Raw genomic sequence first — 116,954 nt, forward strand, 5'->3', positions numbered from 1 at the left:
TCTTTTTCTTCAAGCTCAAGATACAGGGAAAACATTTTCACGCAGAAACACACACACACACACACACACACACACACACACACACACACACACACACACACTCTCTCTTTTACACAAAGTGAGTGCTGACCGCTGGAGGCTGAGAATAGATGTTCTAAGTTGGATGCAGTTGATGTAACTATTATTTCTCCTCTCTTTCTGCTCTACTCTCCCCTGGTTCATGTTACACCTATCTCGTTTTTCTTCTCCATCCTCCTCTGCTGCTGCTCTCTATTCATCTCCTCTATCTCTCTCTTCTTCCTCCCCTTTCCTCTCCTCTGACTGGGCTCAACTCACTCCAGTATTTTTAGTGTTTGTGAGTAGGCGTCGCCAGGTCCTTATGAATTTTCATGGGTTTGTTTAGTGTGTAGGCTGACACGCTGCTCTCTCCTTCTCTCTCGCTCGCTCTCTCTCTCTCTCTCTCTCTCCCCCTCTTCTTCTATCTATCTAGCTCTCTCACACATACAATCCTAGCAGTTTAAGAACACAAGCGTACATGCAAACACACACACACACACACACACACACACACACACACACACACACACACACACACGTGTTAAGTGTGTAGGCTGGCTGCTGGTTAATGAGGATGTTTGAAGTCTCTGGAAGAGCCAACAGCCTACAGCGGGCCTGTCAAAGTCAGCGCTATCACCCTCATCATCCCCCATCATCCTCTGCTCGGTCTCTCCTTCTTTCTGACTGATGCCTCTTGTTTTCCTGACTCTTCTCCAGCCGCGGGGTTTGCTCAGATGCCGATGTTCTTTCAGGAAACGAATCATTTTCATTTATCTGCTTAATCTCACACTACATACAGTGTGATATATATCTATACACACATGTATGTACGAGTGTTACTTCAGGGGTACAAGGAGCATTCTTCTCCTGTTTGTTCCAGTAATTACATTACCAGCTTGACACATGGGGCTCATTAATTAAATAAGAGGCTTGTGTCTGAGTGTGTGTTGTTACTCTGTCCATTCGATACGAGCATGTGGATCACGTCAGAAAGAATTAGGTTGCTGTGGTCCTCCCACTCCGTCTCAGAGGAAGCGGCAAGCAGATGAGGACACACTCTTGTGAGCACAGACATATAGGTCTGTGTGGACATAGTCGTGGAGAGTGATGTTTTCACCATGCAAGTCATTTCAATAAAGTCTGGACGGCTCTCTCTCCTCATTCCTCCTTGTCTACGAGCTGCAGCTGGTCTATGGCTTGTGACAGATCTGAGAGCCTCGGTGTGTGCTGATTTGCACCATGCAAAAGTGAGTGTGTACGTCTGAGTGTGTGTTTTTGTGTCTATGTGCTCCTCTCTGCTCCCCTCTCCTGTCCCACTTCAGCCCAGATTAGAACGTCCGTCTCCTGAGGGAGACAAAAATATAAAAATAAAGCTTTTTACCAGAACACTGATCAAAACACACACACACATATTGCACACACACACACGAGCACGCACACACACTCATGCTAAGCATGCATTATGAAAGCATTTGGGGAGTGGGGCAGAGAGAGCTTTTGCAGCAGGATCCTAAAAAGCTAGTCAGCAGACTGCAGAGATAGATAGATATATAGATATAGATATATATAGATAGGTTGTTTGACCTCCTCCAGCACAAGCAGCTTTTTTTCTTTAGCTTGTACTTTAATGAGAACACCTTCAGTTTCACCATTTACCTTCTGAAGTCTTCAGCCAGCTGTGTGAGAAAATGACATAGACGTCACTGGATATAAGAAGTGGATATAGTGATGGCCATTAGAGAGAATTCAAGTTTAAGACACTTCAGCATTGGCTTCACTTTTAAGACGCGGAAGTTGCCGCCTGTGCTGTATTTGAGATGAATGCAAACAGACACATGCTGATATTTAGTAGGTATAATGTCCACAATCGTCACCATTAGTTTCGTCTGTTAGCATTGTGAACATTTACTAATTGGCACTGTACTCAAAGTGCAGCTGAGGCTAATTGGTGATGACATTTGGCCAAACCCACACAGAGATTTTTCATGAAGATGATGAAATTAAAGAATTGCCAGAGTTATTGCAATTCATCCTGAGGGAAGCATAACTAGTATCAAATTTTCAATCGAATTATTGTTGAGACATTTCACTCAAAATTGCAAACCAATGCTGATGCAAGAGGAAAAGTAATTTGGATTCATCCTCTGAGGATCAAGAATGAAAGTTTCATGGTAATCCATCGAATAGTTCTTGAGATATTTCAGTGCGGACCAAAGCAGTAGTCCGACCAACAGACCATGCTGCTAGCAGACAAGAAGTTCATTCATTAACAATTCATTAACTCAACTTATTAACTGCAGACATGATGGCTTATTAGAAAGTGAGAAACCTCTGACTTACAGATTTTCTAATTAGCCATTAAGGTTACAGTAATGTTATCATTAATTAAGGCAACCAAAAAGTTGAAAGTTAATTTCCCTGGACTTTAGAAATAGTCGTCTGACCAAATAATCTTGAGTCACGGTCTGGTGTGTACAGTAAGTGACTTACTTCTTCTTCTTTTTTTTAAACAAGTTAATCATCTTTAATGACAGCTTCGACAGGGTACTCATTCCTTTAAAGAAGAGCTGCAGAGCACCCTCGACAACTCATCAGAGGGTGAGAAACCCAGTGTACCCGCTTTCTAACGAGCCGTCAGGTCTACAGTTACACATGTTAGTAAGTCATTGGAGGGGTAGGTCAACATTTTGGTCAATACACTTTTTTTGCAGAGAGTTTATGGTAAATATGAAGCTTCCGCTAGCTTAGCATTAAGACTAGAAACGGGGGGAAACAGCTAGCCTCGGCCAGGGAAATAACATATCGGAATTCTTAATTTAGGTGGCGTTCCCCTTTGAGCTTCATATTCATATTCATATTCTTATTACTGATTGATGAAGCATTAATAATTGGTTTCTTCACAATGAATAGTTTAGTTACGTGTCAGATTGATAGATAGATGATGGATAAATTGATAGATGGATGGAAAGATAGATGAAAAGATTAATCAACAAGACCCAAACAAGTAGAAAAATGTAACCTTTACTTATTTACAGATTGTACAGAGGTACTGAGTGACAAGGTAGTATTTACAACACAACTAGTAGCTTAGAAACCCCTGAACTTATACACAAGTGAGATACACGGCAGGGAGACCCGGAGGACTGCACACCAACGCACTCCTTCCACCCAGTACTGTGTATAAGATGTGTTGATCTGGACCAAACTGAGAAACGTTCATCACATGTTCATAGACGACGGCTGGCGTTGTGCAGGAGCCAGCTTGGCGCCTTGGTGACATCGCAGGCCGGGAGTCGGGGGTGTTTAAGCATCCGGGGCTCCAGTCGGATGTGGTGCACTAACCAGGGTGGAGGGAGACGTTGGTGCACGTAGCCTCAGTAGGTCAACTCAGGGAGAACTCAGGTGTTGCAGCAAAATAGGTACCACCAGAAACACAAGCACGTCATGCAATTTAAAAAAAAGAATCAAAAAATCAAACAAAAGGTTGGTGTAAAAATCGGTGTGATGGTGGACGCACAAAACTCATTCTACATGTTCTCTTAACCAACGACAGTACAGACGCAACATGTGTTTGTGTGTGTGTGTAGCTGTGTTTGTGTTATATGAGTAAGAGCCGGGTCAAATGTGACGTGTGGGACGTACCGAAGAGAGTACAGAAAAGGATACACACACACACACACACACACACACACACACACACACACACACACACACACACACACACACACACACACACACACACACACACACACACACACACCACAAACAACTTCTTGTTACACATATCCACTGACTTATATAAATGCCTGCACGGTGTAAAACACACATACACACTCTCGCACACACACACGCTCACACTCGGAGGTGAAACAGCACAGACTCGTAGTGGAAGAGAACTATGTGGGTGGGAGGGGGCTCGTATTAACCACACAGGCTGGACTATCATTATTCATTGAGTGTGATTCAGATGAGAGACCCAGCTACGTGTCGCTAGTTAACTGGTGAGCTGACCAGGATGGTTAACTAGTCTGTTAACCAGGCAGTGAGGACTGTACAGTGAGGTCCCAACCAACAACACACCAGAGGAGAAAAAATAAATCACACAAGAATCTAAAAACATGCCAGTCTTTTTTGTTTTTGTTCTTTTAAAAAAGCAGAATAAAAAGCCACGTTGTTATTGAAATGAATTCAACACTTAATACCGTTCAAATCAAACAAATGATATCCGTTTCTAACATTTAAAACAAAGATTTCTCTGTACAGAAGTATAATATTGCAACCTGATATTGTGCATATAACTCACACACCAAACCTGGTAAGATTACCAAAAGAGGGGCAGCGTTCACCGTTCAAAAAGGTGCGTTTTTTTGTTCAAACTGTCTTGCATTCTTTGCGGCCAATATATATAGAGCTGTGTGTGTGTGTGCGTGCGAGAGAGAGAGAGAGAATAGAGAATAGAGACAGACGCTCAGCGAATGGGATATCAAGTCTTTTTTCCATCAAATCCTTGTGCTCAATGCCCTTACTCAGTAGATTATGGATTTCTAGAACACTCATACACACATTGCCAACTCGTCGAGTGTGTGTGCATGTGTGTGTGTGTGTGTTGCTTCTGTAACGAGTCACTTTGCAAACTCTCTGCTTTGCCATGTGACTCTCTCTCTGCTGAAACACAGCGCTGTGTTCTCGCCAACAGAGAGCCACACAAGTACCAGCTACTCTGACGCTCGTCCAGCAGTATTCATTTGGCGAGTAAATCTGCAACAGTGATGCGCTCAGCCTCTAAATTCACTACGGAAACATTAAAATGGGCCTCGAGGTCTTTTGTTCAACTTAAAAACTTATTTCCAAAAAAAAAGCACTGTATCCTACGAGAGGCGGCGTTGAATTTGAGGAATTCTTACGACTACTCATATAAAGTGATTTCCAATAATATGTTGAGCTTTGAAAACACCACGACTGAACGTTATTCTTCTGATACTCAATCTACTCTACAATAGAAGGAAGCAGGGAAGGAGCAAAAAGACAAAGGAGTAATTAAGAGAATAAAACAAAGCTGATGAAGGAAGAAGGGAAGGCTGGATGAAGGACGGATGAGCACTGTAGAAGTTAAGAAAATAAGAGAAAGATTAAGAGTTGTTGCTGTGTATACTGTATGATGCTGTACCCATTATCTAACACGCTTCTGACCTCACAATGGAAAATCAACGGTGCCCTAAAACCCAACGTTATAGCGAAATAAGAGAAAAGAAAACATCTATCCAGCGAATGATTGAGAATATTCATATTTTTCAGTACAAAAGTGTTTTTGGTCAAACGTCTGTGTTAGGTGGCAGGGTATAAAATCTACAAAGTGCACAGAGAGAAGCTATCTCGTAGCTTCGACACACACACCCACCCTAAACTACTATCCTAGACTACTGCGTATGTGCATGTGTGTGTATGTGCATTTTTATATGTATATATATCGATATCAATATCTATATATATGTGTGTGAGTGTGTGTGTGTGCATATATGACCCTGTACAGGAGTTTAACTGTAACACAGGGCAGTAGGAAGCATGCAGTATGACCTGAAGGCTAGCTAAGAGAGGAAGCAAGGATGCTGTACTGTATGTCTCTAGATCTAGAAACACTAGAACACACACTCTCGTCCTGATAGGCTTTTTTACTGGCGGCCATGTTTGGTCCACTTTTTGGAATGTTCAATCAACTGACATCAACAACAACAAACAGTCGGTAGTATTTACTCCCCCCCCTGTAGAAACAGACACAGTGTGTGCATGTGTGTTCGAGTGTTTTTACATCGCTTCTCAGACCTGCGTCCCGACCAGCTGCCCGCCTCCCAGTCTAGTCTATTACTAAGATAGTAATTTCCGTTCCAGTCAAGAGTTACTCTAGTGTCGTTTACTACTCTTTAAGCCATGCTGGCAGTGCAGTTTGGGTCTCAGACAACATACGGGTTGACTGTAGAAATCATGGGCGGGTGTGTTTCGCTAAAATATATGTGTGTGTGTGTGCGTGTGTAATCTCAGAAAGAAAGGGGCTTTCTGTGAGACCCCTTCATCTCCAAGAGGCTGGTGAGAGGGCGGGACAAGTCGGCTCGTCTTCCACACACACTGTTGTATCTCCCGTCAGATCCCACTGTTGGCGTTAGACTCCGTGTACAGTGTCCCTCTTATTCCACCACGGATTCGATCTGTCTCGTCAGACGGATTGTCAGTTTGTGCCTCGTTGCCCACAGCTTGAGGCTAGTACACACACTGACACACACACACACACTCTTCATCTAGCACTGTGCCTCCAGGTGTCCCTGTGGCACCAACCCTGTCCTGTAGAGGGTGTGATAAAGAACGATTTATTTACTCAGCATCCCCATGAACCTTTAACTCCAGAGCAGACCTCCCCGTCTTTCACCTGTGTGTGTGTGTGTGTGTGTGTCCGTGTGTGTGCGTCTCCGTGTATGTGCTTAGAATCAGAATCACCTCTGTCTTGCATGCGTGTGTGTTAGTGTGTTTCAGTGAGAGTGCGCGTGTTTGCGTGCGACTCTCAGACGTCAGACTCGATGCTGGGCATGCGGCGGTAGAGCCGGGGCCTGTTACCGCCTGCGCTCGAGGCTCGCGGCGCTGTCACATAGCTCATTGGCTGAGAGGCGGCGGGCGGGACCATGTAGGCCACCACAGGGGGCTCCTGCTGGGGGTAGAACACCTGTTGGTCGACAAGGCCGCCATGCTGGTTGTTGTGATGGCTGCCATGGTTACCGAGGGTAAGCGACATCGGCATTCGCTGCTTATAGAGCTCGTGGGCGGAACTTCTCTGTGGCAGCCGTGTGACAGCCTGGGGGGAGGGATCTCGTTGTGTCGTGCCAGGAGCTGACTGGAGGAAAGGGTTGTGAGAGGGGCGATCGGGGAAGAGACTCTTCGAGCGCCGGGGGAGGGGCATAGGGGCGGCGTCCAGACTGTGGTGGTGTGAGGGTGACGGAGATGGGGGGCTGCGGCTGCTGAACGGACGATCAGAGCGCATTGTGAGAACATTAGCATAGGCTCCCTCGTCCAGGGTCAGCTCCCTCTCCCTATCTCTGTCAGGCAGGCTAAAGCCCCGCAGGTGGGTGTGCAGCTGCGACAGCCGCTCGGGAACGCCGTCCGGAAGCACGTTCTCATAGGAGTGCTGACGACTCAGCTGAAGGTGCTGGGCCGACAAGGAGGTGGGGAGAGGCGACGGGGAGGAAGGGGAGGGCTCGAAGTGGCTGACCAGCCCGTCCCCTTCGCCCACCAGGCCCAGCTCGCTCTGGGGAAGGTAGTGTGTAAACATGTCCCCGCTGTGTGGGTGAGTGTGTGTGTGGGAGTAGTGCGAGTGCAGGTGATCCTCGCTGATGTCGTACAGGTTTCCCAGGTGGGCGCAGGCGTCACAGCGGGCCTGTGGCGAGCGGACAGTGTAAAGGCCGGAGTAACCGCTCAGCTTGGTCAAGCAGGAGCGACAGTGGCCGGGCCTGACGCTTTGTGTCCCCTGTCCTGCACCCGGAGCATCTAATGAACCTCCAGCCTTGTCCTTTGAGCTGCAGGGAGAGAGGATAACATCGATTATACACACAAGAAAAAAAACTATAAAAGCCCTTGAAACATGGTGACGGTGTTCATTTTCTGCTGAGCATGATACCTGCTGTGTGTGTAGGTGCTGTATTTCTTGTCCTTCAGGGAGTGCAGGTCGGCCTCTGCGCTGTGACTGTGGTGCAGCAGGCTGGCACTCAGCTGCAAAATGGGTGCGTCCACCTGGTGGGAGAGTGTGTGAGTGTGTGAGTATGTGCTGTCAGGTGGAAACAGGTCAGGGGGGTAACTGTGGTCGTCACCTCCCCCCTGGCTGTCTCGCTGGTAGGGCGGAGCGGACTGGAGACTGGCCTGGTCTGAGTCAATGGAGTAGATCTTGGATCCTCCGCCCCCACCTCCCCCTCCTCCTCCTCCTCCTCCTCCTCCTCCCCCTCCCCTCTTCCTCAGCTGATTGATAGGCTTGAATCCTCCCCTCGCCGCCGCAATGGAATCAGAATCTTTGTGTGATGGCGGCCGGCTGGAGCACTCTGAGATGTCAGAATGTGGCGTCTCTTCAGGCAGATAGCGCTGGCTCTTCATCGTTGCAGGTCCAGGTCCAGATGAGGGGACGGGGCTTGGGCCTGGAGATACGACAGGAGGCTGAGTCTTCAACGTCTCAACACTTTTCTTCCACAGGGCTCGAGGTTTCGAGCCCTGTGGCACAGCGGCGAGGGCCGACCCAGTGAGGCGGGTCTTGCCGTTGTCGTTAGTGATTGACAGCTGGGGCTTGTTGGGGCTGGTCTGAAGAGGGGGTTTCTGTTGAACCGGGAATGGCGCAGCATTGTTAAGGAGGTTTTTGTGTCGCCCGGACAATGACAAGAAACTGTGCGGACCAGCAGCGTTGCCATAGAGACCAGGACCCTTCGGGGGCAGACTGTGGAGTGAGTTACCTAGGAGACAAGGAGAAATGCACCTCAGACAGCAGATACAATACACGGATGTTGGGATGGATGCTCAGCCCGATCCATTATCTACCGCCCTGGCACGCTGTGTGTGCCACCTAATGCACTTCTAATCATGAGGCGAGCTTATACACGACAGTCAATACGAAGACAGTCCGGAGTCTACAGGCTATGTTTGCCTGCTCTGTGCCAAGTAAAATACACAATATAAATACAGTGTACAATATACACTGTGAGGTGTACTGTGTGTGAGTTATAGTACCTTTCCCCGACATCACATCTAAGATGTTGGGCTGCAAGAGGACAGTGTTGCGTTTGGGAGAAGACAAAGCCATGGACTTGGCAGACTTGAGCAGATGCAGCATGTTGGCTTGAGGACTGAAGTCCAGCTCAGGATTCTTTTTCTTCATGTCTATATGAACGCCATGGATACAGCTCCAGATACCCTGAGAGGAGAGGAAACAAAAAGGACGAAACAAGACAAGAGGAGAAGAGAGGCAGAGGGGAGAGAGATAAGCAAGATAATAGAAGAGTTCCCAACCCAATGACTTCACAAGAAAAAAGTTTAAACATGCACAAGACTAATTTCCATGCACAGTAAATCAAGGGAGACCTCTGTTTCCTTTTCTCCAAACCGAATACTGCATACCTTAACCTCATTTTGTTTTGTAATGTGGCAAGAAGAGATAATCGCCACTTCTTTAGATAAACGGCTTTCAGAGGCGCCTAGAAAATTCAATTTAGGTGATGATGTCACTGGAGGGGGGCCTTTGAGTGCAAGGAGATATTCTTCCTGAAGCCACTTAACCTCCTGCATCGCTGCTCGAATGGCATGCGCACACAGAGAGAAAGCCAGACACACACACACACACACACACACACGCACACACACACACACACACAGACAGACATCGCACTCTTTTTGTAAAACATTTAATGTGTGAAATGCTGCTCGTCTGGAATAAAAGCCCTTCCTCACACAGAGACATAACATATGAACAATGAAAGAATGGTCTGTCTGGATGTGCCCATTTCTGTTTGGTGTGTCTGTGTTTGTGTGTGTGTGGATCTGTCTATCTGTCTGCCCATGTGGTCAAGTCTGTCCATCCCCTCGCTCCTCCTGTATATGAGTTACCATTTTCAACTTTGTTAGACCAGACTGGTGTACCTGTGTGTGGGTGAGAGAGAGATACAGAGCTTTGTGTAGTGTGTGTCTATATGAGTTTGTTCACATCATCCTCTTAGCGGTTTCATTCCTCCATCCTGCCGTCCATGCCGTTAGTTCATCTCTACCTCAGCTGGACCATATCATCTTTTATCACACACATGCAGTACATACACAGACTCCTTCTATATGTTAACAGTAACTATTCTGTGTCTCAGACGCGCGATTGTTCACATATTTGTTTTTTCCTTTAACTGAAACAATCATGTTTCAGGCTTCAAGTCCATTTTGTGCATTCCTCTTTGCATTTTCACTGCATCTGAAGGACCATGCAGATTGGACTGCTTTGTCTGAGTTGCAACAGACAACAGAAAAATCGTTTTTGTAATTGAATGTGTGATGTTTGAACTGCTGTTGTTAAACACCACAAAACAACATCTTAAATACAACCTCAGAAGCAGAAGGAGCAAAATAATGGACCATGTTCCTGCAGTGGAGAAGCTACATTTCCTTATCCTCACCCTGCTGATTGTGAAGAGCAGACCAGGCCTCCCAGTGCAGACACCAGTGAAGCAGTATCTCAGCCTCCAGTAGAAAAGGTGTTCAGAGATGAAGGTGAGGATGGAGAGGCCCATGGCTGTGGCCAGCATGTAGAAGACACCCGCCATGTTGTCGACGTCCAGCTGGCTGGACATCACCTCGTTCTTCTCGCTGTGGCAGATGCCAGTCAGCCACTGGGCCTCCAGCTCCTCCATCTCACCTGTTGAAGAGTTCAAGTTCAAGACAATCAAAGACGCTTTTCTTACCCTGCATATCTGTGGTCAAATTGTCTCAATGTTGTCCGTTAATGAAAGAGTTTAAATGAGTTTGCTGGAAACGTCTGGAATCAATGCATATGTCATTGCTATACATCATTTATAAGACAGGACGCAGCCTTGGGGGGGAACCAGTTGATGTTATAGACAGACCAGATAGAAATACATTTACTCTCACTCTCTGAGTCCTGTTAGTGAGGAGGTCCAATATCCATCCCACATTGTTTGTGTCCAATCCAAAGCACTCTAAGTTTCTGCACCAGCAGATGGGGGTGTATAGTGTTGAAGGCAGACAAACAACAATCTAGCATGGTTTTTACTACCCTTTAAGTGCTTGTATATGGTGTCACGTAGAGTTATAGCAACCCCCTGTTGGTTTGATGTGCAAATTGTAGGGGATGAAGGAGATGTTCAGTCCTGCCCAGTAGCTCTGTGGACATGTAGGTAAAGTGAAAATGTAAGATGGCTGCAGGTAGGGGCGAGGAATGAAGGAGAAGGAATAAAACGAGGTCGAGAGAGAGGGAGGTAATGGGCGGTAGAGGGAATAAGAGAGGTGTGGTGGGAAAAAGGCCATATCATGATGAGGAAAGATGGAGGGGAGAAGGAGCGAGAAGTGAGTTGGTAAATGGATCGTAATGAAAAGGATACAGGAGGTGGAGGGAAAACAGGGTTGTGGGAGGAGGGAGAAGAATTGATCGTGATGGAGTGATAAGGAAAGATGGGAGGAATTATTATCAGGCCGAGTGTGTTTGTGTGTCGCATGCGCACACGGGTGTTTGCCCCGAATAAAAAGGCCGGGTGTGAAGCGAAGCACTTTAGTGGTTTCAGCAGTTTGATTTCTGTCTGGCTCATTCTCTTTCCTCCATTCACACCATCTCACAGCTTATTATACAGAACAATCTGGAGGAGTAAACATAACAGGACATGGTGGACACACACGCACACACACACAGTATAATGATGATGAAATGGTGTGTTAAGACTCGCCCCTGATAGGAGGAGAGAGGGAGCGTGTTAGGGGAGGGGGAGAGAGGAGGGAGGAGGGAAAGCTGAGTAATGGCACAACTGTAATAACAATAAAAGCCTTGATCATCTGAGAAACTTAAATGTGTGACTGTGACCGTGTGACTGAGATGCTGCAGAATGTTGATGCCTCACCATCTCCTATGATGCCCAGGATGGACAAATCAACCAGGCGCTTCCAGTAGGATCCTTTCTGCAAGGCGATACCATAGCCTGTGGTGGCAAAGATGTAACCGCTGCCGATGGTGACCAGCTTACAGCCGTCGTCTCTGCCCGCCATGTAGTTCAGCACCGCAGCGTCGTAAATGAAAGCGTCCAGCTTTCTGCAAGAGAACCAAACATTCAGGATTCATTATCTGGGGGGGGTTTCCAGCCTGTACATGATACATCTCAGGGGTTATGACTTCATTAACATAAACGGTAGCACATTAAAATAACATATTTCTGCAACGCAAATTTAGATTTATTTCACTTTCACTGATGTACTGAATATTTTGCAGACAGTATTCAGGCCTCTCAAAGTTATTCAGTTTATTAAAGCAAGGGGACATTACTTTTGAAAGAACTGCTTCCATCTCATACCCTGTGACATTGGTATGCTTTAAAAGGACGAGTTTGACATTTTGGAATGTCACTTTTTTGCAGAGCGATACGGGAGTACTCCTTTAAACATGAAGCCAAGAAATAGTCCTGCACAAGGACTGTCTCACATGAAGAAATAGATTTGGGAAATATGCTTATTTGCATTCTTGTTCGATGAGAGGATTGATGCCATTCTCATGTCTGTCTGTTAAATGTGGAACTAAAGGCAGGAGACAGTTCGCTGAGCATTCAAACCACATTGAGCCCTTTTTACACTTTGTTTTTTCAACGGATTAAACTAATTAGATAAAACATTTTAAAGGTGCTAAATTCCAAAATCGGAGCATATCTATGATTGAGGGATTGCCTCCTCACGGCTCTCAACAATCTTTATGTGACGACGCCGTGGGAAGGTACGGCGTTATCAGCGACGGCGATTAACTCACATGCACTGAGACGCACAAGCGGCACAGAAAAGATTACAACACACACAGAGGGAGAGTCACTTCATTCTCTGCTCAGGACACATGACTCCATTATATCTTTACATCGAAAATGTATGTGTTTGCTGCTATATTAATGCTCTTAATTTCGAATTTAGCACGTTAATTAAACAGTATTAATTCCATGTAAAATGAACTAACAACTACAATGTATTTGGGGTTTATCTTCATGATAAAAGAAAATAATGTTAAATTTGATCCACCAGGTGCCTCAATCTTCAAGACCACACCACTCTGCTGAGTAAGTCTCCGGAGCCGAATGTACATAGTGTGTTGTGTGCCAGTAACAGCTTTACTCAGATCCATAAACAGACCAGTTGGATTACTCACAACACTGAAGCTGAAATGCTCACGCTGGTCAGTTTATGACTGTGACTGAGAGTACTGTCCGGTGAGCACGCTGGAGCAGTGAATCTTCACGCACATGAGGATGTCTTTGTTCGTACTGAGCTACAAGCTTTTAGTCGCAGGTTTTGTCATTATTCTGACATGAGAAGCTGAATTCAAACTAAGGGGCCACAGTTTGTATCTGACACATCATTCCCCCGATGTGGGCTCGATACATCTGAGCTCAGCAAAAACAGAAGCGTGATGTATGAAAGGGGCCAATATCACCACCCTATATAGCAGCAGAACCCTTTTTATAACTTCTTTATCAGCAAAAAAAAACATGTTATATAACCCTATGAATACACCCTGGTGAAAACGACACACTGTCATTAAAGAATAGAATATTTTAAACGTGTTGAATGACTTTGAGAGGAACTCCACAGTGTTAACATTTTCTCTGATTTCAACAACAAATCTTGCTGAATTGAATTGAAGACACATTATATATACAGTTGTATAAACAAAGCCTAATGTATGGAGTATGAGAACCAATCCTGCTATATTTGATATTCAGCATCAATGGAGTTATTGCAGAGAGGCTACAAGTAAAATCATATTTGGAAAAAAATACCCAGAACAAACAAAGCACACAAAACTCATGAACAAATAAAAGCATTGCAGCCATCCTTCCATTAGTGTGTTTCGGAGGGAGAATAAAGGCGGCAAACTACAGAACAAATTACACTCTCCCTGTTTTGGCAGCTCCATCTCCAAAGCAGCAACAAGACTCAATAATGAGCACTTGCAGGCAGCGTCTGCTTTTTTACCGTCAGTGGCACAAACACTGAGCACATTCTGCAGCATTTTAGCATAAGCTAGTGCTGAGCCCCACAGGGCAGAGTTTCCCGGTGTGATGCAATGTCTTTTTCGGTTTGTTCCCACATGTTCTTATGCATATCAGCTGTCTGCAGAGAAAATTTGCCTCCCAGGTATAAAAAGAAATCTCAACATGACACGAGTTGACATGACAAGTTTACAGTACCCGGTCTTGAGGGTGACAAGCGCATCCACGACACCAGTCTGATGGTATTTGGTCATGTACTGATGCATGTCTGGATAGTTCTTCCGGATGTTGCGCTCGGTGCTGCCGTTAGGAACCGTCCCAAAGCGAAATGGAGGGGAATAGGAGTATGGACTCTGGAACTGCAGTGGAAGAAATGAGAGCAAAATTATTTTTTTAGATGGAATTGACAGGAGGAGACAGGAGCACAAAAGAAGAAAAAACAAAGAAGCTAAAAGACAAAGAGCAGAACGGAGAGACAGTAAGAAGTTTGAGAAAGCGGAGGGGAAGAAAGGGAGGGAGGGAGAGAAAGTGTTAAGGTGAAGGAGAGTCAGATAGGAAGAGAGAGAAGGAAGGAGAGTGACAAGAAGAGACAGAGGAGAAAGGAGGGACAGTGGAGTGGACTCATCAGTCATCATCATTGTGTGTCCAGTCTAGCGTAAGCCTGGCTGGGGTTCTGCTGACACTGCCAGCCTCTGCAAACTACACACACATCCAAACACACACACAAGTCTTTGATCTATACAGCCCGTGTGTGTGTGTGTGTGTGTGTGTGTGTGCGCGCCACTGGGTCTGTTGCGCTGGCAGTGTTAGCTTAGTGACAGCTACGGCCAGAGGGTTTGGGATGTTGAAGGCCAAGGGCGCTCCCTGGAGAACCCTGTCTGGCCGCAGGGCTGGCATCCATTACGAGAGCAGCCCTGTTGGTGAATGTGTTTAGTTTCCATATGTGTGTAAACGCACCTTCTTGTCAGACAGTCCAGTGACTTGGTCCACAAACTCTTCCTGGATCATGAAGGCAGCCAGGTTGGCAGTGTAGGAGGCCAGGAAGATGACAGCGAAGAAGGCCCACACTGATACAATGAACTTACTCGTGGTGCCTTTTGGGTTCTGCACCGGAACAGAGTTGTTGAACACCAGACCCCACAGCAGCCATATGGCCTTACCGATGGTGAATGATGGACCATGTGGGTCTAAAGGGAGACAGGCAGAGGAGGAGAGGGAGGAATACAAATGAGAAAGTGTAAAAAAGACTGGCGCTGTGTGTGCTGAAGAACCAAGAATGCAGGTAAAGGAGTATGAAACCTTTCAGTTATTCATTCAGCTGAATGTATGAGGCTGATGTTTGGATTAAAAAACAGCGTCATGTCATGTCAGCGTAACAATGTACATTTCAATATAAATTATAATGTTTTCCCTTGAAATTCCTGCCTTACGGTTGCCTACCGGCAGTGGGGGAAACAATGTGAAAAGTATCATTGCAGAGGTTCTAACTCTTTAATAAATGCCACCATCTTTTAACAACAAAATACCTTCTAAAAGAAAGAGTTTCATGATCTAGTTTGAGGGCATCATCTTTACTTCAGAGGGGCGACAGGCATTTTCTTGGCTTTTACGAGCGTGATTAATGGGTGCAGACCGAAAAATATTTTGGCCAACTAGATTGACCTTTACTTCGAGCACGTTTAGCCACCAACGACTATGATGCAGTGAGTAAACCCTCTGTACGGGTGAATCTAAAAGGATGTTTTTCAGACTAATATCTTACAGAGAAAAGGAACAAAAGCTTCCAGTGAGATTTAGACCTGCTGCTGTGATCATGCACGCAGTAATGTGCACCTGAAACAAACCACAAACAAGACATTCATGCGTCATTAAGATGGAGTTGAACTTAAAAATCAACATGACAGTTGATTTCAAAGTGGGCCCTGATGGGTGATATGCACCACTGTGACACAGCAAAGAGATTTAAAAGAATAAATCAATTTTAAAAACCACTATTCGATCCCATGCCACTCTCTAATCTGTACGGTAAATATTGAGCAACAGCCAGCAGCCGGTTGGCGTAGCTTAGCAGTCGGGAAAGGTTGGCAAACTCACAGTGACAACAGGACTCCAGGAAGTTTCTGCTCCCAGCTGTCTGGCACATTTCCCAACATGTTGTTTTTACTCTTCAGCTTTTGTACAGATTAAACAAATCAGATATAACTTGTTAATTAGCGAGCTTTAGAGATGCTGGTCGATGGATTTTGTTATCTTTGGACAGAGCCACGCTAGTTTGTTCCACCGGTTTTCAGTCTTTGTGCTAAGCTGCGAAGCTCCAGCTTCATATGTATTGTACAGCCACGAGAGTGGCATCAATCTTCTCATCTAGCTCTTATCAAAAAAAGCCAGTAAATGTATTTCCCGACAATATTGAACTTTTCTTTTTAAAGACACAGTGGTCTCCTGGAGGTGAAACAAATCATTTATGAATGACTTTATGAATGAATTCATTAAAAACTGTTTTACATTTGTTGTTCAGTGTAAGATGAAACATTTGCAAACTAAACACGTGTTCAGTGTGCTAAAAAATAAAATTAAAATCAGATAAAAAATTCAAAAAAAGTACTTGCAACACCTGCATCTGCCTTTAGTTCATTTAGACATAGAATTTATCTTAAGTCTAATTTTGCGCATCACAACATTAATCTTCAATTCACAGCCAGCAGGGCAGCTCCAGGTGCAGAGTTTTGATGACGTGACTATAGCTTCAGGAGAGAATAGTTACTGCTCTGTTACATTGACTGGGGGCGACTGTGGCCAAGTGGCCGTCCTTCAATCAGAAGGTCGGCGGTCCGATCCCCGGCTCCGGTAGGCACACGTCGATGTGTCCTCGAGCAAGACACTTAACCCCAAAACATTGCTCCCGTAGCTGTGCCTACGGTGTAATAGCATCTGAATTGTAAGTCGCTTTGGATAAAAACGTCTGCTAAATGACTGTCATGTCTCAAGTCAGGGTAATAATAGCTCACTTCCTTTGCTCCAGGGGAAGCTTGCTTCTTGCGCCTGGGAGCAACGACTGGTGTAATATTCCTGATTGCGTACGTGTAAGCCTACCTTTGCCTTGGGCCAAGTTGCGGTTGAAGCCCAGCGGACTGACAAACTCAAATAGGAAGACGGCGATGGCTGTGAACAGGAGCAGCATCACAAACATCATCACCCAAACTGATGCACTGAAGGGCTCTGAGAGGGGGGAGAGAGGAAGGGAGGGGACAGAGTTAAAGAGAAATTGAGTTCATGAGATAGAGTGGAGGGAGCAGGAGATGCATAAAAAAGCGAGGGACGGAGAGAAAGGGGAGACAGACCCAGAGAAATAAAGGAGGAGACGTAAAAAAAAAAGAGCACAGGCAGGACAGGGGCAGGCAAAGCGAGGAAAAGATGATATGGCAGACACAGAGAGGGGAGAAAAGGGAGGCAGACGGAGTGAGAGAGGGGGGAGGGAGAGGGAGAGTTAGTCACAGAGTTTGACGGAGCACATTTCCATATTTCTCATTATTCCCTTGGATGAGAGCTGAGAGAGGGAGAGGCCAGGGGCGGGTGGAGATGGCAGAGGAAAAGGGGGAGAGAGAAAAGGAGAGAGAAAGACAGAGGGGGAGAGAGGAGAATCAAACCCACGAGTGGTCTGATGTGCCCTGTTGTGGGCATGTGTCTGTGATCTATTTGTATGTGATCTGTGAGAGTGTGAGTCTGCATGTGTTTGGTGTGTAGCAGGGCCGGAGTTCAGAGAGCGGGATGAGTGCCAGAGATGCTGAACCCGGACAAATTGTATGTAAGTGCGTGTGTGCGTGTGCGTGTCACTGTATGTCTAAGTATGTGACTGCCAGGGTTAGCCAACCCAGAGAGATTGTGCACTGAGGTGCCTCTAATATGAGTGCGAGGGATACTGAAGCGTCACTGATACCCTGGCCCAGGCTCAACACACACTAACACACACACACACACATGCATACAATGTGCTTTCATATAAATACACACACAAAGCATTCAGCCCTTAACATACATACGGCCAAAGCACATTTATTCTCCACACACCCTTGATTCAATACGCAAACATCCTAATATATTCGTGCAGTATTAGACACACTCCCCCCCATTTTCACACACACACACACACACACACACACACACACACACACACATACTGACACATGGCTTGATACACAGGGATCAACACACGCATGGTCCAATACATCCCCTCGCTCCCTGTCTCGCTCCAATGACAATGCAAGACATTAGGCGAGCACAGAGGAGCGCTTCAGTTTCTAGTCATCTGAACCACTGGAGGAGGAGGAGGAGGCAGAGGAGGAAGAGGAGAGAAGCTGAGAGAGGAGGAGGAGAGGATATTATCAAGGAAGCTTTGTCTGAGCTGACTTTTTGAAAAAACAGCCGGCACACTCCGCTTCCTCCGCTCCGCTAGAAATATCAATGTGCTTAGGGTGTTGCGGCCTAGATAAAGTCAGAGTACAAGTGGAATTTGTCCAGCATATACTGTCTGATTAAAATATTCCATTTTATGTATGGGATTTTGCCAACATGTGAACATCTCCCTTTCTTTTCTGCTCCCCGTAGTAGTCGGCTCACTGTGGGAGAGTCAGAGAAAAAGACAAAAGAAAAAACCTATGGTTAAGTAAGAACAAATGAAAGATAGATTTACCGAGGAAGGCAGACGGCGAGACGGTCCCATTGCTACGTGACACCATGACGCTGATGCCAGTCTCCACAAAGGGCACAGAGAAGTCAATGGCCAGTGACCGCTCCTCGTTGATCGTCAATGAACCGACTGCCATCGCCGCCTTTTTATACACCACCTGGTGGACAGAGAATAGAATAGTTACAGCGAGTGCGTGACTCACCACCGACACTGACATATAAATATAGTCGGCTCTGTGAAAATTTGGACAACATCAAACAATTTGTCTTTGATATGTTTCCTCCTTTTTTTATTTTGGATGTGAAATATCACAGTGACTGAGGGTGAGCTCAGAATGTCAGCTATAGTTGGTGGGCATTTTCAGCCATATCAGATGAAAAGTAAAAATACAGCTTTTTCATTGTTCCACCATTTCTGGTTGTCTGAATGTATTCTGACAGACGGAGACTCTGCACATGAAGATGTTTTTAGTGTGCAGTAAAATGTTATGTTTTGTTTTTTTGATTTAATTGTCGAAAGGCTGCGAGCGGTTTGCTCGCATAAACATTTACACAATCTATGGATCACATTGTCAGCTTCCATTATCAGACGTGTTATGTTTCACTTTCAACCTTTAGGGATTTTAATGTGACAGCACTTCGATTTAATTACCTCCGCCAACGAGGTTATGTTTTCGGTTCGGTTTGTTTGTCTGTTTGACAGCAGAGTAATGGAAAAACTACGATTTTTATGAAATTTGGTGGAAGGGTGAAGCCAAGGCCAAGAAAGAACCCATTTGCTCTCCGCGCACCCTCCTAGCTTAATCTGGGGTTTGAGTAAATAATTTCCAGAAAAGATAAACGATATTGATCAAGTGTAATCTGTGCTCTTAAATAGTTGATTGTATAGAATTTAAAGCCCCAATGAGAAATAATATTGACTTTATAAATGACAGGTAAGAGTGTGACTTAGTGATGACAAATTAGCTTTTTGTAACCATTATTACATCATATATCTTTTTGTCTCATGTCACAATATATATTAAAATATTAGTCGATCGAAGCTTCCAATCCTGTGTGTTAAGGTGGTTTGATATTTTTGTTTTACAATTGTATCACAGATTGTCACAGTCTACCTGAGCAGAGAATGCGGTTGCTCTCCCTCTGTGTGTGTTGTAGTGCATGTGAGCCGCCCTGTTGTGCCCAATGGGCTAGATAATCGCTGCCGCTATGCACTGCGCTCATACGGTGGGACCGCTGATAACGTAGTCCCGACCCTCTGTGTCATCACGGAAGCGTAGCACCCACCCTATGGTTCCCCGCCAGCACTGTTGCCGTTGTTTGCACTGTTAGCACCATTAGCTGCTATCTCCACGTTGAGAGCCGTTGAAGACAATACATAATGCATGTATCGATCTTCTCATCGTCCAAGAAGGCAAGTAAGCATATCGATATTTCCCAAAAATGACATCGAGTCAGACCGATATGGTACGGTACGAAGAGAGAGAGATGTAGGACGTACGTACCTCTCCAACCATGCCGTTCCACATATTGTTGATCTTCTTGCCGTGTTTTCCGTTTGAGACCAGGTAGAGGTCATAAGTGAACTTGACGTTCCTGGCTATCTTCTTCAGAATGTCAATGCAGAAACCTTTGCAGCACTGCTTAAGGTAGGAACCTCCTGATGTGCTGTTACTGCAACACACGGACACACACACAATCAACATTTAGGTCATATTGTTTTACATTGGACGACATTTTAGAGTTGTTCAGGCGATTGTGTGGATTGTGAGTGTAACTGTACTCCTGCTGCCTGCTCGCTCCACATCTGGTGGTTCCATCAAACTGTAAAACTAGAATTATGACAGTGCAGAGTAACCATGAATACAGCTGAAGGGCAGAGCGAGCTTATATGGAGTTTGTGAGTGTGTGTGTGTGTTTCCCTCAGTGCTTGAGAACACAGGGGTACTAAGCAGATGCTGCTGGGCTTAAAATAGAGCTGGGCTCTGCAGAAAAACCAATCTACATGATTAAAATATCAACTGTCCTTCCCAGCGTCTCTGTCTTCGTTCCTCTACGCTGTCCTTTTCTTCCCTCCTCTTAAGTGTTTCACTGATTACATCCGTAGCGGGGTACTTCTCTGAAACTCACAGCCTACCTACTGTACATACACTGAACAGCCAAACAGACAGGCTGCAGACAATGGAGACTGATGTTACAGTCATCTTTTGTGACAGAGGACCTCGGAGCGGTGAACTAAACTGAATTGTAGGATCAAATGACACTCATAATCTATTAAACTCCACCAGCATTTTTTAAAAGTATTTCCATGAAAACTTTTTTCCGCTCCCGTGTCAAGCATCTCTGATGTACTGTAGCATGTGTGAACTGGAAGCGTAACTCTGTGACCTTTTCACTTGCCGTGTCAGCTGAGTCAAGAGAAAGTTCATGAAGAACTGAGGAATTCACACGCAGAGAACGACTGTCAAAGAACTGAATCATCAAAGGATTAAAAACGTCTTTTAGCAGCAGTCGACTGTATCTGAGGCACAGCATAGTGTGTGAATGTGTGTGTGTGTGAGAGAGATGGCATCGTATTTATACAAACATCTTTGTGTGTGAGTCTTTCTATGTACAGAGTGTGCCCCAGGCGTTCTAATGCACACATAATGTATACATTAGCTCTCCCAGCTGAGTCCTCTCTGTGTTCTTCTGTCACTGTGTAAACACACAGACTCCCCGAGATACCCATACAGTACATCTGTTTGATTCATGCCACACTTTTGTAGTAACAAACACACAAATAAAATGGAAGTAGGGACTGAGTAAAGTGTGGCACTTATGGATGGTTGGATGAATGTACGCATGGATGGACGCACGGATGGCTGGACACGGAAAAAAAGCAAATGTAACCTAAACGAAGGCCCCCGAAGAGACGAGTCATCTTGGCCCGTGACCGCTGAGACTTCTACGGCGATCGCTTCGGAGGAAGGTTGAGAAATCGGGTCACAAGTTAAACTTTCCATGGCCGGTGATTCAGTCGTCTAATTGTCCGTGCCTACAGAGTCGTGACTACACGGGTCAGAAACTCAATAGTTGAGTCTGTCGTCTCGGGTCTATCTGACACAAAGGCTTTAATATGGTGGATTCTGTTTGTTTAAAAGAAAAGTAAATAAATATTGCAAGAGAGTAATTAGAGTTGAGTTTTTTTTTTTTGCACTTTCCCTGTGGTCCTTATGTCATCCTGTGTTATCCTATCCTAATTGCTATCCTGAACAATGCAACTATTTTCTATTGTCTGGTAGAAATGTTGACATTCATTGAAGTCATGACAATAATGCTGTTGGACATGAGTAGAATACGGGAGAAAAGATGGATTTTAGTTGAGTATTTGGACTGCGTTGTGGCCAAGTTATCAACCAGAAGATGCAGATGCAGATACTGAGCAAGTGGCAAATAAACATGCAGCAATTATGACATGCTTATGTGCTCTGAACTGGCTGTATACAGATACGCTCAGATGTGAGCTAAATTGTAGAAATTAGCAGAAAGAAACAATGCTCTTGTCATGCAGAGGCTCTTATTGAGGCGTCCACATAGTGCAGATAATTGGAGCAAAACCCAACATGTCGAAGAATTCAAGGGAAGCTTCTTTGAGAAAGTTGAGCTTTTCCAGACTATTTGAGAAACATCTCTGCGTCGCTTACACTTTCAAGAAGGCCTGCAAAACATTTCAGCCACTATAAACCGGCTTTCAAGTGATTTTCAAAAAGGAGAGTGCAATTATATTCATATTATAAGAGGGCTGTAAGCGCTAAAAGCGTAAGACATACATGTAGAATATCTAACACAGTTACACGGTAGATGTGCAAAAAAAATGACAAGCCAAAAGTGAAATTGACAAAAGAACATCTGGAGGGAGGGGAGGGGTATATATGTGGGGAGGCAACAAAGGAGAACCTGGGGAGGTTGCAGACAGGGCAGGCTGCAGCGGATGGTTTGTAGCTGCTGCACAGAATACTTTACGAGCCTGGCTTGGTGGGAGTTGCAGTAGTCCAGATGGGAGACGGCAAAAGGTTGGGCTGCGTCCCACATGAAACATCTTTTCATTTTCTGTCTCAAGGTACTGCTCAAGCTGGGATTTATGTATTTATTTACCATTTTTTGGAACATGAACACTGCACATTCGCAGACATAACTGTATAAGTGTGTTTACCAAAAGGCTGCTTTTCATCCCTAGAATGGAAGCCAAAGTTGGGCATGAAGATTTGAATCTCATGAGCAACTAAACAACTCATTTTTTAACCTCAATCACGACTGAACACTCAAACAATACATTTAAGGCATTTAAATGTTTTACTTTGAGAACCATCTCTATTTCCACTAGCTGATTTTGAGTTGTATAATTTAGGCCGACAACTAACGATTATTTTCATCATCATCTAATCCGCAGAATGTTTTCTCAATTAATTGATTATTGATCGTTTGGTCGATAGAATGTCCAAAAATAATTCAAAGTGCCTGTTACAATTTCTTCACGCCAAATGGGAGGACTTTTAGTTTTCTCCATCCAACTGTCTAAAACCTAAAGATAGTTTTGATCGAACTAGCAAATCCTCACAACTGAGAAGCCAAAAGAGGGAATCTCTGGAATTAATTCTTGAATTTGTTTTTATTATACGATTATTAATTATTAAACATGAATTCATAATTTTCCTGTCCATTGACAAATCAGTTAATTCACAATTGTTTCAGCTCTAGTGCAATTTCAGAAACTTGTTTTTTCAAGTAATTGTCAAGTGAACAAATTCAGAGAGTAAATTCATAAAAGACAGAAAATCATGACTTTATTTGCTTCCATCTGGCCACATCTTAAATAATGTAGGAGTCAAAAATTTGATAAAAATGAAGAGTACAAATATAAACAAAATTGAAATATCACGCAACCTTGCAGAACATCAATGAGATGAGAATTTCAATGTGTCTCTATTTACCACAAAGGGAAACAGCAGCATTACTAATTATTAATTATTAATTGTATCATCAAAAACAGCACAAAAAAATCACACTGAATTAATGGAACAATTAAAACAAAGAGCACAATGGGCAACACATGCAATTACAGTGATAGCAGAAACAAAAATCAAGTACACCGACACCGATTGGCATTAGCGAGCTGACAGCAACAGAGAGCAATTAATTATTAACGCTGACAGAACTGATTATCCATGAACCAAATGGGAAGTACTGTGCCGGTATGTGTCTCTGACAGAAGTTGGAAAAGAGTTTTACTCCTGTACAACGCTGACGAAGAACACAAAATAGTGAGTAACGTCCGGGAAAATCACTGATGTACATCTTTGCTGCCTCCGCTGACATGTAGAGTCGTTATATATGAATCTGAAATTAGCTGCAGTTCATTTGATTTGTATACAATGCAACACCTCTATCTCTTCTCCTGACAAAACACACCTGGGGCTACACAAGACCGATTTGTCTCGGTAAAGAACACATAGTGACAACCTAGTTTTAACATGGACCATTGAGATTGTGAGTTTAGTATTAACTTGTGTTCCAGCACCACCATGTGATTATATTAGATTGTCAGCCACATACATTTGGATTTCAGTCTTGAGGACAAACAGATGATGAGTCATTATTATATAAAGTAGAAATGAGTGGGCCCAGTATGAAGCCTTGTAGAACAAAAGTGGACAAGTAAAGGTCAGCTGATTGACGAGGATGTTCTGAGACAAATTGAGACCGGTTTGAGAGCTAATATTCTATTCATTTTTTTCGACAGAAAAGTAGAAACGACTAGTGGGAAGATTACAGGGGAACTAATTGAGCGTCGAATGCTTTCCTGAGATCAACAAACAACTTTGCTGATTCCACCTTATTTATTCAAATACGAAGAACAAATAAGTACCCGTCCATGGAACGCCATTTGATCATTTATTCCATGTCCTTGATATCAGACATCAGTTTCCTCCACTAGTTAAACTCGTGAAATCAAAAATGCTCATTAGTTACACTAGTTGGCGGTGGGGAAGAAGCGTGTAATGAGGCTCCAGTTCAAAATAAAAAATCCTGCCAATCAGGACGAAGAGGATTTTGTCATTATCTCGCCTTCTCCATTTGCATGTTGCGCACTAGTTACCGTGTTGGCCTCAGGAACTGTAACTAGGTAACTAATGGCTGCATGTTGCAGCTTACAGAATATAAAGGCTGACTAGTAGTCTATTTTGACCTTACTAGTTCACTAGTTCGGTCAAAATAGACCCCCAACAAGTCAACTAGTCAGCATTTTGGCCTTGACTAGTCAACGAGTAAGAGAAAGTGTGTGTAACTAGTTGACTTGTCAGGTCAAAATGACACCTAGTCAGTCAGTAAACATTTTGAGCCTCACCAGTTAATTAGTAAGTCATTCGTGCAACTCGTGAGCATTTTGTCTTTCAATAGTTCAACGAATAAACACTTAAGGCCTCACTAGTAAACTAGTAGAGTGAAAAGACACTACAACTAGTTAAGCAGTGAGCATTTTGGTTTCGTTCAACTAGTGGAGGAAACTGACATCTGATATCAAGGACTTCCATACCTGTCTGACCTCCTGAACCTCCTCCAGTTGAGGGATTTGAGCGTTTTCGTAGCAACATTGAGCCTGTGTGAGCAGTGGGTTGGTGCTGTGTATTTGTTCACATGGCGCGTTTGTCTACTTACTCTCTGAGATGCTTGCGGCAGGGCACAGAGTTTCTCACGCAGGTGCCGGTGAGGATGTCCACATTGTCGACAATGACGAAAGGTTTCTCCTCCAGGGTGACGATGGAGAGATGGTTTTCATCTGCATCCTCATCCCCGTGGGAGTTATACCTCGGCCACACCGGGAACATCAGTGACAACGTCCCGTTCTCCCAACGGCCCATCTGTGTGTGTGTGTGTGCAAAACACACAAAAACAAAATCAGGGATACCTTCATTAAAGTGTTTTGACTTTTTAATTTCTGTGCTCTTTTGCAAAACCACTCTGTTCATTTGTTACCTTCTCCCACTTCCTTTCACGATTCAGGACGATGACAACCAATTTGGGGTTGGCCTGGTAACCATCTGGGGTAAAGGATAAGTCGCGCCCTTCATTCCAAACATGCATCATGTGTCTGAAACAAATGGGAGAGTAGGAAGCTGTTATTTGCTTTGGGTTTGCATCTGTTTGAGTGTTGGTGAGTTTGTGTGCACAAGAGCAGATACATTTGAAATAACAAGTAAAGCGGTCTATAATCACGGCAAGCGTATCCTCTTCAAATCAATGCCGTCTTCACCCACTGTGTGTGCATGCGTGCCTGAGTATTTATGTGTGTGTGTGAGCATCTCTTTGTGTGTAGGAGTGGGAAGAGTCAGAGGCCACATATCTCTCCAATCAGCATTCTGCATTGATTTCTCCACAGATAATACGCCTGAAAGACAAGTCACCGGTGCAACAAGGCTGCCCTCACTCTCTTACTCACAACAGTTATCTTGCATACGCAAACAGATCCTTTGCTGAAACATTTACACATTCGCTAAAGTGAAGCAGTAGAGGGGAATAAATGAACCAGTATCACTCACAGTGATATGGGATTAAGAATACACTTGCTCCAGTAAAACCATTTTAAGAAGGCGAGGATGTTCTGAGTGGTACGACTGGGATGCGAGCATGAATACCCACTGGGGGGAATGAGGCCTGTCTCGGGAAGTTTACTAAAAAGGCCAAATAACACGAGGGACAGCAGCGGCCCAAAACAGACCACACTCTTTTCCGGATGCCTTGTGTTCTGTCTCATTACAAATGGCTTGATTCATTTTGACACAGTGTCAAACACGGTTTCCACGAGTAATCCCATATGACCGGAATATCAACGGACTAAAATAGAATATTTTTGAATTTGGCGCATGAGTCCACTTTTATATATATATATGTAGCACTTTCTATGACGCCCATGTCAATGCATTATAAACATACTATAATGTGTTCTTATAGCACTGTATTATTATAGTTATAAGGCAAGGCAAGTTTATTTGTATAGCACATTTCAACAACAAGGTAATTCAAAGTGCTTCACATGAAACCATTAAAAGCATGAAGGCAAACGTAAAGGAGATTTAAAACATACATTGAAACAATAAAAATAGTCATTAAAAAAAAAAAAAAAAGTAGTGTTTTATCAATACAGTTTTATCACATTGCGGGACTCTAACCCGGCCTCTCTGAGGTCTTATTTAGCGTGGGACTCCAACGCCGCCTCGGGACTCCAACCCGGCCTCTCTGAGGCAAGGCAAGGCAAGTTTATTTGTATAGCACATCTCAACAACAAGGTAATTCAAAGTGCTTCACATAAAACCATTAAAAGCATCAAAACATGAGGCAAAAGAAAAGGAGATTTAAAAGCAATTAAGAACAGTGTAAGAAATAAAATGCAGTAGTAAAATGCAGAAATGCAGGAAAATGATTAATATATTAATTGAATGTGGTTCAATTAAAGGCAGCAGCAAACAGAAAAGTCTTCAATCTTGATTTAAATGAGCTGAGGGTCTCAGCAGACCTGCAGCTTTCTGGGACTTTGTTCCAGATATGTGGAGCAGAAAAACTGAACGCTGCTTCTCCATGTTTAGTTCTGACTCTGGGAACAGAAAGTAGACCGGTCCCAGACGACCTGAGGGGTCGGGATGGTTCGTAAGGTAGCAGCAGATCAGAGATGTATTTTGGCCCTAAACCATTCAGTGCTTTGTAAACCAACAGCAGGATTTTAAAGTCAATTCTTTGTTGGACAGGAAGCCAGTGCAAAGACCTCAGAACTGGAGTGATATGATCCACCCTCCTGGTCTTAGTGAGGACTCGAGCTGCAGCGTTCTGAATCAGCTGCAGCTTTCTGACGGACTTTTTACAGAGACCTGTAAACACACCGTTACAGTAGTCCAGTCTGCTGAAGATAAATGCATGGACAAGTTTTTCCAAATCCTGTTGAGACATAAGTCCTCTAATCCTTGATATATTCTTCAGGTGATAGTAGGCTGATTTTGTAATTGTCTTGATATGGCTGTTCAGGTTGAGGTCTGAATCCATAACTACACCCAGATTTATGGCTTGGTTTGTGGGTTTTAACATCAGTGATTGAAGTTGAGCGGTGATTTTCAATTGTTCGTCATTGGTACCAAAAACAATTACTTCTGTTTTATCTTTGTTTAATTGAAGAAAATTCTGGCACATCCAGTTGTTGATTTGTTCAATGCAGTTACCCAGCCCTTGTATGGGATTATAGTCCCCTGGTGACATAGTTATGTAGATTTGTGTGTCGTCTGCATAATTTGAGGCAGTGGCCCCGAGGCTCTGGAATGCTCTGCCTGCAACTCTACGCCTCGCAGATACTGTGGATACTTTTAAAAGCCAGCTAAAAACCCACCTGTTTAGGCTGGCGTTTGTGTAAAAGTAAACCCATGTCCTAGACCTGCTCTTAACATTTGTTTTACATTTTTATTTTATTTTTATTTTATTCTTTAACATTTTTTTTATTTTTTTTTTTTTATTCACTCTGTGTATGTAATTTATTGACCGTAGGGTCACATTGTGTTTTTTATGCTTTTAAATGTCTGCTATGTTCAGCACTTTGTGATAGTACTGTCTGTGAAAAGCGCTATATAAATAAAATTCATTCATTCATTCATTCAATTATGATAACACACTTTGTTGTTTTCCATAATCTGAGCTAGTGGAAGCATGTAGATGTTGAACAGAAGAGGCCCCAGTATTGAACCTTGGGGAACACCACATGTCATTTTAGTCAGCTCTGATGTGTAGTCAGCTACAGACACAAAGTATTCTCGGTCCTTCAAGTAGGATTCAAACCAGTTAAGTGCTGTGCCAGAGAGTCCCACCCAGATTTTTAGTCTTTCTAGGAGTATGGCATGGTCGACCGTGTCGAATGCAGCACTGAGATCCAGTAACACTAAGACTGAACTTCTGCCATTGTCTATGTTTAAGTGGATGTCGTTGAAAACCTTAACAAGAGCAGTTTCAGTGCTGTGGTGCTGTCGAAAGCCTGACTGGAAAACATCAAAGCAGTTATTTACGGCCAAGAAGTTGGTCAGCTGTTGGAAAACAGCTTTTTCAATTATTTTACTTAAAAATGGGAGGTTTGATATTGGCCTATAATTTTTCATCGTTGCGGAGTCTAAACTAACCTTCTTTAGGAGTGGTTTAATAACTGCAGTTTTTAGGGCTTGTGGGAAGACACCTGAGAGAAAGGATGTGTTTACAATTTGTAAGAGATTAGTGGTCATGCAGTTTGAAATATTTTTGAAAAAGTGTGTTGGTAGAATATCCAAGCAGCAGGAGGATGACTTCAGATGTAGTATAATGTCTTCTAGGCTTCTACGGTCGATTGAATGAAATTGTGTCATGATATTTGAATGGATGTTATTCAGAGATCGGGACAACACATATCCTGTGGTTGGTGTGGAGGCACTGACTGCTTGTCTAATTTTCTGAATTTTGTCAGTAAAAAAGGTGGCAAATTGATTGCATGCCCAGGTGGATTGGAGCTCAGCAGCTACCGACACTGGAGGGTTTGTTAGCTCAAGATCAGAGTGTATTACTATAATTGCCATAGTTTTTTTCCTGCACTGTCATAATGCATAATGTGATCATACGTTACTCCAAGTAGTCATTGGGTGCTTTAAGTGAGTCTTGAAGCACGAGCAAATATGATTCATTACAAACATGGTTCCAAATCACTTTAAGTGGTCAGTGTTTGCTTTTAGTGAAGTGAAGAATGATCCATAAATCTAAAATGTCAGTGAGTAACCAGCTATTATAAAGTATTATGAAATTTGATCCAACAAGCCAATACAAACAGGAGTTAAAGAAGGAGACTAAGATTGTGTGAGCAGGTCAGAGCATGAAGAGAATCTTTCGAGTGCTGTTTGACATGCGCCCTGCAGGTGAAAACTACAATACTTGCACTCCGAAACACACAAATATTGTTGTTTGGAGAGTGGATTAGAGAGAGGTACATTAATCATCTGTTGTCAAAGACTTGGAAACAGGCCTGTGCTCTTTTGAAGCAGGCTCCACTCACACGGAGTGAAGAGGAAATAAAAGGTCCGTGTCTCCCTCGCACACAGGCACCGCAAAAATCCCAAACAGCTGTGCCGGAGGGTAGACCCTCTCTCAGCAAACACAAATGATAAAACATAAACCTACAAAGTTACACATAAGAGACCTTTCTGTGCTGCATGAACCTGCCTTTGTAATTATAGGTTGAAATGCTATCAGTGACATGTCAGGTTTTTGTGTTTGAAAAGTCTTCGTGGTTCAGCAGGTGATGCCCTTGTCACAGTGCATTGCCACAGCTGAATACATACTGTACAGCGGAAAAAACTGTTGCAGTCTATTCTGGGAAACTGCTGTCTCCTCCTATTTCAGGTTTGTTACCATTTTTAGGGAGAATATTTTGATTTAAACGGATGAGGCTGGTGTGTTTTTGAAGCATGTGAAACAGGCAGATTATTCTTCATACTTTCATATTTATGTGTATTCCTGTCATTTTGTGATCCTGTGTAATGTCAATAAAACAAGATGTCTAGCTACATTAAAAAGGGGTTCAGCTGCTTTTAAATTACCGTTTGCAAAATGATTTGCATTGCCCAGAAATGCAATGTCCATTTTAATAGCAGCATCAGCCACATGACCGAAAAAAAAGACCTGCGTTTGCAAATAGCATCTTTCAAACGTGGGTCCACTTACTGTATGTGCAGAACATGTTCCTCTTTTCGAAGTGCTTGGGTAGCCATTGTGTAAGCACTTTCTAATGAATAAAGAACGAGGGGAGGCTCTTCCCAACTTCTGTATTGTGGCAGGGAGCATCTTTTCAGAAAACAGTGACAGCTTAGGGGTTTGCATGGTACAGTGGTTCCATCAAATAGAATAACCTTTCGAAATGTACCACCGGGACAAAACCTGAATAAAACCCTGTGCCACTGTGAAGACCACATAAACTGAACTGGAGTCTGGGATATTAATGCCCGTCAGGCAAGAATGGCGGGGAATCCAACGGGGCTGATAATGACTTTTAATTGCCAGATTATTTTGTCCTATTCCTCTCCACCTCACGTTGTTTATACACACTGCGGCAAGATTGTATCTAGACTAATGTATGCAGACTTCTGATCACAGCCTCGCCACTTGCAAGTCGGGGGTAGGGGAATCCAACCTGTCAGTTTATTATCACAAAAATTGGCTGCAATTGTTTCGACAAATATGCAAATTGCATTCAATAAGTTCAAATGAGGTACCTCTGACAGAATGAGGAAAAGATTATTCCGAAAAAAAGGTTTGTGCTCCTATTGAGGTCTGAGTTATATTGGATCAACCTGTCAACAACGCCGCTATTGTATATGCTTTGATATATACTGTAATGTAGGAATGGGATAATAAAGCCATGCTGGTGAAAATCACACTGTGGCTCTCATTCTAATGAGGCAACTCATAAGTCATCATAGATGTGCAGAGCCTAGCAACCTGACCTCCATGTATTCAGTCAGTTTTGTATCAGTGTCTGAATTAATAATCATATTTTAGCCACTGAATACCTCATATTCAAGATGTAGTCACAATATCACACCAGAAAACCCCCGAAAGGAAGCAAAGCTGCTGCCAGATTCTGCATCTGTGCCTTTACGATTGTGGGTGTTCAGTATGAATGTGTGTCTGTGCACATTTGTTCCGCTTTCTGGTTTGAAAGATTTGACTCGTCACAGAGACTTCAGAGAGGAGTACACGCACACACACACACACACACACACACACACACACACACACACACACACACACACACACACACACACACACACACACACACACACACACACACACACACACACACACACACACACACACACACACACAGTAGGGTCTAGTTAAAACAAGGCAGCACCAACACAGAGGTCTGCCTGAAGTTCAGTTCATTGTCGCTCGGTTCAGGCAGCAGAGTGAGCTCAAACACAGAGCAGCCATGTACACAACGGCTAATAGTGTTAAATGTCATTAAACACCACAGTGTTTAACACTTCTGTCATCTCTACTTCTTCTCTCTTTTCTAGCCCTCTCATTAGTGCATTAAACAGACTTACGTAACACGGCTCAGCACCCAGCTACAAAGACGAGCAGAGTTATGCAAGTCCCTAGACCTTGATCTCCTCACACTCTCACACTTTCACACACATGCACAGACCTGCGCAGGGCGCTAGGTGGGAGCTTCCCGGGGCTCCTGTCTGACGGTGTGCTGTAGCAGCTGCTCTGGGCTTCTGGCAGCTCCCCCTTCTCCCGCAGCATGGCGGTGGCGGCGGAGGAAATGATGCCCACCCCATCACGCACCCGCATGTCCAGCGGGTATTCCCAGTCGTCATAGGACACAGAGATCATACCCAGGGGAAACACCTGAGAGGGAAGGAGAGGAGATCTGAGAGGTGGCACATGTGGTGTGAAGGATTCAATTTGAATTCAATTTGACTTTTTTTCTTTTGCCCCAGTTTTAAACATCCATGTCTCTCAAAGGTGTCAAGCAGATGATTTAATGGTTCCATGTGCCTTCCTGAAATAATTCATATCTGGATATCACATAAGTGTGAGCAGACTGTCCACAAACTGAACTGCTCATTCAGGTAACGCCTACATCTTGAAACTGTCAAAATAAAAGAATTGAAAAACCAAATAGCTCACTAAGTTTGTCTCTACAAACCAGACTGAGCAAACATTAAAACAGAAACAAAAAGCCAGCACGCTAGTCTGTCAATCTAGCCTACAATATTTAGTTTTTTACTTTTTAATTTGCCACAAAATGTGGAATCAGATCTTTGAAAAAGAGACGTAAAAACCCAACATAAAAGGGACTTGAGGATGATGGACAAGGAAAAGAGGAGGATAAACATTTGAGAGGCTTTTGAGAAAAGGTAAGCAAACATTGGATATATTTCGAGTATTAATGTGAGGGGAACATTTGAGCTGATTATACTTTGAATTATTTATGCACTTGCTCTTCTTCTTTTTGAGAGTGAATGTGTATGTAATGCTATCAAACATCCTATTTGGGGGCTAAGCAAATGTTTTCAGAGAGAGACGAATGTAAACAAAGCAGTAAACTAAAAATATGATATGTTAATATGGCTTAAGGGAATAGTTCCACATTTCGGGAAATATGCCTATTTGCTTTCTGGATAGATGAAAAAATGTATACCACAATATTTGTCTGTTAATATGCAGAGAGTTCGCTTAGCTTAGCACAAAGACTGCAAACATGTGGAAACAGCTAGTGTAGCTCAATACGCAGGAAACAAAACCTGCTTTCCAGCACCTCTAAAGCTCACTCATTAGAACGTTATATCCAGTTTACTCAGAACAAAACGATGTGAAAACAAAGCGGTTTTGTGCCGGACTATTTCTTGGCAGGGAGCAGTAATAACCTGTAGTTATATACAGGAGAGGTAGCAGATGACCGGCAAAAAGCCTGGAATTAAAAACACTGCACGTCTTGTCAAACCACTCAGAAGTGGCCACCTGTTACTACATACGGGGCCTCACTGTACCTCGGGGGTAAAGTCCGGGTTGCCAGTGGTGAGACTGGACACAATCCAGATGTAACCAGCTCCTATCAGGCCCAAAGAACGAGCTTCCTCGAGTATGTACCTGTGAAGGAGTAGAATCGGAGAGTGAATACAAACTCACTGCAGAAATGTGGCAGTGTGTGACAGAGAGACAGGAACAGCAACAGAAAATACACTCACACAGCCTCATCCTTGGAGCAGTACAGCAGTATAACAGGACTCTGGATCCTCTTGAGTGCAATGTGTGATTTTGAGTTTGGGTCGCCATCTACAGCATCTAGAGTCACCACGCTCTGGAGGTCCCAGCGCACAAAGCTGTAACAATACACCATTAAAAAAAATACAAGGTACTGAATCTTGTCAGCAGTGTGTGCACATCTGTGTGTGTGTGTGTGTGTGTTAGTGTGTGTGTGTGTCGGGGGGGGGGGTATTAATTACCTGTGGTCCACAGTTGTCTTTAGTGTGCTGATGAAATTCTGGTACCCGGGGAACTTGGAAGTGACGATAGAAAAAACATGCCAGTCATACTCCTCCATGATGGAGAGCATGAGCAGAGCCTCCTGCTGCAGAGTGGCGCCGAACTGGAAGAACGTGGACTTCTCATCCTGCAATGACAAACAGGCCAGCAGCAGAGACCGTCAGCAGATTTGTCTTAGGAACTGAATTAATTGCAGAGAAGAAAGAAAGGAGAAAAAAAAAAAAACTGGAATGAGTGAGTGCGTGAGTGCAAATCAGACTCAAAAACCTGGTGGAATTAAAACCATTTTCAATTTTCTAATCAGTGAGTCAGACGCGGAGTACGACTGAGATAAGAGAGAGTCTAAGCGTTAGAAGAACGAATGAGGGAAAATGGGACAGCGAGGACGAGATACTGAGAGATTGAGTCAACAAGTCGGACTGCACTGCAAAGGAGAGTGACTGCTGGCAACACGAGGGCCCGACTCGTTAACGGCCTCATAACTCAGGTTGGATTCACTTCGACGCTTAATAGCCAATAAAACAATGGCCATACATTGTCTCAAAACCTAATTCTCCTGGATTGTGTCAATGCCATCAGAGACTGGACGGCAGAAAACTGCTTGCAACTCAACGACTCTAAGACGGAGGTCCTAGTTATTGCTCCAGAGGAGTTTGTCCCCATGATCAGGCAGATTATTAGTCCTCTCTCCTCTGCTTCCCATTGCAACCTGCGCAATCTAGGGATTTTCTTTGATCGCTCCATGTCATTTGACCCTCATGTTAAGCAGCTGTCCAGGTCATGTTTCTTCCATCTAAGAAATATCAGTAAACTGAGATCTGTAGTATCAACGCCTGAATTAGAAATGATCATACACACATTTATCTCTTCACGCATTGACTACTGCAACTCACTTTCACATCACTCAGTGTATCTGCTCTTAACCGTCTGCAGGTCATCCAAAATGCTGCCGCCAGATTACTCACCAGGACAAATCGACGGTCTCACATCACCCCCGTACTCCGATCTCTCCACTGGCTTCCTGTAGCATCTAGGATACACTTTAAAATTCTCACCATCACTTACAGAGCACTTCATGGTCAGGCTCCGGCTTATGTAGCTGATCTACTTCGCCCCTATTCACCCGCCCGCACTCTCAGGTCAAACGCTCCAGGTCTTCTGTCCCACGCACACGATTTAAGAGCCGTGGTGACCGAGCCTTTGAGGCAGTGGCCCCGAGGCTCTGGAATGCTCTGCCTGCAACTCTGCGCCTCGCAGATACTGTGGATACTTTTAAAAGCCAGCTAAAAACCCACCTGTTTAGGCTGGCGTTTGTGTAAAAGTAAACCCATGTCCTAGACCTGCTCTTAAAATATGTTTTACATTTTTATTTTATTCTTTAACATTTTTTATTCACTCTGTGTAGATAATTTATTGACCCTTGGGTCACATTGTGTTTTTTATGCTTTTAAATGTCTGCTCTGTTAAGCACTTTGTGATAGTAATGTCTGTGAAAAGCGCTATATAAATAAAATTCATTCATTCATTCATTCATTCATAATTGAGGCAAATAACAACGCTCTTCCTGGTTGCTCATTGTGTCTGAGGCTGTATTAGTGAACTGGCTTAATGTATTAAATGTACCACAGAAAGAAATATCACCGTCTTTAATGCTGAACATAATTCTTCTGTGGTACACAAACTATAAAAGACATGGTGTCATTTCTTAGCGGTCTCATTGGAAGTCAGAGGATATCCTCTCTATAAACTTTGCCTCCAAATTTTCCAGCATTGATTCCCAATGCCATGTAGAGTTAAATCATTGTGTCTCAGCATCGGAGGGAAACTGGGGGTCAGCGTGAGAGCGAGAGGCAGCGGCAAGCATTACCAAATGCAAAAGCAAACAGAATGAAACCCAAAGTGAGTGTGAAATCATTTGCGAATGATTGCTGAATGCATGTTTGCATAAAGTGTAAGCTGAGTTTCCCCCTGGGGGGACACAACAAATAGACAGAGTCACAGCCCATCCACCAGAGAGGAGAGAGGAGGAGCAGACAGGCAGAAAAAGAAAAGGCTGAAGGGGAGAAGAAGAAGGAGAAGAGAAATGTTCCAGTCCTGTGAGTGAGATTGAGATACCTGCCGCAGGAAGAGGTGGAAAAGGAGCGAGAGTCTTGGGAGAAAAAACTAAGACTGACACAAACAACAAACCTCCTCGCAAGGTCCCTCTTTTTCTCACACACACACACACACACATGCACACATACATGCGCTGACACCCCTCCACACAGGGCATCAAAGAACGTGACACATTAAACATCAAAGCCCTCATAAACACACATGGAGAATCAGCTGTCAGCTCCCGTCTCTCTGCCCCCACCACCTTCCCCTTCACGTGTGTATAGGTGTGTTTGTGTGTGTGTGTGTGTGTGTGTCAAACCTATATTGTGCCTCTAGTGTTGTCTCTCAGTTTAACAAAAAGCTCACAGCTCAGGCCATCTCACACATAAAGCAAGCCCTGCAGAGATTTAACTCCCCTTCCTTCACTGCTACACAAAAAGAGAGAAAAGTGGGAAATTGTACTTCAAAAAGATGAATCTCACTGTTTACATCTGTGTGTGCATGTGTGTGTGTGTGTGTGTGTGTGTGGCTTTATACTTTACTCAGGTTTAGAAAAAAAAAGACAAAAATCTCTCCTTGTGCGGCAACAGGCACATCCACAGTTTTACCCCGATAACACGGACACACAAGCGCAGATACTAACATGCAGCCGCCCACTCCCTCACACGACTACAACCGACAGTTGCATATCAATCAGCGCCGAAACAATGGATTTAACAATGGATCAGTCGCCAAAACAACCTGGTAATTGTTTAAAGGACAATTCCCATCTCTTGCAATAACATGAGTCATATTTATGTGGGTTTGAGAATTACTGGTCGTCATTATATGATGTACTCTTTTAATCACCACATTGCAACAAAGATCCAACGAGATCATATGAGATCAGTTTAGCCACGATTATCTAAGTGTGCAGAAACACAGCGATGGTGGCCGGACTACTGAAGGGGCCCTGGCATTCAGATGAAGCTGCCTTCCAAACCGGTGGGGTCCAGCCGCTGTGGGTAAGCCAAAACAGATACAATGTAGATGTATGGGAGGCTCAAGCCACAGAGTATCTGCTCTTTCCTTTGGTGAGGGTAGGATTCAAGGACAGTATAATATGTTTTAACTGTTAAGAGCCATGGTGTTATGTTAACCTCAATCTCATGTTAAAAAGCTATCTCAGTCGTGTTTTTTTCCACTTGAGAAATTCCGCATGAATGAGATTTTTTTTATTAAGTTTAATGATCTTCAAAAAGTTATTTGTGTCTTCATCACTTCTCGTCTGGATCACTGTAGTGCTGTGTTTACATGGCCAGTACGTGATGACACAACGCAGCCGCCAGACGTTTAACCACGTCACGAAAGCATGGTCGTATCCCTCTTATTTTAGCCTCCCTTTACTGGCTGCCTGTTCGTGTAAGAATTCATTTTAAAATTCGCAATCTTGACTTTGTAGGCACTGCATGGTTACGGCACCGAGCTACCTGGCTGAGCTTGTAATTCCTTAGGTACCAACCCGTAGCCTGAAGTCCGCTGATAAGGCGCTGTTAGCTATATTCCCCGGTCAAGGCTGAAGATCAAGGGTGACAGGGCATTGGTGTTAGAGCTCCAATCCTTTGGAATAGATTAACTGAGGAACTAGACTAGAAAACGCTCTGCCCTCTTTTAAATCAGCTCTTAAAACTTTTACTCTTAGGCTTTTTTAAAAATTATCTTAAATGTTACATCTTTACTTTGTTCTTTTTGTGTACTTTTGTCAGTTATTTTTTACTTCTTTTGTTGACTTTAATCTTTTATTTGTCCTTGCTTGTAAAGCACTTTGTCACGGTAGTGCTATATAAATAATGTTACTATTTGCATTTAAATGTGCATTTGGTCAGAGAAAGGTTTTCTGATATATGTGGTGACAGGCTGAAGATTGCTGCTACATGCCATACATGTTCATAACATGCTTTTAACTTGTTAATATTTACACCTGTCATCGTGGTATAACCCACAAGTTTCCTTTTAAATACCGTCACAATGTGAGGAGGAAAGGACGAGGAAAGGACAAGGATGGAGGAGAATTGAAAATGAATCTTTTTTAGAAGTCAGAGGTGAAAGGGGAAGATGATAGTTTCTGGTGGTTACTGAATTATAAAGGCTCAAGAGAGACGTTGTCACAGACCTGCATCTTCTCATCAAATCACACAAGTCCACCAAGGAGCTCACGTATGAATAATGCATAACTATAACACACACACACACACAAATGTATTTCCATATTATAACCCACATACTCTACCTAGAGATTTACTGATGACATTGTGCATCAATTATACAAATACAGTGAACTTCATGTCATTTCACATCCACCCACGTGCACACACACACACACATGCACATAGGTCCCTCAAAATATAGCTTAACTCATGAGCCAGCATACCATTAAATAATACAATAATACACCACATATAGTAAGACAGCATCTCACTTTTCCTCTCTCCCCCTCACACACACACAGACACATGCTACTTTATGTCAAATTCAATTTTTGTTTACAGCAATCAAGTGAAGAAAGTATGAAAGTGTGGAGAAAGCTGTAGAGATCCAGGCTAATGAGAGAGGAAGTGGCACATTTCTAGAACTATAATGATTAGGTTAGGTCTAGAACTGACTATTTCCCCCCATGCGGATCAGTTATGTTTTATGTTTATTCATCCAAACATCCATAACTGCGGAGGTGCAACAAGAACTTTGGTCCCAGGGATTGAGTTTGAGAAATACGATGCTATACGATGACTATAGCCCTGACTATAGCCATGTCTTATTTAATTACTTACTCCTCTTCATCCCCTGTGGGTAATACGACTGGAATGAGATCTCTTCATTGCATTTTGTCCTTGGCAACATGCTGCGCTTCTCCCCATGACAAGTGCATCTTGTCCAGCAGCTCCTCCAACATTAAGTTTCTCCGGCTAGCAGGGCCGGTTCTAGCTTTTTGGGGGCCCGATGCAAAATCTTGTTTTTTGAACTGAGAGGCTTGACTTTGACTTTAAAAAGAAAATCTTAAACGTATTTATCTTTGCTTCATTGTTGACAATAAAATTAAAACAAACATGCAAATTATAAATAACAAACCAATAAAATTACTTTAAAAAAAGAAGAAAACAAGAACAATGTTTTCAATAGATTACAAATACACAAGAATCACTTTCGATGTTTTAGGTGACTTTGAATCATTTTAACTTACGACGACGAAATCAGGGCTTAAGTCATGTAGTGTGAACTAGCAATTAAATCCAAAAGAGCCATCCTTACCATCATTAATACAATGTCCTGCTAGAACAAGTTAAACAACGTCTGCTGTGAAAAAGGCTGGTATGGTGCACAAAAAGGGTGTTAATTAAAACCAATGTAGTACAACATACCAGAGCATCTGAATACCAGTTATAGTAGTCTAGGATGTGATATTATGTTTAGTACATGCCCTGAATAAAGAGGGCACATGGGGTGATAGACTGCCTCTTTAGTGTTTTAAAAAATTCATACAATCCAGCAAAGGAAGGTCAACTCGGGTATTACAGTGGATGTTTTTGTAAGCTAAATCCCACATGGCAATGTTGGACCTCATCAGCGTAATTATTAAAAAGTAAACACTGCAGGTTAGTATGTTAGAGGGATGAAAGGTAGGCACACTAAACAAGGGCCTGTGAAACACTAAAACGGCACTAAAATGCTCCGCTGGTACACAGCACACATTTTCTGTTGCAGTCAGGCTGCAGGCTGTGTAAATGCTCAGCAGATGTTCTGCAAACCCCAGTGCTAACAAACACGGCTCTACATCCATCCGCCAACAAAGAATCAGCTCAGGAAAGCCACTTACAAACAAACACCTATGGCCTGGGAGAGGAAGCCGTTGTTACTTGACCAGCAGAAGTAAGAACATCCAGAGAGACAGAGAGAGCTGTTGAAGTTGCCGACGCCTTTTAAAGCATTGACAGTAAAATGGCACGAAAAGAAATCGACACACTCATTTCCTGGTGTTTGAACTTCAGAAATAACAGTTCACTGAGCATAATACTCAAACATGTAACATCAAACATTGTTCTTCAAACATCGCTGAAAGCTGTGAACAGGGACAGCATAGTCGGCAACCTCTATAGCAGAGACACAGCATTAAAAATTCTCTTTATAATAACAGAATGTAAAGGCAGGTCCCTCAATAACTAACAAGCAGCGGCCCCATGAGCACTGAAAGCTCTTTGGTTTTAGAACACAGAGACACGTCCCAAAGCCCACATCCACGAAGTGAACATCAACTCTCTGCATTCCCAGGGTTGACAGGGAACTAGCATCTAGCTTGCACACACTGACTCGCAATGCTAACAAAGACGAATTTAGTATTTAACAAGACGAAAGTCCCAATGCTTAAGTCTACTGTCGTATTTAACAGTCTCGCGCTCCCCAAGCAAACACAGAATAGCGTTTAAGATGGCGCAGAGCCCCCAAGCTAGCATAGCCTTGGACTGGTGATGCATGAGCTCTCACCACTCACTCAGACAAGCATGTAATGGACAGCGGCGCAGCCACGGCCTGACAACGCGACCAGCATTACCTCAGAATGTAATTCGGGACGGGAATGCAGCACGTCTCCTGACACTTGAAAACACATTTTCCTGCTCAGACCAAACACTTACTTCCCCCCCCCCCCACACAAAAGTTTAAAGAGTCTTAAGTTATTTTGCTACCGAGTCAAAGCGGACCTGCTGTAGAGGCTGGTATTTTGGGAGGACTGTATGTATGAAAAGGAAGGGAGTAGAACAGACCGTGTTAGTTTCTGACTGTTGCAAATACAGTGGTGGCTTCCATATTGTTATTTGACCATTAATAGTAATGGGAAAACGCTAAAGGTTTTGCACAAAAATTGCTTAAAGCAGCACATCCCAGACACAAGTTGAGTGTCTGGATGAGAGGTCAACGAAACTAAAATAATTTACTTTGAAAACAATCTATCTTAATTTATCAGGTTTGAATTCCTCTCTTTCAAAAAGGTAATTTCATGTTGTTCATGTGCTTTTCAAAGATATGAAATTCAAGTCCAATCAATTCTATTTTGGGTCGGTGAAAAATCAAAATAACCGATTGGAAATTATAGAGAGGAATTCAAACCAGATAAATTCAGATAAATAGTTTTGAAAGTATTAAATCGATGGTTCAATTATTTAAAACAAAATTGTTTCGTTAGTCCTTATGCCATTGTTTTTTCTCCATAGAGAAGTAATTCTCCTCTCATTGAGATACTTAATTTGTGTCTGGGATATGCTGCCTTGAACTAGTGTAATTTTCCCCAAGGCCATAAATAACTCTAAACCCACCACTGCATTTGCCACAGTCAGAAACTAATACACTCTGTTCTAGTGCAGGTTTGCCTTAATTATCTCAGGGAAGTCATAAACTCACATTTGTTTTTAAAAATCCATTAAAAACAGCTTGCAGACATATTGCTGCCTTCAACAGCATACAGCCATCCGTCATACCCAGAATATATTTATTTCCTGTCACCGTGTCAATCGAAATTCCTTAGTTTCATCGTGATTTTTAGTGCTGCAAAAAACACTTATCAGCTACTAATTCGTGATGAGATTATCAGGAGATTGGTGATATTTGAATCTGGTGTCACACTCCTGGTAATGTGCCAGAGATGATTGAACCATGGTGAGAAATCTCTTCCCCAGAAAACCATCAACATTCACTTTTACTTTTCTATCGGGGAGTAATTTACGCAATACTGCATCCACTGCGGCTGCTCATATTTTAGTTTTTCATCTGAAACCTGCAACATCATGTTCAGTTGGATCAAAAGGAGTTTCTTTCAAATAAATCCATTATTTAATAACGATTGAGTATTCCCAAAAAGTGAATAAAAGGAACGCTGATGTTCCACTAATTTCTTTCCAAATTCTTGCTATTTGTTCAATTTATTCTATTCTAGTAAAATGTGGATACAAATCACATATTTTTTTATTCAGTCAATATATTTCACAAGGTATTTCATGAAAAGGGTGAATATACAATAATTACTGTGGAGTAAAAAGAAAGCTGTTGTCAGACAGACAAGCAAGAAGAAAATATATTCAAGTAAAACAGCCTCATTTTTAGGTTGAAACTGGAAGCACAAACAGGCTCTTACAACATTGTGATTTTAATTAGCAAAACTCTCCAATGCAGATGTTCTTGGGGAGAGGATTATTCCTAATTTGACAGCACTGCAAGCTAAGTGGTTTTTTTCCTCATACTGCCGACGAATGAAATGTAAACTTTAGGTTTTCAATATTATTTTGACATTGTAATTCGTTGATGAATACCCCATACACAAACAGCCATGTTTTTTACCTTCATTTAAAGAAACAATACACTGACTATGCCCTTTAAATCAGGAGCCATACTCTGCAGCGCTGACTCTTTCACATGTGGTGCTGCATCAGCGTGCAAAGAATCAACTCGAATATTGTAAAGAAAAGACACAAATATTTGGCTGAGGACAGAAAAAAAAATACATTTCTTGCAGAACTTCGACGAAGCACATTGTATTTGGTGGCAGGAGTGCATTTGCCAAGCAGTTAAATCTGTCTCCTGAGTGGTAGCCGATGGTTTTTGTGCACGGTTGGCCCTGCCTATCCAAGTGTCAGAATGCTGCTCACGGCAGAGGCTAATCACAACACCTGTTTAGAAGAGATTACAGCAGGATCCGCCAGAGTGCTGAAAGGCCTCTGCTTTAAACTAAAGTGTCTGTCCGGGCTGTGACATCCGCACACACACACACACACACACACACACACACACACACACAAACACAAGCATCTGTGTGGCAGAAAAATAATAGGATCTATGGCGTGTGTGTGTGTGTGTGCTGCTGCTTTCTTTGAGTAATAATAACCGTTTGACTTATAGAAGTTCAGAGAGAAAGAGATGTTAATGTTATTTCATCCCCCTACATGGAAAATGAATGACACAGCCAACCCTATTCCTCCCTCAGTGTCTCTCCCCCCCCCCATCTGTGAATGCATTTTAAACAGCTGAAGAACTGAGCAAGACCCTGCATCCTTCTCCCTCCTCCGTCAGCCTTCATTGGCAAATCAGAGAATTGCCGGTATATTTATAGCTGAAGTGCCTTTGGGTAAAAAAAAAGAAAAAAAGATCCCACTCTCTCTCTCTCTCTCTCACTTACTCTCTCTCTGTCTCTCTCGACTGTGTTGGACTTTGGAAACCTTGGGCCTGGTGTAAAAATGTCAGCGAGGGGTGAGTCAGCCCATCCCAGTTGGCTCCCTCAGTTTTGTTGATTGCTGGACAATGCTAAACAGGCCAAGTGCCGCAGGTCTGAGACCAGGACAGCCAGTCGCGGTTGGGGTGAGGGCACTTGTCCAGCGCCACTGCGGAACAAAAGGATCTGGCTGGCGCAGGAATACCACAAGCCAGATGATTAATTCGACAATTCACAGTGTGTTAGTCTTCCAGTGTTTTTAGAGAAGAGCTGCAGGCCCTGCTGAATACTGAAACATTGGTTTATCCCCGTTTGCGGGGGAAAGAGGGGGGTTGGGGGGGTTAGACAAATCACTAATTCTGCAGAGGAAAGAAAAACGGTAGCTGGAGGGGGATTCATTCATTATATATAAGCCTTACTCAGGTCTGTGTAAGCCTTTTTATACCCAAAACACTCCCACAACACTATTGTGCAGAAGCTCTCGCTTTCTGGAATACACACATGAAAATCTTGTTGCTACATTTAGTTAAAACAGGCTAACGCACGTTAATCCTCTCTCTTCCAGCCTCTGCTGAGTTTACCCCCGATGTTTTTCCAGTTTAATGCCACCTCTGCGCTCTCTTTTCCCCATGTCGCCCTTTCTCCTTCCCTCTCCAATGCAGCCACTTGTTCCCATCGCTTTTGTTCACACGACAGTCACCATCCACTGTTACCATGACAAATCAATGGTCAGTCTACAGATGGGCGCAGATTCATTTCTCCCTAGCGCACACACTCACACACTCACACACACATGCTTGAACACACAATGCGTTTGCTTCCCTGCTCTGGCATTCCACCGCACTGGTAATGGATAGGTGTCGATGTGCACGCGGGCCGATGTGTGTGTGTGTGTGTGTGTGTGTGTGTGCGTGTATGGCCAATGTGTCAAAGATCAGATAAGTAAATCTTTTTCCTTAAGTAATTAAAGGAAGGCAGTGCTCCCCGAGGAGGAGAGAGCATACAGAATGCCAGGGCACGGTGTGTTAGAAGTGATAACCGCACACACACACCATACTTCTGTGCACACACACGCACTCGCATATGCACAAATGACTTTTGGCAGCGTGCATTTTATCTCTGCTCTGCATCTGTGGGGGTGGGTTATGCGTGTGTTTCTGTGTGTGTCTATCAGTGTATGCACAAAGTTGCTAAGTGGCCATTGGGTGGAGTTAGAGCAGCTACATGGCAGATGCTTGAAGCCAGTGGCTATTAGACAGCAGAGCAGAGATAATAGGCTACGGCTGCCATTACCTACTACGCCCTATTAGCCTGTACCCGACCTGGAGACAAACAGAGAGACACAGAAACGGGGAGAATCTGTAGTTGCACGTATGTATTTTTATGTCTGTATCTGTGGGTGTGCATGACTGCGCTCTATTGCAGTGATTCTTAACCATGGGGCCGCGGCCGCCACCGAGAGGGCAGCAAACAACTTTCAGTTTTGCACCTGTTGGCCGCGAGGGCCGCGGGACCGCATAGGTTATCAATTGAAGACACCAGAGATATTACTGTTATCCATGAGACGCTCAGTTACAATATAGCTTCCCACCACCTGGTGGCGGTAATGCGTCAGTCAGTTGTTTAACAAGCTCCAATAAGCAGAAGAAGACACTCAGCTAGCCGCTAGCCTGTAGCGAAAGTTATGGATAAGTTTTTGAAAAGAAAAAATGAAGACGACAGTGGTGCCGTGTTTGGTATCCCAGCATGCCCAAAATCCTCATCTTTGCAAAGAAAACATCGATTTTCTTTCATTTCTTGTGGATTTTTCACAAAAGGAGCCCAAACACACACTGTGTCCAAAGTTGCCATAACCGCTGCAAGTCGGATCTTGCAGCATTTTGACGGAAAAAGACACATTACAGACCCGACAATGCTAGCAGATGTTACCATGGAGCTAGTGGCTTCAGAAAACGCGAGTACTTATAGTACAAACCTTATGTTCCTCTTACATAAGCCGCCAACCAACGTATAACCTCTGCGTAACTGAGCTACTCTCATGCTCGATCGTGTGCTCAGTCGCAGCCATTACGCACAGCAAGTCCGCTACTTACATACCACGTCTTCGGCCTTATATATATAGGTTTTGCAATTTGCAAAGGCTAAAAATAAAAGGAAAATACTATAATATCAAAATATAAAGGGAGAAACACCTTTAGTGTGTCAGAATATCATGTGGTTACCATGTGTCCATTTGGTTCTCCAAATGTCCTTTTAGAGCTCCGCCTGGATCTCTTCATGGAAGAAACTCTGTAGAATGGTCATACTTTGTCCAATCATCTTCAAATTTGAAGCAGTTGTTCACTGATAGTGTAGTTGCAGCCCTATACTGTCCTTTACCTGTACAGATACAGCCACCGGCAGTTATTTATCCTGAAAGATACTTTTTTATTTATGCGGACAAAAACCTTCAATTTTTACTGACTCCAAAGGCTCTGCTCTGTTTCTGTATGACCTACAGGTGTTCTGACACTTTTGATGCATATAGTCAGAGTGGGCCCCGGGACACTTTGTACTTGAAAAGTTGGGCCCCGAGGTCAAAAAGGTTAAGAACCCCTGCTCTATTGGGTAGCGCATGCTTGGAGAGATAGATGAGAGAGGAAGGGAGGAGACAGGAGCGATAGAGAGGAAGGATAGAAGGGCTAATTTACCAGGCCCTCCTATTAGTGAGACAGATATTTTCCAGTGTATGACACACATCACATGCCGACTCTCTATATCCATCTGTCTATCCATCCCCATCCACCCCTCCTTCCATCCTTCTGTCACCAGCCGGTTTGATGCTGCAGCTCTCGACGCAGACTTTGCCAAAGCGGATGCTCCCGCTGGAGTGGAGGAGAGCTGTGCAGATCTCGATAGGTGGAGGCTCGGGTGCTGGTGACTGGGGTGGGGGGTTACTCTACAAGAGCATCGTATGGGTTTAGTGATGACGAGGACGATGATGATGATAACGATGATCAGGCAGCGTTTTCTGTTCACTTCCATATCCTCCTCTCCCCCACTCTTCTCTCTGCCTCCCTCTCTCTCCCTCTCTCCCTTCCTGCTCAACGCACTTTACAGACGTTTGAGCCACTGGGAGATCATTAGCACAGGATCAAACCTCGACACTCACTGTCCACGCGCAAATGGAAACACGCGCGCGCACTGGGCAAAAACACACAGTGTGCGCGCACACACTTGGAGAAAGAGTGCACAGGCCACACATCCACGCACACCCACACAAAAACAAGAAACGGGGGCACACAGAAGAGCACTGCAGCTTAAAATCAAAAACTCAGAGTGAGGGAGACAGTGTGTTACCGTGTGTGTGTGTATGCGAATGGTGGAGAGGCATCGACAAGCACTCTGGTGAGATTTGGGGGAGAAAGAGGATTGATTGAGCTCTATTTCTTTTTTGAAGAGGGACCAAAACTAGCCAATCCACCAAATCGGAAACACAGAAAATACACTTTTACTTCAACAGACTTGACAGACGTATGTGTGTGTGTGTGTGCGGTGCACACCCACTTGCACGCAAACTGAGCAGCCACCCACACATCACAAGCCCCATTCAATGACTCCAAGCAGCCTTTCTCTCCTACACTCTTTCCAGCACACAAATGAAGAAAAGTTGTATTCACACACACACACACACACACACATGCAGAAGGTATATATTCATCTCGCTCACTCTCTAGACAAATGCATTCATGCATGCATGTACATGCACACATGTACCGCAGCACCCAGACATTTAGAGACAGTCACAGTCAGTCTCTCCATCAGGAGTGTGTTGAATAATTCAGTCTAAGGGAAGTACACAAGACTGTTAGGAGTGTATTCAGCGCTGGCCTGAGGGCCGACCTGTGCACTCAAAGCATGATGTCACCGCCAGCCTTCTCCTCCTGTCCCTTTCCTCACTCCTTTTTATCCGCTGCATTTTCTACTCTCCCCCCTTCGCTATCATTTACTGGTTCAGTCTGGCTTTGACGGAACCAGTCAAAATCCAACCAAGCATGTGGGCGGAAAAATAAAAAAAAGTTTGAACAGTATTAAGAGTTGTAATGCCTTAAAAAGTGTATTTCAACAATCTTTGCAGAATCGGATTAGCCACGCTTTTCTTTCCACTTCTGTCTCTTCTGATTTCTCCCTCATTCGTTACATCCAATCCTTTTTTTTCAATCCCCCCTCCATCCCCTTCCTCATTCAGGTTTGCCAGCTGTTCTGCTGATCCACCTAAGCCTCTCTCAGATGTAGGTCACTCTCTCAATTAAGGCAATTAGCAGCAGCCAGGCGAGCCTGAGAACGAGCCGCTCTCATTACAGCAACAGGAGCCATAGGCCCGCATCACACGGCTAGCACTTAACACTCCACTTGGCACCTGCATTAGCCCTGCGTAGCACCAATCTGCCAGTATTGGCGCTAGGCACGCATTTACTTGTACTAGCACTGAATTTGCCCCTGCAGAAGAACCGAGCCCCGCTGCTCAAACAACAACACGATTCAAAATGGATTAGTCTAACTCTGTGCGTGAGTTCACAAAATCATTCATACGGGATGAAGAATCTCTGCTCAGAGCCGCGATGTGAAATGTCCAGATCATCTCTGGACTACCACAAAGAAAACCCAGAGAATTCAACACTGCAACCGGAGAAGAGACACTTTACACCTGACAGAGGCGATGCTTGTCGTTGAGGTCAACAATCTTACCGCCTCCGGCACATATATAATAGCAATCTGCTGGCTGACACACAGGAAAGCTATTATTGAGATTGTAGTGGTGTCACGTTGATCTGGATTTCTATTATCAGATGACATTTGAGTTGGTTGGTCCATATTTATTATGTTATTTTCCATTCTGAAAAAAACATTCGCGCCACCAAAGCAAGAAAATGGACTTTTCTAAGATTACTTTGTAACACATACACTTCCCAAAGGTCAAGAATGAATTTCCCAACAGACACGACACATTTGTAAAGAAGTGAAACAATAGAATATTCAACTGATTACTAATTTCAGAAACTGCAGCGGTAAAACTAATCAGGCGTGGAGATAATCTATATGAAGCTAGTTAGACATGTGATGTAAGCATCTGCAGTGTGCTGATCTGTAATGCAATCTTTTAGGATGTGTCAGGCCTGTAGCCCCGCTGGCCATCATTAACTGGCTGCAGTGATGTAGGCCAAATCTTCTGCTAGCTAGCCTCGGACCAATAACAGCGGATTAGTGCTGGTCTGGAGAACAATGTTTGAGGATGCATCACCATCAGCGAGCCCAGCAACACCTCTGGCCATCATTAAACTGCTGCAGTGAGGTGGGCCATTTTGGTCCATATTGCTCATTTGCTACGAACACACAATCACACATTGCCAGGGTGCAATTAATAATGTTCACATAGTTATGATTAATTCTGTCCTCCAAGCAAGTTTATATCAACAAATGTGGTTTACAATTCATCAATTAGGTCTGTTAGAATTTAAATGTTCCAGATTACCCACTCGCAAGTGCAGTAATTACGAACCTCTTTTGTCCAAAACTGAATAAATAACATCCACCCAGTGTGAGTGAGAAAAGTCAGCTGTTCACATTCAACGGACCCACCTTCCAGGAAATTACATGCAAAGAAAAAAAAACATGATGGCGGATCAACATGAAGCTGATGGGGAATTTTCAAGTTTTAAGGCACAGACAATTCAAGTTATTACAATACACACTGTTAATGGCAACTTATCACGCACTTGTCAGACTAAATCATACATTCCAGATGTTCGTGTTGAATATATACGTGGGGAAAAGGCACATTAATGTATCGTAAACTGTTATGTCCATAGCGAGAGTAATCTCTATTACAGATTCTGCATGCAGACAATACCAGCGTAGGTATCGCTGCTGGTAACAATGTCAGTTTTATGGAGAAATGTAATAGATTCTTGCATTAATAATTGAATATCCTTGCACAGTGAACAATACCACGTAAAGCTGAGGAAGGAAAGTTTGGACTGTGCTTATTTCACTAGACACTTTCTCTGCGTTACTCTAGAGACCTTAATTACTATCCTGTCTTGTGCTTTGCTTTAAATCTAGGCTTAGCCACTATAGTGTAAGCCATTTAATTGATCAAGCCAAACGGCTTTCCTGTAATCTACCCAGAGGACGATGTTGTTGCTTGGCAGCTTTTGGGTGGATAACTGGCCTGTTGTGGAAGAAGCTGGAAATGCCTCCTAGAGAGTAATGTCAAAAGGTAAGAGCTGCATTGTGAGCTAACAGCTAACAGCTAACAGCTAACGTTAAAGGATGTTACATTGAGTTATCAGGATGTGTTTAAATGTAATCTTGTAAGATTCAGTTTTTGGTGAGAAAATTGAGGCTACAGTTGTTTGAGCGAGATGTTTTCACGACAAAATGAAATCAATGTTGGAGAGGGAATTACAACCTGTTTAACTTCACTACAAGACTAGCTCTAAACAGCTGATAATACATTATCAACACTACTGATGCACTGCTTCTGTAGAAACAAACCAGAGTTGATGATTGTTGGAGCGGTGAAAAGACTAACCAAGACAGGTTTGTGTTGTTTGTTTTACAATGATTAGTCGGTAAAATTCCTGTCAATGGAGTGGCTTTGAGGAGAGCATATTAATTGTGTGTTTTTTACATTAACAAATTTTAATCATTGTCCAAATCCCTGTTGATTTTATTCATTTTGGACAAGTGAGCCAATAAAACATGTCAGCTACTTGCTCAAAGGGCCATGTTAGCTTGATGCCAAGCCCTATTACACCCTGCTATTTGAACACAGTGAGGGTGAAGTGCGTGTCTCACTGTAAATATGTGCATTCAATATGTTGAGGTTCAAGTGACAAAAAGTCTGTTAGAATTCGCTGCTGTGCATGTAAGCAAAATGATCTGGGATCTGCTGTTTGGCAGTGACGAGCTGCTGCGGTATCTTTACACGATTCATCATCTTTCCCATGACTAACGCTGATGGTGTCATACAAGTACCGCCTAAGACGGCCCATCTCATGACACCGCACACACACACACACACACACACACACACACACACACACACACACACACACACACACACACACACACACACACACACACACACACACACACACACACACACACACACACACACACACACACACAGGGTTCATACTGGACATCTTCACATCCAATTCTCTCTCGCACTTGTTCGTTCTCTCTCCCATCCTCTCAAATCACCTCATACTTAACTGTTACCATATATGGTTCAATTATTCCACAAGCCCCCCCCCCCCACTCATTTTCTCTTCGCTCACTCTTCCTCTTGAACATCGAATGCAACTCTGATCAACTGTGTTCCTCCATCCTTCTCTTTCTCTATCCATCTTCTCCCATGCGCCCCCCCCTCCCTCCCTCACCATCTCTCTCTCTGCTGTTATTGCCTGCCTCATCCTCTCTCTTTCTCTTTCTCTCTCTCAGATCTGCTCTGAGTGTTATTTATACAGAAACAACCCACGCAGAGCAGAGCAGAGCAGAGCAGAGCAGTGAAGGGAGTTTGACTTGCCAAAGTGGGCATCACCACAGAAACACAAAAAAACCCCTCTGTCCTTTGCTCCATCTATCCTTTCACCGGTCTGTTTCTGTCTCTTCGTCTCATCATAACTTTGCTCTTCATACTTTCTTATTGAGGCTTTGCACAAAATATTTAACAGTTCAATGGCAGCAGCTCAAATGGAGAATTGCGCTTCAGTTGCACATTCACGACAGCAGGGGATGAAAAAGGAGAATATCAAACATACTTGTGGTGGCCCGTTCGTGATTCCTCTTCCTCTGTACTGAGCCACGTTACGGGGCTCTGTTTCTGACTCACACATTAAACCGTCTAAATAATGACTCTTGCAGACATTGATTCCTTTGCCGTCGTTTGATTTATTTATTTTCTCTTTCGACAAAGTTAACAGCAAAACATTATCAATTTAACGTGAGGTCAAAGGTCACGGAAGTTCCGAAAGAAAAGTAATTCTACAGAATGCAAAATGTAACCTTCGTTCACAAATTAAAGGAATCACACAAATATATTAGCAAAAATGAGAAATGATGATTTGTAATCAAAACTAAAAATATGGCTCCAACAATACTTGATTCAACAAGGAATGTTAAGCATCCTGTAAAAATAGGAGGACTCGTGATGTACTATGACTCAAAGTATAATTTTATTTCACAATATTCTTTTTTTTATATCATAAGGGATTAACAGTACGGTTGCTTTTGAAAGCATTTGTCAAAAAAAAAAGAAGCTTTTATAGATTTCGTCATTTTCTGTAGCACATTTTCCTGATTTGGATATTAAATATGATGTGAAGTGAGTCAGAGCGCTGTATGGAGGTCAGAGAAGTGGGACTATGACTCAAAGGTTGCCGGTGTGAATTATTGACTGGCTGGGAAAATCTCATGAAAAATAACATGCATACTCACTCAACTTCATCTGGATAAAAGTAGAAAATAAATCCCACCGCCTACCTTGACTGTCTTCCACACTCTCATCTGAAGTCTTATTCCAGTCGAACTCTGGATGTTTCCTGGTTGTTCCTTTTTATATTCCCTTCATTCATTTGGTTAAACAATTAATCATATGATCTACACAACTTAAGAAAGCTCAAAGTGATATTTAAATGTCTAAAATCAGGAGATATAAAATTTACAATGACCAATAATCAGTTAATTAACAAACCATTTTAGCTCTAGTTTGGGTAGTTCGGGAAGCTTATTGCTTATTTGCACATACAACAATTACTGCTTTAAACTGATAACATACATTTATTTTTCTATCGCTGCTGGTTCTATTCAGGGCTGCAGCTATATTTGTGGGAACATGACGAACAAGAGAGACTTTTCCCGGATAACTTCCTCCAGTATCTTTTTAGGTATCTCGTGGGTTTTTCAGGCCAGTTGTAAAAATATAATCACCGAACTTTCTTTCATCTGACTCAGGGTCTCCTCCAAGTAGACGCCAACGACGGGCGCATACCGACTGGAGACAAAAAACCATGTTGGCTGATCTCGCAAAGAACAAGACCAGCAAACCTCGGGAGAACCCGCATTTCTATAGAATGTACACGGTTTCATTCTTTTGGACCCAACCTCCAACTCATCATGAACACCAGCGAGGACTGAGGCGTTCATGGATTTGCTGCTTCTTTACCACCATACTCTCTGGTGTAGCTCCATTGTTACTGGAACCTGTCAATCACCTGGCCCTCATACGTGAATGTGCCCCCCCCCCCACCCCGCCCCAAGGTAGTCTGATCCCTGCACCTGATGCAGCTGCTCCCCTCTTATCTAAACACAGCGAGCCACCTTGTTCAGTGAAAGAACCACAACCTCAGATTTGAAGGTGCTGACCCTTTTTCCCCAGCCGCTTGGTGCTCGGCAGTACAAAGCTCAACTGCACATCATAGGTCACAGGCTGATGAAGCCAGAGGGACAGCACCATCTGCGCTTTGCAGCACAGACACAATGATGTCCCCAAGCTGGATATTTTTCACACCACATCTCCAATTCTCTTCTCATAGAAGTCAAGAGGGCAGAGGGGACAACAGAAATCCTTGATCTGTCTTGAACAGGATTGACTTAATGCCAGATGAGAAAACACAACTTTCACTTCGGTATAACAATAGACCAATACTCTTGTATCTCCACCTACAAGACATCCAGTGTTGCTCTTCGTGCCTCTGTCCAATATCCCAGGTGGTGAGGCCACAAGACAGAGGCCTCCTGTTGCTTCTTCAGGCTGTGCTCTGACCGGCTATGGGGGTTATTTGAACAACAGGTGCCAGGAGTACAGCTTGATTACGAGCTCCACTCCCCAACCTGGCTCCAAGAGTGGGCGCCAGCCCCCCCATTAATATGCACTCACTGTCACAATTACTGAATATCAAATTCCAGCAAGACAATATGGATAAGACTAATTTATTGAAGTATACACAACTGAAGAGGCAGTGTCTGAAAACTGAGCCCCACTCTCACAGCTCTGTGTGTCACGTAATTATTTGTGATGTCCAATTATTTGAAATGAAAAGAAGATGTGCTTACTGCTCCGGATAGAGGATCTAATGAATGCATCAAGTGATTTCGCTAATTAGCCGCACACTCTCAGCTTGAAGGTAGCTAATCAGTGATCTCAGCCGCTGTGGGGTGACTATAAAATCCCCAAATGCAAAACTACCTACTTTGTTGGGAAGAGGTGTCTGTAAATGATCCGGGAGAGGACGAACTTCAAATAAACAAGCACCAGGATACTTTGAGATGGGCTCTAAGCTCAATATCGAGCAAGATCAATGACTTGCCATTTCAACTCTCTCTGCACTGTAAGCTGCAGACTAAATAAAATGTCATAGGGGACGAGGAGTACATATTGAGAAAGTGCTCTGTTGTTTGGTTGAATGGAAACGCTGCACGCACAGAACCCGGCTCTCCGTGGCATGTAAGTGAACATCACCGCTGCATGAAATGCTATGTCAGCAAATCTATCAATTTGCCTCCGTTTGTCTATCTCATCTTATATCTGCACTTGCCTCTCTATTATTTCTATTACTGTTATGCCTTCCTCCCCTCTGCGCCTCTCCCCCGGTAGAACATGTGAAGCACATGGATAGTGGATGCCTCGAGGCATGTGCCTACGCTCTTAGCACATATGGCCTGGCTGCCTGTCTGTACGGTAGATGGGGGTGAGAAACACTATATGCATGTATGCAAGTGTAATGACTTATTGTAGATGTCTATTTTACGTAGAGTGGCATAACAGCTAATCTGTGCAACTACTTTCGGCAATATTATGTATGCTCATAATAATCCCATACTTCCTCGGTATTGTTTGCACTGGAGAGATGATTGATGTCAGACAGCGAAGCGGCGATAGCAGCTGGTCCCTCAAGTCCTGCAACTTTCTCAAACACGTCCCTAACTATGATTGATTGGTAGTTGAATGCCTGTTGCAGTAATTGGCTTATCAATTGAAAGGTTAGGAGGTAGTCGTGTACCTATGTGCTCTGGAGAATGCATCCCTTTGTTCACGTGCCAATTGCAGTGAGTTAGTGTATCAACAGTAGCTCTGCAGAAGTATCAAGAATTACAGAACTTTTACCTGACTTATTGAAGCCTGAGCCCACAGCCAACAAATGTTTCAGTCTTTCACAACATAAAGCCAGCACTTAAACAGAGATAAACCTTTTTCACAGGCTTGGCGGTATAAGAAAAGTTATGTTTCCATTCGGTGTTCCTCACCAAAGCAACCGTTGTGTCTTTGAGGACTAACAAACATGTTGAGTGCATTTCCTTCCTCATAAAACATTCACCAAGCAAATTTGAAATCGGCCATTGTTGTTATTCGTGTTCGCCTGCTAGCCGTCTTCTTCTTCATTGCATTGCTATGTTTTTTTGCACGTTGCCGCCACCAACTGCTGCTAAACAGCGTAGCGTGAATAAAGTGGCATGAATGTGTGTCAAACTGCCGCCATGTGCATCCTTGTGTGCGTACACGATATGAACACAACCACTCATAAATAAACCGCTCCAAAGCTTAACTAGTGGTCAAAAACTCCACAAGGTACATTACAGGGAAACACAATCTAAATTAAGAATTCCAATATGTTGTTTTCATCGCAGAGGAAAGTTCAATTCATATTTGTAAACTAAAGCTGCTCTTTTTTTCAAAGCCTGAAACCAGATAATGTCATCAGGTGTAAAGTCTAGAGCTGCTCCATCGACAATGATTGGGCGACTGATTTTGTGGGACCACTGGACGTTTGTTGTCTTGAGCTTTTTTCTACTGTAGTGTTCTCAGTTGTGAAGCAGGAAATGTACCCTTAATACCCAGAACATTCCCCTGGGAGCCCTCAGTGTCATCCATAACATTTTCCCAAAGATATTGACAATGGAGCAGTTCCACACTTTATACCTGATGACACCACAAATTAGATTTTTACCACTTTAGTTTTGGGATTTGGGAAAGAGTTGTTCATGTTAAGGTTACTACAAGGAACTTTCATTTTGTGTTGATTTTGGCGGTCCCTGTGGACAAATGTGGTAGTGTTCTGGGACGGTCCGCGGCGGGCTGGTCGAGGTTCTGGTGAACCTGCATGATTGGTGGCACCGATGACAGGCATTAAGAACAACTATATAGAAATAGCCAATGTTTTTATGCTAACGGTCATGTGGCTAGCAATCAAAACTGCATCCTATGACCGTGCGCCTCTGTGTTAACTCTAAAATGACGCTGTTAGAATAAAGGACAGAAGGTACTATGAATTACTATTCGGTTACTTGTTTATCATATATTTGTGTTAATGGTTTGCCTTTATTTATTTCCCCAAATCACCGCCTTAAACTTACTCGGGATGAGCAGCATTACCCAACACTGATGCTTTGGGGAATGATGTTTTTCATCTGCGATACTGCGCATATGTTAACACAAAAACAAATGTTTATTGAACCGAATCACAGAGAATATATTCAAACAATAACACGGAAATAAAATGAATTCTACATTATTAGTAACATTTTGGATGTGAATCAGGCAATGCAGACAAACACTGCAGTGAACAGCCGGGTTGTTTTTCAGAGACGAGACACATTAATTGTACAGCAGATGTTTACATTATTAATGTTGATGATATTTTTCCGCACCTGTGTTTACTGTTAATTAGTGTGTTTCCATATAATATGAATATTGCATAGAGATACATAAAATATTTTTGAATAAAAAAAATCGAATTACAGAAAACAACCTCCATGCTGCTGTGATGACATCACATCAGAGATTAAAATAATACACACGGGCTCCCTGGTCTTCACAGGAACTCCATCATCATACGCATGATTGTCATCGTTATCATTGTCACTGTCATCATAGTAATCATCATATCAGCTTAGGAATAATAGATGCTCCATATGTCAAAGGGTTGGTCTGATGTTAAGACTATTCAATTCTTTATTCTGATGTGTGAGTGGTATGCAATCAGCAATGCTGGTTTTCTGCTGTTGCTGAGAACACATGCACACATGTGTAATAACAAGCACACATTCATTTCAACATCTACACATTAAACAGAGCAAAAACGCTATTTTCTTTAAATGAGCAGATGAAAGGGTTGATCCCAATATAACAGAATATTTAGATATATAGAGGACAGACCGTTCCAAATGCGCAAGGATTTACACTAATCCTGCGGGGAAATGTATGAAATGCAATGTGAATAACTAACGACGGGAGTGCAGATGTTGCGCTTAAGATCCTAACCGCTCTTAAAAAGGTTTGATGGGTCAAATGCAGAGGACAGATGTCCTCAAGAGGATCAATAAAGTGAAAATGAAAGTCCCCCTCCACTTAAAAAAATGTGTTCTGCGTATAATTACCTCACTTGGATGTCTGACCTTCAATGTGCAGAATGATGTATGTGCAAAGTTTGACACTAGAAGGCTGTCGTCACATTCATCTCCTGAAGAGGGAAAGTTTCTCTGTGCTCACCGTGAACTTGAGCTCAAGATGTGTTCGTACGAGCATTGCGGATTGTGTAACATCACAACTTGGAAGATGTGCGACAAACAGAAGTGTGATGTGGAAACTTGAAGCCTCCAGTGCACATACACTGACAATGAAAAACGAACAACATTTGCATATGCATCGATTTTTCAATGAGGGAGAAGGAGAAGACATCTACTAAGAATCTTTAACAGGGTTCATACACATTCTGACCAATGGATTTCCATGACTTTTCCATGACTTTAAACCAAATTTCCATGACCAAACATGTGAAATCTCGGTGTATACATGAAAAAGTGAGAAAATGTAGTATTTAAACTAACAATGAGAATTCCAAAACATACAGTCTCCCTTAAATGACACAAACGAATGAGAGACAATAGTTTGATTAAAAGAATAAACATTTATAAATATACTCTGGTTGACAGGCATTCATAACACGGACACATCAATAAGAGCTTTAGTAGGTAGCAGCATCCAGCTAGTGCACATATTGCTTTCCCTTTTGTAGTGCAAAGTTTTCATTGAACCGTTACCGTATGGCTTCATATTAACTTCCACCTCATCAGTATCTGGGCCTCATGTTTCATGGTCATAAAATTGAATATATGAATATGACAAATTTCCATGACTTTTCCAAAACCTTTGGGATTTTATTTTTTTCCATGACTTTTCCAGGCCTGGAAATAACCATTTTAAAATTTCATGGCTTTTCCAGGTTTCCCATGACCGTACGAACCCTGATTTAACTTCTTTTGTGGGAAACCAATTTCAGACTCTAATCTCTCTAATTACTCAAACAAGAGTATTCATATGCAAGTTGTAAAACATGCCTGAAGGGGATCAATGTCAATATTAGTAGATGTGGAAATCTAATTAGATCTAGCAGCTAATAAGAATAAGCTTAAACAACAGCTATCAACATTTGTTTAAATATAAAGTAGTCATCCATACAATTTGTAAATAAATGTATTGTCATTAAATATGGTCTGTGCAGTATTTACCATACACAGCACAGGGGATCTTTGTCTCCTCACAGGAGGAAGGTCTTTCTGTTTGGAGTTGGCCGCTGTTCAGTAGCTGCCGGCTCCTCTTCAACATTCAGGTCAAATGCAAAGGACAAATCTCCCCACTGGGATTACTGAAGTTTGGCTTTAATTACCTTCGTCGGACATTATCTCCCGACTCTGCTGTTAAATTGAGTATGAAGAGCTGGTGTATTTTGCTGGTTCATTGGCTGATTAAATAAAAGCCTTCCACAGCATCATCCATCACAATTCAACCGTCTTTGTTGTAGTTTAAACATCATTTCAATTCCATCTTGACACTGGAGACGATGACAACATGTGGAAAGTTACAGATCTCAGCTTTAGGGCTCTATATTTTTGAGTTTTGGCAGAAACTAAGGCAGAAGAGAAATTAATTTGGAATTGAACCCTGGGGGACTCCATGAGAGATCCTAGACACTGCAGATGAAAAATGGCCGAAATGGTTCTTCTCCTCAAGTTATGACATGAGCTACGCCAGGACAGCGCTGTTTACACCAAGCCTATGCTCCAGACAGTCAATTATACTGGCATTATTTACCATGTTGAAAGCAGCCTTGAAGGCTATGAGGAAAAGAACAGCACAGACAGAACCGAGTCAAAAAGAGCTTGTCTCAAATGAGCCAACTCCTGAAAACTAGACAGATTTCCATTTATGTTCAGACAGAACAGTTGAGACACATAGTACAAAAACAGCAATAATGGGAAAATTGTATAATTTCGACAAGAGGCAGGATCATTGCGTGCACGAAGCAGGGTGAAACAGCCCCGGTGGCCGTGGAGCTATTTACAGTGGAGCTGACACCTGGACCGACAATATCAAGAAACCCCTTAAGGAGGGTTGTGGGGATAATGTCAAGAGGCAGGTTGTAGATTTGATCTAGGAGACAGTCTCTATTAGAGAGAAAGAGCTCAAAGCGGCTCAGGACAGCAGAATCTTCCAGTGAAATAAAAATGTAGGGGCCATTGGTACAGCAAACATTGGTGCCAGTCTGAGGAAGAAGGGCATTTATCAGCGTGGAAACAGGACCCACGAGACCGTCCAGTCCTGAAAACAGCGCTGGTTATTTGTTTTAACAGCTTAAAACAGACTGTGTTCATGTTCAGTGCTAAAGTATTCACAGATGTTTTTCCTTTTTCTGCGACAGTATGCTACTGCTCTTTAGAGGCAAACATCATACTGTTCATACATATCTAACTTTACAGGTGACATTACACATTTATATGTCACAGCTGTATAAGGCGGTAGAGCAACAGATCGCAGGGTTGGTTCGATTCCCTGCCCCGCCTACGTTAAAGTATCTTTGAGCGAGACACTGAACCCCAAATTGCTCCCCAACTGTCTCGAGTGGCCAGACTACAGTAACGGGCCAACAGGGGCTAGAAAAAAAATAGAATATTGATTGAGCGTATTTATAACAATCACCATTATTTGGCTTTTATATTTTTAGTTTAAAAGTATTTAAATCATTTAAATTGAATTAATGAGAAGCAGACTTACTTTTTGTAATACGTGCCAAACGTTAAACTTTTAGCGTCATTATTTTAATACAATTTAAATGTTCTATGGCACATAAGGTTTGCTGGTTTAGAAACACAGCTTCATGTAACTTTTGCAACTGGCTGAAAACGAAGCATTTACTATTGTTTGTCCTGTGACGACCGGCACATACATTTTCCTGCATATGGCCCAAAATCCAAAACGTTTGGTCACCCCATGGTGATTGTGATGTCCGGTAAATGAATGTAATGTAATATACAAAAATATCCTGCAATATAAAATACACTGTATTATTTTCTCACGAAATATAATTAAATATGACAATATTACAGATTAAAGAAGCTGTATGTAAAACCTACAACAGCTACAACATTAAAATGACGTGCACACGTAAATGAGTTTTAATAATCCAAGATTATAATATATACTGTGTAACACTAACAGGAGAAGGTTGCATAATTAGTACTTTCACTTTTTGATACTGTACATTTAGCTGATAATACTTCTGTATTTACTTAGGTTACATTCAGAACACATGACATTTATTACGTGATCATTGTGGTTTTTTTCCTTTTACTTAAAAGGTCAACAGTGAACATTGATTTCCTTTAAGCAATCTTTTTAACCAAGTGATTTAGAATACCTTTAACCATACCGTAATGCTGCACTGATCAATATTTTTATAACAATGAGTCAAATGACAAACCCACAGAGAACTACCCCTCACTCTGCACGTTCCTTCTGCACGAGAGAATGTTTCAGCAAGTTTTAGCTTCTTGTTTTGGTTCTACGCTCCGCAACTCTCACTGCTCTCATCAACCTCATTTCCAGCTGAAGCCGGCAGCTGTTTTCAGCAACAAAAAAAAAACGTTCTGCTAAACCCACCGAGAGATAACGCACGTATCGGTCCGGAGCACAGCCGAAGACCTAGCAAGCTCAAGAGCCAGATGTTTCCCACGAGAGATCAAAACAGAGATAAAAGGAGAGTAAATATTGGATTTATATTTGTCGGATTGCAACAAACATGAATCAAAATGAATGCTGATGTAGTTCTGTGCCTGCTGGGTGTTAAAATAGGCAGCTGTTTGCGAACACATTTGCGATAGCAACTTTATTAGGTGATCAAATGGCAGGCTTGTGTTTACAGCTTGCTCTAATGCCCAAACGTGGACTCAATTAATGCTACTTAAAGAAGAATTAATTTGCCGTCATCCCTAGCCGTAACTAAGCAGTTAACTTAACAGAGAGGCAGCAGATCATCCAACAACATATTTTGAGGCCTGAGAACTTGTTGAAGCCCTTGGGTTTTTACTCGGAAATTAAGTCAGAAATCTCTCCTGATCTTTTCCAGCAGTCCATTAAGTATTTGACCCTGTATCACACCTTTCCCTCCTAGGAGTCCAGGCTTCTCTACTCATGTGTTAATAGTCTAAAAGGGACAATTGACTCAGAAATGGAAGACCAAGTGCTACAGCATAGCCGGAATACAGTGTGCTCCTCTGTGCCAGTAACAGATTAATATGTGATGAAAGACGGGAGACCAGACAGTTCAGCACTGGCGATATTGTATTGCAGTCTCAATAATGAGCATGCAATATACTTTGCGCCGGGTTTACTGCCGGGGTTTATTGTCTGTTTATTGTCTGGAGATCATGCCTGTTTTATTAACATGACATCAGCTGTGCCTCTCAATGTTTGACTTGAGTTTTTCCTTGAGAGTCTAAAATGTATGTCACTGTACTTGGCAGAAAGGGAAATGTACAGGTGAAAGCTGAGAATAGTCTCTGGGGAAAAAAAGATTATACAGAGCAAATCCACAAATAGATTTCAATTTAAACCAGTGAAGTCGATGTTTTTAAATTGCTGCTGTTACGTAAGCACTTTGTGATGTCATGTCTGTGAAAAGCGCTCTATAAATAAATTTCATTCATTCAAGTCAAAGGGGACTTTTGTTTGCCAGCTATACAATTTTTCTATCGCAAAATAGGATTTAAATGCATGCATGTTCTTCTGGGAATATGTCTAACCTAAACCATATAGCTGATAGGAGTTATCAGCTGGTCTGAAACGCACACATGCAAACTTACCAATGCACTCCCTCACATTGCCATTGCCATCTCATTGTGCTCCCCAACTGGGGCGTGAGAGAAGGAGGAGAACAGGGGGGATGACAAGAAAAAAGGAAAGGGGATAGGTTGGCAAGAGGTGACGAGAAGAGGAGGGAGTGAAGAAAAGACATGGAGGATGACTGAAAAATAAAAGGATAAAAGAGAGTGATGCAGGGGAGGAGAAGCAAAATGAAGAAAGATATAATAACATAGAAGGCTGGTTTGTGTAGGACCACTACCGAAGTGTGCAGTGTTTGAGCTTGACTGAGCTAGATTGTTGAGTGATTCCTGAACACTCGCGCGTACTCGCGCACTTTCTCGCAAACGCAGGTGCAAAGACAGCAGGTCCAGCGAAGGTCATTTTCTCATTGTGCGAGAGACAGAGGGACCTGTTGGCCGATAGCGACATCCTGCTGCTGTATCGCACGGCACAGACAGACAACACGACGCACCAACACCGGCCATGATGTGTGCCGAACAGCTGCAGCAGCTCTGCCGAGGAGCGATTGACATCTCCAGCAGCCGTTCCCAACAAGCAAACAACAATAAGTGAGTCTGGCTGCCAACACCGGCAGTTAAACAGAACGCGGAGACGCATCAACAGACTTTTGCACAACTGCCATTACACTGTCGAGACATTTGTTGCTTTGCCTTCCAATTAAAATGTTTTGACAAAACACACTCGGACAGTAAGCCAGACAAAAAAGTTCGACATGGCCTCAAGTGTTAATAACTGTCTCGATGTGTGAAATGAGTTTTACTTCAGTGAAGTTGTATTTAATTTGGTGTCTGTTACATCAAGGTGACTCATCTCATCATGAATCTGATAAAATCTCATTTTAAATCTGGACATCTCTTCCAGGCACTCTTGCTTCCCAGTCAAGGCCTCTAACTGTCAGGATGGGTGTATGTCAACAAAATGAATAATCCTCTGGTTCCTCCCATAAGTGTCACTGCATTGATAATCCAAAAGCAGTATTCAGTATTCTGCTTCGTTCTTGGGCTTTGGTCTGTCTCTGATTTATGTTCACTCTAATTTAACAGTGATGCGCAGGTTCAAACAAATAAATAAAAGTCACAACACTTAGCATACCTATGCTGAAGATGTGCTCGAGCTGCACTCTTTAACATTTTGCTGATTTTCAGCTGCATATACAAGTTGAAGAGGTGACGTGTCTTTTTGCCTGTTATCACTGTGGCCAGATGCAGCAGAGCAGTTCAAATCCGGAGACACACTTTGACTTCAGTGGATGGTGAAAGAACTGCGGGGGAAGTGTGTTTGAGATAACATTTGATTCCCGCCCGGAAACTCTGATGAACGAAGGGCACTCGAGTTGACGTCGGCATTTCTGACAGCCAAAATGGCTTCCCACTACAGGCACACAAGGATGACTCTGTGGATTATTTCACATTTGATTACATGTTGTCAGTGTTATGCACAGGCAGTTTTCAGGGGAATGGGCAAAAGAAATATATAAAAAAGCCCTAACTCTAACGCTGCTGAGCCAGAGAAGGGCATGCCCTATGAAAGGGCCAGGGCAGGGCCTGCATAGTATTGATTGCCAGGTTGAAAAGGGCAATTTGCACCCAAGAGGAAAAAGGGCAACCCATTCCTGCCCCCATGAACGCCACTGGCTGTCAGTGTCAAAGCGGACTTGTTTGAGCCAGCATCACCACTGATGGAATGAAGCAGAGGCGTAGGCTGTTGTGATTGGGCGGCAGCACCGCTAGCCAGGACCGTGAAGACTGAGCTGTAGGACATCAGCTGTGACCGACTGATTTTGGCTCCAGTCGTCAACAGAAAACCAACTCACTAGGATGCTGAGAGTTTCACCGTAGGCTGTTTTTGTTTTTGGATTGTGAATCCAACAGCAGTGCATGGGGAGAGTGGTTTTGTGTCACAATGGGTGGCTTAAAACAACCCAATAGAAACAAGAACCAGAAGGGCCTGAAAAGAAGTCTTTACGAAACATGTTCTAGAAGTTCGTGAAGTAGCGACTATACTCGCAGGGCTTGTTGGGCTTGCTGCCAATTTGTACCCAGCTGAGAATATACTAACTCTAGTCAGTCACAATAGCTCTCTGAGCTTTCCCGGGCCGTTTACCGTCTCCAAGCATTTTGTCCAAAAGACTTGAAACTTAAAACCAATCCACTTCAGTTTATATTTCGACAGAGACGATTCAATACAAGTAGACGGTGCAACAAAGCTTGTTAACTAAAATGTTGGACTGTTGGAATTTCACCATATTAAATACTGGTGTGGCCCTGCTTCAAAGCAGGTGACCACTAAGTGCTGTAATGCTGTGCATGGATAGCCTAACATTAGTTGTGTATGGCCAACATTGTAATTGGTAATTTAATGTTGTTCAAATTGCTACAAACCGCTGACACACGATAGCCCACAACGCACAAATAGCAACCATTGTTTGGTTGCAAAGCATGCATAACCAATCGTGTTTGCATGTGAGCCAGACAAACATGATCTCTACAGTTGGACATGAGGGCCAGCTTACACTGACGGCCAGGTAAATACAATCATTTTCCAAATTGGCCTGGTGTTGATAATTTTGCATCCAATAAACTGCTACATAGGCACAGAGACAGGACAGGCTCTTTGTGCAGGTAAACTGTGATGTGTCTGGTGCTACAATAGGCACCACAGTGGTAACAGCTCTGTTGGATTGCGTTGGCCCTTGTTCACACTATTAGATGCAAATTGTTTTCCCTTAAAGCAACAATGTGCTACAGGGTATGTGCAGAGTGAGAGCTGGGTGGTGGGATTTTGCAGAGAGAAGCCTTTTTTTCTTTCTTTTTTTTAAGTCGAAGCATTGCTCGCTCATCCTCCAAGACAGTGATCCGTTCAGCAGCATTGAAGTATAATGTGAAGCACTTTGTGCATTCTGTCTACAGCTACGATTGTCTCAGAAAAGAAAAAACTGGATTTCCTATCGTAGGCTTGAGGAGGATGTAGACACGTCTCTTCTTCTTTAAAAAAAAAAAAAAAAAGATGTTCTTCTCTGTTATCATCAACATGTCTGTAATAGCTGTTGTACTATGACAATGAAAACCACTTCAGAGATTACAGCAAAGACGATTGCAGCAAATTAAAAGATACGAGTAAAGTGCACTTTACTGTCTCCAAGCCAAAAGTAGAGTGAACATCACCGTCCAAAGATTAAAAGCAAGTTAAAAAAGGGGATGATGAGGCGTGATGTCTCATCGCCAAAATTTCAGCGAATATTTAAATTGCCTTCCAAAGACGAAAACAACTCCAAGACAAGACAACATGACTCGGAGTTTCCCTTGTGAATGGTAACCACCACACAGTGCCAAGTGTTACAGCCAAAGTCATAACTGATGAAGAATTAAAGGGACAGTTCACCCAAAATCCAAAGATACATATTTCTCTTCTGTAGATCGCATTATCAATCTAGTATTTAACATCCTAAAACTTGTGTGTTTCTGTGAGTTTTCAGAGTTTTCATTTGCGTGACATCCACGAAGGCTTCATTTACACTTCCTGGTTAAAAGTAACCCCATTTCTAGCTCACATGTGGAACAGATTGGATATACTGTATATTATGGAAATAAAATTGGATGTAAATCAGATATTTTAAGATTCCTTTTCAGTCCCTTTTTTAAAATGTATTCGTATTTATCGATGCAACTCATCTTTATATACACATGAGATATTTTTAGCTAAAGATCTCACCATCAGAATTGCATTAGCGTCAAGTTTAATTTCTGACAGGCACAGACAATAACAAATACTGTAAAATGAAATACACTTTGATCCATTTATTCATTCATGTTGATGTTTGACACAGTACAATGCTGTATATGGATTCATTGGCGGTGTCTACATATTTATTTGTCTCTTTCATTTAATTTTATTAATTTGTTTTGGGACGATGTATAACATTACATAAATGATGCTCTTTGATGAGCTGAGAGCTAACTTGCCAGATGTTTGCTTCCACTGCAGATGGAGATTTCATTGTGCATTTAGGTTAAGTCAATGTCTGCTCACCAAGTCTATGTGATATTCACGTACACAGTATAATGCAGGCTGTTTCGAGGGTAATCACCATATGACCCACACTATGGGTGAGTTTTTATATTTATTTTCAGCATATTTTACCCTCCTCAACAGAGGCTCTCCGACTAACCGGTGAGTAAGTCCACACGAAGTCGACTACGTTTGAAAACAAATCTGTTGCTTTACATTTTGGCCTCTTTCAACACTATGCTGACCTTTGAGGACAGAGAAAATGGAGCTTGTGTAAAACAATACTGCCCCTGGTCATGTGCTGCGTAGTCCTTTGGCACATTTTTGTGGTTTGTTGACCGTAATATGACGAAGAAGAATTGTTACGTTATTGTTATTGTCGTGTGGAAAAAACCACGAGTGTGGAGTCACTTTCACACCCTCAGTAATCATTTCATTCATGAAAACTATGATTAAGTGTGTTTGTCAACAACCTTTTTTTCCATGACAAAGACGATATGATGACGAGATGGCACCAACGTCATTAAACACTAACTGTGATATCAACATGCAATATTGTTGATGAAAAAAAGACAAGATTAAATGTAGTTGAAAAATAAAACTTAATCAAAATCTCTCTTTTTCGTTGAGAAAATATGGAGACATTGTTTCAATGCAGCAGTTCTGCTGTCTGTCAATGCAAGCAACAGGGCGCGGGAGAAAGAAACAATGTGATATTTGGGCTGGACTAGATTGACTGCAATGTTCAATATAATCTACTGACTAAAATACAAAAATGTCAAAAGTTTTCATTGACTAAAACTATAATAAAATAGTTCCGAAAAGTTTGAGTCAACTAACATTTAAAAAAACAGGATGAGGTTGACTAAAAATCATTCAAACTCACAGGGAAATTTGACACAGGACTAAGAGTAACTAAAAAAACTGTTGACAAAATAAACAGCATTTTAAAATGAGTCATCTTAGTGTGGAGGGAGAAAATCAAATATCAAAGTATTTTTGACCAAATACCTCAACATTGATATTGTGACGATATTGACTATTAGTGCATTCACAAACTATTTACACATTATATTTTTGATAAATAATCATCTGTAATGTGGATGTACATTATTAATGAATTAATTATTATAATAGAACAGCTACAACAGTCTGGTAAGTTGAGATAATTACATTACTTTACTGTAATGCTGCTTGGAAAAAAAGTCAGTTATGCGATATTACGATATCTAAAGACAATATCTCACATCCCAACAATGAGTTAATATTGATACATTGATCAGCCCCAAGTTGGAGTTGCTTAAGAAGTCACAAGGACACCATCTCTCAATGGATTTAAGTCGGCTGTGTTGAGTGTGGTGTAAAGCTAAGCTATGGAACTGTGCATTAATACCTGTAGTGCAAACGCAGCCAGAGAACCTCAGCAGCAGGCACAACGGTACTAAATGCTGTAGTCTGGTTTAGTCACCATAGTAACCATATTAACCCAGCGACTTCCTCCTTCCCTTCCGCCCTCTTTCTCTCGCACACAGACACACAAACCCATCATCTAATCTTGCGTCACACGGGTTCAAGGCTAGCAAAGATCTCCCAAAGCCTTCCAACATAGCCGACAGTTCCTCTCACAAGCCGAGCTACCGTAGAACACCCGTGGATGCAAGAGCGGGAGAAGACACGAGAAGACAGGAGAGAGGGATGGGGTGGCGGTGGAGATGTGGGGGAGAGGGAGAAAGATGGAAACAGGACAGAGACACGGGGCCGGAGGAGACGAAATTAGAGGTGAAAGTGGGGAAGAACTCCGAGTGACGTAGCAGTGCACTGTATATCCTGCAAGCGACAGCAGGTGAAGGGAGCAGGTGTTAAATATTAAAGCGTCTCAGCAGAGAACCTGGGAAAATGGCCCCTACTGATATGGGACGTCCCAGACCGGGACACACAGATGCAAATTCCACAGACACCAAGGGTAGCATCCCACCAAAGCAGAAAGAACACGCATGTTTAATTCACAACCTTCCATTTCAGCATGTTCGTGTTCTTACGCTACGCACTGTGACCCCCCAACCCCCACCCTCCATCCCCAGTGCACCAAGAAGTATGAGTCAGAAGACGAGATGAACACGGTTGGCGGGGAATGAGTGAGCGCATATTGGGGGGGTGAGGTAACGCCAATAACATTTCTTATTCCCTCTTTAATGGAAGTACAACATTCCAAACTAACCCCGTTCTTCTCCTGGGCTTCCACACGCCCTCTCTCCACGTCAGGTCTGTGTTCCCTAAATGTGTCTCCCGTCTCACAGCACACCATCCGACTTCCCGTCGATTATTCCTGACTGCTGACATGCATTATAGCGGGCCAGGAGGAGGCAGAGACCGGGGAAGATTGAAAGAGAGGGAGGGAGACAGGGGGAGAGGTTGGACCTGTTGTGACATCGATCCTTTTGTTTTCATTTAGGAGAATAAAACACAAATGGATGATTCTTCGATTTGTTCGGGCTGGTCCCACTGGGGTGGAATGTATTTTGGACATTGCCGATACTGGCTGAGGTACAAGTAGAAGTGTCGGCAATAACAAACACTGGAATGCCAAAACAAAATGAATGGCAAGGTTCATCCCTGGCGAGTAGATCGATGTTTCATTTGAAATCACACACACAATAAACAAAGTTACTATTCACGCGGATGTGTGTTAGTACTTGTAAAGTATTCTGAGGACATTTGCACACCGAGCTGCTCTTGTTTCCCCCCCCAAGACTGTTCATGTTAAACATCTGGGAAAGCTGTTTATGTGGGGGTCTGAGGTCTACTTCATGGTGTCGGCAGTTTGTTGTACAGCAGGCGGCGGATGAGTGGGACTTACTTGCAGCCCAGGACATAAATGATCACATAAAGTGGTGATGGTGAGAGCCTGTAAAAGCAGGGAACCGCTAAAGCGTCCTCCGGGCCTGAAGGCTCTTCCGACACAGAGTTTACATTCATTACATATACAGAGAGATGTTGCTCTTTTTTTGTACGATATTCTGAAACCACTGATGTTGGTGGATGCAGTAAGGTGGAGAAATGATTAGATGGTTAAGAAGTGGATCCCAAAGCAAGGCCTGTTAATCGGAAACTAAACAACAGCAGCCCGTGTTCGACCTCGCTTGAAATTAACACATTTATTCTCAACTGAAAAGCAGTTGAAAATATTCTAGTACCTGGGGAAAAACAATTTTGAACTGACCTCAGAAATCACACCGCGTGTAAACTCATGAACAATCTTGACAAATAAATACTGTCATTTTTAAAAGCTGAGGAGTAGTTGCAGTGAGTTACTGCTCTCCACAATCTTATTTATTACAGGTTTCAGGGATGCCTGCAATGCCAGCTCTTGTTTATGTGATAGCGTGATGGCTCTGCGGACAGCTATTGATAAAAATGACAAGTGGAGAAAGCCTTTACATGAAATGTGACAAATCATGACAGTTAAGTTTGCATCTTGGCAGCTTAATGCTGCTTTAACACCAAGTATTTCACACTTGCACTGCCCACCTCCACATACATCCATTATTTTAGAGCACTTGCCTGCCTGCCTGCCGAAGTTCTTTTTCTGTATTTTCTTGGCACCATCGTCTTCTTTCTGTTTTTTGCTCTCCATCTAAAACATCATGTGTAGACTGCTACAGAGCCAGGATAACCAAGGTAACAGGGGTTCGAGCAGCTCATTTTCCCACTCCTATACTATCGACGTGATTGCGACATTAACCGAACAAACGTGTGTGTATGTGGAGACAAGAGAGCACGAGGCTCAGCCTGCTCAAGGCAAGGCAAGGCAAGTTTATTTGTATAGCACATCTCAACAACAAGGTAATTCAAAGTGCTTCACATAAAACCATTAAAAGCATCAAAACACAAGGCAAAAGAAAAGGAGATTTAAAAACAATTAAAAAACAGTGTAAGAAATAAAATGCAGTAGTAAAATGCAGAAATGCAGGAAATTGATTAATATATGAATTGAATGTGGTTCAATTAAAGGCAGCAGCAAACAGAAAAGTCTTCAATCTTGATTTAAATGAGCTGAGGGTCTCAGCAGACCTGCAGCTTTCTGGGACTTTGTTCCAGATATGTGGAGCAGAAAAACTGAACGCTGCTTCTCCATGTTTAGTTCTGACTCTGGGAACAGAAAGTAGACCGGTCCCAGACGACCTGAGGGGTCGGGATGGTTCATAAGGTAGCAGCAGATCAGAGATGTATTTTGGCCCTAAACCATTCAGTGCTTTGTAAACCAACAGCAGGATTTTAAAGTCAATTCTTTGTTGGACAGGAAGCCAGTGCAAAGACCTCAGAACTGGAGTGATGTGATCCACCCTCCTGGTCTTAGTGAGGACTCGAGCTGCAGCGTTCTGAATCAGCTGCAGCTTTCTGACGGACTTTTTACAGAGACCTGTAAACACACCGTTACAGTAGTCCAGTCTGCTTAAGATAAATGCGTGGACAAGTTTTTCCAAATCCTGTTGAGACATAAATCCTCTAATCCTTGATATATTCTTCAGGTGATAGTAGGCTGATTTTGTAATTGTCTTGATATGGCTGTTCAGGTTGAGATCTGAATCCATAACTACACCTAGATTTCTGGCTTGGTTTGTGGGTTTTAACATCAGTGACTGAAGCTGAGCGGTAATTTTCAATTGTTCGTCCTTGGTACCAAAAACAATTACTTCTGTTTTATCTTTGTTTCATTGAAGAAAATTCTGGCACATCCAGTTGTTGGTTTGGATGTGCTGTTTGTTCGCCGACAGTAATCAGGCTGAATTGTTACCAGCCCACTGGCATTTCTTTTCGATCCTCCAGATTACCGCGACACCACTGACAGCAGGTACAGCAGGTACAGACGCACAGCATCTATTCATACCATTGCCGTTCACATGTGTACCGTCTTCTGAAATCACTGAGAGGAGCGAATAAAGCCGAGAGCAGTACCAGAGCAGGGGCCGTGTGATGAGATGTGTCAATCTCACAGAGGGTCCTCATCACCTCCATGATGGTTTTGTTTGGCTCTGTCACCGGGGAAGGTGGGAACAGTACACAGCACAGCATCGTGACAGTGAAACCAGTCATTGATGAGTCAATTAGTCAATCAGCATATAAATAATTGCCACAGATTTGATAATCAAAGAATCCCTTCAGTCATTTCTTTGCTGGGTTCATCTGTTTAATTTCATTATACATTTACTATATTTGTGTTTTGGAGCGTTGGTCGGACAAAAAAAACATTTTGAATGTTTAGGATCTTGGAAATTGTGTGGCTATGTGCCAATTTCATGAAAACATTAATAGATTGAGAGAGTTTAAGACCACCTTCTCTCAATAAAAGTTGCGTATAATAAAAAAAACAAGAGTTTCCTGAAGTTTCCCACTTATTATCTGCCATGAGCAGTTTTCAACCTTTTGTAGCAATTATAGACAAAGCAATTCATTCAATTTTCAATTTCAATCTTTAGCTGCAGGAACTGTAAAAACACAAAGGAATGATTCAAATATGGATCCAGGCGATACAGAGGAGGAAAAACATCAATATCCTCTCACACCTTTCCCCCCCCACATATCTGAACTATGTCCTTCTGGTGCAGATAAATAAGAACGACAACGACCACACACATCAGAACTTGAGAGGAAACACCATTCTATCGACAGTGCTTTCCCAGTGATTTGCTGACTCACTGAGCCGCTGTACTTGCCTGCCAGTGGGCTGCTGTTGCCCTTAATTTAAACCAGGCATCAGGAAGAGTTTTATTATTTACAGGACAAGCCTGAGGAACCGTTGCAGGGGGCCGGTTAGTTACCTAGGAGCTGCCGAGAGTGACCGCACTCTTGTACTTTCGGCCACTGAGCAGTTCAATTCGAGCGGTAGGGGGTTGAGTTCCTTGTTTAACGGCACATTAATGGCAGCGATTGAAGACGGGAAAAACACAATTTATTTATTCCCCCTATCATTATATTCCCAACGGGAGGTTCAAGCCGGTGACCTTCATGTTGCAACGTCACTCCCCAAACCTTCAATTCAACTCCCACTGCCTCGCTTACTTTCGTCTCTTTTGTTGGCCTTTTCTCACACACATGCACACACACACTGCATCAACTACTACTTCAAAAAGGCTGCCGTATTGCTGCAGTTATTGGTTCCTGTGTTTTGGCTGCCGTGCCCTGAGAGATTTAAAAGCTAAAGAAGCCGTTGTGTTTTTATCAAAGCTTCTTCAGTCTGTCTGTCTGTCAGTTAGCGAGGTCTTCAGAGTCAATACCAGAGAGAGATTTCAACTGAGGAAGAGATGTACATCCCCAACTTTGCACTAAGCATCACACCAAAATAAAACAAAAAATCAATCTTAAAGGAAATCTTCTCTTTTTTCTTTCAAAACTGGAAGTCTATTTTTCTGGCATCCCACATAGCATTAGACGCGATACAGCTACAGCTGAGGATTTTTTTGGGGCTTTGCATAGCCCAGTTTTAGACCAAGCAGGAAAATGCATTATTACATATTTAAACAATGCTTGATCATCTGTTGAAATAAAAAAAAAGATGTGCCAGAGAATGCTGCATGTTCTATGCAAAGACTTCGACTGACCTTATGAATACTGTACTTTTAAATGTGCACGATGTAACCTTTAGTTAAGGCTAATTTACATAAAACAGCTTCGAGTGATACCAGCCATCAATCCAGTGGGTTGGCTGTGTTTCTACTCTGTACTTAAATAAAAAAATAACCAAACCGAGCAGCAGTGATAGCACAAACAAGCTTCCAAAACCTCCGAGTGTGTCATTTTCTAATCTACAACATGCTGACTACAACATCCTCGGACAGTTTCTATACATGACGTGAGTGAACCACATCCGTTCTTGGCTCAAACAACCTCGAAATATCCACTAGACATTCATTTCAAAGAGCTAAAAGTAACTCACGGGAAGAAAAATGTAACATTCATCAAAAGCTGTGTTTTTACATAACATCATCATTACATTCACATTCCCACCAGCTGAGGACACAGTATACACAATATATCTAAAATGGGCACTTCATAAAATATATATACAACATATATATGTTGTGTGATTTAAGGAGCTTGTCATTTTTCATGCTGTAGCCTTGTGGGTGATGTTGAACTGTGAGCTGCATTTCAGGTCATGTGACTTTGTAAATACCAAGTTTGTCAATGAAATAAGTGTCCGAGCTAATTGCTAACGTGCCAGGTAAATCTTAAAAAAGTGTAGGTTGAAAAGCTTTATCGACATTTAGGTGTTTGAGAGAAGGGATTCCAACCCCCTAATCTCCAAACCACAAACACTGTGTATCCCCCCAAAAACACATCAGGAGTATGTCTGTGCTTTTACGTGTCTCATGTCACTCACCTTGTCAGCCATAATCATAGAGGAGCCTCCGTGGACTCCCAGGACTGGAAGTTGCGTCTGAACGGAGAGGAAGTCAAGGATCTGGGAAATGGCCTCCTGATCGGTGCCATCGGCAAACACCAGGCCATGGAGACGAGTGCGTGACAGAAGCTCACAAACCTTGGGACACAGGGAAACAAACTCGGGTGTCAAAAGAGACCGTGTGTGTTTTATAGACCGCATGTGTGTGTGTACTATTGGTGAGTGTGCGCAGCCTTTCCTCACCTGTGTAATCACAGACTTTGGGTCTGTCTCGTTTATCCTCAGTATTACCACGGATACGTCAAGGGCATCATCAGGGCGCCGAGGTGGGCGGAGATCCTGATCGGAAATGTAACGCGTCTGGCCCATGAGCACGCCCACACTGAGACCTGGAGGCTTCTGGGACGCCACAGGCACCATCATCTGGGAGAGTAGGAGCAACATCCAGCCCACTACACCCATCATACCCTGTAAACCATAAACAAACACCTACAATTAATTAATTCATGTCACAAAGCCCTGTAACGACACGTCTTCACTCGGACAGTTTCCTGCCTGCTATCAGCAGCCTGTCACAGGTACAGGTGATACATACTGTATGTTGGGTGGCTGTGGCTCAGGAGGGTTGGCGGTTCAGTCAAAGTGTCCTTGAGCTAGACAGTGTTCACACTGAGGGGATGATGACAAATCAGTGCATGCATATTGATAGGAAGAGAGCTTTGTTAAGCTATAAGGAAAGTAAGAAGACAAAACCTTTTTTTGCATAAACTAAAAGACCTTATCCTGTTCATTTATCTAAAATCACCTAATTTTCTAATATTTCATATTTTTTAATGTATATCATGCTCGTACTTTCCGTCCTCCAAGACAAGCAAGAAGTCCCACTTATTGCTATCTTTGTCTGCTTGAAAATAAGTTGAGTCACACCTTGTGAAACGAGTTAAAAACCGACTTTGCTGCGCTGTGGACTGAATATATTTCATATCATCAGGATATAAGAGTCTTGTGTATTCGCAACATGCCTTTAAAATCGCAATAAGTGCTGTAAAATGACTCGCCGGGTTTCTCAAAGGTGGCTGATATTTATCTTTAATAAAAACAGTGTGACTCAAATATGTGGTCTGCATGTAAGTATTAGTGCGAGTCTCAAGTGCATCATCAAAGATTACATTCGAGGCACAAACGGGCTGGGAGTGTACTGTCCTCTTTCTGTCCTCCACTATTCAAAAAAATCACTGAATTCAGTTTCAAAGTGTGCAACCATTAGGAGAGCAGGGTGAAACCAAACTTTATTTTTCGCTAAAGCGCTAATCTGGCTTCACGAGACGCCCTAAATCTCTCGTCCACTGTCTGCCTTTATTTGAACATAATCTATGCCTGTGGGCAGTGTTCAGAGTAAAGTGTCAGCTATTAATGGATAACATAACCCTGATATAAATGTAATCTGATTTACCCCAGTCATGGGGGTAGGAGGGAAAACATTCTAAATCGCTGAAGGCACTCAAAAGTCTGCATCAATCAATAACGTTTACAGAGAATGAAAAATAACATTTCTTTCAACTCTATATCCTACCCAAATTCCAGTCTAATACAGAGGACTTTAAGCTCCTGTTCCCACTCCGGCTTACTCTGTGTTACCTTTTCCTGCACTGTGAGCAGATCTAGGAGAAGCAGATGAGTAGAGGACATGCAGTGTGAAATGCCCTGGGCTGAATGAGAGCTAATGAAAGCATGATGCGAATGCTACGTTGCATCTCAGCCAATTTCTTACACCACCACAGTCCAGCAGAGCTGAAAAACACCCCAGGAGGAAACGTCACGTCCACACAAGTAACCCACTATATCTCTTCATCCTGCCTTTTCCTCGTTTTCTTACATTGCACCCATAAATGCTCATCATTTCATCTATTCATTTTCTCTAAATATGTATGAAAATAAATGTACTCTCTTTCTCGAATTCTGCCAATCTCTCTTTCCGGCTGGGTTGGTGTGTATATCTGATCCATGTCATCTCACGCCCGGTCTAATCAGGCCAGTTAGTCAAGTCAGTACTTTCCCAGCTTGCTCTCTCTGCCCTGGTGCCCACAGACTAGCCTGCAGCTCCTGCAGCACTTAGCATACGCCGCTAAATCACACACCGCTACACTCCTGTCCCAGGAAATTAGTGTCAGCTCCAACCAATGGGACAAGATTATGCTAACTTTCCCTGGAGTTAGCATCAGAGCTAACATTACGACGAGCCAAAATCTTCCAACATACAGAAGATGTAAAACTTTGGGTCCCCTCTGTCTTGGAGGATCTGCATTTGTGCTTAAAATCATATCCGCTGACTCCTGTGATAAGCTTCCAAAAGACATGTCATGAGGGGTCACTGTTTCCCTCCGTGTTAGCATTTATGCAAATTCTTCCACAAAACAGAAAAATGCAAGATCTTAACAATGGAACAATCAGTGGCATAATTCTCTAGTATCCTGCCAACACTGAAGGCTGTTCACTCTTTTAATGGCGGAGGAGTCTACTATAGCTGATTTACTGCAATAAAACATAGGGGGCTTTTGTTTGTGCTCATCTAAACACGTTTCCTAAATTGTACGAATTTGCCTCGAAGCAGCAAATTAGTCTTGTCTGAAAATGTTTTTATTTCCGTGTCTAAAGTTAAATCTAGATTTGTGAAAACGATGTTTCTGTCAAAGCGGGAAACAACACACCCTGTGCTCAAACGGGAGCTGGCATTAAGAGGCCCTCAAGCTGCTTCAGTGACAATGAATCAGAGGACGTCTTTGTGCACAGTGCAACATAACCCTGAGTGATTTTCCTTGGATATAAGCACATTTTTTGGTTCAGCAGTGTTAGCCCTAACTCCTATTAAATAAAGCTCATGTGGGTGTAATTGCTTAAATCTATCAGTCCACAATTTCATCCCTTCATTCATTGTGAAGCAGCTCTACATAGTGTCTCTAGATGACAAAACAAATTAGGCTCGTGGTTATGTGGGCCTTGTTTCCCCAAAATATCTTCAAGAGATACTCCACCCGAAATCTGTCTTTTGAATAGCAAACACTCTAACGTTGTGGGCTTGAAATGGGGCTGTACGAGTTTGTAGTTTTCTCATGAACAACAAAATGAATAACTAATTTTCACTGCGGACTAAAACGCGTCAAAACATCCACTGAAACCTGTCAAACTTCTGCTTCTACGTTCCACTGTCCACTCTCATATTAAACACGTTCCTGTCGCAGATTTTTTCCCCCCAAGATGGTCCGACTGTGGCATGGCAGTCTTTCAATCAGAGGATCGGTGGTTCAATCCCCGGCTTAGGCTCTATTAGTCACATATCGATGTGTCCTTGAGCAAGACGCAAAATTGCTCCCGTAGCTGTGCCTACGGTGTGATATAATCTGAATTGTAAGTTGCTTTGGATAAAAGCGTCTGCTAAATGACTGTGCTGTAATGGTGCTAAATTTGCGTGGAGTATCGCTACATTTGTCACATCCATTATTCATAACAAGCCTTTTAAGTTCACGAGGCGTTCCCAAAAAGTGCCTTCATTTGTGACCACCATGTGTGGCCAATCTGGTACTGCCGTTTCATATACATTTTATCTCATTATTTTATCTAACGATCTGCTATTTCCCCCACTAATGATCTCTGTATTGAAATTGACAAGTGGTCCATGCAATGTGCAAGCTGAACATTGGATTACACAATTAGATCTTTTGATGCCGGTGGAGCCGTTAAATACAAAAACAGCAAAACAAAAAGGTTGGCCAGCATTAAATGAGCTCCTGGAGAGGGATCAGCTGAAGTGACAATGTGATTTTAGACCAACTATTTAGTCGGTAAAAACATCAGGTCTTTGTATCTTCATCTTTTGATGCCCTTCATCATCTGATCACATTGTGGTGCCTCAACAAGGATGATGGTGTTGTGTTGTTGAACCTGGGAACGTTTTGCTCAGAGAGCACATATAAGTTGACACTCCTTAATTTAGTTCATTTATATTTTCTTTCCTGCAAGCTTCTTGAGAAAGAAAAAGTCAAACTTTGACTTTAACATTACCCTACAAACTTATGCTAATTGAATTATGACATAACAGTTGGTTGTAAGCGCACTACAGTCTCAATGCTGAATAATATGTCATATGATAATTTATTTTGTGGTGCCACAGCACAGCTGCCAATCTAAAACGATGACCTGCCACCACAATTTCTACTCATAGTGCTCTAACAACATTTTTCCCACCATCAAATGTTGTTTCAATTCTGTTTATTAATCTCCATAGAACCCAGTTCCAAACTTAGTGTCTGATTTATGTACATATTTGCGCTCTCAATCTACATGAAATTAGCATCTGATTTAATAAAGCAGTAGCTCATCATCAGTAACTGGGACCGTCTTTTAGGTGCATTCTGCACATAAACGAGATCTCCAAAGATGCTGTTCAGTGGTGAAATGGGGATACGATGGGGTAATAAACCATGAAATAAATCAGGCCAAGAAAAATGTAGTGATGCTGAATTCCCATTAAATGAAACCATTTACTTCCCTGATTAAACTCAAGATGAGAAAATAAGTTGTCAGCTATTAGTATAAAATGATCTTAAGTTTTAAAAACCAATGCAGTAGAAGTCATTAAAGGTGCAATGTGTAATATGGCCAGAATCTTTGCTCAAAAGATTTTAAAAAATGAACTCACATCACCAGAATGTGAAGAACTTTCAGTTCTAACACTATTTCAAAGATGTCCATGTATTGTTTTACTGATTTATCTACTGAAAAGTTGTTTATTGGACCCAGTAGTTGAGGTGAAATTCGTTATAACATATAAAATGTCTTTAAAAAAATACATGCCAGTGCAACTACATGTGAAGTGTGCAATCACCCCAATGCATGAGCTACGAGGATGTTCGAGTTCAGGTTCAGGGTAAATAAGCCACAACCCTCCACCCTCTTTGGTGCAATATAATGTTTCTTTATAACTGAAATACTTTTCTTTCTAAGGAGCTCCCACTCTCATTTCTGAATAATTCACTGTAGCTCTCCTACACATGTTTCTGCTGTCATGGTGATTTCTGATTTCTGCAGGATTAGTAATTTTCATCTCTCCCACCACGCCTTTAATATACAATTTCAAATCTGCTACTGTATTGCAAAGGCAATTGCAAGGACGTTTCCTTGTAAAAGCAAGCCTAGAATAGTGTGTGAGCCTTAATAAATGTACCAGAATGTGCAGTCAGCTATTTTTATCTAATCTCCCCATCTTATGTGTGCAATCCTCCATTAAATGCTAAATGCATTTGCAGGAATAAGAGAGGCACACGTCACTGATTGCACGCAAGCTATGTCTCAGATGACAGGCAAACTGCGCTTCCAGGCCAATGCACCCGTTTGATAAATAACATGCACATGTCAGTAATGTATTTTCTGACTTTGTCAATGTTGTCAAGTTACATTGTTTAGCAGTCTTGTCCTCAGTAGCTAGTAGCCAGAGTGTAATGCGTGTTTGAGTCTCATGCAAATGCATGATCTGCCAGGGATATTCTATGTGTGAAATATACAAATGGTAAATTATTTTATGTGTTAAATGATTATTTGAATTGTTCGTTAAAAAAAAAATCGGACATTGTTCTGTTTTTCAGATACATTCATTGATTATCAATAAGAGAGCCAGAGTTTAGGGTCTATAGAGCATTAAGAAAAGGGGATAAAGGGAAGTTGAGGAATAAATGTTCGCTTTCCCAACTCCTAATGTCTCTTTTTAGAGGAGAGCAATTCATTATCATGTTTGTTGAGAAAGATACATAATGTGCAAAAGTTAAAAGAAGAGTGGGCCACCCACCTTTATTGTTTCTTAGTTTTATTTGGCTGCAACAGTACTGTGAGAAGCCAGCCAAGCTTGTCACATTACCATTGTCTGTGTGCTAAGTTATGTCTCAGTTGGGTAAAAAAATAATTAAAACACATTGCAGATGGTGGTATGACGTCTTCAGGCACATATTGGAAATGTTTTAAAAAGGTGTGGAATCCTTGGGAGAAAAACTAAACATTTTGTATTTTCATTTATTTAAAAAAAAAAAGGTTGGCAGTAGTTTTCCCAAATCTGTTTGAATGGCAGCAAATGTCTTGAATCAGTTCATCAAAGTTTACTTACATCTCGTTTATTTACAGAAATAAATAGTGTCATAGATGACACTACACTAGGCGGCACAGAGTCAGTCATGTCTTGAGCATTCAATAGTGGTGGCTGTCTGTGGTAAGCATGTCAGGTGTGGTCTGGAGTTGGTAAACAGGTAAAACACCACATCCCCATGCAGCAAGGTAAGAATATGTACATTCAACCACACACGAGGGGACATTGAGGATTTTTTGACAATAAGGGTTCAAAGGGAACTTTTCTTCACTAAAAAAATAGACTCATGTGATTTTGATAACCACATGTACATGTTTATGATTTGTGATGCACTCCTCATTGACAAAGCTAAAAATCTGTGGAAGACAATTGAATGAATTGTTGAATTGTAAATACTGACTACGCTTATTTGTGTTTAGGGTTTATGATATTTAAATGAAATTTGGAACAAATTATTTTCAAATGTGAGGTTTAGAGGGAAAGGTTTTGGAAAGAATGTCGAGCAGACAAGTAAATATTGAAGAAATGCGCACACACACACACATACAGACACACACACATGTACACACACACAGACAGAGACTACATTACATCTATGTTTAATTGCTTTAAATAAATGTCTCTGATACTGACAGCTTAATAGTCATCAAGCTGTCTTTTGGCATTTCATCACTTATAACCGACATTAAAGAAGTCACTTGAAATATTAGGCTCACATATTCTTACTACAGTACTGAGCAGTTATCGCTCACATGCTGGAATTATCAGCATTAGTTACAATTATCTTGTGACAATATGTATAAAATGATTGTTACATTTTCACTTTCCATTATTTCTTTCACGAAATGCAACTACTGTATATATCTATACATCTACCTGAGTGAAGTAATCTGTAATCTCAGTGTAAGTATTTGTATACTTGCATAATGTATTTATACTGTGTACTGAATCCTGCTTAGTGGCTACAGGATCGATTTCTACGGGCAGAATATGTTTGTATTATTTATTCATTATGTGCGTCTGTATTTATCGATAGTCTTTTGTAAAATCATTATTGAATAACCCGGAATATGATCATGGTTTCTTTTGAACACTGGAAAGAATTAATTAGGCTAGATGTTTCGGGGGAAATTAAAATGATGTAACTCTTATTAAACCCAACACTAATTGGGTAAATGACGATAATGTAAAAAGTGCATCCCTCCTGCTCTCTCTGCACTTTAATTGTATCCAAAATAAAAGCTATTGAGGGAAATAACATGAAAAGAACAATCTTTCTAATAAATGAAGGAAGTTGTTTATGGTCCTTTTGTTGTTCAGATCTTCAATTAACATATTTTAACCAGATGGTGAATCAGAAAACAAATCAAATACAAAACCTGAGAGTGTGATCCGTCCTCACTCTGGTATGAAACTTTAGTGATATTTAGATGCATCCGATCAGTCCGATCGGCCGCAACGTCCAATCAACAACTGATATCCAAAGAGGGGGCGTGTCGGTCATTGAAATACTTCTGGGAAGGCTGCTCTCGTGTATCCTCGCTACTCAGAGCCGAAATAAGAGCTTTGTGACAGCCGCCAAGATGGCGGAGCATAACTACTTCTGGTTCAAGAAAGGAGTGAGGAGCAAGGAAATGACAAATAAGAGACTTGAGATATTCCCCGAGTGTTTCTGGAGTTTCCCCCTCCCCTAGTGTTTCTAGCACCTCCCTGTCTGTGTCTCCTTGTCTTTGTGTGGCCGTGGTTTCCTGGCTGTCCTTGCTCCCAGCGCTGCTCATCATGCACACCTGCCTGCAATCAGCTCGTCACCTCTCCTGGCTCCCTGCCCTGCACACACCTGCCAGCAATCTACTCATCAACTCTGCAGAATATCAAATCCGGCTTTCCTCCCAGTTCTTGCCAGATCATTGTCTCAGTAGTTCCCGTGTTTTCTGTGAGTACAATTCCCTGTGTTGTTTTTTGGGGCCTGTGATTAACTGTTATTTCCCTGTGTCCCAGGATCATTTGCCTCCCTGCCTACTTGCCTGCCACTTCAGCCTGTCAATGCCACTTACCAGTCCACTTCTCTTCTCTGTGGTCTCACAATAAATCCTCTTCAACTTCACTTCCCTCTTGTCAGTGTCCTGCGTTTGGGTTCACCATACTGACCATAAGAATGAGGACGCCATCTTCCTACATAGCGGGCTACCTAGCTACACTCGTGAAACATGACGACAGAAAACTAGTGACAGTGTGGCTGTGATTGATGAAGCTCTACAAGTTGTTACAAGTCAATTTAAAGAAAAAGCTCTTAAATCAGCACATGGTTGTTAACTGCAAATGACGCTGGCGGGACCACCAGTGTTGGGCAAGTTGCCTGAAAATGCACATTAAAATGTAAGTGCTTTATGTTACTTCACAAACAAAAGTAGAGTATAGTGTTGCATTATTTACTACTTTTTTCTACTTTTGTGCCTTTTTAAACGACTCCAAATACTCCACACGTCTCGTCTTTTGTATTAACACGTGTAGAACAAGTCATTGCGGCAACAAACCGACAGCCCTGTTTCGGATGGATTTATTGATCCAGTGTTTCGACTATGCTGTTAATCCCTTACCAAAAAAACATAAAACACAAACCATCTGGTTAGAGGCTTAGAGCTGCAGTCATTATGGCAGGTGTCAGTTATTACAGCTTCACAGGCTTCCAGTGAAGGACCTAGCACGTCATATGTAATTAAACATAGGATTTCAGATGGAAGTGCTCCCAGCTACTTTTACAATTATTTTAGGAAAGAATGCAGAGACTTGAAAATATTCACTGATAGAATTTGGATTAAATGTTTTTGAATCTTGTACTATGGCATACGACTGTTGGTGTCAATGGTATAATATTAGTTTGTTCGTGAGTAATTAGTTTGTCCCTTTTCTTAATGGCAGACATTAAATGTCAGTTGCCATCTTGAGGGGAGACACACGCGGTGAATTGGGAAAACATGTTAATTAATAGATGCCGCCATGAAACTTCCCCTGTTGATTACTTCATTAATTGTTTGTTTAACAGTATGTTTAAATATGCAAATTGTGCATCATCTTATTGAATATGTGCTAAATTGCATAAACAAATCCGAACATTGGATAAAGCCAGGTTCAAAATGATTGTTCCATTTTATTAACAGAGGGAATCTTAGATATCTCTTGCTGTATACATAACTCAAAAAATACTGTTGGAAAAAAAATGAATGTTACCATGTTTTTTGGAATAAAACTCTAAATTAGGCTTTGAATGATATATGAACAAACCCCCAGTGAAAACCTTTAGAATATAGAAATGAATGATGGGTTTGGTGTATGTAAGAGCGACTGGAAGTGCAGATTTCTGGCTCAGTCTGAGAAAAAGTAATTTTGAGAAAGATACATGTATTAAAAATTTCATATATTTTGAAAGATACTACAGGTGAGTCAGAATAAATAAATAAATAACCAATAGATAGCAGCATGAAATCTCTCCAGTTGATTATTTACACTTAGACATTTCATTTTTTAAGTTTTCTGAAATTGTATGTTTAAATACAAATGAGGCATTTTCTAATGCTAACTTTGGGTGAATTTAGGGTAAAATCTACAGACACAAAGTAAACAATTGGATGTTTTCTTTCAACTAGTATGAAAGCAGCCTGTAGTGTCTCCCCTTAATTAATGAAGGTTGCTGAATTGTGCACGCACCATTGAATGGAAGTATGTCCAGGACTTCATCGTTTCATGAATGTATGACAAAGGTTGTCAATAAACCAAACCAAACACCAAAACCATTTGATATTGAATCAAATGACTCCCTGCACTTTAGCAAACACATTTTGGGATATCAGACGGAATAAGGTGCACTTGTTATGTTTAATTTGAAGGTGCAACAACGGTACACTTAGATATGGAAATTTAAGCAAACAGAGAAACAAACACAACATGGTCCCTAATTATTCACAAACGTAACGCGTGTGCCCTTTTACCTCTAGTACAACAAAACTAAATAAGAAATTGTTTTAATTTTAAAGCAATTTCAGTGAATATTTTTAATACAGGTGCACTTTCACATCATATACTTAAATATGCTTTTTTCTGACCTGGGAGCAGCAAGGGTTTATATTTGCCAGATATTGCTTTTCATTTACCAACGCGCAGTGTGCATCACTATCCACCCACCCAGAGAGCCAATTGTGAAACACAAAGGTTTGTTGTCTTTATTCGACAGCGGAAGATGATGGAAAGGTCTTGTTTGAAATATATCATTTTATATTTGTTTAACATTGATGTAAGTTCAAAGTGCCCCCAGCTTGTCCTCAATAAAAACAAGCCTTCCTGCTACACATAGTCTTTTAACAGCCCAACAGCCTTTTTCCACATCAAAATTTCAGCAATGGGAGAAACAAATGTGTGTTCGGAGGACACACTTCTGGCCAAATCATTTTTTCTTCGTGTGGAACCAGGGGAAGAAATGTCCACCGCAGTGCTGTCATTCATGTTTCATTGGTAATAAATATGAATAAACAAGGACAAACTCCCTCATTCATCAGGGGACTGCACTGTGCGTTTGTGTAACTGTGTTTGTCTGCATATCTTTCGCTGCTGTGTCTGTGCTGACTTTGAGGGTGTTATTTATGTTTCCAAGGCAGCAGGATGTGAAGCACGAGAAAGACACAACCCCTGCGGGGGAAACTAAAGGGCAAAAGTTGAGGTTGGGCCACGAAATGGGAAGAAAGGGCATGAAAATAAAGTTATTATGAAGCAGTGCCAAGGTGAGGACGTGTATAGTCATCCTGGCAGGAAAGCTGGAGAGCGGCCATATTGTGAGGTAGTTTGATGAGCTGCGTTATATTTTACATTATAATTGCACTTAAATCTATTTAGGATGTGAAGGTGTGAATGTATAATCATGATTTGACCTAATAAAGGTCCCAGTTAAAGAGCTTTAATTGTTAGGTGCGTGGATATAATCAACCAGATAGCAAGTCAGAGAATTATTTGCACAAGTCAGGAGGATTTGTTTGATAAAGTGACAAACTTGTATTAATGTAAAACTGTATGTTTTAAGTGTAGCTGACCCAAAAACAGTGCAAACACCAGGGATACAAGAACAGCGCACAGTGAGATGAGCTCAGACTCGGACATCCTTGTAAATATACGATGTGGTTTTTCGAGCTCTCAATTATTCAAAAGCCCTGAAACATTAAAATGACACATGACGGTTGTTGACGATCATTGGTGAGCCTTGTTAGACGACCGCATGTAATGACGGAATAAATTCTCCTTTTAATCTTTTCATTTTTAACCAAAAGCTGAGTTTGTACTCATTTGAATGCACGACAAGTGCACCGCTCTCTCCAGCGATCTATTATTGATGAAAGTGAAGACATTTATGAATCCATCAAATGCCTTCTGACTACATATTGCTGTAATAAATTGAGGAAATAAAAGTACTGATATGACGTTTTTTGAGCCAGACACATGTAGAATGACAAACAGCAACTGTGTGAAGTAATAATGGACATTTGAGCTGGTCCTGTTCTTATCTGATATTTGGAAGATGTGGGACCAGCTTGGCTTGTATTCAGAATTGTATTCCAAAATGTATTCTTCTTATGGAGGAACATTGCCCACGTAGAGCATGTTCTTTTCCCTTTCATGTTTTTCTGCTCAAGCCACTCGGATATGCACATTATCTCGTCAAACTGTACTGCATCATGAAAAAGTCTACAGAGGGGACCATTCGTGCCAATTACTCCTCCACACATTTTTTCTTTGGCCAATAGAAACTCTGATATCATTGTGACACAGCAATGAGTTCATTGTTGTTTAAGTTCAAACAGCTTTAGATTGGTTCAGTCACATTTTTGAATTTATTATGATTATGCCAGTCTTGCTACTGTTCATTTACTGAAAGCTTTTAAGATCAATTTCTTGAGAAACATAAATGCTGTCAAGTTGATTTCAAATGCAATTTGAATCAAATGACCCTCTGTTTGAAAATATATACCGGTAAGTAGTATTGCCATGATTCAAACTGAAATGTGTGTTCTGTTTATCACTATAAGTTTCAATGGCATGAGAGTATAATTAATATATGCTTAATCGGTGTTACAATTAAAAGGGGGCCCTTGTAAAATGTAAAACAAAAGGCCCACAGTCAGAATAATTATCAGACCTTTCTCCCTCGCAGCAGAATTATGTATCTAACACATTGTGAAACTGATGTCAAAACATATTAGGGGATTTACTACTGAGAAGTGGGGGCGAGCGTCCCCTCTGCTCACAATGCTCATTAATTAAGACTTAAACAGCAAAACATGTTTTAAAATCCATCGCTTATGAAGCCTGTGAGAGACCTGAGAACACTCGATCTTTATTTCTAAGTGACACAAACATTGTGGCTTTTTCCTGCCATGTTTCAATAAAAGGGACATTTTGTGTAGAGGAAACCTACTGTATCTTTCAATGCAAAGCCACCCAAAACATGACTTTAACACACAGGTGAAGCCAGCTATTTTACAGATTCAATGTCGGTCATGGTAAAAGCATACGTTTGATGGCAACTTTTCAAAAGCCTCTCTCATGTTATCTATCTTTGATCATACGTCTCTGGGTACCAGTGTCTGGTTAATATTTTTTAACATGTGCTGCTTATTGCTGTTAAAAGCTGCACTTGGCAGGAGGAGACAGAGGCTTCAAATGTACCCGCATCACCAGATGCCCCGTCTGGCCGAGACAGCACCTGTCGCCCGTGTGGAACGGAGCATTGTACCTGGAGTAATATATTTTTGGATGATTTGCGAATGCTTTGGGAATGGTTTTGGCCTCTGCATCTTGCTGCCTGGCAGAGCTCTGAACAAGATCATGTTGAAAAAAAGAATACGAAGTGACCAGACGCCGACACACTAAATCACAGAGTGAACGAGGTCCTATTGATGTCGAGATCTGGTCTAAATTACCACATGTTAAAGATTTCCAGGCAGATAACCATATTATTTGATTTGATGATATACCTCAGCTGCTTTGCTGTTAATTCGTTTTTAATATATAAAGCACAGAATTGACTGCATAGTGTAATTTCGTTGTTTTCCCATTTGTCATACAATAATGGATTAACGTGTTGTACTTTATGGGTATTTATTGGTATTTATTGGTATGCAGGTATTGTGTTTTACATCAGGAAAACAAACTAAACATATTGCAGGCTTCTGTTTTTTTGTTAACACATTCATCAAATCAGTTTGTTTCTCCAAGGTAAGCAGCACATCCTTGAAAAATTGGTGTAGAGGGGTATGAGTATAAAAAAATCTACTCAAGCACCACAGTGCTACTTAATCAAGGCCTGTGCTCAGGCAGCAACCTCTGGTTCTGAAGAGTGAAGCCAATGCTGAAGTGCCTTAAACTTGCATTCTTTCTAACGGCCGCCACGAATAACTGATTGTATGGAAGTCTATGAGAAAATGACTCTACTTCTCACTTGATTTATTACCTCAGTAAACATGAGTTTATGGTCTCAATCTCCAGTTTCAAGTCTTCTTCAATACGGCATGATGTTCATCTTGTAAATTGTGGTCCCATTTAGAGTCAAATAGACCATAAAGCAGGGTATGCTTCAATATATAAATGAATATCTTACAGAATTTTTGTATCGCACTTTTCAAATCACACAAGACACTGTGCTTCACAAACAGATAAATAACACATGAACGCACAAAAAAAATCAACAGCAGAATCAATAAAAGCAGAGTCAGTGCTCTAGGAAGTCTCTATGCTGCGTTTGTCCAAATTGGAGATGAGACGGACCTTTGACTGCGGCAAAGCCCCTGAATTACACCAGTCTAAGTGAGAAGACATAAGACACATCGGTGTCTCAGTCTCAAATAACTCTTCCCAAAAATGGGGAACCTATATATAATAATGTTCTCATGAACATGCCCACGTTTATCTGCCTATAGGTTCGCCCTTGGATATTTATCTACGTAGGTGGGGAACATATTTGCATTTACCCGATCAAAAGACATTTGCATTAGCCGGCAGCATCGCTCTCCTATCAGTGGCGTGACAGTGATTGCGAGTGACAGCCTGCGCAACAGGCTATGACACCGACGTAAAAGAGCCACAGATGTATGGCAGCACACCTTAGCTCGCTAACCACAGTGTCTACTAGCATGTACACAGAGAATTGAACATGACACTTAACAAGATGCACACACTGGCCTTAAAATAATTTTCCAGTGTTCATTCATTAGGAAACAAGCAGCAGTTAAATGGTGAATGCATTTTTTTCTAGCATTACAAACTATAATGACTATTTGTCATGATAGTCATTATAGAAGACGATCAGAGCCATACCATAGAATCACTTGACATGTGCGCGAAGGAGCCAACAGGAAGTCAGCCGGCTCAGCCAGAGGAAGTGTCTAATGCAGCAGCCACAACAAAGTTTTTCTTTCTTTAAAAAAAAAAAAAAATGAAAAGTCAAAATCACTTTTGTTTGACTGCAGCAAATAGAGGGTTTTATGGTGTCAAATTAAAATCAATGTTTCATAACAAACTATATTTGAAACCACACGCTCCGTTTACTGAACTGTCTATTGAACAATGTTGAGCATGTGATGACAAACTAAACAGTTGTTTTTGGCCTGTAACTCTTGAATCAAACATTTTAATCACTGTTTATTACCACTCTTTGTGTTTCAATTATTTGTGTATTAGAGGAACTTCTGTTTTCACAAGAAACATAATATGAGGAAAATAATAAAGCCATTTGACTTGTTCTGAGGCAGAAAGATGCAATTCCTTATGGACTTAACATCATTGGCACAGGTAGCGCTGAGCACACAATTGCCAGACTTTCTTTTTTGAAGTGTAGCTGCTGGCTTATCAAGAGAATTACAATAACTGTTCTTACAGCCTCTTGTAGAAACAGAATGATGCTGCTACATAGCTATATTATTGTGCAGCTCCATAGTGCCATTGTTTGAAGGAAGTCATGTGTTCTCTCCTCTGGCATAATAATGTCTGATTCATTGTAAAAAAAAAATATGTTGTAATCATCTTAGTAACACATTGAGCTCACTGTGCCTTAACATATGTAAAACATAAAATTGAGTGGAAACCATCTTTCCTTAAATCAGCGAGACCCCTCACGATGATCCCCGCTGGAGACGGATAAAGCAGTAAAACAGCACTGATACATTTATGCGACTGATCTGTTCCTCGTAACCGTGGAAAACTATATCAAATTGGATTTAAAATGCTAAAGGACGTCTTAACTAGGGCAGTTTTATATCAGTTTGAGCCCAAATTTGGTATCCGTAAAAAGCATAAAATTGGAATATGGGTTTTGGGTGTTAAGTTGGCCACAATGACAGGGCAACTCCTAAGCCTCTTTTGGAGCTTGGAAAAACCCTCAGACAGACAAAATGTAAAAGCCATCATTTAAGGTAACAACTAAGCCTCCGAGGAAGCCGGGAACGTTCTCACTTTCAGAGCCACATGTGTCTGATCACAATCAAGCTCATTCAAAAGCACCCTATTCAAATAGACCCAGTGGGGGGGGGGTTACAATCCAAAATGAAACATCCCCCATCTTGAAAGCCTTAAGCTTCCGACTGAAAGATGAATACTGACATCAAAGGAGAGCACATTTGTGTGCATCTTTTTTAACAATGACCACTGACTGTCAATAATGATGTTATTTACGTAAAAAGGAACATAGACCTTTTAAAGCATCACTTATCAAGATTTTGAAATTTGGTGGAGACGTATTTATTAGGTAGCAACTGTGTGGGCACATCTCTAAATCAATACTAACAATGTTTACAGCTTGTTAAGCTACTGTCAAATGGCAAAGAAATGTATAAGAATACTTTATCCTCCGATCACTAACATTAATCAATCAATTTGAGTTGTTCTAAGTAAGGAGAACAGGTGTTTCACGCCTGTGTATTACACTGTTTGAGATGGTGTAAGCAATCGGGGAAATGACGAAGCAGTAATGTTACAACATTTTTGACCTATTCACAGATATTTCTGTTGGATCGTTCCACAAATCACCGCCATAAGTCACTGCGAGGCGAGCTGAGCCAAAGACCTATAGACTTTGTTGAAGGTCTGAATCACTGCCAATACAGCTCAGTAAAGGCCACAGATTACTTAACATCCCGTTAACCTTTATCTCTTAAAGAAATGATGTCATCAATAATAGCAAATACATTCTGTGTGAACAAAGAGAAAAGACTGTTTCTATTTGAGTCTTCTGCACACCGAATAACATCTTAAAGGGAACATTCAAGTGTTACTGAATGGCCAACATGATCCAAAAACTATACTGCTATTCTACAAAAAAAAAAGTCAATGCTAACCTTATAACACCATTAAAACTTTCTCGTATAAAGAATAAAAGTTTAAAAAGCCATTTTCATCGACCATCCAGCTGGTCCATTAGCCTGCAACGGAGGCATTTGGGGATATGAGACTGCTTTGACAGATTTGTTGTTGAAAATAGAAACTGCTTTTAATTCATACTCGAGACGTATTGGTGGAAATTTCTTGCAGCTCTATTCTGCTTGTCATGCCTCTAAATCCACCCTTAAAACCACCTCTCAAGTATAGGATCAAGATTATCCTGACTGTCAGCATCATCAGCCTTTGACTCATGAAAAACACAGATTTAAGATTGATCAAAAGTAGAATTTGATTTCCAAAATCCTATAGCCTGAGAAGCGACAATTATTATTTTTACTTATTACCCCCCCCCCCCAATGTTCAGATCTATTCCAATGCGGGTTGAAGCGGGTGAAAGACGATACGACCTGACAACCCCAGACTGCAGGACCAGAGTTGATATAGTGATATAGTGATCATTAGTGGGCCCTGAGTCTGGTGTGTCAGGCTGCAGGAGGTGATCGGCTGGAGTGTCCTCAGCTGTGCACAATCAAGGGTGTGGCCATGGGAGGTGTCTGGAGGCAGAGGACAAACACAGAGCACCAATAACAAACGGGGGAATGACAGGACACACGAGGAGAGGAGATCAGGGGAAACACACAACGGGTCAGACAGGGATCCTGGATCCTGACAAGTTGTGATTTGTTAATAAGCAACTTCTGTTTTTTTTATTTGAGTTCACAGATGATTAAAGAACTACGTATCGATCATAACATGGAAACCAAAGAACTGTCAATATTCAAATGATGTAAAATACTGAATACTTCTTTTTTGGGGCATGAAATTACCAAATTTACAGAAATAGAGCATCATCGCAACACAACTGCCCTACTTAATTCTAAAAATATCCGTTCAAAAATCTGTATTAGTCAGACCCTACTTAATACCACTATGGCTCACTAACTCATTAAATGAGACCACCAACTGTGTTTTGATGAAATGATTAAACACAGCACGCTCTTAAGAGGCTTTTGGGTTATTAACTTGTGTCTAAAACTGCACTTTCACACACATCACACATCAATATACAGAAGATCAGCGGGGGTCAAATGACTCATTATCATACGTCACTCCGCCCTTTTCACTGTTATTTGCTCGGAACAGGAAAAGGGAAACGCTCATCATCGTCCTCTAAAGCCTGACCTGTGATTGTACGTACACGTGACAGAAACTGTGAGCGCAGGGCATCCCTTTTTACAGTCTTCAAACAGTGGACAAGGAAATGGGTAAAATGTCAAATGGAACCAAATTTTGGTGGTGGTGATGTTTTTGGGACAAGACAATCTGGCACAACGCAGTACGGGCACCGTGGCCGGTTTAATTGACTTTAAAGAAAGCACTCACTCAGCAGATGACAGCTGAAGCTAAAGGCCACGCCGGAGGCTTGGTGGTCGCACAGGGTTTGGCTGTTAAGGTTCTAGGCAGAACCACATCACCAGTTTGTCAACGTCTGTGGATAGCGAGATCCAACCAAAAATACTTTGCAGATAAAGACATTACTTGCTGCAGTTCTTATCTCTGGATGTGTCAATACATCCTTCAGGACAAATGCAGCTACAATGCAGGGCAGGAAGGGGCATATTCCACCCACAGGTTCTTTGGCTTTTCTCTTTTTTAAGCATCTCCTTTATAATTATTCTTAATAAGCTCTAGGTTGCAATCTTGTGTGTGTACTCCTACCCAAAATCCGCTCTGTTTATAGAAAAAGGAGCAGAAAAAAGGGAGAGGATATGAGGATTTGCAGTTGGTTTTATTCTAATATTTACTCAAGTTTCAACTGAGCTTTGAAAAACAACATATCTAGAACAACAAAATAGTGTGGAAGATACCAGAGCCATATTCTCAGTCAATGTGTGTTACAGTCAAACAAAGCTATATTGTTGATATTCTTTGAGACTGTGTCACAATGAGAATTGCGTTTGGACTACTTCAGTACACCTAACGGTTCAACAGAGGTAAAAACTCGATATGTAGCTTCCACGAAAAGAAAGATTTCTACATAAATGCTCTCTGAACCTTTCCCCACTTGCAGGCATATGTAGATTTTGGGCTAATTTTGGGCTCTAGCTCTAAAAATGTCCTGCACACAAACACTGAGAACAGGATGACACGGAGCAGTCTGATTGCTCACCTATTGCAGCCTTTTATCTGCAAGAAGCCCCTGTGAATGGGGGTTTTTTTTCAAGAAAGAAAATTGTATCTAGCAGGGTACAAGAACTTAACGTCTATCACCAGCTCGAAATACTCTCGAGAGGGCCATCTTGTTAAAGACAATACAATAGCATGTTGAGAACAGCACATTTAATGTGAGGGATTAGATAACTGCGGAGCAACAGAGCAACACAGTTCCGTTTCTGACTACACTGACAAGCTCCTTCAAGACAATGAGTCCTGAACTATAATACCTGTTTTGCCAACAGTGGGGACGGTTCAGCGAACAGCTCAGTGAGATGCATCTCGACACAATTTCAACACTATGCTGGAGCCAAACTGGGACTCCGAATGTGGTATGCATCGCATCACTGCGAAGATTTTCATTTTCATGCTTCTGCTGTTTGGCTTTGTTTCAGTAGTTGGTTAATATAGCAGCGTGCGAGAGATGAAAATACGACGCTCAACTGAGCAGGAAACACTCTCTGGAGGGAGGACAACAGAAAGAAAGTGAATAGAAAAGTAGGCCTGTACTATAAAATCATGTTCAGGGTTTTAAAGGTGTTATGACATCACAATTCATTGCAGCTTTGCACAAGGTTTTTTTTTCTTTATATGACAGCAATGAAGACAGCAACAACTCGCGACATTCACTGCTCCGACACTATACTGCGGTTATGCCCGACAGAGTTGATCTCCTTTTGTGTCATCCCACTATTCAAGAAAATATGCTACTGCTGTGTGGAGCACAGCCTCTCTCCCCGGTCCTCCACAACAGCACAATGAGTCTAGCATGGCGTGAATGATAATTTGCCCTCAATGATCATGGTACATTTACACACATGCACACACTATTGAGCATAAAAATTGAGAGTCATTCCTTTGCCAGCCAGTAATGATGAGGCTAATGGAGATTTATGGGAATTAGGGCCTTATATTCTGTCATGTCAGACTCCTATACTTAGATATGTCAGACTCTTATAGTTATCCCCATGTAACGTGTGTGTGTGTGTGTGTGTGTGTGTGTGTGTGTGTGTGTGTGTGTGTGTGTGTGTGTGTGTGTGTGTGTGTGTGTGTGTGTGTGTGTGTGTGTGTGTGTGTGTGTGTGTGTGTGTGTGTGTGTGGTGTGCGTGCGTGCGCGCGATGACTTCCATGTCCCTGAGAAAGGAAAAGACACTTCATGTGTCAGACTTGGCACGGAAAGCGGGAGGAAAATGTGTTTCTACAACGTGACTGCATTCAAAGCCTGAAAACTGTAATTTGAGATATGAATTCATTTCAAGGTCTCTCATCAGTAGCCGGGGATAATGTGATGCAACAGCGCCGCTTAGCGGCCCTGTCGGAGTGTGTTTCTCTCCCCCCTCGCTCGCCATTACCGGCCGCGACGCTTACCTTCGGTGTCACAAAGCGTCGCTGCTGCAGGTTTGCGGTCGCGGAGGTTTTGCGCCTTCTTCTTCGGAGTCCGTGTGATGAATGTTGAGTTTTACTGCCGGGGTGTGAGGGCCTGTGCAGGCAGCCACCGTGACCTGTCCGTTTACTGGCATTTTGGTTCCTTCTCACAGCGTCAGTGAAACCAGAGGAAAAGTGTTCAAACTTGAGCTGAAAAAGAAGCAAACAGAACACGCTATTGCTTGTTGCAAAAGCGCAGACTTATTGAATTTTGATTCTTGATTTACAAAATGACGCGCGCCCACAGGCTGGCGGTGCCTATAAGAGTGATTCATATATTATCCAATGCCACAATATTCCTCCAGACTCATAAACATTTTAAGAGTTTGGATCGAATAACAGCTCAGACCAAGTGCCTGTGTGTTTGTACGTTTATGGGCACGTGTGCACGCGCGCGTGTGAGCATCTGTTTTGGGCATGCAACACGGGCTTATTGGATGGACCGCTTGCGTGACGAATACAAGTTAAATTCAAAGGTTGGTGTACGGTGACAAAGACAAAATACTCTCTTTGTGTGTGTGTGTGTGTGTGTGTGTGTGTGTGTGTGTGTGTGTGTGTGTGTGTGTGTGTGTGTGTGTGTGTGCGTGTGTGTGTGTGCGCGTGTGTGTCAGAGAGAGAGGGGGGGGAGAGAGCGTTAAAAACAGCCTGTGGCTCCTTGGCGAATATTCCCCTCACGCGCCTCTCCGGTGCCGGGCTCGTCTATGTAGGGCATGCAGCAGGTTGTGTGTCGGAAACTCGGACGGACGAAAGCGCGGTGAGAGGGACACAAGCCAGCCTCTGCTCCACTTTGAGAGAGTGAGTGTGCGGCAGATATATAAACCCACTGAAACGCCGACAATTGCCGCTCAATATCCGCGTCTCCCCCGAGAGGGGAGAGAGTTCGACCCTAACCCCCAAAAACATACAAATTAAGCGAACTCACCCCATTCCCGTGACACATCTCTCCAGGCGGCCAGGTGGAGATGACATTGCAGCCTGTTACTCCATTCGGGTGCCCTCGGCAGGAGTGGGAATCACATACGACTCTCCGTCAAATTAATCCATCAATTTCCCCTCCATCCAGTGCCCCCCAAAAAACACACCGCCACACGGATAAATCCACCTGTCTGCCCGTGAAGACCTCCCCCTCCAAAAACACCTCACCCCCGGTAGATGGGTAGTATTCCTCTCGGTTAAGGTGTCAAACACCGTCCATTCAACGGCGGAGACGGGCTGGGAGAGGGGAAAGAACAGAAGCCTTTGACGTTCGGGGATCAGTCAGACTCTAGGATCCAAATTAACCGTTGGTTAGGAATCTCCAGCGGCAGCCCCGCGCGTTCCGCAGTGAGGGCTCGTGGACAGGTCCGCGCGCCTCCTCCTCCTCCTCTCCTGTCCTCCTCCTCCTCGCGCCGCTCTCGGATTTCTTGAAGACTGAAGGGGGGATTCCGTCACAAATAACATCAAAACGCACACACACACACATATATATTTATATTTATATAATATATCCACACTCGCACAATGTCTCTCTCTCTCTCCCCCTTTTCTCACCCTGCTTCTCCCTCACGCGCTCCCCGAACGAGCACCGCACTCCAAAGCAAACAACACCCTAAACAATTCGGAACAAGTTCAAACGGGTCGAGTTATTTTTGTAGCGTTCTACGCCGCACAACAGAGGTGACGCTCTGGCAGCCCACCGAGCGCCCGGGCGGAGTGAAATAAGGAAATATTCTCCGGCAGTCTCTTTACCCCGCAGCCCGCCCGCCCACGCCTCGCTGGCTGAAGGTACTTACACATCAGCCTAGTTAATGAAACATATGGGCAACGGGCCTGGATGAGAGAATGATGGTGTGGTGAAGGTGAGAGAGAGGGTGGGGGTGGGGGGCGACTTGGGTGACTTCATCTTCCCATTGTAAAATATCAAAAAGATATGTGGCGAGTTAAGAGGGTGCGCGCTTGGGACATTTCGCCATGTCTAGCCCCTTCAAAAAAAAAGCGACTCCAACTTCACTGTTCGTTAAAACTGATATGTCTCTTCATTGTCTGTCTCTCTCAGGCTTTTCTCTCTCTGCGCGTCGCTTTTCCTGTCGTCCCTTCTTCCATAAATGAAGTCGCAAGAAAGGTGGCGCACACCAGTCGTCGTTTATGGCCTTACCTGGTGCCGCTTATAGCCAAAAGAAACCGCGTGCGCGCGTTTGTGCAGCGTCTCTTTCTCCGCCTGGGTGCGTTTGTGTCTGTGTGTGTGTGTGTGTGCGTGTGCGCGCGTGTAGTGCTGTGACGATTGTCTCGGCATCAAGCAAGTCACCTCGTAGCGCCTCCGCTCCTCGGAGCATCCACTGCGCACAGATAACACATTTCAATATCCGCTGAAGTGTTCTTACTCAATCTAGTGGTCCCCGTCCCCGAATTTAAAACACCGCTTCCTTCACAATTACTGCACCAAAAACGTTTATTGCTGATGATGTGTCATGTCCCCCCATCAGCGCCAGGGTTTGTAAAAGGCTGCGGGTAAGATAATGGAAAATAGAGCCAATGCTGAATTACACAGCCTCAATTAAACACAATTAGCAGATCAAAACTGCAGCACAGGGGGGTCCTCGGGGAGCGCTGACAACCGCCCTCCCCCCTCATCTCCCTCCATTCCTCTCTCTGCATCTCCCTCTGAGTGTTCCCATGAAGGCCCATTGCAGACAGATGGTGCATGGGGTCATGTAAGCAGGCCGGGGATCTACCAGGGCTGACTGTAATAAGCTGAGTTACACTTTGAGGCCAAACACAGTGCAGCGTAAGCACACCGGAGGGCATATTATTAAGGAACACTTCACTTCCGTCCTCTTCCTCCTCCACCTCCTCCTCCTCCTCTATCCCTAGAATAAGAATCTCCACCTGTTGAGGTCCTCGATCCTCCTCCGTCAGAGCCCGAGCCTCCAAGGCTTGGAATAAAAGAAACAGACGATTGCGTAACGTGGACATAAAAGAGAGGGACACAGACCACACAAGGAGTGGATGGTGGTCTACTTTTCTTGTGAGGAAAAATTCCTGGCGTTCCAAATGTAAGAGCACTGCCTTTCTTTCATATCATCCCATCCACGACCACCTCCTCCATGCTATTCACCAATTAGAGGGGTCTTGCTGGGACAGGCCGGACCCATGCTGGACACCCTGCTGTAGAAAATGTTGCGCAATGCCATTAACAGTTCAATTTTCGTCTGTTAACCAACAATTAGTTCTGATAGAGTATGGTCTTATTCTATATTTAAACATTTAGCTGTTTCCAAGGAAATAAAATCATACATTCCTCCGGGCCAGCATAAATAAGCTTTTAAAAGCAGTCCGTCCTATTAAATATAATCTCATTCAAGGTTATGAATGCCTGCAGACCTCCCTATAGTAATTTCCGGGACATGACCCTTTTCCTGATTCTGGTGGTGCATAGACTTGAGGATCTCTCTCTCTCTCTCTCCTTTAGTACACATTGTCATCCGCTGCACACCAGCACAACACTTGGACAATAGTGAGTCAGCTCTGCTTTGTCTGTGTGTGTGTGTGTGTGTGTGTGTGTGTGTGTGTGTGTGTGTGTGTGTGTGTGTGTGTGTGTGTGTTGGAAATTATCTCAACATGTGTCCCTGTTATTAATCGCTTGGCTCGGTCGTCATGCATCTTTCATGGGCCAACGACACATTGAACAGAAGTTACCCGGGCATGTCGTGATGCAGAGACGATGCCGGACACACTCAGGTTCAAATCTGGCTCCCAGCATCCGAACAGCCCAGTGAGCCATATAACTATCACTTCATTTCTGCTGAGTGTTTGAAATTCACAAGGCGTGTGAATATGAAGTATTTGAAAGACAAATTAGACGCATTATCAAAGTGTGGAGCGTCTATGAGCTAAGTATTTAGTTATTACTCTGTATAATTACTGAAGACAAAAGCTCATTCCACTAATGTTGTTTGGCTGATAGTGAAAGCCCACTATACTCCAATATTTCGAATGAATCAGAGGAAAGAAAAATAAGTCCAATTAAAGCAGCTCCAACTATGAAACCAGCAGGCAGGCTCCCAAACAAACGGATAAATAAATAAACAAATTAATGAACAAATAAATAAATAGAAGGGAAGAGAAAACTATTACACAAGGCCTCTGACAAAAAATGATGTGGGCAATTTTTGTATCCATGGTAACTGACTTTTTCAGAGTGTCACCACTTTTGTTTTGGCAGAGGAGCAACCCAGATACATATGGAGTTTTGTTTTTTTTACGAGTTCTCCCGGACTATATACGCAGGTCCCCATTCATAAACACCTGGCCACGCTTATACTGCTCCGGCATGCCGGCCGGCTCGTTCCACAGGCTGATGTGCAAGCGGCCCCGCCGATCAAACACCTACGGCACACGCAGCCCTGCTGCAGCCGGCTCACTGCTGATGCAACAAAGCACACGCTAATTAGCTGCATCACTAACTGAAGCACAGTCCACCAAAAGCCTGTAGCTGTCGACTTTACTTAAAAATCTTCTTCGTAAAGAGGCACATTGTTTCCATGACAACAAGGCCTGATGGCACACTTTTTTATGGTTGTATTTTTACTATCAATTTGTATGTGTCTTTAAGAATAGCATTGTGGGTTTTATGCTTTTTGTTACATTTTGAGGCACTGACTCAAAGTCCCTAATCCTGATTGCCCGGTCACGCTCACATGGTCGGCTGCCCCACAGCAGTTCTGGCAGCAACACGGACCGGCCCAAAAAATGCACTGGCATCTTCATACCAGCACACACTTGGGCTTATCTGACAATCATCCGTCAATTTGATTGACAGGCAAACACAATAGAAATCCACAAGAATGATTCACTGTAATGTTTCTATGCAACTGGAAGTGTGGAGGATGAAACCCACCCCACAGAGAGAAGGCCAGAGCACGCGTCCGGCTGCGTTGTACAGTCGACACGCTGCAATAAGAAATCTACCAAGACTGGTTTACAATTAAAAGGAATTTAATTCCACTGATGCAAGTACGATTACAGTTAAACATTGGAGTACATACTCCTATGAAATATTACAATATTAACCCACTTTGGAAAAAAACTACCTCTGGTCCCATGAGACACAACCGTCGCAGGGAACCGCACGCTAAAAAGAGGCAGAAAAAACACTTTCTAACTCGCCCACATATTCGTTCGCGACTCCTCCCCTCCCGTCTATCTCAATTTCTATTGGCTAACTTCTCTACGCACTTCTGTAAACGCCTATCTCCACATCTCTCTCTCCCTGAGCAGCTAACACATTCAATGACGGCCAGTTATTGCTTAATCCCTTCTATGATAATCCTTCAGTATATAAGCTAAGCTTCTGCAACTTGGCAGAAGCTTCATGTCTTTTTAGCTCCTAATCTTACAACCCTTTATGTTTATCTTAATTATGCATTCCCGAAACCCTTATGTTTATGACTAATTATGAATTCTTAATTATGAATTATTAAACACTTTTATTATATCTGCTGAACATACCGTTTTTTGCTCAAATTTCTTACAGAAGTAAGCTGGTCGGTGAAGAAAGTAAGTGGGCTGATGATAAACCCACAAGATAGATTTCTGTCTTTTATACAATGATCTTGACTCTTGGGTTGTTTTTTTTCCCTCCGACTGAGGCACTGCCACAGCGAAGACGTTGCATTGTAGCTGCGGCACATGGCTTTATATAGACTCAGGAAATGAATCACTCCGTCAATAAATGGCAACAAAATAAACAGGAATGTATTCAAGGCTCTATCTGAAACAGAACGGTGTGAAAGCTGGCATTTACCGAGTTATATATGTTCCTTCTATCTAGTCTGTCTTTTTACTTTGTCTCCCTCCCTCTATTGCACTCTCCACCTTCTCTCACTCTCGCCCACAGAGAGTGGGTGACCTGGAATGAGCTCTCCTAAAGACGGCACTGCTTCCCACAGCCAGATAGGGGCCGTATGTAGTGCTTCGATCTCAGGCAAGCTTTAGACTGACTCTCGAGGGTCCACGTGTCTACCTTAACGATATCATCACCCCATTCAAATGTATAGGCACCTTTTAAAAAAACAAAACCCTTTTTGGTTGAAATAGGTGAACTAAATATGCATAAATGCGAAAATCTCTTAATTGTTTTGGCTGCAACATTCTGAATTGTTTTTATACAGTAAGTGTACTTTTAGGTCATCCGCACAGGCAAGCTTAGAGATTTGAATAATTCATATTTTCAGTAACTTTATGGCCGAATAAAATATATATTACAAGACTTAGCTGACTTGACATTCCAAATGTATGCATGCAACATGTCTATCTTTACAAAGGGCTCAGCTTTATAATAAATATAATATAATATAATACATGAGAATAGCATGCATGTAAAGCCAAGGAATTATTCGAAGGTTTGAGACATACGCTTGTTTGCTTTTTGAAGCTGCAGCCAGCGGCCTGTTTGCTGAGAGCAAAGACTGAAAAGTGGAAAGCACTTCCAGCACTTCTGAAGCCAAACAAAAACCCAAGTGTAACACTCACTTGTTGCTGTGTATGAGCACTTTTTCTTTTGGTACTTTAAGTATAATTTGATGATACTGTTCTAATTTTACTTCAGTAAGATTTTCGATGCAAGACTGGAAATGGTATCAATCCTCTCGTCTAACCCTCGGCACCAGATCGGGTAAGCATCGTGTCCAAATGGTCAAACTATTTCCATTGACACTAAAGAACTTACCTGCAGGTTTCATGAAGTCTTAACTTGGGTACCACAACAGTCATGTGGAGGTCACAGACTTTCAGGCCTGGGGATTGCACACAGAGAAGCAGACACCGACTCCTCGATATGACCCACCTTGAGTAGCAACCTGCAACACACACACCAAAAATATGCTAAAATTATGTCATCCAGTTGATGTGGGGAAGCACACATTTAGACTTTGTCTGTTAATTTGCACTTAAAGCACCAGGGCACCCAATTTGACAGCTTGGAAATCCACAGTGCTACAGGAAAATCCCATTTCTATATTCAGGGTGTTCAATTATTGGGGTGCTCAGAGGTTACAGTACGTTGGGTACTTTGGGCTCTGTGGAGCTATACGGAGTTGGTACAATAGACCTTTTCAGTGTTGGCGGCTGTAGCCAAATCAAACTAATTGGCCGAGTCCACAGAACAATCTAAAATAGCTCATCTTGAGGCTGTAACTCTTTCTGGCCTTTCTATTGTCAGCATAGCCGGAGGCTGCATTAAATATCTTACTGGCAATAAACAAAAACCTGACTGAGATTGACGCATTGCTTATTTTGAAATGAGATCTCACAGTATGACCTCTAACTATAAGATTTATTAAAGGATTGTTAGCTGCTCAGGCTGTAAAAAACTGGGAGCTGGGCTGTCTGTTTTTCAGTGTCGATGAGGCTGTTTGTCGACAGAGCGCACAGGATCAACACTAGAGATGATCTATGGAAGTGGGATCGAAAATGTGAACCTGATTATGACACTCCAATGATGCATTTGTAGGTCCCCCCTTGAGCTACAAAAAGCCACAAGTACACTTGTTTCCCTTGTTTTCCATTAACATGAACTAATCGAAAACTGAAAGAAAAAAGTATATGTAATGATTTCAATCAGTGGAGTAGCTTAAACATTTAGTGCTGTTGATTAAACATAGATTAGACTGGAATAGACTTTATCTGGGGATAATGCCCGTTTATGGGGTGAATCAAATAATTAGACAATAGCACAATGTCCCAACTTGGCCATCGGCCAACTGCTGATTGAGTCTGTATCCTGGTGGTGGGTTAGGGAAGGCTGTGGTTTTAGATGCTGGCGTCAGCATATTGGGTTAATAAAGAGCACAATGATCCGTTATTGGCTCCTCTGTGGGTACGAAAAGAACCAGAGAGACGAGCCTCTTGTGTAAAGTATTAGAGGGAGCAAATATTGAAAGAATAAAAAAGAAAGAATGGAGAATTCAGCAGACTATGAACTTGAGGCAAAGATACAGGGATGGATTGTACATTCAGTTAACTCTGAAATACTGGCATTGTGCGCCACAGTACATTGATTGATTGGTTGATTGAGCGATTAATTGACGAATCAACATGCATTTAAAAATCAACTAATTTCCTTCAATTTATCAGTTAAGAAATATGCTAATACGGAATCAATGATTTGACAATCAAAACAATAAACTGTTAAGTTTACACAAAAATAGATAATATAATAAAATAATAAACACTGTAACGTAGGTGTTTTTTTCTGGAGACACAAAACTATGATAGAAATATGTTACCATGTGTAGATAACTATGGGTGTACATGAATACAGATAAGTCTGTGTGTGGATCAATCTGAAGATACACATCTGTATTTTATGTTGATTATTTTCTCGCCCATAGGTGGTGGGGGAGTTGGGGTGAGTGCAGATTGTGATGTGAAGGCTCAGAGAAATTATTAATTACAGTTGTGTATAAAGTATGAAGCGACGTTGTCCGGCAGTGTGGCATATTCAAGTTAACGGTTACATGAATGTATTCATTCTAAAACATTGTACAGAAATAATAAGCAACACTGAGAAAAATGATAATGAAAGAAAATAGAAAAGAAATTAAAATGTAAAAAACACAATAATGTCACAATGCAGAAATGTATATTCGTTACACATGACAAACTATCAATTGAAGTGTGTATTCATCAATTCAGTGTAGATATATTTATAAAAAAATAAGTCCATAATTTGGTTCATTAAAAAATTGGCCACCATTTGTTCTTGATTATATATTAACAATAACAGTCACATATTTTGTTAGATTATTTTATCTATTAACTTGCTCATTATTACCTTAATGAATTGTCATTGACATGTCAACTCATTTCTTAGTGAATGAATAAAATGATTGATTGTCTGGGCCCTCATACTGAACGTGTTGGTGTGCATCTGTTTGTGTGCTCGTATGTCATAGCCTGAGGCTGTTTGGTCATTTTATAATCTCATGCAGTCTGGTTTTTGGGACATTTGTCTCCTGACTGGCAAACTCCAGCTCTGCAAGGATATATTGTCCATCTGCTGCATCTCCTCAAGGACCACCGATGGAGAGAGTTGAGTGGCTGCATCATGCCGTGTTTCACACAGACTGACAGAAAAACACACAGTGTAAGGGGACACTGTGGCATTTTCTTTGCACATATGGTCCGGTCAATGTGATCAGTGAAAGGCCACGTAAACATGGTTACACAGGGACTATTTGTCTTTAATGAAAAGCAGCGTCTTTGCCACCTGCTGTGTAATCTTCTGTGACACTTTGTACTCCGATGCCCACTGGCCAATATTATCCTCGTTACACCACACTCAGGAGAACAGCACAAACAGGCTATTATAGACTGTCACATTGTTAGTGTCATTCTCGCTCCAACATCTTAGGAAATACTGACAACAAGTGTAGTGAGTTCACTGGTTATGATGGATAACAGTGGAGAATGAAGACTAAAGATACTGTTTGTATGAAAAGATGTGTGTGCAATTGTTTATGTGGAGTTGTGAACTATACTGAAGTACTAAAATAATGATTTAACTGTAGCAAGTTTTGTTTGGGTGAAATCTATAGTAAAAGCTATGGTAAAAAATAGCATATTTTAATGTCATCCATCCATTATCCGTAACCGCTTATCCTTTCCAGGTTCGGGGGGGGGGGGGGGGGGCATGGTACATAAAGAGACAAACAACCATTCATGCTCACGTCCACACCTACGGGCAATTTAGAGTCATCACTTCACCGAAGCTGCATGTCTTTGGACGGGAGGAAGCAGAAGAATCCGAAGGGAACCCATGCTGACACGGGGAGAATCCCGGGCTGACTAATTTGAAGTCAAAAAGCTTCACATTTTCTTGCTGGAGGACCCCACAAACCCATAATCGCCTAGTGTCTTCAGAATGATTGCTGCTACCGGCCAATACACAAGCCAACATGTGGATAAAGACAGTACTGCCATTCATTTTTCTCTACTTCAAGCACTGACAAGAAGCCAATTTTCTGCCCCAGTTTGCTCACAAGATTAGCAATATGGAATCTAAATGTAAATTTCTCATTAAGCCAGATGCCAAGATATTTATACTTCATATTACTCTCAATATTAGATCCACTCACAGCGGTTTTATGCTGATTGTTGTAAAGCGATTAGGTAAAGGCAACACAACCACTTGTTAACGGTCAGAAAAATGTTCACGGCTTCGAACGAAACCTCATCTGACTCAGTGACAAAGCTCCACGTGTCAGTCAGAGCTGATTTTCTCGCTCTTAATATTACCTCCATTGCGCTGAGACTACAATGACGCAGATGGGATTACATCAGAGTTAACTGACAACCCGGTGAGTTTTACACAGACTCTAAAGGGAGCCTTGTGCGTCGGTATCAAGACGCCGAGGCCCACTGCTCAAGCGTCGTTATTTGACAGTCTGGGAGTGGGACCAAGCTGTGTGATCTCTGGCTCTGGAAAACAGCATGCATTTTGTTATGTTTCTGTTCAGTATAAATGAAGTCGAATAAGTGCATATTGTATGTAGAGCATTAAAGGAGAGTTGTACAGAGTCAGCAATGCAAAACACAATTGTGTAATCAGCATAAAGATGGCCTTGACAGTCACTCAATGACGAAAGATGATATCGTTATTATAAATAGTAAAAGAACAGGACCCAAAATGGACCACATGCGGAACACCTTTTGTTACTAGCAAGAACCCAGACTGGACACTCCCTGACTTCCTACACTGTCTCTCGAACAAATACTTTCATCTAAGCTACATCTAAGCTAACAGAAGTAAAAAATGATCAACTGTATCAAATGCCTTTGACAGGTCCATGAAAAGGGGCAGCACGATGGGCCTCATTCTTTTATATGTGCGTAGAAATATACTTCCTTTGGAATTATGTTTGAGGTGTATCATGGAGAGAGTGGTGAAGTTGTAAAAAGAGAGAAGCATAGCCCTTAAAGCAAAGAAGAAAAAAACAGCACCATAAATTACATTTGTGTGACCACAATGACATCAAATGGTGTGATGGCCTCATAGAGTATGATGACAGACATTGAAAGCTATATTCAAACACTAATAGGAGCTTCAAAATATATAATATATTTGAATTGTGACAATGATTGATGAGGATGAAAGGGTGTCAATTTCATAGTTATTTAATACCTTTTGCCACTGCATTAGAACTAACATGTTTAAAAAGCGTTATAATATATAACTGCTGTTTTAATATTATGAGATGCATTTAGTGAAAAGGTGTTTACACTAAGACAGCCGGCTGGGCCTTCATCATTTGTGCGTAATCGTGGTCTACAGTGGCAGTTCTAAATTTGTTTGCATAATAATGTTTTCTTCATTGTCCATAAAAGAAACTACAATATTTGTAACAAAAGAATTTGCTGAAATAGTCCTGTGCTTAGTTATAAATCCAGATTGGTGCAGAGATAATAAGGAATGATCTGAGTTCGATATTTGCCAGAGATTCCAGTGTTTTCACTGAACAAAAAGGTTTTTGAGGGCACTTTTATCTCCACCTGAAGTATCATGAGACATCATAACTATTACTGTTAAAGCAGAAATGTGTATGCTATTTATTCTACAATAAATGGAGCGGCTAGCCTGAGAAAGGAAAGGGGTCCAGTTCACCCTCTCCAGTGGATTTCCTGGAATCAATGGAATACTATGCCTCAAAAACAACACTGGGCCAGAAAAGCTGCGAGGTAAACTGAGAAATGTGGCACATGGAGTAATCGTCAACATCAGCAAGAAGGGAATATGTCTTTTTCAAATTCTCAACATCAAACAGCAACAAAATGCTCATCAAAGGCAAATAAACCTTGTCTTGCTCAGATACTAAACATTCTTCAAATGTAACATGAGTGGGTAGACAGACAGTGCCTGAGTTCTTTTTTAGTTAATAGAACAACAGCTGGAAATTAAATCTAGATTAAAAAAACTTGAGCATCTGGCGATGGTATCACACAAGCAGTGATGCCAAATTGGGCCAGGGGGCATAAAAATGGCTCCTTCCCCATTTCCCACCCCCGCACTTCCGGCACCCTTGCTCGGACCACACCCAGAATCGGCCTTCACTTTGATCTAAACTCTACACCTGTAAAGTTTTGTGACTGCATCTTGCACAGTTGTGAAAAAAAATCTGTTCACAGATTTTGAAAGATTGGCAACATCTTGTAAAGTACTCCAAACTGCTTCTGTGGGGGTTCCCTCTACAGTTGGTACATTTTCCATTATGAAACACAAAGAATCTGTTGCGACTGACAATCAAATTTGGCCGTCCTCACAGAGCATGTGCAATTAGTCCCAAATTGTCTAAAATTGAGCCAATGAGATGGATCCCTAGAGCTCTCGTCCGAGGCTTTGTTTCTTTCCTCAAAAAGATCTGATAGTTCAGATCCGTCTCTTATTATGTTTTCCTATGAGCTTCATGCTTGTTTACAACTGAGATGAAGGTCTTTATTAAATGTTCCAATGATAATTCTACACCCAGGATTTCAGAAGTGTAATGAATATCACAGTGAAGAAGGTCATAGAAAACAGTCAAAGTTATATAAAAGGCAGAGCGGATGTTAAATCGTTAACAGCGAAATGCTGTCGCTGGAGTCCTGCTCTCACTGCTGGTAAACACACATGCTGATATACACACACAACATATACACAGCAATTAAATCATTAGTCTGGTTGAATTCACACACGAAACAGCAACATGTGCAGAACTGTGTGTTTGTGAGTGCGTGAACAAGTGAATGTGTCACGCCTATGAGGTGTGCTCACTCCAGCTGTGTCTTGACTTTATCCCTGACTTTCTGCAGCTGCTCCTGGCTACACACACCAACTGTAATAATGTACTCTTCCCACAGAGGGGAGGGGAAGAGACATGAAAATGTGTGAAAGTCTAAACTGCTTTCGCAAAATGTCAGTGCTACTCAATCATGTGGCAAATTCAGTGCGCTACATGTAAAATGTGATGAAGAAATACATGTGGCGGCTTCCTCTTCTCTGCACCATGATTGCTGTTGCTTGTACATTTCTGCCTCCGGCAACAACGCTCAGAGGCGTAGGTGGACTGACCATCGGGAGTGGCCAACTGGGACCTAAAGGCCAGCATTGAGTCTTCCCATGAAGACGAGAGAGACAGTGAGAGGGAGAGAGAGCAAGAGCGAGAGAGAGAGAGAGAGAGAGAGAGTGTGGGATGTGGGGGGTGTAGAGTGCACCATTGGTCCATGGTTCTCCCCTTCAAACTATTGTGTAGTTGCTGTAAATAGAAAAGCACATATGACTAATGAATATGATACAACAGCGGAATCAAAGTCAGTCTGTAATAAACAGAGGAAAAGGGCCATTTCAGAAAGACAATAAAAACGATGTATTTAACAGCCTGCAACCGGTGAGCCACTTCATCCAATTAACAATTCACTTTATCGACAATCCTTTTTCACGACAGACGTTTTGACAAAATTAGCAGTTGTAAAATCACAGGTGTTACTCGTAACATTAACAATGGGTAAGTTATATTCAAGTGTCTGATTCAGTCATTACATGCACAATACCTGGACCCTGGAGCAGCGCAATGGAATTCAGCCGTCGTTCATTTCATTATCGACACCTGTGCTTTTCCTGATGTGACATGAAAAGAAACTATGCATGCTGTCATCAAATTCATAATCCCATAAATCTGCTGTCTTGTGGACAAACATCACATTCACTGATCATAACTGATTTCTTCAGTTTACACCAACATTTTTGTGTGGACCATGAGACTTTAGAGTCAGTTTTTTGGACTTTTGGCTGCCTGCCTGGTCCCTTGGTTCTGTTTGCCTCCGCTGACTCCCGTCCTGTTTCCGACCTGTATCCTGCCTTTTGACTGCTAAAATCTTCTTTTCTTTTACTCCTCCTATACCTACAGATTCTGCTTCTGGGTCTCACTCCAGAATTGAAACACTGGTACCTAAATTCTAAGGCTGCAAAATTTGCCCAAAAAAGTGAGAGTAATGTGGTTTCATCTAGAAATGTACAGTGTATTGATTTTCATCCATCCTCTGCTATTATTTTAGACACTGCCATGATTATTCTTCCACCCTATCTACCAGTTGCCCTCAGTGTGTTCCAGCCTTTTCCAGTCACCTGGTCCTCCACCTGTCTGCATTCTCATCCCTCATTACCTCATCATCCCCAGACTACACACAGTCTGCGACACTATACAGTATTTCTAGTAATTTTCCAGATTGGCTATTGGTTCCTTATCTACCTGCTTGTCTGCATGAAACTCTGTCCACAGCTTTGGACAATTGGCTGCCAGCCTAGTCCCTTCTGGTCTCGTTTGCCTCCCCTGACTGCCTACCCGTTGCTGACCTAAATATCCTGCATTTTGATGATAGTAAAGCCTGCTTTTTGCAGAACTACTCCTACCTGCTGATCTTGCCTCTGGGTCTTAATCCAGATTTGTTAAAGTGATAACCTAAATGTCGAAGCTCCAAAAGTAAGATGTTTAGGGGCAGCGGGAGTTCATCTGCCCTATGATCCCTCAGATCATCCCTCATCGCTAATGAGGTCAGGTTTTGGCCCCTGTCTGTTGGCCCCTGTCTCAAACAGTTATAGACAGATTTTACATTGGCCAAGGATGATAGAGCATAGGGCTTAGGAAACATAGGGCAATTTGGATGGGGAAAGAATCATAGGTGCTGAGGTAACATAGGGCTGAGGGAACATAGAGCCTATTTTGGATGGGGGAAAAAATCCTAGGTGCTGAGGAAACATAAGGTTGAAAGAGAGGTTCTGAGGGAACATAGGGCTGACACCCATGCCAACAACAGCGAGAGTATTCTGGTTTAGTCTAAGAATATTCCGCTGAGATTTTAGACACTGCCTCCACATTTTCCAGTCACCTGAATCCCATTACCCCATCAGCCCCCCCCCCCCCCCCCATATACACTACCTGCCCATGCAGTAATTCTATTCGCTTGTCTGCTGCAGCCTTGCTTTCCTGTATCTACATTCTGCCTATTGTAGTGACTTGAACACAGTACGTTTTTTGGACTTTTGGCTGCCTGCCTGATCCTTTCTGGTCTTGTTTGCCTCCGCTGACTGCCTACCTGTTGCTGACCTATATCTTTCTATCTGACTAGTAAAGCCTGCTTTTGTACTACCACTCCCACCTTGCTGATCTTGCTTCTGGGTCTCACTCCAGAATAGTTACAGCGATAGCCTGAATTTTGAGGCTCCAAAACGTAGGGGCAGAGAGCACGGAAACCATGCCAACAACGGCAAGAGCAATGTAGTCCAGTTTAGTCTAATGTAGGCTGCTGTTAGAGCGATTTTCATCCATCCATCTGCCCATTTACTGCTTTACTGGCTTCAGGTTGTGGTGACAGTAAGCAAAGTGACCCAGTCAGCTGTCTCCTCAGTCATGTCCTACACTTCCTCCCGGGGATTGATTTACAATCTTTATTTAACCTTTAGTTGACTGCTTATAGGACAACCAAATCTTTTGGCTGATAAATTATTAAAGTAAATATACACCACAAAATCAATTTGGCTGAAGGGTTCAGTTTGTTTGAGGTATTTTTCCAAACACAATTGTTTGGGCTACCTACGTCTTGTATTTGCAGCTTCTACACAGGGAAGCAGGAGCTTATAAAGAGCACTGGAGGAGAGTATTATATCCTTCTTGTTTTACTGCAGGCTGTTAAGGTTCAATACAAAATAATCCAAACGACAATTCAAAGAAATGTTAAATGTCACATCAAAATTGATCACCCATTAAAATGCAAAGTTTCTTTAAAGCATTCTGTTGAAATCTATTTGATAGAAAATGCAATATCTTTGTCGACCATACGGGAGTACTTTGTTTCAATGTTTCCACAGTGTGAATGGCGGAGTGTCGGGGTTACTGCAGGTCTGTTTAAGTCCACCGTTCTGAATATAAAATTTGAGAAATTGCGAGCTCGCAAAGCATCAGTATGCAGCGAGCGAGCGAGAGAAAGCAATGTGATGAATTGCAGCTGTATATCCTCCACATGGCATGCATAATGTGAATAAATGTCTCAAATTGCAGCACAATTTGTCACAAAAAGCAGGTCTGGCAAGTCTGAGGCTACAGGTGTGCCCCCTGCTGCGTGTCTTGTCTTTGTGTCTAAATAGGAAAATATCAACTATGAGTGTACTACCCACTTTCCTCTCTTTACAAAATGATCTTAAATTGTAATTTGGCTTCATCTAATATAGGCTTACGAGATGCATCAGCTTTCATAGAAATTCAATTTCTGTAATTGAGTGCCAAGACAGGTGTTATCTCATGTTCCACAGCACCATCCCAACATGAAAGCATGATCTCAGAAACAAGTGGTTGCTGATGATCAAATAATCACCTGCTGTGGCGAAAACAACACGATAATTCCATCTCCGTTGCCCCTTTGCTCTCAAACACTCGAGAGTGGAGTAGATCTAAAGCAGCACTAAGCGAACAACTCCGACATGTTGTGTTTTCAAAACACCCTTGAGGAACAGAGATGTTCAATTCTTGAAGCTGTATCATTATGTTTAACAGTCATTTAAAGAGACGCTTTCACAGCTTGGTGGATTTAATGAAATACAACAGATGTTGTACGAATAAAAGCTTCTGAAAACTGCAGAGAATACAAATATTGTCCCTTCACGCTACTTGCATTTTATCTGTAAATTAAAATCAATCAATCGAATATCATAGAATAACATTAATATTCAAGCGACTGAACATCCCCATACACCTGCTGTACTCTCTGAAGATACTGTAGGTTACTGATGCTCAATGTGAAGCCAGAATGACTTCCCTGGTGTGACATTAAAGCCCTATACAGTTTGCACAGATTTCAAAAGAATGTATTTAGTATCAGCTGGTTGTACATTGTAGCTTGTCATTTTCTAAACTGAAAATCTGATGCATTTGGTGATTACCTACCCGTACAATTACCACCGCATTTTCTTTTAGTGTTGTTGGAGCTTTTTCATCTTTACAATGTAAACAGACAGGAAAAAACGATGACAGAGATCGGAATACCGTGCGAATACCGGAATCGAGTACTTGCAACGTCTCTTACAATTCCGCCATGTAATCATATTGTGACAAAACTCTTTTGGCTTACAGTCACAATCTCCAATTAAATGGTGTCAGATGAATTACACCGACCGTTGTCACAGGAGGCCATTCATTATTTGTACTTCAGGAATTAGTTTTTAAAATTTTGAATCGTGTAACAATTTTAATCAAAGTGGTGAGCATAGATTTTCGTTTTTTTATGTGATTTTAGATATTTGAGAGAATATTGTATTGACAAACTAAATGCTGTAATAATTTATATTCATACAACATAGTTTTATGTTTTGTATATGAAAGGTGACTATACTTCACGCTTACTGTTTTATATATGGTAGTGTAGCACTCTGTGTGTATTGTACTGTATGTTCATGTATGTTATTTACTAAATGTATAGTTCATGTGTATGACACAAAACTATTATTGAAGAGTAAAAAATATAGCTTTCCATGGGTCCACACATGGCGATAATGTTTCATTTTTTCCTTTCGTCATGCATGTGATAGGTTTTGCTGTCTCTTGTTCATGTTTGGATTAATGTCCTGCGTTGCTCATTACAGCAGTTTGAAGCTTTGTGCGACATTCTCTGATACAAATATTTTACATTTTAGTCCTGCAAGGCTCCTAAAACATTTCTACGCAAATAAATACGATCTGCTGCTATATATTCCTTAGACCAGGGGTGCCCACACTTTTTCGGCTTGCGAGCTCCTTTTAAAATGACCAAGTCAAAATGATCTACCTGCATTAAAAATGCTGAATATCTATATATATATACATATATATATACTGAGTATACTTTATATTTACAATATATGTTGGCGTACCTTGCATAACTGCATGAACCCTTATGGCACAATACAATTCTGTACATTTTTGGTCATTACCTTACTCTGATGACTTGCACTGAATGGGATTGGCCAGAGTTGCATAGTCCGGACAGCTGCTGGTATCCGCCTCAAGCACACTTCAAATGATCATCAGTCATGGTGGAACGGTGTTTGGACTTAATGTTCATTATGTGGGAAAAGGCTGACTCACATCAATGAGTAGAGCCGAATAATGCAGTCAGGAAGGTGTCACATGTCCTCATGTTTGAGTAATTTTCCTCTGTGAGAAAACTGTCCATGAGCCCTGGACTTCAGCTGAATGTCAGCTTGCAGTGTCAGAATCTCATCCACCACTCCAGACGAGTTCAGGTGAAACAGCGTTGCAATTTTTAATGCGAGCAAATCAACCTCAATATCTTCCCGAAATGTGCAGCACATAAGTGTAGCAACTGGCTCGAGTAAAGCAAAGTCTGGAAAGCGTTTGTCAAACTCTGACAGACACTTGTCAATCTGCTCTGTGTAGCGCGCACTGTCAAGTTAAATTGGAAGGCTAACTAATTAGCTCGCCGGAGTTTTGCAGTAGCATACGTGGTGACCCGTGTGTTAGAAAATCAAGTGGCAAATGCCATGAGGACATCTCATTTTTTTTGAATGGCATGCGATCTACCAGATCGACGTATTGGGCACCCCTGCCTTAGACATTGATCTGATCCACAGATGCAGCTTCTTATCGTATTTAAGGCTATTTGTCATTGTCAACTAGCCCATACCGTCTCTCCCCCTCACACACAGACAAACAAATAAACAATCACATACAGGCCCTTACTATATCCATCCTGGACTCTCTTGGGTGTGAGAGGGGATGTGGTAACTGTGGAATCTGCAGGTTGGGTCCATGCACCATTGCTGAGGGGTTCGGTTGGACTGTGGGTAAAAGACAGATGCACAAAAATAAATTTTTTTGTGACTGACAGAAATACATGACTGTAGTTTGGAGTGCAACAGCAGTCAGGTGTGTCTCTGAACTGGAAGGGGTTGAAAATGTGTCTCAAGGACACTTCAGCAGCAGCAGGGATTTTTTTAAACTGATGGACACACAGCAGGGCTCTCGCTCCAGCAGCCACGCTATCCTCCACTATCCGGCCTATCCAGGTGGAGCCTGTTAAGTGGATGTGGATGGATGTACCCTGCTGCTTTTCTGTCTTTGCAACACTATCTATCTATCTATCTATCTAAGCCTTTTGCATTGTCTCTCTCTCTCGCTTCTTCAACACACAGACGAAGACACACATGAGCAGCTCTCTCTGTCCCAGAGGGAGCTTTCCCTCTGACCTGCTGCAGAGACCGGGTGTCTCGGAGCAGCTGTTTCGGCTCCAGACTCCTTCGGGAGGAAAAAATAATGTTGGTGCTCTGCTCACCGATCTGTTGCCTGCCATCCGGCCAACGGTGCCTGCGGGAAAGCATCCATTCCAAACTCGGCAGCAGTAAGCCTGAACTACTTTTTTTACAAGCTAAATGCGTTTTACATTTTAACTCTTCATTCCAATTATATCACCAACATTTAGTTTCTCAAATATTTCTTTACTAAGTAGCTTGTTCCTTTCAGGATAAAGCCATTGCTTTCCTTGAATGATTCACAGGGCCTAGAGCTGGACAAGGGGCCATGGAACATGCCAAGCATTACAGATATTTAATGTTAGTGCCCAAAGCAAGCTGTTGTCAGGGGGGGGGGGGGGGGGGGGGACACAATTTCTATCAGCAACTCCTGTTCGCAACACTGCTGTCAAAGAAATCCAAATAATTCAGGTAAGGCTTGCTTCCAGAGAGCTTGGCTTCTATCCTGTAGCTCGGTACAATAATTACAGAATCATGGAGAAAGAAGAAGAATGATGGCCTCAGCTGTCATTAATCTCATCCTGCAGTGGTTCCCCATTTTTGGCTTGTCACCCCTTTAAAATGAAATCATGTCTAAGTGCTGCCCCTTGTCACTGCAACACAGTTGTGACCACTTGAAGAAAGATTATTTCATTTAAATATTTTTCAGAGTGAATAAGTAAAATGATCCAGTAATTTACAAGAGAAAAAAGCATGTAAATGAGAATCCTGAGTTTCTGAGCATAAACATGTTTTTTCTGCTTTCCTATCCTGTTTATTTTCTCACAACCCCTTCAGGGATTCTTGACCACCAGACGGAAACACTAATTCAGTCAAATGTATGGTAAGAGAGTGCTTGGGATATTTGATTGCACATTGGTAGCACTATTTTGAAGCAGCTGTTTCAGTAGCATAATTGATTATGACGCTGTCAGTGGACACAAAAATGAAAGAAGCAGTGACCTGGTTTTGGTTAGAAAACAAGCTGGCAGGTTGGAGAGCTGCCTGCACTGACCAAGACTTTGGCTGCCAGCTGCAGAATGTCAACAGTATATTAAGTGTGTTCACCATAAACATTGCAAATATGTCTATTGGTTGAAGTCAATGTAAATCACTGTTTCAAGCACAGCGCTAAAAATAGCTCAAACGTTGCAAAAAGGCTTGTTTAAAAAATAAGAACACCGCAAAAAAAGCAGCGAGGTCTTGCGTCGTGTCTCTCTCCACAGTTGGTTCAATATCAAAGCCAAAAGCTGTTTTGATACCGGTGTGTGGGGGGGGGGGGGGGGGGGGGCAAGGTCGTTTAGGTTATGGGGTGACTGAGATGCAGCAGTTTATGGCGCTCTGCTGTTTGTTTGTTGGCGGGTGGGTCCATCTGGCGGGCAACAGAAGAAGTGTTCATGTGGAGACGTAAACTACATGTTCTTGTTGTAGCTCGCACCTTCAACCGTAATGAGCCGTTCGTCCCTTGAGCCGTCATGACGCACTTCCCCCCCCCATCGTGTCCAGTGCGCACGCGAGGACATGTTAAAGGTCCACAGCCCTTATTACACACTAACTAACGCCAAACTTCCGGACAATAGTCATGTATTGGTTGAAACGCCATCTCTTTTCAACTTAAGGTTAACTAATGCTATGCTAACATTAGTGTTTTGCATTCACCCACCTTGTTTATTTAACTGAACACCAGTGTGCATCACCGTCTATGCCCGGCACGGCCCACCCGCGGTGCTCATCAGTTCTCACCGGAGTGTGTGGAACTCAAGCCCCCGGCCGGTCACCGAAGAATAGCGGTCGTTAAATATTCATCCTCCGTTCCCGGTGGCACACTTTTCCTCTCTACTGACCGACCCCTGCTGCTCTGAGCCGGGATCCCCGTCAGAGGAGCAGCAGAGGTAAAGGAGGAACCGTGTGTGTGCTTAAAATATAAACGGGTCTAGTTGCAATTTCAGTTTTTTATTTTTATTTTTTATTTCTTCCCTTTTTACATTTAAGATGATGGGGAAACGCGACTACGGAGCTCCAGTGAGGGTGTTCCGGAGGAGAGGTAGGTTTTTCATTACTCTCACTCCAACTCCCTCCCCCTTGCTCCTTTTGCCTGTACACTTAGGTTTATCTACTTCTCTTCTGCAAGATAAATGGTTATCCTGGAGTTAGACTACCTAATCCTAATGTATCTAATTTTCACTCATTATAAGACTACATTAAATCATGGAAAAACAATGCACAAAGCTTAGGTAATTGCTTTGTGTTGTGAAAGCCTTACACTCGCTGCAGGCCTGTAAACTTGCCTGAACCAACTAACTGCAAACTGTTGGAGGTGCTGCAGGTGTAATGCTGGTCCACTAGATAGCAGCAGATTGCTTCATGCGTGTGTGTGCGTGTAAAGTGTGTGTGTGTGTAAAGTGACAAAGATGGTCTACTGCTCCCCTCAGGACCTGAATGCTTTTGATGAGCCTCATCAAGTTCACTTCTGTCATAAGTCTGCTTTCCTCTGCTGGGCATGTATCCCAGTTTATCTGTGTTGTCTCTTCTCTGCAAATTCTATCAAAAGATGGAGGACCACCTGCCAGCAGCAATTGCTTTGGGAAGATGGAGACTGGTTGCTACTCAGGGCTTTTCACATTTGATAGGCTCTTTTCATTATGCTTCAAATGCAGATGTACGGTTAGAGACAAACCTTATAGGAAATCCAGGAAAAAATGCTCTTTCATTACACACGCTGTCTTTTTATGCACATGTGCACCCACTCAAAGACAACTCTGCATAAACTCACTGTGCGCACATGCACGCACATGCTCGCACAAACACAACATGCGTTTTTTGCTACTTGGTAATGATCAGATAGACTTACACACCAGGACCAAAAGATCAGGATCTGGCAACCCAACACCTATACCCTGTAACAGGACAGATCTGGCAATCTGACCCCTTCCCTCTGGAAGAGGAATAATTTGGTCGATGGCACTAATAATCACAGCCCTGTTACCGATCCTCCACTGTCTCTGTGTGTGTGTGTGTGTGTGTGTGTGTGTGTGTGTGTGTGTGTGTGTGTGTGTGTGTGTGTGTGTGTGTGTGTTTGAGAGTCATTCCTCTGTTATTGATACCCAGAGCGAAGACATCATATATCTACAATACAAGTGGGTGTTTCTCCTGCCTCTGCTTTTTCTCCTGCTGTTACGTATGTGGAAGTATGTGAATGTGAATGTTTCTTAGAATGATGCGTCACTTATCTTCACTCATATACACACACACACACACACACACACACACACACACACACACACACCTGACAGTATATGTTACTCTGGAAAAAGAGGAGGAGTTGATTTAAAGTCAGATAACATAAAGGTTGTGTTTATGTGACTTCTCTTTTGCATAAGCGTAAATGCAACGCATCAATAAAGAAATGACAGGTTGTTAATAGTTGGATAATAGCAGATTTGATTACAGGCATTCAGTCTTATTTTCTGCAGCCCATGTCTGTCTCTCTTTCTCTCTTTCTCTCTACCTTTTGTATTATTTATGCCACGCCCCCTCAGCCGCCCAGAGCTCTCAAGTTTCGCCTGTAGAGCCAGATGACAAATTAAGACTCCTTCTACGACTCGCCACAAGGAACTCCTCAGTTGCACTCAAACACGTACACAAATACACACATGCAAACGCACACACGTACACACAAACAGGCAACCCATCTGCCCTTCTCTCTTTCTTCCTCACACACAAACACACACACACAAACACACTAAGACATACACACACACACCCCGAGGAGGGCAGTGTGAACAGAGTGCTGTGCTGAGTGAGGGAACGTGTTGTAGTGAGCAACAGAGGACGGACTAGGTCAAAGGAAGAAGCTGAGTTTGACCTAAAGACTCTGTCCCAGAGTTTTTTTGCTTCTGTTCTTTTTTTCTTAATCGCTAAAGACGACACCTCCTGCAAGAACGCAACAAATTTGAAGACTGCAGAGATTCCGGCGACGAGCACACTTGCTCTTCTGTACTGTTTGTCATTCAATGTGGAGGTGACTATAATGGAAAGCTGTCCTGGTGAATGAGTGTGGTGACGCTGCCACAAGACTGTGTCTTTTACTGCAACTCGACAAGAAAAACCATCTTGACCATAGAGAGAGAGTAGAGCTTGAGTTGGAGTGACAGATGCATGTTTTGTTTGTGTGGTTTTAATGTCTGTATCCAATTTAACAGAAAGCACAACTTCAGGGTCATACTGTGTGGACATTTCTAAACCACTGAAAATCACTTTTGTAATGCCTGAATTATACTTCTGCAGCTGTGCACCTTTGCGTTCTGTGCGGCCTGGTGAGTGCACCTCTTGTGAGTGCCAGGCATATACTGTATCGTGCTGCGGCGTATTAAGCGTGGCATGTGATTTTCATTTGTACTCGCCTTTTTCCAACTCCTTTGTTGGGCTGTGTATGATTTATTTGATAGACGTGATTCAATAGTTCCATAATAGTTTGGCCCAAGACAACTCCATGACTGGAAAAAAATGATGGAGTTGGGTGGTGAGGAGGAGCTCCTGTGCCTCGAATTGATAAGGTTGTTGTCGTATTCCACCTGCTTCCTCTGATGTCCAATTAATACTTCTGCAAACCATCCATGTGGCTCTGCGGAAGCTCTTTGCAAGCTTTTCCACAGAGGTATAAATTAGACATTAGAGTTCGTGGTGAGGTAACACTTCATAATACAGTTAATGCTATTCATACATAAGCAGATTTAGATTTAGATTTAGACATAGATTTCAAGAAGGTGTTTCGAGTTGAAACCCATTGAACAGTTTGACCTTAAACCCTATATTAGAGCTGGACATTTATGGGTAGAGATTGCAATCTCTTGATAGGGGTCGTGTAACTCTATGCAAGAGCCAGAGCTCTCTCAGACTAGAGATTTCAGGGTAGTGTGCACAAATAACAAGATAGGGCTTAGAGAGATTGCAGTGAAGGAACTCT

General features: G+C 42.3%; 1 protein-coding gene across 1 annotated transcript; it reads right to left on the reverse strand.

Moving 5' to 3' along the window:
• Positions 1-6,607: 6,607 nt before the first annotated feature.
• On the reverse strand, positions 6,608-93,640 carry grin2ab (glutamate receptor, ionotropic, N-methyl D-aspartate 2A, b; the record flags this gene model as incomplete). Its single annotated transcript, XM_079278989.1, has 20 exons — positions 6,608-7,613; positions 7,715-8,531; positions 8,806-8,989; positions 10,230-10,468; positions 11,682-11,869; positions 14,004-14,164; positions 14,763-14,992; positions 16,899-17,024; positions 18,496-18,649; positions 19,997-20,165; positions 25,191-25,393; positions 25,509-25,623; positions 31,732-31,937; positions 33,083-33,182; positions 33,281-33,415; positions 33,539-33,705; positions 72,498-72,656; positions 72,762-72,986; positions 92,644-92,850; positions 93,623-93,640. 20 exons carry the CDS (start codon positions 93,638-93,640, stop codon positions 6,608-6,610), a joined length of 4,809 nt encoding a protein of 1,602 aa, XP_079135115.1.
• Between the last annotated feature and the right edge of the window lie 23,314 nt (positions 93,641-116,954).

Source organism: Melanostigma gelatinosum (assembly GCF_949748355.1).
Source record: "Melanostigma gelatinosum genome assembly, chromosome: 11".
NCBI classification, from domain to species: domain Eukaryota; kingdom Metazoa; phylum Chordata; class Actinopteri; order Perciformes; family Zoarcidae; genus Melanostigma; species Melanostigma gelatinosum.